We start from the raw sequence: 144,179 nt of genomic DNA, 5'->3' as shown, positions 1-144,179 counted from the left end.
AATCAGTTCATGAACAACAACAAGAATAAAGACGAATGAAGGCTAAGGAAGTGCTTGCTCTGCTGATCTTTATCGTGCTTCTTCATTGTTTAAAAGGGGAATTACTTTTGAGTATCTCTTCCTGCACCAGTCCTGAAAATAAATGCATTTAAATACAAAATGTGACAGTCACAGAAGATGGGATCTTTAAGAGTGTTCCAGAGCAAATCTGTTTCATGGCAAGTTAAAGTCTAGACAGCTGAGTGTCGTTGTACCCAGTGTAAATCTGCAATTAACTCCCTCCCTTGTGGTGCCTTACCTCATTCGTAATTTATTTTACAAACTGCCATCGCAGGCCAGTTTAATTTGTAAAATAATATCTAAAAACTTGGGCAGATAACACAAACAAGAGTTGTTGATTGAGGCTGTGTGTGTGTGTGTGTGTAGGGTGTGTGAGTGCATGCGTGTTTGTGTAGTGTGTATGTAGGAGTTGTGTTTGTGTATAGGGTGTGTGAGTGGATGTGAGTTTGTGTGTGTGTGTGTGTCTGTAGGGGAGGTGTGTGTAGTGTTTGTGTGTGTGTGTGTGTATGTGTGTGTGTGTGTGTGCTCTGAGATAAAGTACAGGCTATGCTCATCAAGATTTGAAACTCAACAACAGTCTATAACAGTCTGTCTTCTTTTTTCCCTCATAAAAGGCTTGCAGACTAAAATGTTTACTTTATTTGTTACATTCCAGTAAATGATTGGGTGATTTAATCAGCCATGCTGCAGTGGAAGATCCAGTGCCAAAGTTAATTTCGCAAAGGCAAACAAATGTATTGTTTAAGTACCGCTGGGCCCTCATTCCCCTGATCGGGGATGCATATCCTGAGAGGTGGAGATATAGTGGCGTTGCTTATATTTAACATGGTGGATGCTGGGTGTTGCAGAACATCCATGAGCACTACAAGAGCAGATCTTACTGAAGATCTCTAGTGTTCATAACCTTATATCACCCACTGCAAGTTGCTCAAATCATTTTGCAGGACTGCAGGCGTTGATGAAAATCAATGAAGCAGTCAAAATTGCAGGGCAAGCGCTTGCCGTCTTAATGCAAAGACATGGTGCTTTGTAATGGGTCTAAGGCATTAGGCATTGGACACTAGAAATGAGCACTTCTGAAAAGCTTAACTCTCTTAAATGGGCTTTCTGGCGTAAGCTGGTCTGGAATCCAGGTGACGGGAGGGAACTGAGCAGGGAGAGGCAGAGGGTGCCCTCGGGCCCTTCACATTCCACCCCCACCCCCTCTGCCCCCCTTTGCCCTGACACAGATACTCATGGGATCCAGTTTCCCACAACAACACCGTCTGATGGATTGACTGACTCATAGCGGTTCTTAGGACACAATGAATGACAATCAAAGGGAAGTCTCATCCCATCTTGAATCGGATGTGTGGGATGAGAAAACCGAAAATAGTTCCCTGAAGTCACATGGACACCACAAACAGTCCCGTCCCCTGATCTGCATGGACCACCGTCAATAAAGAACCCCCGAGCTTTAACCACTGGCCCTGTCCCTCAGTCCGGAGTATATCACGAACCACAAAACTACCTCAAATGAATGGCACATGAATAAAAGATAAAAGAATAAAAGAATAAAAAATCTAGCACTCGTCAGCAGCTTCAATAATGGATCTTTAATCATAAGTGTGATAGTATTCATGCTAATACTGCTGCTGCCAATACTACAGATATCGCTGCTAATAATAATGATAAAAATAATACGAGACTTTGATTAAATTCAGCTCACCAGGGCCACCTTGTTTACTGGAGGACACAAAGTCTGCACTTGACACAAATGTCTTTGGAAGATACGCGCGTCCCCCCGTCCTCCCCCCCTTCCCGAACCTTCAGCCCATTGGCCAGTGACAGATACATTTTAACAGAACTTGTAAACATCGAGCAGCCTTGGGCAGCGGCAACTTCAAATAGTGGAAAAAAAAAAAAAAAAAAAAAAAAAAAGCAAAAAAACGTTGTCTTAACATTTCAAAAGTGAATATGCTTGTTTCAGGCTAATGTCGACATTTCTAGCTTGTCTATACATTTAACCATATGAAAGAAAAGGCTTATCACTCCATGTCTAAGCTCTGATTTGTACTTATTCCATCCCACAGCTCAAGGGCCATTAGCTAAAGTGTACCCTATAGTAGCATTAAAACTACAAAGGCAAATGATGGGGATTGCTCAAACGACACCCTTTCCGGTTTTGCTCTGGGCAAAAACGCAAAGTAGCCTGACAGAATTTGACTGAAGTGGATTAAAACTCAACAGCAGCTCAGTATTTCTGATAATCTACTGGTGCTCCAGCTCCGGTCAAGGGAGTTCAGTCAGGCGCCGCATTTCAGAAGAAAAGCGTCTGCACTGTACATATCCAGCACTGTATCGCAGGTACAAATGGCTGCTGTGTGTGCGTGTGCGTGTGCTCAAGCTGTAGAGAGTACAGTGAATGCACTGATGCAGAGGCATTGTGTGTGTGTGTGTGTGTGTGTGTGTGTGTGTGTGTGTGTGTGCATGCTCAAGCTCTAGATGTCAGTGAATGCACAGTTGCAGAGGTAGTGTGTGTGTCAGGCTGATACTGATCAGAGCTCCCCTGGTAACACTCATAGAGTTCTGTGATGCACTCTGATGACAGTGATGCCCCACACAAGCTCCCCTCCAGCAACAACTGTACTCCTGCAAAAAGGTTACTGCAAGGAACAGTCAGCAGAAATCCATTGTGTGCTGGTAAGGAATGACAGTCTCAGATGGGAACCAAATACCTGCTTCTTAATTGCATTTTTAATGCTAAGCCTAGTCGACATTGTTGTGTGCTGTATAATTACTCCAAGGTAGGGCTTCACTGTAAAACAATGAGCATCTATCTATATATGTACACCTAATGCCCAGACCTGGATAGTTTTTTTTTGATGTTTTGCCGTTTGGGGTGCAACAAAAATTAGTAATTTTCTTTCTCTCTCTCTCTCTCTCTCTCTCTCTCTCTCTCTCTCTCTCTCTATATATATATATATATATATATATATATATATATATATATATATATATATATATATATATATATATATATATATATATACATACACACACACACACACACACACACACACACACACACACACACAGGATATCATTACAGTACATGTTTGCCATTCAATTCATAGAACAAGAAAGCAGTTCCTCACCCTTCAGCGTCCTTCCTCACCCTGAGGTTCCACAAGTTTGAGCCACTTTCTGTTTCTTCCACTTCGTCATTATAAGACCTTCTGGGGACAGCTGCAGTCTCTCTCACAGCCCTGCTAGTGTCATTGCAGCCTGCTCCACTGTAAAAACACTCTTTCACATAACCCAGAACTGAACAGAGTATGGACTGATCCAGCCATTTGCTTTTACTGTCCTCAGTTCAGTCACTTACAGTAAATGGGATGAGGTGTGGTGAGATATTAAAATAGGGTTTTAATTATTCGAGTAAACTGTACTTTTAGGCTGGTTAGAGCCAGTGTAGGCAACAAGTTTGTCAAATGCAGTTTTTTGCTTATAAATTTCAAATAATCTTAGATGTGACTATTTAAAGCCTGGCATGACAGGAATAACTGAGTATACCTGGAGGGGTGAAGCTAAGGAGATGATTTTAAGAAACAAAAAAACTTAAAAATAACACTGCATCTTATTAAATTGATTTCATTGAAGGGTAGTAAGTGATCTTTTTGAAGGAAGCAAAATGATTAGAAAGCTTAGAAAGTCGCTTTTTAACTTTGCAAATTTTCAAGGAAACATATTATCGCTATCTCCAAGTTTGGACCCACGGAGGTCCCTGACAGGGATGGAGATGATGCCCCAGATAGGGAGATAGGGATCTGGGAACGCCCTTCAATCCCATCCCAAATGAATTTCAGGGAGTGGGACTTATATCACCTGGGTTCAGCAGGTCAGCAAAACACAGCCTGAGGATTCGCTGAGTCTCAGAGCGGTCATCCAGAGACAAGACAGAGCATGCAGCTCTGCTCCCAACATGTTTCACGCATTGTAGTTCCAAAAGGAGAATGAATTACACAAGTGAAGTATGACATGCTCCGACACATTGATATCTCCTCGGTATGGATGAAAAAGTCTCAAGTAATATTTCTCAAATGACCAATGTTTCTGTGTTTGGTTCAGTTGCTAATATGTTGACATGCAAGACAAGCAATTAAAAAGACATACTTGTCATTCTCAGGGAAGGAAAGCCCAAACAGTGACAGGTGATCATATCACATGAGTTACTGCGTGTTTCATGAATACAGGGCGAGTCATGTGCATAAAATTAGACGCAGGCAACACCTGCTTTTGGAGTGACGCCCTGCAAGAATTAATGAGATTCTCCTGATGTGCAAAAAAAAAAAAACAGACTACCAGATTGATAAAAACAGGGGGCCAATGAAAGGCTGGGAAAAGGGCATGAAATTTAAAGACGTCGGGGTTGGCAAAACTTTAGACGCCCGTGTCAGGCCCTTTAGCAGCATCTTGCACTGTGCCCTCTAGTAGTGCTTTTCCACATTCCCCCAATAACCTCACAAGCCACATGAAAGAGAGGAAGCAGCATTACCTAAAGCAGAGGCATGCCGTTTATTAAAATGATAGGTCCAATGATTGCCCAGGGTGCTTTTGGTTTTATATTCATTAACATCAACACTGTGAGGCTAGGAGCTTTGATCAGAGAGAAAGCCAGCCCGATCATGTCAACACTAGAAATACATTAGTTTCAAATCAGGGTTTTTCTCCTAAGGTTTCAAGATTTGTACTTAACCTTCCTACCTATGTATTATGTATATATAGGTGGGGTGACAGCATGATTATAGAGTATTTATTTAAGGGAATAGGGGGATGGGTGTGGTCCTAAGAGGTGACACCTCTCACAGCAGTCCAGGGTAATGGGAACTGAGCCCTGAAAGGGAGATGCAAAGGAGGTGGAGCAAAGAAACTTCACTACAGAAAGACAGAGAGAAGTCCAAGCTTTTAAAAGACTGGCGTACACCAATGAGCGTAGAAGAGTGTCTGTCATCTCTAGCCTCTGGAATAACAACAAGCCTTTAATGCATTCACATCAATCCCGGTGCCGTGCTGTACTGAAGATTTCTGTGCAATCTGATTGGGTGAAACTGTTCCATGCAAAGCGCTGTGCCTGTTTGGCTGAATGGTCCGGTCTGTGCTGCGTTTCAACCCCCCTGTTCCTGTTTATGCAGAGCGTGATCGAGTCTGTGCGTCTCACAAAATCCCAGCTGACGCCTTTCAGTAAAGTTTCTCGTGGTGCATTTCACAGTCATTTAGCCAGGCTTTTCACTTTCCTCTTATCAGAAGCCAATGCAGTGTATGCATTTTTTCCCCCTCTCACAGTGCTAATGTGACGCTGTACTGCAAGTCGTTACTATTCCTTTTCATTTATAGCGCAATAAAAAAAATCTCATACCTCCTTTTTCCTAGACCTCCACTGCACAACAATTCAAGCTTAATGAAAAGGTGCAGATGTGATCCAACTGTTTGCCTTCGAGGGAATCTCACTTCTGTCAAAGCCAGGGAAGGAGAGCTGTCTGGGGAGCAGGGGAGATGTTTAATAACAGGGGCTCATTCAGGGATTCATTAGATCACAATAGTGTTTCCAATAACCAAGCTTCACTCTCCTTTATATTTAGCTGGGGTTCTTCATGAGCAAAATGTTAAAATACTCTCTTATTAAAGTGTCCACAGTTCTTCTTTTTATATTTTTAAAGGGGGTAATATTCGAATGATTGTAGATTTGTAATCCCACCCTGCAGCTCTGTTTAAGATACACTGTCACTCCTCGTTGGTTCCTTAGTTATGTCACTCTCGCTGAGTTCTAGGGTGACCAGATGTCCCTGTTTGTAACAGTATCACATAATGGTCTTTGTGTTAATGATGTAAACAATCAGCAATCATATTCATTAATGATTCCAGAATAACATTATTCATATAGGTTACTATACTATATTAGAAGTGTGCAGAATGATAGAAATGAAGTGTAAAAACAGCGACACACATAGTTGGAACATGTAGTTAAATGAGACCACAGATTGGAAAGGGAAGGTGCAGTGGTTATTAAAAAAAATAATAATAATTGGTATAGTTTTAAAACTCTTTCATTTGTGTCCTGGTTCTGAGATTTGGAAATCTGGTCACCTTCTATGATCCCAACCCAGTAAGAGCTGCCCCTTTACCCATTTTCCAGTCAAAGGTCAAGGCGCAGGTAGATTCCTGCAGCATTTAGAATGAAAGCTGTCCAATGAGGGCGTAGTTACTCTGTGTTGAGTGAAAGTGGTAACATCTACGTATACTGACTGCTGTAATCCTCTGGACAGTAATATAGTATTTACGGGATCATGAAGGGCAAAAGCATTTACTTTACTTCATGGGTAAACATTGGGCACTAGAAGAAGATGGGGGGACACCGCTCCTCCAGGACCAGGGTTGGAGACCCCTGATCTATAAGATGTAGTTGATCTTAGTACCACCACCCTATAAACTGTAAGTGTTCTAGAACTGTTTCTCACTGTCTTCTGTAAAGTTTACTGCAGTGTACAATTTGGAATGCTCTAAAGTTCCAGAACATTTTTCGTGGAAATCCTAAAATAAAAACTTCCCAGCAAGGAGTTTACAGAGGCGACAGTCAGCCTACAGTGTTTGAGGCTATGCTGTTATACAGACCTACAGTAAGTACACACCGTCACCACTGAGCTGAGCTGTGCATAGTCCTTCCAAGCCAGATTGGGGTAACTCATATTACAGGGTTTTTGCAACAGCAAAGGGAACAAGCATGTTAAACAGGTTTCTGATATATTCCGAGGCAATGATGTATCCCAAGGCAAGCGTTGGACTGCATTCCAGTTCAAGACTCGTTACACTTTTATCAGCCTAGTTAAAAACAGCCCAGCCCAAAAGGAGTGTTGCATTAATAGTTCAGTATGGGCTCCCCTGCACTGTCAGTGCCTTCTTACCTTTCACACTTAATGAACTCAGCGCAGTGCCTGGGGGACAGGGACAGGACCTCAACCTCTTATGTGGCTAATTCTCCACTTTTCCCAGGGATTAGGTTCATCGTCAAGATATTTCAAGTCAAAATCCTTAAAGGCTTTGCAGAAAAACACAAAATGACACACTAAAGAGGAGAGATGTTAATTAGCAGGCCTTTGTGGACTACCCTTTAAAAAAAGTAAAAGCTTTTTACTTAGTCCTATATTTTCCTGTTTTATTTAGTTCATACCTGATAATTCACGGCAGTTAACTTAAAACACGGTCATTTTCTATAATAAAGAATCTGATAAGTGTCTCCAATTAAACAGCGAGGCATTGTTTGATGTTTTCACTCCTAGCAGTCATTCACATGCATTGGAAAACAATACAATTACAGGGTACTGTTATTGCCATAGTGCTGCATACTTAAGATAAGGATTTTGCATTCCATTTAAGAAATACTGACTGAGTTTACAAGCTTGTTGAGTTTACTGTCCCCTGTCTGTATTAATCACAAAACTATTTACTATCAGACATGCTACTTATTATTATTATTATTATTATTATTATTATTATTATTATTATTATTATTATAACTAGTAATAGTGTCTATTAGTCTATTCTTTTAATGTTCTTTTTTGTACAGAATAATTTTAGAGGTGCGCTCCTTTGTTAAAAATGACACAGTATTGTGCACAGTGGGCTGTGTTTTCAAAGCATGTGCTCCAGTCTTTAATTAACTCCTATCTTTGAAAGCGGTAACACACCTGATCCTTTTACAAGACGTGAACCACACAACTAAGTTATATGTTTTCCTCTTCAGCACTCTCAGTGTGTTCTGCTGTTCATTTTGTAATATTAACATGATTTCATTAAAGTAGTAAATGAAAGAATGTAGGGAGCGATTTGAAAATGTGGTCCAGGGTGTGTCCAAATATAACTCAAACACGGTCTATATTCCTTAATCCTACTTTTCACACAAGGAGTTTGTTTTCCTTCATCGGACACGCTGGGGCTACAGTGGATTGATATACAACTATGGCTAAAAAGTTTGCATCACTTACAATTTTCAGATTGAGACACAATTAAAATATATAAAATATATTCTGCCGGAATCCATAATAGTAGTACAGTATTTTATGTTGGATTTCGAAACTTTTTCAGTTTTTCATTAAATATATGGAAAACCACAAAGTGGTTTGTAGTTCAGTATGTTAACATCACATTATTCAGCAGGTTTCATTCGACTTACCTCTGAAGCAATGTGGTTAAGTGCATTATGACAATAAACAATAGCCTGTAGCTTCTTAAAATTACCATGAAAAGCATAACACAACAAATATGAATAGCTGTCCGCTCTGCATTGACACACTCTTAGAACCCGTTCTTACCAGCTTTCTCATGTTTGTTTGCGGTGGCCTTCAAGACTGGGCACTGTGTGTGTTTACCATCAAATAGGAAGCTGCTCCATTGCTAACAACATGACTGTTTGTATTCTTTTTACCCAATTCATTGCCATGGATTTCCATTGCCTCCAATTCACTGTTTAACACCAGAAGAATACAAATGAAAATAAAGATTTTTTTTTTTAAGTTTATTAACGGTTAACAACTATTTTACAAACACGTTAACAAATGGTGTTCATGTTTTGTTAGTGGTTGGTTGACACAACCTGTTTTTATAAACTAAAAATGTTCACCAAACATCAGATTCCTACCGTGGGATAGGTAGTATATATAGATAGGTAGTACGATCGTATAGATTGGAATGGGGTTAAATTTGTTTAAAAGCGCTTTGATTACACAGTGTTAAATAAAATATCTAAATTATGTTCATATAGTGGGGTTTTTTTGTGTTTTTTTTTTAATTACATCTTAATCCTAAAATTCTAGGTGATGCTAAACTTTTGGCCATAGCTGTACGGCTCCAAAACCGTGGCTTTTACTATATGTAAAAGGCAGAGAACTGCAGTCTTTAGAGATTTGCACTGGTTTCACACAGGCAGTACACTACAGGTTTCTCTGCCTCGCACTAACCCTGTTTATGAGACTGCAACCCTAACATCCTTAATCCTTTCACCTATAATTCAAAGAAAGTAAATTCCAGTGAAATAATAAAAAAAAAAAAAAAAAAAAAACTTTAATATTTATGACATTTTCTGAAAGTGAACATCACAAAGTCTCAAAGAAAAGGAGGTTGCGGAGAAAATGACAGGTTTTCTCTGAAGATATAAAAAGCAAGCTTGCCTCCGGGTCTGTGCTGTCACCTCGTGTAAGATTAGAGAAGCCAGGTAAACTCTGACTCCCAGCCATCACGGCTCATGACAGCGGCAGTTATTTATGAAATGACAACAGAATCAACCTGTCAGTCAGTTCCTAATCAAAAGCCGACACTGTCACGCAACATGGCGACCAGCCTCTTTCAAAACCTCCTCCCCCTGATGGGTGATTTGTACTGTTTGGATATGACTTTGCAGTTCAGCATATATAAATCTCTTTTTTTTTTTATAGCGCCTTTCATAGTGGACCACCATCACAAAGCACTTTACAGAGGTAGGCTGTGAACTGTGCATTATACGCAGAGTCACTTGCAATAGGACATTGATTTAACACCTCATCCACAGGACGGAGCACAGTGAGTCAGTCAATGGCAGAGGTGGCATTTGAACCAGTGACCTTCTGGTTACAAGCCCTGGACTTCAACCACTGGACCACACTGCCTCCTAGTAGCATTCAACAGTGGGAGAGCGTTGCAATGGAGCAAGAGCTTAGGAAAAGCTGGCCAATACTTCTGACTTAACAAACCAAGCTTGTTTCAAAATGAATATGTTCAAGTCAAGTCAACTCTATCAACCTTATTGGCTGGCATGAACTGAAATGTTTGTCTTGTAGGGCATTCAATTTGAATAAAACCCGAAAAGAAGTAAACTGATGTTTTTTTTGGGGGCATGTTATTCAGTGCTGCTTAATTGCACACTGTTGTAGTTTTTGTTAGTGGATGGTCTTAAAAAGGTGTTATAAGTATAGCAGTGCCCTAACTCTCTACTTTGATCTTGAGGTTAGTTACTTGGCTGAACCCAGTCTTTCATCTAGCTCTTCAGTTGTCTCCCAGTTGTTAACACTTTTTATTGGACATGCCTCTTTCCTACCCTACCATTGCTGATACTCAGCTATACTACCCAGTTGTTTGAAACTTTCTTTACTGGCTGTTGATTCATTACCAACTGCTCTGGGAGTATTCACACATCGAATAACACCTGTTCTGTAGGGAGTAATATTTCAATCACCCTGCGCTGGGGGACTGAAAAGAAATGGGGGGGGGGGAATTTGCAAAATTGCTTCTTTTGTTGTGTGCGTTTCCAAGATAAACAAGACTGTATTTGCGATTTCCTGACCTGGGTGTAGTTTCGAGATTGTAAAGGTAGAATTATCTTGTTAGAAGCAGGGACAGTGTGTAAAGAAACATTTCTTTCAGGAAAAATACTGTCTGCCTACAGTAGTTTTCTGATTTGACGGTGTTCCAAGCAGGTTTGTGAATCCCATAATTAACATGGGGGTTGATCTGTGTGACCTTTCCCACCCAGGCAGCACTCAGCTCTGCGAGAGTGAAGACCGGACCTCTTCACAGCTTGACAGGACAATTATATACAGCTACAGACCTGGCCATTAAAAGCCTGGACCCCACCCCAACTCCAGGGGTCAGGCATTCAGGAGCGGTAATAATACAAAGTGATACACTGGCGGCAGCTAGCAAGGCATGGAATGTAGGCTAAATTGCATGACGCGTGCATGTACCATGCTTTTACCATAATCCTCCATGCTCCAGCATGCTTTACCATTTCTTTGACCTGCTCCAGGACTTTTTTGCACTGTTCCTTACCTTAGCATACCTTTACCAAGCTTGTCCCAGCTTTCCCATGACACTTTGTGCTTTGCTTTTTCTCTGAAGTTAGCGTTTTATAAAGGTATAAACAGAGTCTTTTAAGTCTGCAAATATGCAAGCATCGGTTTTTGTTTGTTTTTTACTTGCACTTAAGTCGCTTTGGATAAAACCGTCTGCTAAAAGTAGTAGTAATGATAATAATAATAATAATCAGTTATTCTCAGATGCACCAGTGCAGGGCTATACTTTCTAGGCAAATCTGAGCTAAGCTTGCGCATTGTTCATTGGGTTGTGCTGTGCAGACACTAGGTGGCAGTCTAGTGCAGATCTCTATATTCTCAGCCACTTCCTATTTACTTGCATAGCGCTATACAGTTCTTTCAGTTACACAGCTCATGTATTTGCAAAGAACAACACATACATGAGAAATTAATAGGAAAAGGAAAAGATGATTGTGTGTGTGTGTGTGTGTGTGTGTGTGCGCAGTTGTAAGCCTTGATAGCACGATTGTTAGTAATTTGACTAGGTAGCAGCAGCCTGTATTGCCTGGGTGAACCTCATCTCCCAGTGGCAGCATCTAGTCCCAGCAAGTCCTAAGCATCTCCCCATGCATGTCAGCGCAGGATCATGGGGCTGCACAGTGTGGAACAGCCTGCCTCTGATTAAATGTGACAAGCATGCAGCTCCAGGCCAAATTTGTAACCCTATCTGCAATGTTAAAAAACAAGCAATGGAATGCTGTGAGACCCTGTGACCCCTGCCCAACCTCAATGAACCCCCCTCTTGACCACCACCCCAACTGAGGTCTACAGACCAGCTTGTCACTGGAGCTTTCCTTAAAACAAAAAACTATTAGCCACATATTACTCATTACTTGATCTGCTTCGTGTATCTCTGAATGAGCTGGGGATGTGAGGCGCGGGCGCTGCTTTGCTTTGGGGATGGATCTAGCCTGCTCTGCAGCTCCAGCATGGCCCATGTGTTTGCTCCTGCGATCAGAATCAATCCCTCTCCACTGCTGGCCCTCCTAGCATGTCAAAGGCTTGTGTATTTCATAATTCCGTTAACATTGATAAACAGGACAATAATTCAGCGACCGTATTTGTGTTGACAAGGCTAAATCTTTTTTCTTTTAAGTATTGCTCAATGTGTACTTTCAGCAAGCAGTTGTTAGACATTACAGAAGCTGTCATTTATCCTGCAGCTGTTTTTAGTTTGCATAGTTGGCATAGTTTGCATATTGTCAATATGACAATTCCGTTCAACCCACACTAAAATTCTTCTAATCACTTTTATAAGTCGCCCAAGGGGTGTTGATCTCTTTCACTAATTCTGCAGACCCTCTGGTTATCATTCTTGCAAACTTTTAATCGTGTGAATGGATTTCATGCAAATCTACTGCATCTTAAAAACGATAGAGAACTTGTATTCGAAGCTTGAGGTGCATTTCCTGTGTACTGCATGACAAGAACATTCCTTAATTTAGGCAAACCACTGCCCCCCCGTATCCAGGGAGCTTGCTGTCAGCTGCCTCTGGAATCCTAGCTTCTATTCGTCACAGCTCATTGAACTGCTGGCCTACAAGGCTGTTTGTTTAAAGCAGACTCCCCCCCTCTTTATACCGCTGAGTGTGGATCACGGCTTTACGCTCATCGATCGGCTTGTCCTACTGATCTCCTTCCAGGGAGGGACAGGCGAACATATGTGGGAACAAGCACACCACAGTGGCTCCTTCTGGGGTGGGCAGGGCTGCATTAAACACTGCAGACAGTTTAGTTGGGATCCTTTGATAGTGTCAGCTCTGAGGAGGGGGGATATGAAGGGGAAGTATGCTTTTAGCACGCAGGGTTACGGGGACCAAATACCCCACTTGAAATTTCTAAAAAATCTGACCTTTGTAATTATTAAAAAGCATTTGCATCTGTTGAAATCTAAGCAGTGACACTTAACCCTAACTGCATGGGGGAAAAAGAAGCCATACACCTCTAGCATAACCAGCAGAGGTAGGGGGAATGCTGTTGCTCCAGGCAGCACCCCAGAATGACATGGGTGTTTCTGGGCTGTGTTTTTTTACGCTCCCTGTTCAAAATGTCATTGGTTTGTTATTTGATTAATTAAGATCCATGCATCAGATACAAGGACATATTGAAAGTTTTTGACTTAAATTTCTGATTAAAAATGATCTCTTACTACACCATAATTACTATGCAATTTAAAAGATGTTTTTCATTTTGTAATTTAACATGATGCACTGTGGCTACAACATTTTGTGTAACCTAGTTATTCTGTGTGATGAAATTATTGTGTAGTTAGAGCCCCTTAATGTACTTAAGTGTTTCCAGAAGTAAATTACAGTATTAAATGCTAAAATGAAACATAGCCATAAAATAGTATGTTTCTAGTGGTTATTTTAGCACAAGGCCAATTAGCAGGGGTAACATTTGAGAACCATTGAAACCGCTAAAGCTAATTGTATCAGATGTCTGTATTAATTACACACAGTGAGTCTGTGCATTTCACAATGATGTAAATAATCAATAATTCAAATACCATGTTTGTGTTGAGATTGTTAAGGTTAAATCATTTTTTTTTTTAAATTCGGGAAAACCCCAACAACATAAATGATCATAAACAGCATGCATTTCAGCAAACCGTTGATAACAGATAGGTTGGCACTCATCCTGGTACAGCATATCGCCATTTTAAGATGCCTATTGCCACCAAGACATTTCAGTTCAACCCACACTAATCTGCCAATAAAAGTTAGGTAATAAAACTATAATAGTGCTATAGATCACCCAAGGGGTGTTGGTAACTTTTAATGATATACTGTAAACCCACCAGTTGCCATTCCTGCATATTTTAAAAATGCTAATGTATTGTATTGTATACAAATCTGCTACACCTTCAAAATGAAAGAGAGAAAAAGTGCAGTTTGACTGTAAATAATAATAATCTGCCTGCTCCCCTTGCCGTCACAATAAACAGTGCAGTGTTTTGTTCCTGTTGACAAAGAAACAGGCGTAGCATTAAACCCGCTGCTCCCATTGATTCCCCCCTGCCCAGCATGCTTGCTCTGCCACTCTGCTGATTCCCTGCCTGTCTCTGTTTCAGAAACATCCCCCTGCCCAGCGTATTTGCTCTGCCACTCTGCTGCTTGCTCGCTGCCTGCTCTATTCCTGGCTCCTCTTTCCGCATGGTGACAGAGCATGGCGTTTTCACTCGTTCAGGTAATTCACCGCTTGTTACAACAGAGGCAGGCTGGGACATTTCTGCTTCACTGCTGCCTCCTTACAGTTGCAACAAAAACTGTCACTTTTATTTCCAGTCAACTCAGGAATCGTCTTCCCTTGTGGAATCCACTAACTGAACAGTGCATTTGTTCAGCCCAATTATTCTTTCTAAGTGCAGTGTTTTGCTTTTCACAGAAAATAAATATCACTGTACTGAAGTGTGCACAGGTAATTCACATCACTGGCCTGCTTCTTGCTGCTTGTGATGGCTCTCTGTGTGAAATCAGGCTTTCGTGCTTGACTGGGAAGGTGTAGGGTTTTAAGGCAATGAACCACTTCAAAACCTCAAAATGTATATTGTGTTTGGCCTGCTGCATGGCCAGTTATGAGTCACTAGGGATAAAGATTTTGCAAGATCAGAAATAAGTGTTGATTTAGAAGAGGCGATTGCGACATGCAACACGGTAAATTCATGTCATTCAATTTCTGCGCGGTGAAATGCAAATCATGATGATATTCAGCAATGCACATTTCTGCAACATGGCACCAACATGCCGAGTATATCTACATACAGAACTGTAGATACATTTTTATTCTGTGCTCAGTTTGTTATTACTATCATAATCTGAGCAGTAACAATGTATTGCATAGTTCTACAGCACCTTCTCAATGAAACTTCATTTCCTGCATTGACACACCTTTCAGGCCCTTGCTTGGCTGCCCAAGGGGAGTTTGCTGAGCCCAGGATGAAGTGGCCATGCATATTCCCACTTTGCGATCCTGGGAAACTCATTTCCTACAATTAGTGAGGTATGGTTAAGCATTGATTTCACCACATTGCATATTCATTTGTCTAGCAAGATTGTTCATGCACAGTCTGGCTGCCCCCAATGCCAATCCTTGTCATAGTAGGTGATCCGAAACTAAGTACTGCTTCAATAACATTTTTGTCAAAACTGTAATATATTATTGGACAGGTCCAGATCTAGGTCCAGTCCTATCCTGGACCATTGTAGATATACCTGTGATGAAGTCACAGTCCGCACTCACACAAGCCCCAGGGCTGCGGCAGTCATCCCAAGCAAGAGATTTCTCTGAAGAGCATGGAAGCAATTTGAGAGGAACGAAGCGATTGGGATTAAACTGAAGAGGAAATGTCAAAAACACGAGTTTGGTAAATGACCTCATAAACAACCCCCCCCCCCCCCCCCCCCCCCCCCAAGGACTGAAGTGATGGCCGCCTGTTCGTTTCATCTGGGACTCAACCCCCCTCCCCAACCCATAACTATTTCCTTTTTCAGTTTCCAGGGGGAAGTAGTTAAATGGAACAAAACAAAAAAAAAAGCTCTTGTGAGCTTTGACATTATTCTTCTAATGGGTGGGAGCTGGCCATGTCGACAGATGGCATTGCAGGCTTTTAACAGAAAGAAAACCATTAAAAAAAAAATCTTTCTTCTTCTTCTTCGGTCTGGGCGCAGGGGGAGATAAACCATATTTATTACAATTAAGCTATTCCTGAAATAGTTATAACAAGTTAATTATGTACTTGAGAAAATCAGTGCATTCTGAATATGTTCTAAACACAGGGTTGGAATATAACATGACAATGTAACAGCACAACATGAATATAGTAGCATAAAATGCAGACGTCTGTGCTTTTTTTCTTTTAGTTATTGTTATTTATTATTTGGGAAACTTGACCGGAAAATGCAAAACTTTCTTTGTGATGTAACACGCCACTTCCAGCCTCATGCGTTCAACACATCAAGGCAATAGGAATTCAAATAACAAGCTGTTACATTCAAAGTTACATTCAAATTTGTTCAACCCTACAGATACACCGATCATTATGAAAATACACTGCTCTGAATTTAAACATGCATTCTGTACAGTCATAATGTTCTTTTCTTTTTCCAGCTACTTCGTGACTTTAAATATATTTGTATTCATCAGTAATTAAAAAAATAAAAAAAAACTATTTGAGGATCACACAGTTTGAAGAAGAGGCAGATATCGTCTGTCTGTTCCCATATCTGCCTCTTCTCCAAACTCTCACCACAGACTCCTGGCCAGGAGATTCTGTTTAATCTGTAGGTTTGCTGGGGGGTTGACAAGGCTGCAGGCTGATACAGATTCTATGCAGCTCCGTATTGAACCAGGCTGGATGTAAGATGGGCTGATTGTTAGAGCAATCAGAGCTGCAGAAGTACAGAGGTGGGGGGGGCAGGCTTGTTCATCTCAAAGGCTTCTGAAGCAAACATTCCCAGTCAGTCTCCAGTTCTGTTTTTCGCCCTCAAACAACCCTGCCAGTGCCGAAGTGGATTCTCGGCAGTGTCTCCCCTCTCCAGCTCCTCATTCTCACCCCAGCCTCTCTCCTCCTCCATGGTGGCTGGCTATCAGAATGGGATGGAGGGGAAAAAAAACAGCACTCTAACCAGCAGTGACATGTGTCAGAGTGTCTCATGGACAGACCTGTGACGGGTGTCCTGATCAGTTACATTCCCCAGCCCGGCACTTTTTACAAGTCACAAACTGATTCCTGCCAGGAAGGTGGCTGAGGACTTTTCTCCTGAGGCACAATGTCTGCACAGATCCCCAAAAAACAAAGAAACGAGGACGGAGAGTACCAGTTTTATAATATCACTTTGAATCACATATAAAAAAATATTTAAAATACCGTTCATATCACTACCGCTGCTACTACTACTTAAACTAACTATTATTATTATTATTATTATTATTATTATTAATAATAATAATAATAATAATAATAATAATAATAATAATGCAATATTTACTGATTAAATAATATTGAATTATTTTGATTATTATTACAATATTTATGCATCAAAACCATTTCAATTACAGTGCAGACTCCCAGTTTTTCGTTAGCTCCCTTCAAAGCCGGCTCCTGCTGTCTGTTTACCTACTACAGAGGGACACTGCAAGCCATCTCAGGGAGGAAGCTAGGCTGTGATTGACAGGTGTTAGAAAGGGGCCAGGGCCCTTGGATCCGCCTCATCACAATACCTGTCAACGCATCCTGTCAACAGCTTGGCCCGCCACTTTTCTTTTTAATTTATGGACTTTGCGCTTAATTCCTCTCCAGAGTCTCCTGACGCGGTTTCCCTGCGTACCCCTGGGATGGGTTTACAGTTAGAGGACAATAGTAATAAGTAGTGGAGAGAAGGAAATGGCAATATGTGAGCAGTTTTAAACTACATTCATCTCTGACCACTGGCCACACTACCTGCCAATCTAGCCAGCTTTCACCAGAGGGTCTCCTAGCACAAGTTTAACCAGAAGGACTCAGTCTGCCAGCCACTCCTGTTCATCTAGAACCTTTATTATATAGGACCCCGTGCACATGATTTTATATGCCATGGCCTTAGCCAGCCATACTTCATACTTGTCAATCAATCAATCCTTGTTTTATATAGTGCCTTTCGTAGTGGACTGCCATTACAAAGCTTTTTACAAAATGCAGTAACAGCAAGAAAATCCATAATACTTTAAGTGAACAAAACAGTACTTGTTACCTGACTTCTCTTTGTTTAACCGCGTGGTTCATTTAACCACATACTACTGCTTTACCACAATTTCAAAATGACTGTATGTGTCTTGGCATTTTAATTCCTATTAGATTTTCTGTTATTGAGGGTCATATGGGGGGGGGGGGGGGGGGGCATGATGATTCCATTGGCTCTCAGCTGTCCCGCTCCAGCAGTGGCAGCAAGAGGAACGATTGGTCATACCGTCTGTGATGAGATGGTATTGTTAGTGTCAGCCCTGGTGTGCTACTCAGTGGCTGACATGATGTGTCATAAAGGCCCCATTGCAGGAGCAGCCGCTGTCATCAGGCATCGGGCAAGGGGGGGGACACTGAAACAATTCAAGAGAATCAGCGGGGAGAGAAACAAAACAAGAGTTGACTTCCAGGCTCCCCCAGGAATGGGAGCGGCAGAGCCTACTGGAAATGTTGGGATTCTGCTCTTTTACTCTCAGCCAGGATATCAAGTCTCTGCTGTTGTGGAAACTGAAAACATTCAACAACAAACCTGCCCGTAACTTCAAAACGAAACATGAAGGCACTAGCCGACACGGGAATATCCTGGTGCTGTAAAATGAAATAAGAAAAATCCAGCTGCGGTTTATTCTGTTGTCAACATGACCCCCCCCCCCCCCCCCCCCCCCCCCCCCCCCCCCCCCCAATTTCTTCTCAAGAGTTCGTCCCCACTTGTTTTGCCATTGGTTCGACTATTAATTCCTGCGACTTTCGCAAAAAACAAATATCTGGACTACATGACCTGGAACTAGACGTCGTCGAGGGACTATAATACGGTGGTCCAAAGAGTAGACGAACCACTAGCCCAAAAAACAACCTCATTTTTCATGTCAGTAGATGCATGCAGACCTTTGCCAAGCCGTGGTTTAACACAATCTTCAAACAATGTCAGTGGTGGTCTACTAATAGTCTGATGAACAGGAGCGACCACACTGTTATTGTTAAGAATGATGGGGGCGTTTTGCAGTTTAGTTTTAGAACACTTTTGTCATTCAATTCATGAAGCAGGAAAGCATATTTTTTTATTGTGTATATTATGTATATAGAATTATTTTTTTGCAACAAAAAACAATAGGCTTGCTTTTAACTGCATTTCGAAATGCCATGTTTTGCAACATTAAAAGATCACAGGTATGAGGTCCGTAACTCCTGAAATCTGTAATGACAAACAATGATTTATAGAAGCTAATAATAATACCAAGCCAGGTGTTATATTTACTATATCTTTAGTCTGCAGAACCCAGGGCTCACAAAGGAGGCACGCAGAGCGCCAATTTGTATGTCTTTGCCAGTCCAGGCTGGCATCTGTTGAACACGCAGCAGTGAGGAGCCTGTGTGCGGATCACGACCTTCAATCTGCCGCTCTCTCTCAGTGAAACGGACAGGGGAGTGTGGGAGGGAGCCACATTACTGATCTCTCTTCTGATTCAGTGACACAGACGCAATCCATCCAAGATGCCTGACCCCCCCCCCCCCCCCCCCCCCCCGTGTCTCTGTCTCCCTCTGCCTAGCGCTCAGGCTCCAGATCACAGGGGCTCCCTGTCGAGAGCACAGGAGGCACTCTGCAGAGAACAGGCTCCATTCATTTCCACAGGAGCCGGCTATTAGATCATGGCAATTAGACCATTTGCATCACACTGGAGCCTCAGCGGGACTCCAAGTACTCATCAAGTACTTCTGTCTCCACCATGGCCCCTGCAAGCTAATGACGAATGCCACGGTCTTCTCATTGAGTCCCATTCAAGTGGCTTTCTTTTGACTCCTCTGTATGACCGCGCAACCTTCAGCCTCGGCCCCACCTTTCACAGTCCCTTCCAAACAAACCCTTTTCTCAAGTGAGAACTGAAGCGGGCCGTTTCATCTCCACACTGGAACTAATATGTGTGTTTTCTTCGTGCTGGTTAACTTGCTTTACTTATTTAAAAGCAGGACGCTGCCGCTCTTCGGAGGCCCGGTGCAATTGACGACAGACTGAATGAAATAATCTCTTCATTATAGTCACTTCTGTCCTTTTGTCTGCGTTCTTGTTCATGGTCTTTATTTGTGTTCCACCACACAGCCTTGTAAATGAGATGATGGTTTTTTTTCCTGGTTAACAAGCAATACAAATAGACAGACAGAAGGGTGATGGTTATATCTATAGATTGATGGACAGTTAGTTTTAAGAAGGATTAGCTAACGGATGGACTGAAAGACACATGAATAAAAAAATAGAAATGAGGACTGATGTATTTTTACGAATAGAAAGAGAATCGCATATTGGATTTGGATGTAACTTAAAATCCAGTACATCTATTTACATAACTAATTATTAGGGCAACGATCAACAATACGCTGATTAACATTAAGTGATAGCTAAATAAATATAAAAAATATTATATTTAATATAGTGATATAACTACTGAGGTTATTTGACTAAAATACTATACCTAACGCCTTACATGCTTCCAGATAGAAATAGACCAGAAAGGAAAATGTTTTTTTTTTTTTTTTTAATTCTCTGAGGTTTCTAATACAGGTTTTTCCATGTTCATCCATATTATACTACTGGCTAGACTTCAGTCAGCCCCAGATTAATGTGATTGTCAGTGACTCCTCTAAAGCAGACACAAACACTGACCACACGATCCCCATGCCTCTTCTGAGCTGAAAAATATAGAGGATTCAACAGAAACGAGATCACAAAAAACGTACACATAAAATACTAGTTGTATTTCAATAACGTAATAAAATGGCTCCCTTTGTTGAAAACATACCCCTGTTGAGAATATTACAGTATTTCAATATGCTCTCTGCAACTGGGAGAAGGGGAAGAGCTGCTGAACAGTATTTTCTGAATCCTTTGCAACGTCTCTGCATCAAGTCACTGTCATAAAGGATCTATTCCCCTTCCTCATACAGAAATGCTGTATTCTGTCTTCTCCTTTTTAAATTTGTTAGGAGCTCGTTCTTTTAAAACAGATTCCGTTTTTTGTAATGATATTTGCTTCTTAGCCGAGGTACGCAGCAGTAAAGTTGCCGGCTGTGTTTTGCACACTACATTGTTGTTGCCAGCATTGTGTGTGTAAACCCTGGCCACTTGAATGTTGCACTGATCTGTTCATTTGTTGTAATTAATATTTGGGCCACACTGCTTTACTTGGGTCATAAATCAGTCAACCTCTGATTGACCTTCGAACCCAAAGAAGAACATCCGTGGCCACTAATTTAAGACAACATTTTATTGAGTGTTACCCTGAGCCTGGCATCTGGCTTTTCAAGACCTATCTGTTTAGTTATCTTCGAATTCAAACAAGCTTCTCTCCAACCCTAAGCACAGTGTTTCTGTATTGGTAATAAAACGATCTGCTTCGTGGGACGAGGCCGCTGGTATTTCGTCTTGAACAGTCCAGTCAGACAGTGGAGGTTATACAGGCCTACTGCGTGTTTGTTAGTGCCCTGTTGCAATTTATTTTTTTTAATGTCATTATATTACCATCCATACGCATTTATTCAGTTATGAATACATTCTTAAAGTAGATTCATTGTTTTTATTAAGTTAGTTGTATCAGTATTTGAAGTTTGCCATACATGAATATAAGAAATAATAATAACAAGCAAAAAGTAATTACAGTATACTAGCATTTTTAGCACACTGTTATGAGTTGGCCTTTTAGTTCATTTAGTCAACGCAGAAAACAAGTTGAAAATAAATAGTGTATTAAAACAATCAAACCTTTTCTTTTCCCTGGTTTTGGGATGATTTATTGTGGCAGATATTTTGTACACTAAACCACTGCATGCCACTCAAAAAAAAAAAAAAAAAAAAAAAAAAAAAAAAAAGTGTTTTATTCTTGACAAGTCCACCATAAAGTTTCCTATTAAAAACAGGCAGATAGCTTTCTCCCGCAGAATAAATTAGCAGACTTGTCCTTTAATATCTGTCAGGCAAGAGGCGTTCTTGACAACAGACTGATATACCTTTTCATCACCTACTTTGTTCCACTGTCAAATTCAGCCAGAGTGTTACCATGCTTAGTTAGAATAACAAGGTACAATTAATTAGGGTACTCATTTGCATCAAGGGACCCAGTGCGTGTTTCATATGTTAATTGGCTGCTCATCAAACCCTTTAATTAATGCCAAGTTGTCTTTGTTTTCCTGTAGTATATCTAAACTCTCCCTCAATCTGTACCCCTCTATACTGTAACACAGCCCCTAACTCTCCTTCAATCTGTACCCCTCTATACTGTAACACAGCCCCCAACTCTCCCTCAATCTGTACCCCTCTATACTGTAACACAGCCCCCAACTCTCCCTCAATCTGTACCCCTCTATACTGTAACACAGCCCCCAACTCTCCCTCAATCTGTACCCCTCTATACTGTAACACAGCCCCCAACTCTCCCTCAATCTGTACCCCTCTATACTGTAACAGAGCCCCCAACTCTCCCTCAATCTGTACCCCTCTATACTGTAACACAGCCCCCAACTCTCCTTCAATCTGTACCCCTCTATACTGTAACACAGCCCCTAACTCTCCTTCAATCTGTACCCCTCTATACTGTAACACAGCCCCCAACTCTCCCTCAATCTGTACCCCTCTATACTGTAACACAGCCCCCAACTCTCCCTCAATCTGTACCCCTCTATACTGTAACACAGCCCCCAACTCTCCCTCAATCTGTACCCCTCTATACTGTAACACAGCCCCCAACTCTCCCTCAATCTGTACCCCTCTATACTGTAACACAGCCCCCAACTCTCCCTCAATCTGTACCCCTCTATACTGTAACACAGCCCCCAACTCTCCTTCAATCTGTACCCCTCTATACTGTAACACAGCCCCCAACTCTCCCTCAATCTGTACCCCTCTATACTGTAACACAGCCCCCAACTCTCCCTCAATCTGTACCCCTCTATACTGTAACACAGCCCCCAACTCTCCCTCAATCTGTACCCCTCTATACTGTAACACAGCCCCCAGCTCTCCCTCAATCTGTACCCCTCTATACTGTAACACAGCCCCCAACTCTCCCTCAATCTGTACCCCTCTATACTGTAACACAGCCCCCAACTCTCCCTCAATCTGTACCCCTCTATACTGTAACAAGCCCCCAACTCTCCCTCAATCTGTACCCCTCTATACTGTAACACAGCCCCCAACTCTCCCTCAATCTGTACCCCTCTATACTGTAACACAGCCCCCAACTCTCCCTCAATCTGTACCCCTCTATACTGTAACACAGCCCCCAACTCTCCTTCAATCTGTACCCCTCTATACTGTAACACAGCCCCCAACTCTCCTTCAATCTGTACCCCTCTATACTGTAACACATCCCTCAGCTCTCCCTCAATCTGTACCCCTCTATACTGTAACACAGCCCCCAACTCTCCCTCAATCTGTACCCCTCTATACTGTAACACAGCCCCCAACTCTCCCTCAATCTGTACCCCTCTATACTGTAACACATACCCCCAACTCTCCTCTCCCTCAATCCCCTCTATACTGTAACACAGCCCCCAACTCTCCCTCAATCTGTACCCCTCTATACTGTAACACAGCCCCCAACTCTCCCTCAATCTGTAACAACAGCCCCCAACTCTCCCTCAATCTGTACCCCTCTATACTGTAACACAGCCCCCAACTCTCCCTCAATCTGTACCCCTCTATACTGTAACACAGCCCCCAACTCTCCCTCAATCTGTACCCCTCTATACTGTAACACAGCCCCCAACTCTCCCTCAATCTGTACCCCTCTATACTGTAACACAGCCCCCAACTCTCCCTCAATCTGTACCCCTCTATACTGTAACACAGCCCCCAACTCTCCTTCAATCTGTACCCCTCTATACTGTAACACAGCCCCCAACTCTCCCTCAATCTGTACCCCTCTATACTGTAACACAGCCCCCAACTCTCCCTCAATCTGTACCCCTCTATACTGTAACACAGCCCCCAACTCTCCCTCAATCTGTACCCCTCTATACTGTAACACAGCCCCCAACTCTCCCTCAATCTGTACCCCTCTATACTGTAACACAGCCCCCAACTCTCCCTCAATCTGTACCCCTCTATACTGTAACACAGCCCCCAACTCTCCCTCAATCTGTACCCCTCTATACTGTAACACAGCCCCCAACTCTCCCTCAATCTGTACCCCTCTATACTGTAACACAGCCCCCAACTCTCCCTCAATCTGTACCCCTCTATACTGTAACACAGCCCCCAACTCTCCCTCAATCTGTACCCCTCTATACTGTAACACAGCCCCCAACTCTCCCTCAATCTGTACCCCTCTATACTGTAACACAGCCCCCAACTCTCCCTCAATCTGTACCCCTCTATACTGTAACACAGCCCCCAACTCTCCCTCAATCTGTACCCCTCTATACTGTAACACAGCCCCCAACTCTCCTTCAATCTGTACCCCTCTATACTGTAACACAGCCCCTAACTCTTCCTCAATCTGTATCCCTTTATACTGTAACTACTGATGTGTATGATACTGTATGAATTATATGTTCATCTCACTTAATATGTCTTATACTCAAATAACTTGGAATTTGAGTTAACATTACAAGCCAGGTATAAAGAATGCGAAAGACAAATGTTAGTCCTTATAATATAATATAATAATAATAATAATAATAATAATAATAATAATAGTACTAAAGCATTTCATGCACAGTCATTTGCCTTTCATTTACTCGCATATGTAATTCACTGATTTGTCAGATCCTTCTGAAAATCATAAAAAATTAAACTGTTAATACACAGTTAAAGCTCAAAGAAGAACAAAATTAGCATTTAAGCAAATGAGTTTAATTAACTGTTGACCTGTGAATGGAATAACAATGTTATTTTAGTGTGTGAGAGCAGGGTTAATTAGTTACACTGTACTGTGGATTTGTGGAAAGGTTGAACACAGCCAGGGGCGTGCACACAGGCTCTGATCTTACTGCAAATGGGATGTCAGAAATAGACAAGTGCAAGGCTTAGGGTTTTTTCTTTCTTTTATTTTTGTGTTGTTCTTTTCGTCCTTCAATCAACAATTGTTCTGCTGTTTTAATGATCAAGATTACGATTCTGTAACACACATTGGAGTTCCAGGCGTTCAGCAGTACATGGACTGCAGATGTACTGGATCTCTTTTAAAGGTCACTAGAAACGTGTTTCCATAGTTGTACAGTAGCTAGTTATCACAGGCTCCAATGCCCAGGATGCATTTCCTTTGCTAGTGTTTTCTAACATTTTACAAGTGAATGAATTCAATAAGGTTGGGTATGCAGGGAAAACCGTTGGCTTCACAGTCTATAACAGTTTCATGAATGTTTTCAAAACAGACACAAACAGTCTGGGTCTTGTGCAGGGGTGTAATTTTGGGTGAGGGGGCGACGGGGGCGCCCCCCCCCCCCATTCTTTGCCCCCACCTTGAAGTGACGCTCCTGGTCTTGTGAACAGGACTATACTTACACTATTCATTCACAGTTGACTCTCAGGGATATATTGCTCCAATTTTTGGGCGGACTTTTTATGAAACTCAAGAAAAATAGATTAACAGCCGTTTCAAAATGACTTCAAACCTACATAATTCTTAAGTACCCTGGATTTGTTTTAAATCGATCGCTTACATTTCAATGTGTTTTTATTACTAGTTGTACTTTTTTATAAAGAACATAAATTCAACATAAAGACTTCCCGTTGAAATGTGCGTTTCATTTTAAAACAGTTTCATGCTACGTATACAGCTCTGACCTTAAGTTTTGCATCGCCTAGAATTTAACGATTGAAACTGTGGATATATATATATATATATATATATTTGTCAAAGTTGTATTTGCGTTCCACTTGGAGAAGCAAGAGATCGTCACCAGATACCTGAAAAATGACTTGGACAAACACCTTTCAATTGTGATCTTGCCAGGAAAAAGAGAAAAACAGGGAAGACTTTGAGCAATGTTTTTTTTATTTAAGTGTGTATCCGTCGGCATTGCACAGTACCCTATACAATGTGGTGCTGTACAACAAACAACTCAGCCGTATTGTCACACTGCTGAGCAGAATGAGAATAATGGGGAAGATTCTCACATGGGCTCAGCAGGTTCCAGTGTGTGCTCTTATATTTCTTAGACTGTCCGGTTTAAGCATGTAGAGCCAGTGTCCCCACGAAGCTCAGGGTGGTGAGGAATCACTGACCGTAGATAATGACTTGTTTAGAGCCGTCTTCCTCTGTTTATTCCACATGGAATCAACCATCATTTGTTACAGGAAGAACGCAAATAAACTGTTCAAATTATAACTCCTTTCCTGCTCCACCCCAAATCGTGCCATCAAATCAAACACGTTCAGCTAGTTTCCATTCATAAACCCGAAACAGAAAGCCTCAAACATAAATCAAATGTGAGAGGAATAAATCTGTCAACTACTGGCCTCGGGTACAGCTGTTGTGAAAAGAGGCCTTTCTCTGAACTGTGTTTTTGGGACTTTGTGGGATCAGTACTGTGTCTACATACAGATTTTTAAATATTTGTTTTGCTCATTTCGATAACTGATATGCAGTCAGCCTAGTTCTCTTCTTTTTAAACCTGTTTTTTTACTTTTCAGAAATTACCTGGTTGTGAAATACAGGGTAACTTATGAGTAATGTTTCCATAGCAACAGAGAATACAAATAGCTGGCCCAATGGGGTGTGGCTGACACACTTTGAGCAAAACCTTGTGACCTTTTCTAAAGTGCTGGCAAGACTGTGAGCGAGAGTCAGGGCAGGTTAGCACCTGGGTATGGAAACGAAGGTAACACTTTAAAACAATGGCTCAGATTCATAATGAATCCCACAGGAATAACACCTGAATATCTTCTGCACTTCCTCGGTGTTTTGAAGTAGTTCGTTTTGAATTCAGCCCTGTTAATTCATGTTAATCATTCCATGTTCCTTTGTAAGGGTGTCGATCAAGGCATGCATTCTTGCATGAATTAAGACTTCTCACAGTCCCCTGGTGGACGAGTAAAAGGGTAGGAATTCATCATGATCTATTCCATACATGTGATCAACATCATTTGAATAAATATGGGTAATTAAATCCACCTGAATTAACAGGGACTTAATTCAAAATGAATTACTTCAGAACTCTGAGGAACTGCTTAAGGCATTCAGGTGTTATTTCTGTGGGATTCAGTCGCAATTCATTAAAATATTGCCCGCAAATTCATAAAGTGTTAACGAAACGAGGCTCCCGCTGCATAGCAGTTTGTGACAGTCCAGGTTTTAATCATAACTTATTGACACCCGAGCTTAATTAGACAAACCCCAAGGGCTGCAAGAGCAATGCACCTAATTAATCCAACAGTGTAAATCACTCAAAACTGCTAAAAGTGTCAGTACTTCAAATACATTCCCACAATTTCATAGTGAATTTCTATTGCACAGCTAGAGACACACGCAAATGGAAACATGAGCAGATGTGCAGTTCTCGACTGTTGAAGTCATTCGATAACAATTCATATTTCCTATAATTATCTATCAGAACACGTGACACTGTTATTGTAAAAGGAAGGCACTATGGGCGTGATATGAAGTAATCATCATACTGTATATATTTATAATATGACATGTTCCTTCGTTTTAATCCCTGCCTCTATCTGCAATGCATCAAGGGCACGCTCTTTGAACCATGCTTTTATGTAGGATTGTTTGATTCAGCGCTGGTAAATATTGCAAATGAATAATGAGCTTTCCTATGGGTGGTTCCTGTGTTTATATAGCACATGTGTGGGGTTACGTGAACCCTCGTAAAAGACAATACCCCACTGTGTGTGCTTGCCATTACACATATGTCAATACATTTTATATATGTGACACCAATAACATTATAATGGAAAGATTTTTTGATACTGACTCTGTTTTCTTTTTGTTTAAAGGGAAATCCGTACATGAAAACATTAAAACCTGAATCTAGTAAGCATGCAGCCTCTCTGTCAGCAGTCCTATATCCAGCCAGCAAGCTTCCTTCTTCTTAATTATGATTGTAAACATTTGCAGTCATTTCCAGTCAGCTTCTGCCTGCACTGCTCTCAAACATTAATCCAGCACTCTCACTCCCTCTTGGGTTGGGTAGCTGAGATCGGGTGCCGCCTCCACTCTCGGTGCTCTTTGAACTTAAAACTGCCAGTAAATTCCTTCATCTTTTATATTCTTCCCTTTCTCAATTAGCAGGTTAACGAGCTTCAGCAAGGAGGTTAACAAGGTCCTGCCTGGCGACGGGCGCGACAGGGACACCCTGCCGAGGGGTCCTATTGGTCTGGGGTCCTAATAAGAACCCTAACCCAACCCCCACCCCCCCCAATCCCAAGGTCCGGCACCTCTGCGCTTCTGGCAACAGGACCCTCTGGAGAGGGAGAGGGAGGGAGCTCTCATTAAGGCAGGATGTGCCAGGATGCTGTAAAATGTTTTTTTTTTTTTTTTTTTTTTTTTTTATGAAGCTCAGTATGCCATGAGATCACTTGCAGATGTACAAAGGGATGGCTCCTGATGGCTGAAGTGGCCTTAAACCCCATCATTTAGATTAGGAGAGCAGAGTATTAGAGAGCACTGCTGTGCTGCAATGCTGTGTCTGTCACCCCCTGGAGATTTCACTTCAAAGCTCCAGCTTGGCTTTAAAGCATGACCTTTCTACTGAATGTGTGCGTGTAAGTGTGTGTATAAAGTATATTTGTGTGTACAGTACATACATAATGACACAAAGCGATGCCTGGCTCTTTGCATAGGCAAAACAAATTGCCCTCAGCATTGCTGTTCTCAAAAGCGCTTAATGTTTGCATTTACATTTTGTTTTTATATATATATATATATATATATATATATATATATATATATATATATATATATATATATATATATATATATATATATATATATATATATATTATATATTACAGTGCACTACAGTTCTATTTTATTGGCTTTCATTATCGCCACATCTTTGAGTGAAGGTTATATAGATGTTTTTTCCTTAGAAAACCACTAAATAACTAGCATTTGCAACAGAGGATTCCACAGCACACTCTAAAATATGTTGAATAAGTAAATCTATACTGAGAAACTGTAGCCTTAAGCCATTTATTTGCCCTCCTTTTTTTATATATAATCTTGACCAATTGAAGGAGCTCCAGCTCACAGCTCAATGATGGAGGCTGAAGAGTACATGTCCCTTGGGCACTTGACATACTGTGTCAGAAGTTACAACACACATAATAAAAGAAGTTCCCTTTTACACAGTGTGGATGTGGACCAGGCCAGGACCAGACTAGACGAAGTATAATAAAGGTGTCATGCTTTCTGATGGGTGAGAGTAAAGCAAAGGCGCAGAGCATAATTAAAAATGGTAATTCTTAACCCTGGGGTTTGGTGCATTCATTCTGAAATGATGGGCACACAGATCTGGTGTCAGAAACACATGTTCCAGATTGAAAGGTGCTTGATGTTTTTCATGACAATGATGATAATATTACTAGCAGTAGTAGTATTAAAATCTCATATTAACACTGTACAGTTAGTGGCAGAAATTAGGGTTGAATTTTATATTAACTAAATTTAAAAAAAAAAAAACAGGGCATTAAATAAAGACCAGAGTAAACGCTATGACAATATGGCAGATAGTCTTTCTTCATGCAGAGCTGCTGTATTCAGTAACCATCGCTGTCCAGCTCAATTGAACCAAACCCCCCTGAAGAGATTTCCTCAGGACAGCTCACAGGATCTGAGGGGCTCCATCGTGTTTCCAGTAGGGGTCTGGCCTCTGGTCACCTTTACAGCAGGAGTAGACATGAAGCCTAGGGAGGTTAAGTGACTTACCCCCCACAGGTCACACAGTCAGCAGCTGACTTTGCATTCATACCCAGCAAGGATCTTCTTGTTCCCAGTGCTCAGCTCTAACAACTACACTCGACAACACAGCCTCCTTGTGTTGGGACCCCCATCCATCACACACACAGGGGCCCCAGTACCGGAGTGCTGTCAAGACGTCTTATTGGTGGGGGAGGCTGGCATGGATCCCCACGCCTCCGTGATCCCTGAGAGCCTGAGGGCCGTCAGTAGGGAAATAACTGGGGTAAAATAATCAGAATTAGGGCTAATAATAATTTAATTAAAAGAACGCTCATTGAGGCGGACGCACAGATTCTCATAAACAATCATATCCCTACCGCTGGCTGCCTAATTAAGTGCTGCGCTTAATGATTTCCAACATGCCCGGCTGTAATTTGTCCCGGGGGGGGGGGCACCTTGTAATTATGTTCACTAATCCTTACAGGAGCCGCTCCGTCCAGCAGCATGGAGCTGGGGGAGGGAAAACAGGCTCCCTCTTTGAGTGACGTTACATCATCTCAAAGGGCAGTTGTTGAGTCTGACCAAAGAGTATCACAAAGTATCCGAGGGTGCTTAGCGTCCAGCCTCCTGGGATCGAGAATCCAAAATGCTTAAAATCAGGAGAAGGGGTGTGGGTGACAACACAGAAGAAGAAATGTGTGTTATTAATGAGGGCAGGGTTTTAAGTGGTTAGACTAGCGGAGCTGAGTTGATAAAAGCTTAACAACCCAAAAACCACAAGTAATTGTATCGCCTACACAAGAGCTTGTCAGAAACATATACTTCCATACTGTATGCTTTACTCCTACAAAACAGTGGGGAATCAAAGCAGCCACAGCTGATAAACTGACGCTTATTGGTTGCCTTTTTAAATGCGCTGTAGAATCATTTTTGCAGTATTCCTGCAACGGGAATAGGGAGAGAGAGAGAGAGAGAGAAAAAATCAGAGCTTTTTTCCAAATAAGGAAAGCGCTAGCCCTCCATCCCTTTCATGTCAGGTGGACTGCTTTAAAGCTCGCATCACAAGTCCGATTTGAGTTTTTCAGTTTTGCTCCTGGCTGAGTGGATGTTAGCCAGAGCTATGTTTGAAAGAGCTCAGTTTGCCAGACAGGATCACACCTGACAAGTCAGGGTCATCACCCCTTAATTCCAGGCACTCTGGAGTTAATCAAATAAATATATCTTTGCAATATCAAAGTAATAAATGGCAGGATTGAATAGCGCACGGTTTTAGACACAGTGTATAAAAAATAAGTATATCTCAAGTTAAGACCGGAGTCATCCAGACTGATGTAAAGGTATCTACTGTGAATCCTGTTTCAATAAGCAAAATGTCTCCAGAATATAAAACTCTCAATGTAAGCAAAAGGGGAAGATGGTTATATTCTCACTATGACAGCTTGGCATACCTTTATGATTCGAGCAGTGACTCATTCGCATCTATCAGTAGGGACAAATCTGCGTAGTAGGTTTTCTGTTGAAACTTGTTCTCACTGTTTGGTTGTAGTCTGTTGTTTTGCAGTGTGGGAATCGGAACTTTCAGACAGATTGACATCAAAATGCAATTTGTGTTGCTTTTTTCTTTGTGTTGAAAAAGCAACTCAGAAGATTATGTTGAAGAACATGCAGGTGTGCCTGAGCTGTGAGTTCCAGTTTAATTTTCCTTTCACAAAACAAAAATGGTACCCTTATTTAATTGTAGTGTACATACCATGACACTGTAGATTTTGTATTGTCTGGTCTCACTATGCGATTGTGAGCAGAAATGGTAGTTTGGAAAGAGGATCAAAAAGAAGACACTAACCACACTATCCGATATCTAGCAAAGCTAAGTACACACTTGCACATATACAGGGCACCACTGAAAACTAACTTAATAGAAAAAAGAAAGTCTGAAGTCAAAACACAACAAAACTGATGTCAACAGTATAAAAACACTGAAGCTTTGTCTTAGTCCTCTGACAGCTTTTAAATGAACTTAACTTACAGCATGTTTATATATTTTGTGTTGCTCTTTAAGAATTTACTGGTCATCTACGAGGCTCTTCTAAGCCCACGAGTTTGGAGACAGCTATGTGGTAGTGCGTTTCTGATTTAAGAGTGAGTGTCTCTGTTCTGACTGAAGATGTATTCAGCAGACAAGAGGTGCTACTCTGCTGTTTCACGCCAGGGCAGTGCAGGGAGGTGACAGTGAGTGGCAGGACAACATGACTCTACAGATGGGGCTGGTCAGGGAACAGAATTCACTGTTGCCCTTGTCACATGGCCTGCACTTAATTGACCACCATATTGAAAAGCTCCCCTAAATGCCACAGTCGCTGTACTGGCCGACACTCACTCTTTCAGGAGTCATTCAGGCCAGCACTTTCCAAAGCTGTTTAGAAGCTATCGTGATCATTTACAGGCAGGGCATTGACTTGTACACTGTGAATGTTTCTGCGTCATTGTCATCTGTGATTCCTTTAGTTTATTTCCCTGAATCAGGAATCCATTATTTTCTGATATTGCAGCACACTGGCCTACCCTCCTTCCCTTTTGAAACCACTAGAGCTAGTTCACATTGTCATAAAACTAGTTTTTTATAACTGAGGATTGCAAATTATCTACTACCTTTCATTAGCACTGTTAATCGCCTGTGACCTGGTAGTTATCACCACGATCTTTCTGTTCTGTTTTGTTGGTTTATTTCTTTTTTTGTGTCTAAATTCAAGATATGCAAATGAAAAAAGTACAGCGATCTACAAGTTTAAACTGCCACTTCCTGGTAAGCGCTATGCTGGTAGCCATAGTAACTCCTACCTGAACTCTGTATAGTTACACATTACCCTGCAAAGGGTCTTCACCTAATTGTAGATCATTCTTGTGTAGAAACCACCGTGCAGTTTGTGAAACTCCGGGGTACTGATGTGTCAGAGAATTGATGAGTTCATTCTAAAGCATGTCAATAAAGAAAGAAATAAATGAATGAGAGGACGCATGCATACATAATCAATAACAGAAACACATGTGTACAAAATGCTCATTACAGAAGAGCAGCAGCTGGAATTACATGTACTTGTACTGTTTGATGTTCGATGGCTATTGTGGTCATGAGTGCTAATCTGGGGCTTTTAAACATTATTTAAAAGGTTTTTTATTTATAGTACAACCAGGACTCAAACTGTGCGTGCCAGTTTGCAAACAGATGTAATATAAGAGACTAAAAGCACAGGCCCTCGACCGATGGGTGAATACTGACCCATTTAAAGGATTGGTAATGCTTTTGGTGTGAAATTTTGAAAGTGTAAACTGTGGCAGTGACAAGTTAGGTGTACACGTTGACCTTTATTTCTCAGCTGTTTAGCTGCAGTAGTTTATCCTGCAGTTTTGGTTTTGTGACGTGTATGATCGTGGTATTCTGCACTGTCTGGTAAGACTAAAGGAAGGTCGGTGTTGTTTCCAATGTCTAAAAGAATGCAAATGGTGTCACATGGAATTTAGTTGTAGCCAGGCTGCACCGGGGCCTGGTGTTCACATTTAATCAACGGCGCAGTGCCAGCTGCCCCGAGCCGGCTTGCCCGCCTCAGCACATCATACTGCGGCCGCACACCGAACGCCACATACTGTATGGATCAGCGGCCAGCTCCGGGCACTCGTTTCCAGGGTACTTGCTTTGCTACCATGTCAGGCCTGTCAAAACGAATTTGTCTCCCATTCTCTTCCTCCCTCACTCTGCCATCCTCCCTCCCTCCTCCTCCTGTTTGTGAAGATGGCTGAGGGCAGGAGCACTGCCTTAGCTGCCTCTTTGCATTACTGGCTGTGGATTTTTATTTGTGCCCCCCACGCCCCCCTGTAGCATGCATGCTGCTCTTCAAAAACTAGTCCCTCATGCTGGGCTGGAGTTTCGAAGGGTATGGGAAGGACCAGAGGCCCCTCCTTTAAACACGCATGCTCATCCCTAATCTCGTTAGGGGGATGATGTCGATACTCTAAACCCACTTTCATTCCTGTCTCATTAATCTTAGCAAGTTTTGCTTTGCCTCTATAATAGCAGACTGAAATAAAAGCTACATGCGCAATGTTCTGTGTGCTACGCATCACAAGACGTGGAAAGTGGAGGTGCATGCAGTAAGAGTCTCTGATTAAACTGGGCACTGAGTATTTGTACAGTTGTTTCGTAGTTATCATGGCAAGAATTAAAAACAACTAATTAAACACTACCAAATCCACACATTTCTTTTATTTCAATGCAGCATTGCATAAATGCCAACACCCTTGGTGAATGATGGAATTACAGATGGCTAAACTCACAAAAGACAGGCAAGTATCAGCAGGTATCAGTATATGTACATACAAACCTGAATTTACCCGAGTCAGGACTGAATATCAGTGGCTGCTAAAGACAGACTGCTCTTCCCCATTTTAGGTGAAGAATCATTATAATGGTTTGACGGCTCCTCCCACAGCATGCACACTGATATATAGAACAAAGTAGCTTTATTGAACCCTGGGTTGCATTTCCAGCGTGCTGTAAATTACAAGGCATGACTTCATTTGTTTAAGGGAAACGTTCCATTAAATTGGAATATTGGACTTAAATGAGGAGTCTATTCAACACAACTTGGAAGGAGAAAACCCAAATGGGGAAGCCAATTAAGAAGTTCAACACTTTTAATTCAAGTTTGAATTTAAGGTAAACAGCACCATATTTCTGCATATCCCAAGCGACCACAAGAACAGTCAATCAATGGCATTATTGAATAGTTTTTTTTCGTTGGCACTACATTAACAACAAACAAACAAAGTATAATTGAGCACAATTGTGTATTTATTTGTCTCTGATTTGCTCTTTTCTTTAGTCTTGACATCTGAATTGAGTGATACTAATCCACAAGTTGCCTCCAATAACAGTGCTATCCTGGCTGGCTGGGCAGGTCTAGACAGTATTGTATGGGATTGCACTAATAGTTTCTCTGGCAGCACTCCAGAGCTGCGAACACACAAGGAAAGGCTCATGGGATTTAGGTCTTCCCCTCCCTCACTGTGTTGACTTACCTGAGTAAGGGGTGTATCTCGAGAGGGTCTCCTGGCCAGGCAGGAAGTCACTGGCCTTCTGTGAGCTGGGGTGCTCCCCAATCGTTCTTGAAGCTGCATTCCACTATCTATCCTCGAACCATTAAATAATGTATTATTATGATTATGATTTGCCTAATAAACTAGTGCATACTAGTAATGCACATTAAGTTCTTTGCTGGACCTTCATTTGACCTTCAAAGAAGACAAATGCTTTGATCAAAAGTCTTCCAGTGTGACAACACCGAAGAAGACTTTTGTTGGAACATTTGGCTACTCTTATAGTTTTACAATAAAAATCCAGCAAATGCGTTGCTTTACCTTTCCATTTTGTTTGGATCTGTCCAAAATGACACCATTTTTTTTAAAAAAGTCAAGTCTACAAAAGTCTTGTCTAATTCCGCTGGTGAAGGTGTTAGACTTGGCAGAGACCTTGCAAGAGACTGCAGTATCACTTCTGTTTCCATGATGAAGCTCCTACTACAAAGGGGACAAGAAAGCCAGGCAGTGATTCAAAGTGATGATGACGGAGATCTCCGTGGTGCTCTTTCAAAAGCAGCTCAGTTGCAAACTGTGCTTTGTCTCTCTGTATGAAAGTTGTAGTCAGTCGGTGGAGTGGTTATAGCTGAGAGGCTGGGTGCCAGCAGGTCCTGGGTTCCAAATCCCCCGCACAGGCACACACACAATGAAAACCAAATGTTTCACAGCAGCACTAACATAAAAAGAAGTTAAGGATAAAAAGCTTCATCTGCTAAGTCTTGTGCATGAGAGGACTGAGCTCTATGCTAAAGAACTTATCCAGACCAACACTCAATCCTAAAACTAGAGCTCTGAAATCACATAATTAAAAGACCCACCCTTTTAACACAAGAGGCATTGACAATGACTTCCCATTGAAACGCTTGTCTAATTTCATAACTTTCTTTTTATTTACTGCTGAAATATCTTGCATTTGAGTATACAAAGTTAGGGTTATTCCCCACGTATTTGGGAAGATGGAATACACAACGATGGGTGAACAGTGAGAAGAGCGTGGGCTGTAATGAACGGTAGGGGAGTGTAATACTTAAAGGACTACCCCTTTTCACAACTGTAAACTTGGACAAATGTACTATTGCATGATCACCCATTTCACTGTTCCTGTTTTATATGTGCCAGCTTATTTATTTTGTCTAACCAGCCTCTGAAATAGCGAAACCAGTTCTCTGCATGTGAGGTACAGTAAAAGCAATGCTGATTGTAGCTGGGTTTGTGTAAAAGCTGATCACAGAGTCTGGTACACAAAGGACAGCGTGGACACAAGTAATCCGGTCACACAGCTGATGTGCAGCAGTGTTTCTGAAGTTAGCATAACTAACAATCCATTTTAAGAGCCAGCTTTTCATTCCGATAACAGCTTTAAGTAGAATAGCACTCAGGGGGTTTCAAGGGCTTGTGAAGTGTTTGTAGTCACAGGGACAGTCATTTGCTAAAACAGCTACTTTACTAGACAGCAAGTGCAAAGCCGAAGCAGGCATCGTTTTCTGTGGAATTTGTATTTGCTGCATTTACATGGTGCTGGCCAGTGTTGGCACAGGTGATTTTATTTTAGGTGTTGTTACATGATAGATTATGGCTTAAGGTTGTATGATTAGATGTTTTAAGTGCTGTAAGGAATTGATATACTAGTTAAATGATGCCACATGTTATTAGCATTGTCATGGTATTCACTATTCTTAACAATATTATGTGATCAATGTCTGGGTTTATCTATCTATCTATCTATCTATCTATCTATCTATCTATCTATCTATCTATCTATCTAGAAACAATAATTAAAAAAAAACTTATAAAAAAAATAAACTGATTTATTATCAAAGTTTGGGACCTTTTGGACAATATGTCCAACTAGCCGAAATGCATTAGGTGTTGTTTCTAATAAACTTTGATAATAAATCAGTTTAGGTACATTTCAAACTTTATATTATTTATTTTTACAACTTTATGTGCATACCATTTTTTGTAATCTATCTATCTATCTATCTATCTATCTATCTATCTATCTATCTATCTATCTATCTATCTATCTATCTATCTTGGTGCATTTATGAATATACAGACCATATAAAGTATAACTATACATGATGTTGTCAAAATCTATAAGATGTCAATATTGAGCGAGCCTCTGTAAGCAAAACCTGAGTGACAGACAAGTCTGCCAGCTGTGGCGTGGTACATAATGTGCTGCTCCAGGACTGCAGCGATGCTATGAGCATCGAATACAGTCTTCACTTCAGTGCTCTGTACTGTTATCAGTAAGACCATCTGTCATCTAAACTGGGGGCTGGCATACCCCCACCCCCCCCAAAGCACACACGCACACACACTCACGCACACACACACACACACACACACACACACACACACACACACACACACACTCTCACTCCAGTGTAGCTAGCTAAGCCCCTGGGTTTAGTGCTGCTGGATCTCTTACCTGAGCTGCTCATCAACTCAGTTTATTTAGAGCACAAAAGTGAGGTTCAAGCCAGTTCTTTATTTGGGTAAACACATTTGCGTGCCTGAGCAGTTAGTCATGGATTTAACCATTTCACTGCCATGGCAGTGTAATCGTGTATCTCATCTGCTGTGTTTCCCAAGTAGCAGTGCTAAGCATGCAAATGCGAGAAAGAGAGAGGGAGAGAAAGGGTCAAATTGTGTGTGTGTGCCAATTTGTGAGTCTGTTTGTGTGAGAGAATGTGTGTGTGTTTGTATGTTTAGCTATGCCTTTATTTGTCTAAATGAGTGCTTGTGTGTACTGTTTTGCTGTTTGTGTGTGTTTAAGTGTTTTTTTTGAGCTCATATACTGTACAATAAAGAAGAAAAAGTGTTTGCAACGTTGTAATGTTACAATGAGAAGAAAAAAAAACCCTGAAACTACTAACTGGAGGCCTTCAGGCAAAACAATTAACTCTCAAGTTGCTATTTTTAAACAACAAGGAAGTAAAATGACTTTTTGATACATAACAAAAACCAGAATTCCTCCTAAGGTTGGTATTGGTCACACAAGCATGAAGTGCTTTGATGCTGGTTCTGGTGTGCATGTTTAGGACTACAACTACGGTCAATTGTGCTTCATAAAGTCAAATGCAACCTGCTGAATAATCTACATAACATATTGAATTACATACCACTTTGTACTGAATGAAAAACTGACAAAAAAATGGAAAAAGCTGACATTTCAAAATGGAACTATTATGGCTTCCAGTAGATTTTTGCGATAACATTTTGTAGTTTATTTGATTACATGATGTTAAATAAAAGATCCAAATTCTGTTTATATTATTTATTTATTTATTTAATTATTTTTTAATGATGAGTCAAGCCTAAAATTAGGTGATGCAAAACTTTTGACCATAGCAATATATAAACAGTTTTTCACAATAACAAGTAGTGGATTTTACGTATTAAATGCTGAAGGACTTTACATTTAAAATGAATGAAAACGTAGTTTTTTCTTGTTAGATTCCCTCTCATAAAAGCTTGGTAAATAATACTGGAAACTTAGTGCAAAGTTACCATGGTAAACATGCTTTTTATTTTATTTTATCTACTGCGTTCCTTCAGCCCAAAACTTTTAACAATAAAACTTCATAGTATTAACAGAACATTGCAACTTTGCTGTGGTTCAATAAAGTGTCCCTCAAAGGAAAAGGGTTAAAATAAACTCCCTTTATGCAATCGGCACGCCCTATACCAGCGCAAACCACGATCTTATTTCTCAGTACAGGCAGCGTGCCTCAGCCTGTTTTTTTGACATGCCTCGTTCGGATCTCCTTCCCTATGCTGTCATCGTTTCCCGTGATGAGGTTCCATAATGCTGCTTCACCTGCCTGCTATTTTGACATCTCTGCTGGGAAATGGAAACCAACCCAGGAATCCCAGCCATCTGCTCGGCTGCTGAAGAGCCCTGACCAAATCCCAATGGGCAGCAAGACCTGCATCACAGATGCAATCGAGGCTCCCCTGAAACAGCCACAGCGTGGCAAGCAGGTTCGATTAGTCCACAAAGTATTGGATGAGTTAAAAAAAAAGAAAATTCAACACCTTGCATCTAACACAACACAAAATCATTCTCAAATCCTTCAGAAAGGCGGAGAGGAGAAAAGGGAGAGGGGAGGGACCGAAGAAAAGCAAACAGGAAGGGGAGGGACAAAAAACCAGGAGGGGGGAGAAAGGAAGGGCATAAGGGAGAAAATGGGGAGGAGAGAGGAGTGGGACGGAACGGAAGCGCGGGGGGGCGCCACCGGAGACAGAGAGCGGGGTGGGTGAGGGAAGGGGGGGGCAGGAAGGGGGCAGGGGGAGGGCATGCAAAGGGGGAGGGCAGCGGGGGAGGACAGAAAAAACATCACGGCAGAAACGGTACTAAGCGAAAGAGAGAAGGGAATGTGGGGAACGTCTATATTAGAAAATGGAGTGATTTCCCTAATAAAAGCACACAGGGAGGGACAAAACCATGATTTTGTCTAACTGCATGTGCAAAATGTATAAATGGTATATATGAGGGGCTGCACTGAAGCTCTTTGTTTCTCCACTGAGCAGCAGCTCTGGGTGAGGGGGGTGGGCTGCCTGGTTCAGGTTTATTGAGCCCAGGGTTAGTCAGGTGATGACAGAAAAATACAAACCGGAAAAACCAGGGGACTAGAAAACACTTCAAAAACTAGAGAATCCAGTCTGAAACAAGAGAGGTGAAGCCCTGACAAGGAAGTCCAGGATATTATTATTATTATTATTATTATTATTATTATTATTATTATTATTATTATTATTATTATCACTGCTCCTGCAGCTAGTTTACTGGATGTGTCTGTCTGCTGAAGTGGCTTATTGGTAAGAGGGAAGTTTGTATTTGAGAAAGAATTCAGTCCATGATACTGGGAAATGCCTGTATTTGTTATGTACTGAACGTAATATTTTGCATTTGGTAGCCGTGTAACATCAAGGCAGGTGGGGAAAACCTATACTATCCTAAACTGATTTGTGTTTGTAAAGCTCAGATAATCCAGTCATTTGTTAGTGCAGTATTTTGCATTCCTTTTAAGCTTCCCTTAAAATAATTACAATACACCACCCCAATACTTTTCAAATTTACCTTACTGTAAATAAAAGGGATTGAGGGCTGGAGATGATGATGATCGCATTCTCCCTGTGAGAATGTGGTAGAAGTACATTGTTCAGATTGCTTCTGTGTTAGTAAAAGCAAAGCTCAAGTAATGAAGGTTTTATTACTGGCATTACTGAGCTTGTCCTCAGACTCATGCCTGCTTCTCTGAGATGCTGAGGTCAGCTGTCTGGCCCTGTCTCTCTCAGGTAGCAGGCCTGAGTTTGAAAAGGCTGAAGCTGGCCTCTGCAGATCTGTCCACGTCGCTGTGCCAGTATAGCGAGGGAACACGTGCTGCCTCAGCAGAGCCCTGTCACATATGTCGCAGATACAGATTCAGCTTTTTTTTTTTTTTTGGTTAAAATTGCCTGAAATGTGCTTTTGCTGCTGTATAAATGTGAGCCGCAGGGAAATTTACAGAGCAATGCCGTCAGTGCTTTTCATGTCTGTGAAAACAGAAATAAGTATGCAATACCACAAAGTAATAATAATTACAAAGCAATGATAAACAATTGAAGAAATTAGGTAATGAATACGAATGCTAACAGTCTTTTTAAATTGCACTTTTGGGTGGCGCAAAAGTCCAACGTTAGCCGGTAGATTTTTCTGCAGATAGATGCCTTCTGAATTTAAAATGTCTTCATATACGAAAACAACTATTTTGTATTGTGACACATTGTAACAACTTTAAGATGCCCTGGATAACAGTGTCTGCTAAAAAATAAATAATAATAATAATAATAATAATAATAATAATAATAATAATAATAATAATAATAATAATAATAAAGGTATTAGTTGTAAGATCATTAACCTTGTATTTGATTCTCAAGGACCTTTGGAGAGCACAGCCATTGCTAGAAGGGTTTGTGAGTGTTTCTCTAGGCTGATAGTCAGGTAGGAAGTGTTCCAACAATCTGACAGTCCCTATTTATTTTAGATTTGTTTCAGCATGTATTTTTCCCTCTCTCATTAAACTAGCACTAAGCTTTGTTATCCAGCCCTTTTTATTAGTTGCACATGATTTCATTCTGAATAATAATTTCACAAGAACGTTTCTTTCTGTACAGCTACATCAATGCTATGAAGCTGAAACGCCCTGTTGGTTCAGTCTGTTCCCTGTTCCCTGTTCCCTGTTCCCTGTTCCTGTGTAGACACGTTCGGTTTAGTCAATTCCTAATGTAATATTAAACAGTTTTCCAAAGCTAGCGGCATTCATTTGAGGTTGAAGCTTCTTGGATATTAATGCACAGATCTTAGCGGTTTACTCCAGGGTATAATTTTTCTTTTTAAACAGCAGGAAACAAAGTATGTGAATATCCTACTGCAGTTCTCACATTCCTTCTGATTTACATGTCACTGTTTTTTTGTTTTTGTTTTTGTTTTTTTTAGTTTAGTTTTTTGTTTTTTTTTAACCCTGACAGTTTTAATTTGCTTTCAGTTGACAGCCTGGTTTACAGTATCGGTTTAGAAATTTATATTTTGTTTATCTGTTTCTTTTTACATCCTTTTTGTCTGCTCGGGTGCTTTCCCTTCAAGCTTTGAGCTCTTGCTGTCTGTCTGATGATGTTATTCTGTCCCGAATGAGTGACAGTGGCCTGTCGTGTGGAGTCAGACCTACACTCTCGGACAGCCTGAAACCTGCCCCCCTCTCCCCTCTGAATAGAGCCCCGCACCTCCCCATGACATTGAGGGCCAGAGTTGAGTCCTGGTACCCAGGGGGGATCCCTCTATCTCCTTCGCCTCTCTCCCCGGGGACTCCAAGTGAGATTGTGGAAGAATGAGTGGTAATCTTCTACGCACACCCAGCAACAGACCGGAATAAACACAGAACCTCGCACAAACATATAGAGTGCTCACACACACTCTACACTCCCTACTGCAGTGTGATCCTAGCAGCACAGGTGAATCTCAGATACAATCGTCCGTCTGACAGAAAGAAGAACGTTGGAGTTTTGAGTTTGTTTGAAAGAGGTGTTCTCAAAACAATCCCACCCCTCCAGTGCTGGGCTGCACCTCAAAAGAAAGCTAACTGCGAAGCCGACCCATGAGAGAAGAGATCCCTTGTTTTGACTTGGCTTATCAACGGTGAGAGCAGCGCTGGCACGCTAGTTCTCAAAGTGCCCGATGCTCTTCAATGCTTCTTTTATCTAAACAAAGCGTTATCATATTTGAAACTTTTTTTTTTCTTCATAAATGCACCTGTTGGACCTGTCAGGTGTTGACAGGGCTCCTTTGTCTGTCAGGTAGGCGAGGGGTGGGGGTGGGTGGTATTTCATTGTGCTTCGTTTTAGTCCCAGGTGTACGTTACAGCTAGCAGAAATGCCAAATTGGGACAGGAGGATTCTGGCAAGTGAAAAGAAAATATGCAACAGGAGGGAAGATGTAGCTGGAACTCTGTAGAAAATGAGCAACAATCGAGCCAAACTGATTGAGCCCCAAACAACCGCACTTGTCGAAGGTTTATTTAGGATTCTTAGTTCTTTGCCATGATCTTTTTACTGATACTGCTACAGTACGCTGTAATTGCAGCCTTGTTTCTTGTCTACTCAAAGCCAGGGGTCTAAAACAGCAGAAAGTGTACACAAGACTCGTGCCACAGATACGGTGTGCACACACAGTAGTGTGCAAACTAATAAGAACACCCCAATCCCTCTGTTGCGCATCTGAAATCAAACCACTGTAACAGAAAATCTTGAAAAATTGTCCAAATAGGCAAATGGGTGCAAGCATCAGCGTACCCCTAACCCTTTGTGCCGGAGCTAATGGAAGAGTTCTGCTAACTCCTATCATTGCTCAGTCTTCACCTGGACCTTCCCAGACAGCAGGATTCAGCCAAGAAGATGAAAGATTAACAGTAAGCCCCCCCCACACACACACGCACACGCTCTGAGTGTGTGTACTGCACATTTCTGTGGTTTATTACAACCCGTTCAGGCTTCTTTACAGGACAGAGACAGAATTCTGTTGTATAACACTGTACAGGGCGGGGAGGCAGCGAGACAGCTAATAGGGACATGGCTTACACACATGGCCCTGAACATGCTTCCACACTTTATCTTTTTTGTGTGTGTTTTAATACATTAAATGACCTTTTCTCAGTTTATCTTTTTCTTCTTCCCGTGACGTCCCTGTAAAATGAATTTCCGATTATTCATCGGCACTGAACTTTGCTGAATCACTAACACACGTTCCAGTCCTGCTGCCCTCCTCTGTGCACTCCTCTGAGGCTGTTGGACTCTATAGAGGTGCACTGCAGCGAATCTCACATACTGAAAAGAATAAACAGGTGTTTCCTCTTGTTTAAAGAAGGGTCAGGTCTCCACTGACAGTTTTTCTCGCCACCCCACACAATGTGCTGAAATCTGTGCCCTGGACCCTTGCCAGTGTCTTCTGTAAACATGCTTGTGGTTTATGGCACAATAATCCACCCTGACAAGAAATCTGTTACCATAGGTGATGTGAGTTAGAGGTGGAGTGGGAATCGAGAGACGGGCTGAATATTGCATAGCACGCGAGGTTAAGGGCAAAATATTTTGTTTTGCATAGTCGTTGAGAAATATTACTTTAAAACATCCTGGATGGAGTATAGTATGTTTTGTTAATAATTTTAAATAATATTGATCAGTATTAGGGTTACCAAATTTGATATCATAAATATCCCACCAATTGGTATTAGCAGTGGAGGTTTTTAATATTCTTTACAGGGTTTGCATGATCTCTTATGAAGGCATGTGTTCTGGATATAAATGTATAAGAGTTCTTGTAAATTGATAGCTTTGCCATGAAAAACTAACTGCCAAGGAGAAGATTCAAGACCAGAGTTCAAGTCCCTGCTTGTTAGTTTATTAAGTTTTTCACACACCCTGACATGGGCAAGTTCCTGCTCACTCGCATGCATAAGCAAGCTCACCATTGTGTGGGACATACAATCATGCACACGCCACAGACGAGACACTTGCTAATGCCGCACACACAACAGGGCACTCGGCCACCACTTTAACTGGGTCCTTGATACAGTAACATGTCCGACGAGCAGTTTTTATTTATAGCCTGCACATGAGGAACATGTCTGGACAGTTTGTGTCTGATTCTCGTGAATAAGCACAGGCAGGAAATGAGTGTGGTTTTCTGTGATTCACTTCGTTCTGGAACTATTTATTGTCAAAGAAATCTCTTCAAGGCAATGCCTTTGCTGGAGTTGTTTACTAAATAAAGCCTGGCTTTTTTTTTTTTTTTTGGCGACATCATAGACGGCTCTAATTTAAATGGCTAGTTTCCAGCAGCGCTCTCTACTAAATAAAAGTAATTGAGAAGCTGTGCAGTGGTTTCAAATATTAAAATATTAATGCAATATTTTGTGTTCACAAAGACAGTGTTTGCATCAGCATCACCCTATGAAATATTCCAGCTTGAACTGATTTTGCAACTTTAAGCTAAAATGGGTGAAAGTGTGTTGATTGGGTACACCATGGAAGATGGCAAGTCTTCAAATCATCAACAGAACTTTGCACTCTTTCAGAAAAGAGCATATCCATGAAAATGAAGACTTGGTTTGCAGTCCTGTTAAAGACCACCTTTGTTCACCTTCTGTAAGGGTCCCAGTAGTCAGGATAACCCTCAGGGCTGTATTTAATAAACACAAGCCTGCCTGTAAATGCATGGCAGTCCTACACTTTTACTGCACCAGTGTACGAATTCTTTATCAATGCAGCTTTCTGTTCTCAGTTCATCTGCACCTCAGCGGTGGAGCTGCAGAGCCTGCTTGATCTCGTGGAGCTTAAAATGCCGAGATAGACCATCTCCCCGCTCAGCAGGAGAGCCATGGGGATAAACCTGGAGTTTAATTAACTTTTCAGCTGATCTGGGTTAGGGGTGGGTGTTTCGTCCATTCAGAACCAATTTATGTTGTTTATATGTTCTGTAGTTTTCCCCATATGAATGAACCCATCCTAAAGCGATCCCTTTGACACATGCACAGTCGGCAATTATGGCATTTTTTATCTGTTATACATTATAAGTGTTATACAGCAATGATTCATTGATGATGTGTTAATTCAATCAGTTTGCTCCGTCGCGGATTGGGTGAGTTCTAATTTGCCCAAAGCATTTCCTTCCAGCTAAACCCTTAATTGAAATAGTCCCAAAGAGGCTCCCTCTGGACTCCTGAAGGTGAATAGTGAGAGGGGTCCTGTCTTCAGCAGGACAGCTAGAGATTTGAGCCGCTAACTCAGTGCTGTCTCTATTGCCTGTTATCCGATGGCAAGCCCCCTAATGTTGCATTGCATAATGTTACCAGCTTGTGATGAAGCCAGTTTGCTGTAAAAAGCTGATTTTGAAACTTCCCTCACTATGTGTACTGTACTGAACAATGGGCATGACGTGCTGCTGTTAGCAAACAGATATTCTCCCTGGAGAGCTTTCAGCCTTCAGCACAGCTTCCAACTTCATGAACGGTGATATCTAACATGCAGAACACTCCTATACTGCACATGATGCCCACAGTCAATATGAGGCCTCATTAGTGCAAGTTCAAGGGGAAAAACCATTGACTGTACTGTCTATTTACGGATTCCTTCATTATAACAAGGCACTTCAGGTCATGTTCCTAATTGCTCCCTAGCTCTGGCATCCCTATCCAGCCAATTTGTTACAAGGGATTTGTAAAAAGCTCTTTTTTTATTAGCAGTGCTGGGCTTGTCTTTCTTCGCAATTCATTTTATAATCTGATATTTTGGAGTTTGGCTGAATGTGAATGGGCTTCCATCAACAAAGCAGAGACACAGCCAGGATTATGGGCCTTGCATTAACGCAGAGCAGGGTGTCATTTGGCAAGCCAGTCCCTGATATAATGCCAGGCCCTGGGAGACATGCAGTTAACACACTGTTCTGGTCCAGGTTTAAAACTGCAGTGATACAGAGACAGTTATAGATACAGTTCAGGTTTGCACTGAAATACCCATCGTAGATGACTCGTGTTTGTTGATTCTTCCACAACAGTAGTTGGCTGCCCAGCATTCACTCCCAGAAGTCAAGAGAGTTGTCTTCCTCATGCCTCTAAGCATTTTTTGCCTCTGGAACTACAGAAATGCTCCAGCAATGCCAGCAGCAACAGGTTGTGACTGTCACCTGTGGGCTATCAAAGCACTGTGGCAGAAGTACCCTCTAGCAGCTCTAGCAACACTTGCTCCAGGTCTTAAGTGACACCTTGGCCTGTTAAATAGTTAAACATGACTTTGTAACAATGCTGTGCACAGTTTTATTCAATGATAACAGACCTGTTTGGATGGAATGAATCAAAAGAGACGCCAAATACGTAGCTCGGCACTGCAGAGTCTATTCAGTTGATCTAAACTGATGTTTAAAGAGTTAAATAAAAGGACACTCCCTTTCACAGGTTTTCACAAACATAAATGCCCTAAAAAGACTCACAGGGACTGTTAGATATTTGATTTCAAGACCCTTGGCTCACAAAGGGTTTGTTATTCTACTCCAAACAGTGGGCATGCCTGCATATAAACCGATGAAAAAGTGTGATCCCCTTGTTTTAGTTTCCTAATCGTGATCCACTGATAACTCTTACAAGTAATGGAACAAAATATCCAGATGACAATCTTTTACAGGTAAATAATAAATAATGCAGCATGCAAAGTTTCATCTCCTCTGGCAATTTATAATGCAAATGCCATGGCAAACCTCGACAGCTGCGATAAGGCTGTCGTGCCGTATCGTTCCATGTGGTTTTACAACCGTATAGGAACAACAAAAAACGGAACTTGGCCAAAACCAATCCAGAACAGTGCCGCGCTTGTTTGAATCCATGTTGCTTTTCAATCAAGGAACACATGAAAGAAGTTATGAACTTTTGCTGCTCAATAAATATTCTGTGAAATACATAGCGCTGGCTGGCTAGCACTTAAACATTTTATTTTTTTAATAACCACTGTTAGCTGTTGTTGGTCTGTTTTTATAACTCCTTCCTTTTATATTTCAGGCCCGCTATTGAGTTTGTTATTTTTTGTTTTTTCTATATTTCACTTTAGAGATGACGGAGCTAACAAAGCTAACAGTCACAGACCCACGTGGCTTTTGGAAGGAGGAAATCAAAGGCAGTGAGGGTACGCTTTATTCCCACATTGAGATACCAGCACACAGATATCTGACATTGAGATAAATGCTGTAAATCTCAGTTTAATAGATTAACCAGTGGTTTCACAGAGCCTGATAAGCATGGATCTTGCCTTACCTAGTGGTAGGAAAGGTAATCCAAGACTAGTGCTAAATGGTTTCTCTGAAACCAATCCGAAACTCTAACTTTTTGTGTAAGTCACATTTTCAATGGAAAAAGAGGTTTACAATGCATGAACATACTACAAACAATGAAACTTTCTGGGGGGGAAAAAAAAGCCAGAATGTTTTAATATATATTTAAAAAGGAAATCGGTTTAGTAAAGCACAACGCCATTTAGGAACTCAAGTGTTGGCTTGTTATTCGCTTGTAACTCTCTATACCTAGTACACAAATTTCCTTTGTGTATTTTCTTGCATGGCCGTTGACTTTGAAACAAGCCTTTCCAGTAGAATGCCTGGCAAAGCTTTGACAGTCAGAAGCTCGACCTGCCACACTGTTCACTTACTGCTTCACCGACACTTATGGAAAGAGCAGCACACTTTCTGCGAGGGCAGCCAGAGGCAGGGACTGCTGAGTGAGAAGCAGTTTAAACAATCTCTACGTGGTCACGCATGGGCAAGGGCCAGGATCGCAGAGCAGATTCCATGAACGACAGCCACTCAGCAACAGATGAAATACATATGCTTTAAAGAGCCAGCATTCAAAACACTACTGCCATGCAGAAACACATTCATACCATGTGTGAGGGAGAGTCTTACAGCTCAGAGGCGATCCCTTATACTATTTTACCAGTCTTTTTTTTTGTCTGTATTTTTGCAGTTTTTCCATGCTTTTCCCATGGTGATACTGTGCATTCACCACAGCTTAACCTGGTTTGCCATGTTTATCAATAGACAAACCATACATCCCTATTCTTTACAATGCATACCTATGCTCAGAACCACAAGCACAGTTATATGAGCTAGATGCCCCAGTATACAGAATACCTTATTGAGTAGACCGAAATGTAATAGTTAAAACAGCTAATAGCAATAGTATATTACTAGTTGTAACAATAAAACAATTCCACAGACTATACTAAAGAGGATCACATACGCTGTGTAATATTTCCACTCTTGGTCCTCGGCTATTTTAATAATCTAAAAAGCGGTGGTATTTTGATTGAATGGATCCCATTAGCTTGTCTCCCTATTTATCTGAAGGCAATGGATTTGGGGCAGCTATATACTGTATAAAGCATTCACTGTACTGTTTCTACTACCCTACAGATCCACCCTGGAAACTGGCTATTCTGCTAATATTTATCTGACACGGTCTAGTCATGCCTTACCTTGTATAAACAATATTTTAAAAACCAAACAAAACAAAAAGGAATAAAAATTAAAAAAAAGAATATTTGGCCTGTTACGTGGTCGGGAGGGGTCGGCTGTGTTGGGACTTGATATCGTCAAGGTGATTGTGAGGAATAATGTGGCAGGAATTGCAATCTGCTCACACTGCAAAGTCAATTCTAATCACCATGTAGCATTCCTGCTCACAGGATGAGCTCTGTGCTTTTTCATTCGCTGGAGACTTTGCTCCCAGTGGTCCCTTCACTAAATGCTCGTTCCTTTGCTACACAGTGTTATTGTGCACAGTTGCAAAGCGCTAAATATAACCCTAACCCTAAATCTCTTTCCAATACAATTGTGTACAAAAAGATTTACACAAAGTGCCTTGACCCTATGCAGAATAACATTGTAATGATGTGTAAGCACAATGATATTTACTAAGTAAATACTATGTAAATACACAGTAATTAGAGCCACGCAATGTGTTAACCAAAAATGCTTTCCCTCTTCCTTCATTATAAGATTTGGTACCTTTTTTGCTGACAAGTTAACTGCTGCTTGAGAAGTTTCCAACGCACTGGGAACACTGCAGGAGACTGCTTAGCACAAGCCTCTGTGAGCTTGAAATGTAAGGTGCGTGAGAGATTTAAAGGCTCTCAAAAAGAGTGATCCTTCTACCCAGAATAAGCATGCTGTATATGTGTGTAGCTTCACACATCTCCACACACTCTCGGGTTACACTTCTATGGGCCACTTGAATAGAGCAATGCTTGCCTGACTGGTATGCGTGGAATCACGCTTTCACACATACAGTAGGTTCACATTTATGTCAACACACTAAACAACAGAGCAGGTGCTATTGTTTTGAGTCCCACACAAGATGCCTAGAGATAACAATACCCATATCAGTGGTGAAGGGCTGGCTGTCAGACATCCACTATGTCGCTCTCACACTAACAGTTTACAAAAAAACACGTGTCAGGGCAAACGCGTGCGTTCATTTCAGAAGGTTAGAAAAAGCTTTGTTTGCAGGCCTAGTTTCAGGTAGTCCTGGGTTTCTTCTAAACCGTGTGGAATGCGGCTCCTTTAAAACATGTCTGCTTGGTAAAGCATGATTCAAAACGTATGTTTGGTCCCTGACATTCATTTTCAAAACCTCATGTTTACTGTAGTTTCATTCTTTTCATTAGTGAACTCAGCTCAATCTTCAGCGTTTTGTTGCTTGGTGAGTCATTGCTTGTGCATGCTTTTACTGTTGGCATGAGGTGATTCACCAGTCCTAAACAAAACCTTTAATAACTCTGACTCAGTAGCACATAAAGGAGATTATAGACGTCCTGTACAGAGTCAATTAAGATGAATAGGTGACAGGAAGCTTTTGGCACAGAATGCGCTTTCCTAAAGCTTTGGCGAGTGTTGACTTTATTATAGTCTTGAAGACTATGCAAATCAGACAGTGCCCTCCCAAAATGTTTTTATTTTTTTTTAAATTTCAGTTTTCAATTTGTTTATAGGGGACAAGACAGAACAGTGTCAAAGCACTGGCGGTTCACATTTCAGAATATTCTGAGCAATCGGCACTGGGTGTAGCCCATTAGGAAGAGAGGCCACGTATGCACTGCTTCATAGACTTCTCCCAAGACAGGCTTGAGACAGGCTTACAGGGTAATGTACAGTACAGTAGTTCACATCTGTGGTGCTATTCCCTTCTCCTTCTCGTTATTGCTGAGCTTCCCACACAATGCTTTTAGGAGTTGGGTGCCGCTTTGGTTCCCATCACTAATGGGGGGGGGGGGGTTGTTTTCCAGGTGGTAACTCTACCTGAGAGGTGCTGAGTGTGCAGGAAGAATGAGTCACAAGACAAGCCCAGGGAACACCTGAGCAAGGGGGAGAGAGCTGAGTTTGTTATAGACACTGCAGGAGCCCAGTGTGCAGTCACTGCTAGGGAAAATGAGCTCTCTCCATAGATATTAGCATTTCAGAGACTCTTTTACAAGCACTCAAAGATCTCTGTATCTTAATTCAAATTGAACTTGGTAAAGCAGAAGGCGGGGTGAAGTTATTTTGGCCGGGGCTCTCGTTGACCTGAGAGAACCGTCATTTAACCATGGGGTATGGGGTATGGGCATACCCCATATGGGGTATGGGGGAGGGGGTCTGGTTTCAAATACATCCAGCTGATTCCTATCTAAGCCTTATTTTCAAGAATTGGTTAATATTATCCTCCCGTCTAACTAATCTGCATACTTTTTATTATAACCAATATTGCACGTTTCATAGTTGGACCTGGCATCAGAAAACATTTTGTTACAGGGGCCCCGCCCTCGGTTGCTGTGAACTGTGCATTATATGCAGTCACTTACAATAGAACATTGATATAACATCTCATCCGCAGGATGGAGCACAAGGAGGTTAAGTGACTCGCTCAGGGTCACACAGTGAGTCAGTCCTTGGCAGAGGTGAGATTTGATAGACAGTGTGAGACAACATTTTCACATGGGAGCTGGAGGGGCAGTGGGCTAATCCCATGACCTTCTCTCCTTGAAGACAGCAGTTCAAATCTGGCTCCTGGAGGTGAGTTCCCAAGGTAAGTAATGATGTTGGTTGTGTTTCCACAGAAGAAGTGGAGGGAGTTAGATGAAGATGGACAAGCGGTAGAAGAAGTGTGGGTCACTTGTCACTTTCATGTAAAAGCCACCTTTTATCATTGTCTGTATAGGAAATCATTGCATGAAATCTACCTGTTTCACACAGACCCACTCAAAAGGACCTCATTAATTCAACACATAGATACAATACACTCGACTTCTCGCTATTACTTTTCCTTCCTCTGTTACAAACAGGGCCAAGAGCCATTGCCAACACATGCCTCATACAACTCCTTTCATCAAAAGCCTCTTTCTAGGTTGTGTATTTGTTATATGGCTGTGTGTGTGTCGTACTGTATGTGTGAATATATGCTGTGTGTGTGGGGGGGATTCTGGGATACAGTAACTGATGATAGACAGCTGCCCACATGAAGCCTTCCCATGATCCTCTGCTGTAGCTTGACGTCTCAACCTGGCCTAGCAGGTGGCTAATGGGATGCTTACCACTGCTCTCCCACACAGGCTTCCCTGTGTTACTGGCCTCCTGGCCGTTGTTTGGAATCAATTCACTGCCATCCAGCCTCTACAGGGTGGAACTCGTGACAAAAAAGGCTGCTAAAAACAAGGAGCTCTTGCCACATTATAGCACTAAGAACTGCACTGTTTTAAGCAGTGGGCTGTTGGCGTCACAGCTTTTGTCTAATGCCTGCTGTTTATTCACAGTTTTGTATTGCCTCTATCTATTGTGCTCATGGTCATTATTGCTGCTGTGTGTTTGCATTGAAGCGAATGGGCATATATACAGTATTCAAGTATAATATACTGCTCACCCGAGGCAAAAAAAAAGATTGAGTAGCATTATCAATGATTGTGACAAATCTGATCATCGAGTACTGTCAGCTTGGTACACCTTAAAGACACGTGCAACATTATGCAACCTTTCATTTATAAATTATATTCTGTGCCTTTTGTCTGGCAGTAAATACATCTCTGTACATGCAAGCACTCACAGTATAACATTTTTGGTTAATAACACTGTCCTACAGATGCCTGAGTTCTGGTTTCTGATTGGTTGAGCTACTAAGTGCTATATGTTAGGCGCTGTTTGGCTCTTTCTGGTGCAAAAGTTTTAAAGTGGAAGGGGGGAGGTTTTTAAAACCGAATAATGTTCTCTCAGAAAAATGAACATCTGCTGTTCTCTGAAGAGCGTTAATTGGGACGGAGGGCAGCCTGGCAGGAGAGAGGAATCAGACATCTTCTATGTGGGGAAGGGGAGGGGACCGGCCGGCACATTCCCACAGAATGAGTCAGACAGAACAAAAGGAAGAGTCACTATACTACCCCCCCCCCCCCCCCCCCCCCCCCCCCATCCCCCCCCCCCCCCCCCCCCCCCCCCCCCCCCCCCCCCCCCCACACCCCCCCCCCCCTGTAATTGAATTCATTTGCACCACATTCTCTCGGGGGATTTGTAGTTCACCATCGGCAGTGTTCTTTCCTTCCATCCTTGCCGTTTTATTTCTTTTTTTTTAGCGACTCTAATCCTTCTCCGACCTGGACAATTTTTTTTTTTCCTGGGGATTCTCTTGGAGAGAGGTAACACCACCCCCCCCCTTCTCTTCTCTTAATTGTCACAGTGAGTCAGCTCTGACCACTAGACCACACTGCCTCCCAGTCCCCCAGCTCTAACCACTGAGTCACACTGCCTCCTAGTCCCCCAGCTCTGACCACTAGACCACACTGCCTCCCAGTCCCTTAACTAACCATTAGGCCACACTGCCACACGTGTATTCATCCATGAAGCATCTCATCACTGTAATGAGGCTAGTGCAGATAGCTACAGTAGATATGGTAATCATTCGGTTTACTTTGCTTCCTGGTTCGTTTTTGCATGAGGTAAAATGGCACTTTTCCAATGTGTCTCCTGGACGCAGTTCAATGCAGAGCAATACGGTGCAGCTTTCCATTCGGGAGGGGTCATGGCTTCATGGCTGATGGCTGACAGTCGAAGGACATCCCCAGCACTGGTTCCCTTTGCAAGCCCCTCTGAGAAAATATGAAATGGAGTAAAGCAGAGTGCATCAGGTCTAAGCAAGACAGATAACAAGCACTTAAGGTTCATGTTGGCAGCTCTTAAAAAGTTTTGCATTTTGAAGCTTTTTGAATTATATTGACTTCTGTACTAATTGTACATTCAAATGAATGGCAGAGTCAAGTTTTCAATAGTAGGTCTGAGTAGCTCAGAGGCTAGTGCAGGGCTGCAGTGTGGAAGGCAGTGTGTTTGAGTGGCTCAGAGGCTAGTGCAGGGCTGCAGTGTGGAAGGCAGTGTGTTTGAGTGGCTCAGAGGCTAGTGCAGGGCTGCAGTGTGGAAGGCAGTGTGTTTGACTAGCTCAGAGGCTAGTGCAGGGCTGCAGTGTGGAAGGCAGTGTGTTTGATAGCTCAGAGGCTAGTGCAGGGCTGCAGTGTGGAAGGCAGTGTGTTTGATAGCTCAGAGGCTAGTGCAGGGCTGCAGTGTGGAAGGCAGTGTGTTTGATAGCTCAGAGGCTAGTGCAGGGCTGCAGTGTGGAAGGCAGTGTGTTTGAGTGGCTCAGAGGCTAGTGCAGGGCTGCAGTGTGTTTGACTAGCTCAGAGGCTAGTGCAGGGCTGCAGTGTGGAAGGCAGTGTGTTTGACTAGCTCAGAGGCTAGTGCAGGGCTGCAGTGTGGAAGGCAATGTGTTTGAGTGGCTCAGAGGCTAGCGCAGGGCTGCAGTGTGGAAGGCAGTGTGTTTGAGTGGCTCAGAGGCTAGTGCAGGGCTGCAGTGTGGAAGGCAGTGTGTTTGACTAGCTCAGAGGCTAGTGCAGGACTGCAGTGTGGAAGGCAGTGTGTTTGACTAGCTCAGAGGCTAGTGCAGGGCTGCAGTGTGGAAGGCAGTGTGTTTGACTAGCTCAGAGGCTAGTGCAGGGCTGCAGTGTGGAAGGCAGTGTGTTTGACTAGCTCAGAGGCTAGTGCAGGGCTGCAGTGTGTTTGACTAGCTCAGAGGCTAGTGCAGGGCTGCAGTGTGGAAGGCAGTGTGTTTGACTAGCTCAGAGGCCAGTGCAGGGCTGCAGTGTGTTTGACTAGCTCAGAGGCTAGTGCAGGGCTGCAGTGTGGAAGGCAGTGTGTTTGACTAGCTCAGAGGCTAGTGCAGGGCTGCAGTGTGTTTGACTAGCTCAGAGGCTAGTGCAGGGCTGCAGTGTGGAAGGCAGTGTGTTTGACTAGCTCAGAGGCCAGTGCAGGGCTGCAGTGTGTTTGACTAGCTCAGAGGCTAGTGCAGGGCTGCAGTGTGGAAGGCAGTGTGTTTGACCTGCTCAGAGGCTAGTGCAGGGCTGCAGTGTGTTTGACTAGCTCAGAGGCTAGTGCAGGGCTGCAGTGTGGAAGGCAGTGTGTTTGACTAGCTCAGAGGCTAGTGCAGGGCTGCATTGTGGAAGGCAGTGTGTTTGACTAGCTCAGAGGCCAGTGCAGGGCTGCAGTGTGGAAGGCAGTGTGTTTGACCTGCTCAGAGGCTAGTGCAGGGCTGCAGTGTGTTTGACTAGCTCAGAGGCTAGTGCAGGGCTGCAGTGTGGAAGGCAGTGTGTTTGACAGCTCAGAGGCCAGGCAGGGCTGTGTTTTGAGCAGCTCAGTGGTTAGTGCAGGGCTGCAGTGTGGAAGGCAGTGTGTTTGACCTGCTCAGAGGCTAGTGCAGGGCTGCAGTGTGTTTGACTAGCTCAGAGGCTAGTGCAGGGCTGCAGTGTGGAAGGCAGTGTGTTTGACTAGCTCAGAGGCTAGTGCAGGGCTGCAGTGTGTTTGACTAGCTCAGAGGCTAGTGCAGGGCTGCAGTGTGTTTGACTAGCTCAGAGGCTAGTGCAGGGCTGCAGTGTGGAAGGCAGCTCAGAGGCTAGTGCAGGGCTGCAGTGTGGAAGGCAGTGTGTTTGAGTAGCTCAGAGGTTAGTGCAGGGCTGCAGTGTGGAAGGCAGTGTGTTTGACTAGCTCAGAGGCTAGTGCAGGGCTGCAGTGTGGAAGGCAGTGTGTTTGACTAGCTCAGAGGCTAGTGCAGGGCTGCAGTGTGGAAGGCAGTGTGTTTGACTAGCTCAGAGGCTAGTGCAGGGCTGCAGTGTGGAAGGCAGTGTGTTTGACTAGCTCAGAGGCTAGTGCAGGGCTGCAGTGTGGAAGGCAGTGTGTTTGAGGCTCAGTGGCAGGGCTGCAGTGTGGAAGGCAGTGTGTTTGAGTGGCTCAGAGGCTAGTGCAGGGCTGCATTGTGGAAGGCAGTGTGTTTGACTAGCTCATGTTTGACTAGCTCAGAGGCTAGTGCAGGGCTGCAGTGTGGAAGGCAGTGTGTTTGAGTAGCTCAGAGGCTAGTGCAGGGCTGCAGTGTGGAAGGCAGTGTGTTTGACTAGCTCAGAGGCTAGTGCAGGGCTGCAGTGTGGAAGGCAGTGTGTTTGACTAGCTCAGAGGCTAGTGCAGGGCTGCAGTGTGTTTGACTAGCTCAGAGGCTAGTGCAGGGCTGCAGTGTGGAAGGCAGTGTGTTTGACTAGCTCAGAGGCTAGTGCAGGGCTGCAGTGTGGAAGGCAGTGTGTTTGACTAGCTCAGAGGCCAGTGCAGGGCTGCAGTGTGGAAGGCAGTGTGTTTGACTAGCTCAGAGGCTAGTGCAGGGCTGCAGTGTGGAAGGCAGTGTGTTTGACCTGCTCAGAGGCTAGTGCAGGGCTGCAGTGTGTTTGACTAGCTCAGAGGCCAGGGCAGGGCTGCAGTGTGGAAGGCAGTGTGTTTGAGTGGCTCAGAGGCTAGTGCAGGGCTGCATTGTGGAAGGCAGTGTGTTTGACTAGCTCAGAGGCTAGTGCAGGGCTGCAGTGTGTTTGACTAGCTCAGAGGCTAGTGCAGGGCTGCAGTGTGGAAGGCAGTGTGTTTGAGTGGCTCAGAGGCTAGTGCAGGGCTGCAGTGTGGAAGGCAGTGTGTTTGACTAGCTCAGAGGCTAGTGCAGGGCTGCAGTGTGGAAGGCAGTGTGTTTGACCTGCTCAGAGGCTAGTGCAGGGCTGCATTGTGGAAGGCAGTGTGTTTGACCTGCTCAGAGGCCAGTGCAGGGCTGCAGTGTGTTTGACCTGCTCAGAGGCTAGTGCAGGGCTGCAGTGTGGAAGGCAGTGTGTTTGACCTGCTCAGAGGCCAGTGCAGGGCTGCAGTGTGGAAGGCAGTGTGTTTGACTAGCTCAGAGGCTAGTGCAGGGCTGCAGTGTGGAAGGCAGTGTGTTTGACCTGCTCAGAGGCCAGTGCAGGGCTGCAGTGTGGAAGGCAGTGTGTTTGACCTGCTCAGAGGCCAGTGCAGGGCTGCAGTGTGGAAGGCAGTGTGTTTGACCTGCTCAGAGGCCAGTGCAGGACTGCAGTGTGGAAGGCAGTGTGTTTGACCTGCTCAGAGGCTAGTGCAGGGCTGCATTGTGGAAGGCAGTGTGTTTGACCTGCTCAGAGGCCAGTGCAGGACTGCAGTGTGGAAGGCAGTGTGTTTGACCTGCTCAGAGGCTAGTGCAGGGCTGCAGTGTGGAAGGCAGTGTGTTTGACCTGCTCAGAGGCCAGTGCAGGGCTGCAGTGTGGAAGGCAGTGTGTTTGACCTGCTCAGAGGCTAGTGCAGGGCTGCATTGTGGAAGGCAGTGTGTTTGACCTGCTCAGAGGCCAGTGCAGGGCTGCAGTGTGGAAGGCAGTGTGTTTGACCTGCTCAGAGGCCAGTGCAGGGCTGCAGTGTGGAAGGCAGTGTGTTTGACCTGCTCAGAGGCCAGTGCAGGGCTGCAGTGTGGAAGGCAGTGTGTTTGACCTGCTCAGAGGCCAGTGCAGGGCTGCAGTGTGGAAGGCAGTGTGTTTGACCTGCTGCTCAGGGCTGCAGTGTGTTTGACCTGCTCAGAGGCTAGTGCAGGGCTGCAGTGTGGAAGGCAGTGTGTTTGACCTGCTCAGAGGCCAGTGCAGGGCTGCAGTGTGGAAGGCAGTGTGTTTGACCTGCTCAGAGGCTAGTGCAGGGCTGCAGTGTGGAAGGCAGTGTGTTTGACCTGCTCAGAGGCCAGTGCAGGGCTGCATTGTGGAAGGCAGTGTGTTTGACCTGCTCAGAGGCCAGTGCAGGGCTGCAGTGTGGAAGGCAGTGTGTTTGACCTGCTCAGAGGCCAGTGCAGGGCTGCAGTGTGGAAGGCAGTGTGTTTGACCTGCTCAGAGGCTAGTGCAGGGCTGCAGTGTGGAAGGCAGTGTGTTTGACCTGCTCAGAGGCCAGTGCAGGGCTGCAGTGCAGTGTGGAAGGCAGTGTGTTTGACCTGCTCAGAGGCCAGTGCAGGGCTGCAGTGTGGAAGGCAGTGTGTTTGACTAGCTCAGAGGCTAGTGCAGGGCTGCAGTGTGGAAGGCAGTGTGTTTGACTAGCTCAGAGGCTAGTGCAGGGCTGCAGTGTGGAAGGCAGTGTGTTTGACCTGCTCAGAGGCCAGTGCAGGGCTGCAGTGTGGAAGGCAGTGTGTTTGACCTGCTCAGAGGCCAGTGCAGGGCTGCAGTGTGGAAGGCAGTGTGTTTGAGTGGCTCAGAGGCCAGTGCAGGGCTGCAGTGTGGAAGGCAGTGTGTTTGACCTGCTCAGAGGCCAGTGCAGGGCTGCAGTGTGGAAGGCAGCAGTTTTCAATTGTTCTTTAATTACTGTATTACAGTGTTGGATGGAAGTGGAATTAATTACTAAGAAGATCAGCAGCTCCAGAGTTTGGCTGTTTTTAAAATGGAAATGAAAAAGAACAAAAGATAATATAGATTAGCCGTTTGAGTTTGCTAGCTTGGGGGAAACGATGTATTTGGCTGAAAATCTTTTTGCAGAGCTGCAGTGCCAGCGACTGATCTGACAGGACGGGTAGAACAGGTTTAGGGCAGCAGAGCCAAACATGTAACTGTTGTTAAAAAAATAATAAGCGCACTTTGCATCCCTCATTTAAGTTCCAGTCCACTGAAGTGCAACTTTTCCGCTGACTTCTACATAGAATCAGATTTGCATATTGTTGCTGTGTAAATACAAGATGCATTACAATGAACACCTGCACATTTATGCAGGGAAGGGTGAAGAACAGTATCATTTTCAATGATTAGAGAGTAAGGAATTCTGAAAAGACTATTGCATCAGCTGCTAACCTATTTTTTATCTCCTGATTTTCCAGACCTTGTTTGTACTTCCAATACTTAAAGACTTTGTTTCATGAAGTTTGGGTCTGCTGCAGTCCAAATGATTTCCACCCGCTCCAGAATACGTTCCAGAAATGAGGGTGTGGACATGAGATGTGAGTTAGTGATTAATCTGGGGGGGTGACATCATGAAGGGTTTATGGATGGACTTCATGTGAACCCCTGAGATTCAATCAGTGTCTTGTGCTGAGCCATCTGCAATGTGTTATTTTATAGGAACACAATGTCCTGATTTTCTTTCTACATTCTGCTTAACCTCCCTGTTGGTCATACTTGTCATTCTTGGTTTGCAAATTGGCATCGGGCAATGTCCTTTTGTTCTCTCGGAAGCTCAGGGGAAGGACAGTACTTTCGGATGCTTGTGTGCTTGTCCAACGTAGCGAGCGGCTTCCTATTTCATTTGTAAACAGATTACACCATCATCTTTGATATGGAAGGAATGCGAGAGGTTGATCTGCACACGCATCTACAAAGACCACCTTTAGATAACCACTGGCACATTTTAAACAGATCATCCCACGAGGCCACCCTCGCTCCTGCTTGCAAATGCTGTGCTTGCACCCTGACACTCATTATCACCACTGGGTTAGACCCAGCAGGGGGTGCTGCTCCGCACTCTTCTCCGAGACCCCTATCATCACGGTTCTGTGCCTGAACAATGATTGGTAGTCAGAGCCATTCATCTCTGTCTGCACATTAAAGACTGAAAGAACCAGAATAAAATTAACACTCCATTAGAGTGAATACTTGGGTATCTCTATTCAACAAGTTTAAAAATCATTGCAGCCATGAAAATAAATCTATAAAGTAAATGTTGAGTGCATAATGTCAGGAACTGGACATGATAATAATGTAACCCCCAATGAGCCATGTCCTCTTTTAAAAATAAAGTAGTATATAAAACCATTTAAACCAGAAAATTAAATTGCTTTATTGAATGGCTGAGTCAGACAGATAATGGCGGTCGTTTGGTATTTTTTTTACAGATTGCTTTTCCCACAATGCACCTTGCTCTTTTACTGAAAACAATCTGCAAGTATTACTTTGAGTTTCACAAGAGGCGGCGGCACTGTACCACATCAAAGACTCACGCTACTAGAGAAAGTAAAAGGACAAAACTGTACAAAGTCACTTTAAAATTACCCTGTTTTATTTCATTTTATTTTAAAAGATACCTTTGCATGAACATTAACACGAAACTTCTCAGCATCCCATCATAACCGATCACATTTCTTCTAAATAAAGAGCTGAAACCCATTTACAAAATTAAAACTTTTTTTTTTTTGAAGTTAAGCATTAAATCACCAGTATTTACAAATCCCATTAAATTACAACATAAATAAGAATATTTACATTCAAGAAAAAAAAAAAAATTCCAAGAGTACCTTTTTTTTTTTTAAAACTTAATAACAATAATAATAATAATAATAATAATGATGATGATGAAACCAACAATAATGTGCCTTTATGTTCACAGGTCTGACCCCTGAAATGGATTGGGCAGGTTTAATGCACAGTTTGCATGACTCTGCAACTGTCTGTCTTGTGCACTCATTTCTGCTTTTTACAGCTTGCATGGCTCCCCTTGTGCTATTGTTTCTTCTTGCATGGGGACACTTGTGCTAAAGTTATTTGTTTGCTTGTTTCACGTGTTTGTGGCTTTCTTGCTTGCCCCACTTGTTTTGCATGTTATTGTGCACTGTCCGTTCGGAAAAGAGAAAACGCTGCTTTCAGCCAAAAAAAAAAACAAAAAATATAAATCATGTGAAAGGAGCGGCCATTCAGCATGAACAGATTGGTCGGTTGGAGAGTGAAGACAAAGCTGGTGGATAGATTTCCATGATTTTTTGTGAACTGAAAGCTAGCTTCCCCACCCCAACACTCTACCAATAAAACACTGCTTTAACTGTACTGTAGTGATGCCTAGTGTTAAAAAACGCCAGCTGCTGCCCTCGTACAATGTCCACTGCAGTTAAAATGGCACAGACTGTCTAGACTGCTCGCTAGTTGTGTGTATTCAGCCCAGTGTCCAGTGGCAGCAACTTCATCTAGCAAAGCATTCTCACACAACGCAGGACAGCAACAGGCTGCTGCTGAATCCTCCTGTTCCTTCAAGCAGCGTACCGATCCTCTTCGACAAAAAAATGGCACCCCTGCACCTCTGCAGGAGTTCTTACTCATTTCCAGCAGGTAAGACCACCTCTTTCAAAAAATACAAATAAAAAAAGTACCGCCGGGGGAGGTCGGAAAGGGAAGCTGGGTGTTACAAAATAAAATGTAAAAAGTGGCTTAGGAGAAAAGTTGCAGGTTAAGAGGCATACATGTAAAAAATATTAAAATAAAATGAAAAAAAATTTAGGATGTGGGAAATGTTAAGGTGCAACCCACCCCACGCCCCCCTCCCTCTCCTCTGGAAGCTCACTTCCGGTGCTTGTCCATTTTCTCTACAGATTTGCTGCCGTCCGAGGAGCCCTGCTGCTCGCTCCCGGAGCTCAGGTACATTTTGTCCACCTGCTTGAGCGCCTCGTTCAGGTAGTTCTGCAGGGAGGTCATGGCAGCGCAGATTGCGGGTCCTCCGAAGCCATGGGTGATGAGGCTGAAGTGAGTCAGGCAGCCCTGGATCCCGGGCTCCAGGATGGGCACGGGCCGGGAGTTCCCCAGCGGAGATCGGTCTTGGGTCAGCACCTCTGTGAACTCTTTGCAGATCTGCCTGGAAGAAGCAAAGAGAAACAGAAGATGTGAATACATGGAGAACGATAGGTTGCTATTACTAACAATCAGAACTTCCTTTAAACACAACATGCTTTTCCATTACTTTATAAAACCGGTATCTTAAAACCTCCTGTTTTGGTTTTGACATATACATATCAAGAACTGATCAACAGCCAATCAGTTTGACAGAAATGTTTTTCAACAAGGTATTATTATACAGCACAGCTGTTCAACTAGATATTCTTGACGCATTGCCAGCGAGACAGGCATATTTAATTTGCCAAGAACTTGCTAGAGTTCCTTGGACATGCAAGACATTGACCGATATGTACAGAAGCACAGTCTCGGTGCCCTTCTGCACGGACAGGCAAACAGATTCAGAGTTGTTGCTCTGCCAGACCCTCGCTATACCAGAAGCCATCAAGTTTTATGCTCTACGCTGTCAGTCTAAAGTACAAAATACCCACATTTTATAATGCTCTAATTACATGTTACTTCATTAAGGCGGCTGAAATTAATTAAGTGACAGGATATGATTTTGAGTGGATGCCACATCCTAAACCAGGCTGCCCTGTGTGGCCCTGCTCCAGAGGTGTGTGTACTGAGTAGTGGACAGGGGCACACTCGACAGTCCTGCCATTGCCCTCAAACCTGGAGCCACAGCCAGGGGCTCAGATCGGCCAGCGCTAAGGCGAGACAGCTTTGAATTCAGAATACAGCTGCACACAGCAGGCTGCGTGGGCTCGGAACTCACTTTGCGGCGAGCAGCATGTTCTTGCGATTGTTGACCTCGTTGCGTTCCACATGCGGGCGGCCCAGGTACTCGGCCATGGCCTTGGCAGGGAACTCCGTCTCGCAGACGTAGCCGAAGTCACGGGCCAGGTGCACAGCCTCACCTGTCGGTGGAAAACATCCATGGTTAGTGAGCACAGCTTGACACCACCAGGGATATATAGGGTCACTGCACCCACTCAAGTGAACAGCGGATAGTCAAAACACAGCTCTTTAGAGTTAAACGCACTGAAAAAGTTTGTCATTTTAATTGAGCATTTCAGACTAACCTCTCTGTTTTCGGGCTATTATGGGCAATGAACATTTTCCCCATCTGTATGGCTCCCAGTGTTGTGCAGTCTCATTAGTGTGTCCAGCTCAGGGACAGGCCCAGTTTTAATGGGTTTGTGCCACTTACCTCACCCATCTTCCCCTACAGCAGCAACAGAACCTACTTCTCGATAGACATGCACTTAGTTTGCAGACGCATTTGTTCAAAAAAGACTTAACAGTTGTTAATCCCTTTTGGCAACGGATTGCATGCATTGACAATTAATTCTTAACTGCAAGCTGTAAAACATTTAATAGGGTGCATCATCTGAATCCTAAACGGAGAACAAAAAAAGATAATGCCACTGCTAGTTGCTTGGCAACCTCAATTTCATATAGAAAATCCTGTTCAATAATGTCAATTCTTCCTTAATACTTCCAGGCAAAAGAGAGAAACTGGGATTTGAAACAGAGGCGCTATTTCTGGTGACTGCAGCCTCAGCCCTTCCACCGCTCAGACAGCGAAGCGACGCAAACACAGAGACGCCTACCTTCTACCAGTGCTGTCAGCAACGTGACATTCGCTGCCTTCCGTCTGCCGGCAGGGAGGTTCAGACCGATTTTATCCAGCTTTTCCCGCAAGGAGCGGCCCCCGTTTTTGGATTTTGCTCTGGAGGAAGAAAAGTAATACCCCAAATAAGTTTGACACTTAAGGATTTTTTGCAGATGTTTCACAGGAAACATACTGCTTTGATAAGTGTCCTCCAGACAAAATACAAAACCAGAGTTTGAGATAAGACTGGACAATACAGGAATTTTTTATTGCTCCAAAAACATGGCAATCACAAACAGAAAGGACTAAAACCAAACAGGATTACCCCACTAGGCTGCTCAACATGGGTCTTTCAATCTTTTACTTTCATTATGTATTTTGTTTGTAATTAGAGCACCTCTTCAGCATGTCATCATCATACCCTAAACTTAACCATGAATCAATCCAACCTCAAAATAAATAAGTCAGGGTTAAGCTTAAGAGAACACAACATCAACTGTAAGGGAAACCTCTATCTCCCCACTCGCTGTAGCGTTTCTGTTTGACTGCAGCAGCGCTTCATACAGAGCTGGGTGAGAGCCGACAGCCATGGGGCCCCCCCGACCCCCGACCCCCGACCTACTTTACAACGCGTCTCATGCTCAGCGTCTGTCTCTAGCACATGGGAAGTAAAAAAACATGCTCTCCAGATGACCAGAGCCATTTAGCTCTCCCCAAGAGTCTGGAGACAGACAAACACACAGGATCAACTAGATCTAGAATCAATTCAATTAAGGATGAGAATATCTACTAGTTAATTTAATTCCAACAAGTTTAGGGAATAAGAATTTCTTTAATAACATAATTCTATGTGAAGGACCACAGGAGTATTTGGGAGGCCCCCAATTTTGCCTTTACTTATTTCAGGCTTAAGCTGAGAGAACATGAAGCCACTTTGTGGAGTGGAACCTTCTTTTAGCAGGCTAGGTTTCAGGCCACTGCACGGCACACCAGGGGAGACTTGGGGTTTGATTCAGCAAAGTTGCCTCAAACTAGGTCTCACAGAACCAGATTTCAGGCTGCTGTTTCTGAAAAAGTGGCTTTGCATTCCTTCAGCTTCAGACTCGGGGCCCAGAGGGAAAGGCAGGGAGGTGGGCTTGCGGAACTGACCTGCGGAGAACCCCTCCCAGCAGGGAGGCATTGAGACACTCCGGTGGGGACAGGCGGCGCTGAACCTCGGACACCGTCACCTTGTACTTGGAGGTGGAGCTGAGCAGGGAGAGGCGGCCAGGCACAGAGCAGAACACCTCGGTGGGGTTCGATACCATCCCCAGCAAGCCCTCCTTCTGATAAGGGTTCATGAGGGCATTCCCCTTCGACAGAGTCACCGGGCCTGTGGAGCAAGCAGCGAAAAGTTAAATATGCATTCTGACTTCAATTCTTCAAAGGGGAGGGGAGGGGGTTAATATCATAGCATAACCCCTTCAATAACGACACTTGAATAAACAATGAATAAAATAAATATGTATAAGATGCATCACTTTTGTAAGTTTGCAACCGTTAGTGGAAGCAGATCTACAGTGCGTACTGGCATGTAGTATGGAGTTCAGTGGGTCACTTAAGAGGGAAAAGTCCTGTGACCAGAAAATCCTTTCAGAAAAACTTTTGGTTTCTATATTCTTGTTTGGAATTTATAACCCTACTACAGAAATGACAAAACCAACTGCAGAACCTGCTGCTTGAAACCTATTAACCATCTTGCTTCTTCACAGATCATGGATATGTGAAGCACACCTCCATCCTAGCAGTCTTGAAAAAGCAACAAGACGCTCTCATCACAGGCCTTTGTTTAATCACACCAACCCAGGAAAAGAACACTCTCATTGGGAATCTCAATTCATTTCTCCCCATCTCCCTTCTCTTCCTTTTACATGAGCCTGCACTACTGAAATTGATTACTTCTTTCAACAGAAGTGCAACTCGAAAGACTAAATAAAACATAAGCATTGAAAGAACCCCTCAGACTTGTCCGACACTTTCCTGAAAAACAGACACCGGCCTCCGGCACTCCCAGCGAAACGAGGAACGAATCAGAGCCGCATTATATATATAGGGATATATATATATATATATATATATTTTTTTTTTTTTATATATATTATACCTTCATCCTCACCAGCAAGAAAGCCACTCCCAAAATAACTCCTCCGAATACGATCCTGACTCGTGCCACTTCTCATTCCTAATACTGAGACAAGAACAGCGCAAACTTTTAGCACACAAGCACAGAATAACCTGGGCACACTAAGAGATTACAAAACATTCAAAGATGATCATAAAAGACTTTCAATGGACATGTGTTTCGTAGTGCTAAATGTTACAGTATCTAGCCCCTATCTGCAGTCCTGCATACTGTAGAAGTAAAGTTCGAGACACTGTACAACCATACAGCCTCAAATGTTTTTTTCAACGCAGCCTGGGAATCCTTGTTATGCCAACTATGCCTCATTATCACCACCCTGTATCACCTTCATTACCATCTTTGGTGGAGCTCAAGTTACGCATTTAAAAGAGTCAGAGCTCTTGAAAAATGAAAACACCTTTGTAATGCAAGGAGGAGATTTCTACACTAGCAACAATGGTTTGTTTGCAAAGGACCTTGCATAAGAAGAGCAGGCTCTCCTGCTTTCAAGCCATCCAGGTTCACTATCCAAGGGGCAGGTACTCAAGCACCTTGTGTAATTGTCCTATTGATGGGACATTAGGCCCAATGGGGGTTAGGTAAATACAGAAGACCCAACTGTGAATGGGCTCTCACTAGGAAAATGAGTTGGTTTAAGAGGCAGCTTATTTTTTTCTTCTCCAATTGTCTGGAAATTGTTCCAAGTATATACAGAAGAATGCACTACAGAAGCAGTGGGACAGATCTTTTGAAAGAGAGCAATGTTAAATAGCTTTGCAGAACACACAAAACAATAACTCCAACAGCCTGCTCTGGAGATACAGGTAAAGGGAACTCAGCTGTCCTGCTATTAAAACGGCTCGGCCCGTTTGCAGTTCACTATTCCTGGCCCCAGTGAGCTTAATCGAAGGGGTCTGATGGGATAGTTTCAGCATAAGCAATAAGTAGAGTTTCAAATTAAAAGTCCCTTGGGCGAGCACTGCAGCCAGCACTGTGTTATCACCACAACAAACAAACAGAAAAAGGGCAGTCTGTTAGGAATTGCAAATTATTCAAAGCTAACAGAGTCAATGTAAGGTTCAGGTCCAAGCTCGGTCACAGGCTCACATAACATATTAAAGCTTCAAGAAGTCATTACATTTAGCCAGTGAACCCAAGGAAGAGATGTATTTGCATAAAAGGGATCAGCAGAAGCAGAACGACCACATATTCACTACTGTTCGCACTACGTTAGGCTAATATTGGAGCAGTTGCCCTGGATTATGAGCAGGGCTGGGGGTAAATTCAAATTCCATTTCCAATTCCTTTTTAAAATAAGTTTCCAATTCCCCATTCCCTTTTAAATCAGTTCCAACACAACATTGGTTAAAATTGTAATTAGTAGTATTCTGTTAAAATGAGCTTGTCACAGTGGCAACAAATTTCTTCAATTGAAGTCACTGTTAGTCAATTAAACTGGCTTCAAATGAAAGCCGTTGAACGCACAATCACAACAATTATTAAGTCTCTACAATATAAATTTCTGTCTAAGTAATTGGGATTTGATTTGGAACTGAAAATACGGGAATTAAACCCAACCCTGCTTATTCCAAAGGGATAGTATGATCATTTAAATTAGGTCAACAAAACAGGCTTTCCAAACAACAGGGCTGTGTTTCTCAAGGACCAGCACAGCTGTGAATGTTTTATGTAAGTAGTGTGTGTACTGTACAGAAACTTGTTAATATAATTCATAACCATATACTGTGGCGGCATCTCTGTGTTAAATAACAGTGTATCATCGCTGATGCCATGTATTAATATACACATTAAAAAAAAAATAATAATAATCTGGTTCAAGGATAAATTGGCCGGCAATGCTATTCAATATTCTGTTGTGCCTTATCAGATCAAATATGAGAAGGCTGAAACCAAAAACCTACGATTAACCAAAATACATCAACTGCGTGGGCATTCCTTTCTTACTCAACGCAGAACCAGCAACGTGTAGCTCTGGAAAGTAAGCTCTCCCTCCAGAATTTAAGCGCCTATTCATAATAATAATATTGCGTTTTATTACAAACTAAAAACACAAGGCATTAACTCGAGGCATCTTGTCTGCAATTAGTTATAGTGTTTTAAATATTCCCCTGAGCAAAACACTTTTTTTGTGTGTGTTAACATAAGAAATGAACTTACCTTTTTTAATTACTGTCTGGTCTGCCATCACGATGCTATTATCATCCACATGCTGGGGAAAAAAAGGGAATAAACTTAAATAAGGGACAACAGGATTTGAATGTTCTAGATTTGTAGTTGTAAAAACTTAAAAACGAGACCAAGATATACTGTATATTTGTCTGATTTTTTTAAAATGTTTTAAACTTACAAAAATGTAGTAAATGACGGCGTTCCTCTAAAAAAAAAATAATCAAATCCAGTGTAGTTTACGACAAGTATATTTGCATTCAATAATATACACACTTCACTTATTGACAAGTTGGGTTTTCTGGTTCAATTAACAAATCCTGCTGTATAGACTTCTTTTTAAGAAAGTCTTAGAATCTGATTAAAACCAATCTGCAGAAAACACTGAGTTAACACGGGCTGTGCAGACTACTGGTCAACCTCTCAATAATATCTATATTATTGTTTCTCTGTTTATATATAACTTTCAGCGAGTCCTAATAAATCGTGCCAAGCACACACCTGCACGTCGTCCATGCTTTGCCCAATGTCATGCAGTCCCATGCTCTCTCCGATGATCCCCGAATCAATCTGGTGACCATGGGGCAGTAGAAGTTCCGGCCGGCGGAATGCCTCTCTTCTCCCGCTGATTGAGCCCGACTCCAGTCCGAGTATCTGACTGGCCAGACCGGAGCGCCCAATCCCCGAATGGTCTTGGTTCTGTCTGCTGGGCCATCCTTGCTGCTGATTAGGCACTGGCGGGCCCGATTGGTGGAGAGAATTGATGGAAAACGGATCTCCCAAGTGGGAAAAGGGATCGCTGGATTGGGCGTATGAAAGCGGCTGGTATGGTGGAGGAAAGTAAGGGGGCTGGAAATCCGAGCTGCCCGAATGAGAGAGCTGGGGAGCCGGGCTGTAGAGGTGCTGGCTCACCGCTGACAAGTGTGGAAGCCGAGGGTTCCCATTGTTGCTGCCGTCGTGCCGTTCCTGCGGGTAAAATACATCGTTACAGCTGTTTCTAACAGTACAATCAACATTACTGATTCATTTTATTATGTAAACAGTTTATCATATAAACCCTAAAAAACGCGTTGCAGACTAGTTTTAAATATATTCGATAGAAGTGTATTACTTATTAAATATAAAAATGCACATCTAATTTGTACCTAATCAATGCAGCATAAGTAATCCAAAACGAGGTAAAAATGCAGAAGAATAAAGGTAGCCTATATGTGTACGCTAATCCTCCCAGCAAGTTCTAAAGAGTTTGAAGTGTGAGTATGAAGCATGGATATAAAGTATGCTAGCTAAACTACCCATTTCAACAGAACGTCTTTAAAAGCAACACGTACCCAGATAAGTATGTAATTATATATAGTTCTTATTTTTAAAAAATAATATAAACATGAAAACACTCTGCTGGTAATTACTGTCACGGTCGACCTCGGGGGTTCAAACCCGACTGTATTCCCAATAGAAACATTAAAACCCTAATAAAACGCTTTCTTGTGGTTTCACCAGTCACTGGCTTCCTACGAAGATTAAATTTAAACTACCGAACTATCCTCTCAGAAACCGTTTTAATATAAATGCATTCACTGTTGTTACTGCAATGGGAACCTTAGGCTACCCGCATTATTTACAGGTTGAATGGATATGTTTAACAGCAAGTGTGCACACCGAGTAAATGTCGTTTATAAGTTTTTATAAGTGTTACGCTTTCATATTAGACTCAGCATTGTTTTCCTTCTGAATGCACATATTAGAAAACCATTCAAACAATATGTTTAAGAATGAAATTTTATAGCCCCGATTTTCAGAACAGCTTGATATTTAGTTTGAGAATAGCCCACAGGGGAATAAAAAAAGATTTGCGGCGATTTAATTATTTACGCAATCTTAATAACATACAACTCTGCAGCACGCAATAGGTAAATTTGATCATGGTTCCCTCCCTTCAATACGAACCCTTCTCTGAAACAAAAAACAAAACATTTCAGCAGCGATACAGTATATGCAAATGGATGCATTTTGGAAAACACAACACAACACATGAGAGACTGCGATTGGCAGTCCTAATTGTGAAAAATAAACAGGCCCTATATGTAGAAAAATGCAATAAATATTGATGTTAAAAAAAAAAAAAAAAAAAAAAAAAAAAAAAGCTTTGTATGCAAGTTAAACTTTTTTACCCCCCCCCCCCCCCCCCCCCCCCCCCCCCCCCCCCCCCCCCGCTCTTCTGCTCTGTTTGCACCCACATACGATCTTCATCCTCCCTCTCTAATGCAGTGTTCTGCTTGGTTCTTTGAAGCGCATTATAATAATTGTACAAAATGTTTAAAACAGACATAGAAATCATCACGACGAGCGACTGCTGCCAAGCCTGGCTTCTGAGGCAGGGCATTTCAAAGTCTGCAGGAGAATTTGCGCAACAAGGACGAGCTAATAAAAGACTGAAAAGAGGGATTCCAGGAGCTTGACGCCCAGAGGTCCAACCGGCCCGCATTTCTAAATGACTCTATTGATGGCAAATTGCTGATCTAATCTGGAGGAGACAAGGCGACGGTGCTGACCAGACCGTGACAAATCCGGGTTATGAAGGACATGGGATGAACGAAAACGGTATAATATTGAAATCCTAACACAAACGGACTCATTTTCGTATTCAAGAATACATAGGGTTACCGTAATACTAAAACCAGACCTTTTCTAACTTGGGTCTATCGAAATTCAATATGGTTAGTGTCTCCCTCCCTCGGTTCACGGGGTTGTCAATCCGTGCTCTTATTTGAAGGAAACCTCTAAACCAGTTTAACTGGCTCGTTGAGTTTCATCATCATGCCGGTTCTGACTCAGGGTTTACCGACACAGGGGAAGGGTTTGCAGCAACCCCAAACACAGCCCATTGTTCCTGTGTGTAGTTCTGCATACTGTGCAGAGATTTTAACAGAGGGTTACTTTAAAAAGAAGGGACAGCGCATGCAGTCAAATGAGGCAGCTGGAGACGGCATCAACACACCAGCAATCCAGTGGGGGAAAAACCGTGCGACACGTAAATAATGATCCGAGTTCTGTGAAGACTATCCAACTTGCTAAACTTGTCGCAGTCAATGAGAAAAGGCTCCTACATGATAAACTGAAGATGTCAGATTGTTATTTTCTTGCTAAATACGACTCTGAACCCGGTTTGCCCTGTGAGAAAACTCACTCAGTTCCCCACCTTGGAACGACACCTGACAACCCTTAAATCCCAAATTAAGAGCAGCTAATGGCCCTACATCAGCCAAAGCAACGCGAGCAGTTAGACTGAGGTTAAACTGAAATGCAGCCTATTAAAATAATGCCGTGGCTACTCTCGTGTTTTCCTTTTCACTTAGGTTTTACCTCTAATCGCATAAACTATCACCTCGTTAACTTGTACTTAGTGCCATCTTGTCAAATGCGTTAGCAGATTGTGAAAGCGCCTTTCCTGTAATGGACCATTACCTCTATTGTTCGGACAAATAAATAGATGCTCCAAACTAGGGCAGGCTGCAATAAAAAGAGCTCGATTCCGTTTCGTTAAATCATGTTTCTTAATATCTCGAACGGAAACACCCTGCCCTGTGCTGTATACATAAACAAATTACATTTCACCGTCAGCGTGTATACTCAGACAGGATATTCAGAGTCAGTTAGGCATCGGATAACCACCCTTTTACAATCTGTTATTACAAACGGGTTAAATTTACATTCTTGTGCACTTAAATACATGTACATATATAATATATATCTATATCTATCTATCTATAGAGAGAGAGAGAGAGAGAGAGTAGCGCTCACCTCGCAGTCATCTTCGTATTTGACGTTATCAGCTAGTTTCCACAACATGATTGCTCGCTGATTCGACCCAAATTCAAAGCAGCCCGGTAGATATATCCCAAAAGCGCTCTTGAAATAACCCGAACACGCTCGGTCACAGTAATTTTTCCGCTCGTAAAGCACGGAGTATTGCAGTCAATGCATTCGAATCACATCTAAGAATAAGCGCACAATCTGCAAATCGGGACTATAGCGTCTTCAACGGAGGAGTTACGCAATACTATACTATTCTATAACTAGCGCTGACTGTCTGAATCTAAACTCGTTCTGACGGCCACGGTTCTATTTCGCTACCCCTCTGGGTCATTGTAATCTAATTGGACGGGATTAAATTAGCATAATCCCTCCTGGGAGGCGTGACGGGGGAATGTCACCTGTGCATTGTCTCAGGGGCGGGACTTCAACCCGGGAGGTGGCTCCTGGTTTGCAACTGGCCAATATAGTTGTCACTGTTCCCATTTGATTGGCTATTGGTCGCCTATGAGTTTTGTCGTTTGCTGACCGTCTTTGTTTCTGAATCTTGCAAAACACACTGAAATCTTTTGGATGTTTTCTTGAAGACGAAGATATGTTTCCCAGTCAAACTGTATAAATCATATCTGGTAAATATAAACTAGAATTGGTCAGTTTCTGCAGGAGACAATTGAAAAAATTCAAATCTATAAAGATAAAAAGTTTTCCATCATCATTCAATCTATGCAGGGGTGTGTGTATCGTTTATTTTGCTAAAGAACTCTGCTATTTCCATTTTACTATCCTGGGACCCCCTTTATTTCATCTTTATACAGTACATTTATACAGCACCTTATGTCATAGACTCCAAAGTGCTCTACAGAAAACATAACACAGAGCATAATAAAACATTAAAACATCTTAAAGACTATAATAAAGAATATTTTAAATAAAAGTAAATACATTTGCAATCATGTTTATTTAAAACATAATAATAATAACAATAATAATAATAAAAATAATAATAATAATAAAAAAAGACTACAATAAAAAGGCTTGTGTATATAAATAAGTCTTCAATCTTGACATAAAAACAGCAAGACTCCTCCTAGCTTCTCTGACAAAAAAAGCAGAGAATTCCATAATGTAGGAGCCTTATAAGAAAAGATCCTTCCTCTCATACTATTTAACCAAGATCCCTGCATCCTGAGATGCAAGATTCCTCCTAGGGATGTATGGGATCAGCTGCGTTTGTAAATAACTGGGTGCTAATCCATTAAGGGCTTTATAAGTTAAAAAATAAAATCTTAAAATCAATTCGAAACTGCACAGGAAGTCAGTGTAAGGAGGTCAAGACAGGAGTAACATGTTCACCCTTTTCTGGTTTTAGTTAGAATTCTTGCAGCAGCATTATGAATAAGCTAGAAGCGAGATACTAAATACTTTGGAAACCCGGAAAAAAGTGCATTACAATAGTCAATTCTCGCTGAAACAAAGGCATGCATTAGCCTCTCAGCATCAAATACAGAAACAACAGATCGAAGTTTAGCTATATTTCTCGAATGATAAAAAGACGCTTTAGTCATTTTCCTAATGTGAGAATCAAATGATAGAACAGGATCAAAAATGACCCCCAAAGAAATGCATAAGTATGCATGGGGTTTGTTGTTATTGTTATCGTTATCGGAATCTTTTGATCCTCAGATTGACAAGGATCGGGCAGCCAGAAGAGGTAATGCACCGATGTTTGTTGAAAAGATCAACTAAAATTATCTGAAAAAAAAAAACAGACAAAATAAAATATCAACACATGCATTACATAGCACACATTGGTGCAAACTATACTTGTACGAGCACATCTAATTGTATGTATTTATTTTGGTAAGTGCTAATTTGATATATTTGGCATTTAAGTACTACAGGGTCCTACAACAGTCATAGACACAACTGAACAGGCATTACATACAAGACATAAGTATTTCCTAGGCTACTGAAGAATTTTAAAACGCTGCATTTCCAGCACATTTCAGCCGAACACACGAGCTTGGACAGTATCTGTTTAGATACCGTTCCCGCTTGGATATTTCGCAAATTAACACTTGCGCAATCGGTACAGCCACCTTGCCTTTTCACATGTATATTATTAAGACAGGAGAGCAATTCAAATTGTGAATAATTATACTGCGGTATCGGTAATGCGCGCTAAGGACCTTTCCTCGCAGAGCTGTACTCAAGAATGCGTAGCGCAGGCTTTAAGGGTTTTTTTTTGGTTTGTTTTTTAATCAAAGTAGCGTATGCAAAATTCGGTGTAGAAGCATTGCCCCCTGCCCCCCCCCCCCCGCCCATGCTCCACAGCGCGGTGTCACAGGACCCATGTTAATCGCCTGTTATTGTGAATAGCGCTTCAGCTGAATTAAACATAAATCGCATGCGATTGATTTTAAACGCGTTCCTGGTATTCGTTCGAATTGTTTGTACACCGTTCTTTAGGTGATCCAAAAACATCAAAATAAACACTACGGTGCAAAATACATCAGTACTAAAACGAGTTCGTTATCTGTACAGACAGGATTTGTGTTGAATTCCTGGGTAACAGTTTATATTACAGTAACATAAACTTAAGAGTCATGCCATGAAATGCTATGGTGGTAGCTTTAAAACAGTCGTTAGACCTATATAGGAATGTGTACGAAATCATTGAGAATTTGTATAGCAATGACAAGCCTGCGAGAGGACTTCTGTTAAATGAGGCTAGGATCATGCTATACATACACACACACACACACACACACACATAATTATATATATATATATATATACACACACACACACACGATGCCGTTATACTTTTTAGGGTCATGTCATTTCTGACTACGTCTATATAACACGTCTCTTTGAAACCACCGCAACTCAAATTCTTCGAAAGCGTGTATTTAAATTGATGGAGCGCTGGAAGCAGTCTGGGGTCATTAAAATATGTTTGTCAGAAAGACTGTACATTTAATTATATCAATGAGATTTCGCCTTTCGTTAAGATAACATGTAAAATTCAGATTAATAATAATGAAAGAAATATTTAATAGGCTTTTTTATTATTATTATTATTATCATTATTATTATTATTATTATATCTGGTTGGGAAAAAACGAGTCACATTGACATTTCACACCGCCATTGAAAGACTTAATTGGTCAGAAACTGCCCCACTCTTCTCATTAATTAAAATAGCATAATGATAAAGCAAGAGTAACACTAATGAAAATGTCTTCAGAGTTAATCACCTGTGGCGTCACCGCTGACAGATAACCCAGTGCTACGGCGCCCCGACCCTGCCTTCCGTCGACCCTGCTTTCACATCGACCCTGAATTACAACCCAGTGCTACCGCGCCCCGACCCTGCCTTCCGTCGAGCCTGGGTTCAATCGACCCTGCTTTCACATCGACCCTGAATTACAACCCAGTGCTACCGCGCCCCGACCCTGCCTTCCGTCGACCCTGGATTCAATCGACCCTGCTTTCACATCGACCCTGAATTACAACCCAGTGCTACCGCGCCCCGACCCTGCCTTCCGTCGAGCCTGCTTTCACATCGACCCTGAATTACAACCCAGTGCTACCGCGCCCCGACCCTGCGTTCCGTCGAGCCTGGTTTCCCTCGACCCTGCTTTCACATCGACCCTGCTTTCACATCGACCCTGAATTACAACCCAGCCGGCAAAGCAGAGGTACCAACGCTCTTATTAGGATAATATTTCACTACAGTTCATTTGAAATATATATTATTCCTTACAACATCTTACAATTCTAGATAGATAGATTCAGTTCTGAAGACAACGATTGTATCCACGTTGGGTTCATCAATGATCCGGTGCTGTAGGCGATTGCATGCGTTCCAACCGGATGCTTAGTGCTATTAATATTATAGCGGGATTGCAGGGGACTGTTGCACGGAGTATTTTACTTTTAGATTGGAGATTTTGGATGTATTTTTTGTATTTTTTTAAATTATATATCAGGTCACGGAAAAACAAATACCAGCATTGAGGAGTCACGACTCTCTTTTTTATGATCATGGCTGGAATTGTAGCATCGGGTTCTAGTTTGGACAAATCAGAACAACGTGTTTGGAATGTTTTGGGCTGGCGGAAGGCTTAGCAGTCTGAAATAATGGTTCTACCTCTTCTCTTACATGACTCGTTGCTGCCTCGCAGTGTGAATATGCAGATAGGCCGACTCCTATTGTTCAGATATCCCGACAGCGCTCACCCCATTGCTGACTAGCCTCCTAACAGGTAGAGTATAGGTCCGGATCAAGCGCTTTAATGGACTTCGGATGTAGTAGCCGCTAGATGGCGCTAAATAAGCGGTGTTGAAATAATTGTAAGAGTTTAATAGTAACACAGTTAGGTTCAGGAGTAGAGATTAGGTTTAGGAATAAGGATTATGTTAGTGGTAGACATTACGTTAATCGGTAGAGGGTAGATTTAGAGGTTAGAGCGTATAGGGCTCTTAAGTTGTTTATTTGAAGATATTTAACATCAGCTTTTTAGAAAATAAAACCGATCACTTCACAGTGCTAAATACTATGTGAATATGACTCCAAATGTCTTTCTGTGTGATAAGAATAGCCTAAAACGGAATTCGGTATTCTCTTTAATTAATCATAATTACATAAGTATATTTCTATGCACGCCTATTGTCCTCTAAGAAAACATCTGTAGCCGGGTTCCTGGGTGTTCAATTAAATAAACAAATACTACGTTTATGGAAACCCCTATTGGTTAAGAACTCTCTAATTGTATGCTCTATTTGAATGGTTCTAGAACGGTTCTTCAAAGAACTTTAAAAGTCCTTCCAGAACTAGCTGTTACAGAACGCACCTTTCTTTTAATAATTGCATTATTCGTTCATTTTGTTTAGTTATTAACCCACTGTGCCAAAAAAGAAGGAACCCCCCCCCCCACTAAATACAAACAGCTCAGAATCTGTTTCTGGGTCGCCCCCAGACTGCGCGGATTAGGCGCTACCACTAAAAGAAAACAAAATTAAAATGACAAGCGAGGCAGAAAAACAGACCCTTTTCTGCAGATAAAGACTACAATTAGGCCCGAAAATCTCCTGCTTCTCTTCTCATGAGCTGGTACCCGGTCCCTTAATTTAACCCACATAATCGCGGGCGATTCCCCTCACCTCTTGGCTCTTCATCACCATTTTTGGTGGAGCTCATCTTTGTTTCTCTCTTTATTTTTAAGAGAGAGAGAACTCCCTTGAAATGCAAATGCACAGCTTTATACACTGCTTGTAATAGAAGCGCATGTTTATATTCGTTTCAAAGGGACCTCGGGGTAATTAACACCCACGATTTGAATAAATAATGAGGACTCTACGCTTTGAAGCTATTCATATTGAAGAGCGCTTATTGACTCGTCTCAGAGACGGTGGGATCATCTCTCTCGTTTGATTCTGCACGAATTCCTCCAGTCTTCACTGAGCCGCTGGAGTCATTACACTCCTTGAGAAGAAGAAGAAGAAGAAGAAGAATGTCTGCCGCTGAAACAAGAAGCGACACAAAGCTGTGAAAGACACAGCTTGAGCTGTAGTTGGTAATAGCCTCATCTTTTGGTCTTTCCTCCCGCTGCCTTGTCTAAGTTTTGTAGACAACGCGCTCAGTTCAGTTTATATGGCTTGGCATTCGTTCATTTTTTTATTTCTCCTTTTCTTTTGCACTTGTTTTCCCCTCCAAGCTCTCAATGTACAGATTCACAAACCCTAAATGAACCCAAGGAGTAACACACTGTTGTAAAAGCAGCTGTTCTCGAGCACCTGTATTGTTGTTTGTGAATGGTGTTTGCTATACAGGTAATATCAGTAAGTCTGTGTGTGCAGGTATATGGGCTTTTCTATTGGGGATTCCTTCGTATTGTTCACGCTTCTTAAACCACGCTGTGTCACGCAAGTTGTAGTGGATTTGTGAATTAAGTTCAGAATGTATGGGCTTGTGATAAACACGAGTTTTAGGTTAGTTCACAAAATTTAAATTAATCATTGTTATTGCTCAAACTGTCAAAACGATCACGACTCTTCTCTTGAATTGTGACTTCGCGTTTCTGCACTACAGGCTGAAAAAAAAAAAAAAAAAAACAGAATTAACTCAACAAGTAACGACGTGGTTTATTAAACCAATATTTGAAATCCATGCGATTTACCTGAATTGATATTGTAATGCAGAGATCACATTGAAAAGCACGTACAGGTCACACGACTTTATTTGGTAATCAAGGGAAAGTGTTAATTAGTGCTGGAAAATATTGCTCCTTACATAGCTTAATTATTTTAATTAAAAATGATACTGTATATTTTACTAATCCTCTGTGTTGAAATAAGAGAGGGGTATCTGATTATCATGCGTGTTAAATCTGTAGGGGTCTGTGATTGTTATTATTATTATTATTATTATTAGTTTTTCTCAGTTGAATTAGTGTAAAAGTGTTGATAGGGGGCATTTACAAAAGTTCACGGGAAAGGTTTTTGACGTTCGCTCTGCACTCTTCGTTAAAACGCAATTTCACTTCAAGCCTAACTGGGTTGTATTGAACTTTTATTTTGCCTATATCAATTATTAAACCCGGGGCTGGAAAGCGCGCAGGAAATCCACGCACCTTGTCTGCTTCGTGACAATCCGACTATTTTCTTGCTCCGTTATTGCTCATTATTCCAATTATTGATTGATTTAATTAAATGAAAATACACACTAGGAATTGCACCCCAAAAAAAACCGTGTTAATCGAATAATGAATGATGCTTCGGTATAGAGACGCACATAAGCATGTTTTACAGGGCATAACGTTGAATGGCATTTCATTTAATAATGAACTAAAACCTTTTTTTTTTGTTATAAAACTAAATTGAATAATTAGAACAAAAGTCACATTACCTGCCAGTCTATCCTTTCCAGCAAAGTCATGATACAGGGTTCACTCGGTAGAGTGTTTTTTTCTTTTTTTTGTTTTTTTCCCCAGAAGGTCTTGCAAGTTGCTTGATCCGAATTGTAACCTGCGCTGCGGGACTCACCTGCACATTTCTTTCTTTCTTTCTTTTTCTCTCTGTCTTTCTCTCTACCTGCGCTGCGGGACGCACCTGAACGTCTCTCTCTACCCGCGCAGGCGCACTCCAATTTACCTGCGAGGCGGGCAATTAGAAATGCCATCCCTGTTTAGACAACATTCCAATCATTATCGAGAGCCCAGATCATATTCTTCTGCAGAATCATTATATCACACCCAACTACAAAGGAGGAAGACAACAACAATCGATACCTGCATCCAGGCTTGGTGGATCCCATAGGCTTTTCAGCATCAGCACGCAATCTTCACGTTTTGGTTAGATCACTTTTTCCTTTTTACAGCTGTTGATGCCCTTTCCTCATTCTTCCGACAATTTACTGGCTGAGTTTTATTTCATTTTTCTATGCTTTTTATACAATAAGACCGGTTGTTCAGTGTGCCTGGTATAGAAGCGTGTTTTTTTTTTTTTTTTTTTGTTAGCCAGCTGGTCATGTGTTTGCATAATTTGCTAAACATACGGTAAAAACTGGTTAATGCAAATGCCCCGAACGGTAAATATTTCAGTTTCAAATACAGTTACATTGACGTGCATAACCTTTTGTGTTGCGATGGAAAAAGGTGTGAAAGTACCAATTTTCTGTCAAGAACAAGACGCACATGCGCACGTATTCTTCTTATTGTGTACCTACACAACCTTTTTCTTTTTGCTCCAAACAGCTTTCCTTTTTCAAATTATTGAAATATATATATAGAGAGAGAGAAATATATATATATATATATATATATATATATATATATATATATATATATATATATATATATATATATATATATATATAATATATATGCATAGAATTTCTAAAGATTTCTAGTTTAGGCCTCTCATAGGTTCCTCTTAAAAACATCAATTAGAATAACCCCATAAATCCTGCTTGTATAGGCTAATACAATTTTATCTCAGGGGAAACAAACTATGACTTACTCTTTGGACAAATAAACGAAATATCAGTTATTTTTTAAAGTCAATATATTTTAATACACGTTGATTGAATAATGAACCATAATTTCCCCATTAATTAAATTATATTTAAAAGAAAAAAAAAACTTAAAAAAAATAACAAAATCTAAATAAAATTTAACTGTTCTAATTACGCTTCCCTATAGAAAAGAAGAAGGCAGAGCGTTGCTGCCTGGATTTGTTCGCCTACGCCTATGGTATATATATATATATATTAAATAAGGTTTATGAGCTTTTAAGGTTTCATATTTTACAGACTCATGAGGGCGATGGAAAACATGATTATTGCCATTTTATTTTATTATAAAAATAAAAAAAGCACTGTAGCCAGTAATATTGGTTGCTATATTAAGTTTACTCGTTTTTGCATTTCAATATTTTATTGTTATTCTCAAAATTAGCATATTGTCAGTACCCGTGGTGTATACCGTACTCAAAGGTGTTTCTGGTTGCTAGAAGACAGTAGACATGGATGGACTTGACGTTCCGCAGCCTCCTCTGATGATATTGAATAAACATTTTTTGCTTATCAGAAACTTGTATTCCAAAATTGCCCACAAACATAGAAACATGACATTTTTCTTCGCGTTTTGTACCTCTCTGTGTGTGTGGGTGGGTGTAGCGGAAGATATGGTAAACTACAATTAAGAAGAAAAACATTAACACGAAAAAGTCTTAATACACACGTTTACCGTGTTTATGATGGCCTTAATTTATGAGAAAGCAGAACGATTCTGCGGGTAGATAAGACGCACTGCTTTGCCAGACACGCACCTCCACCCCGTCGCATTTAAGAGCAGGTGCCTAGTTATCTCTTCTAGTTCAACCAACCATAGTCTCGTTGTCTTGTCCCTACCATCAGTTAAGACTGCTCTCATTTTCAGTGAATTGGGAATTGGGCTAATTGGGATCGGTGAGACCAGCTGATTATAATGTATTTATTTTAAAAGAGAACGATATGATCTAGGAGCCACGTTACTATTGGGTGTACCTGTGCTTTCCCTGACGGCGATAAGACTGGGGTTAATTATTAAATGCATTAACGCATCAATCAAATTGCGCAAGAGATGTATTGCTACAACCGTATATGTAAAACTGCAACTATTTCCACCAAAATTGATGTATTTATATAAAAAAACTGTTCCAGCTCCTTTATATTTCTACTTATTATTGCATTGTATTCAATACATCACTCGACGCCCAGGCGCATTGGTTTCCATAAGGTCTCCACATAATCAGGCTGCGTAAAACCAGACATCCCGACTGCGTTGTGATCTCGTTTGGATTAAAGACCGTAAGCCAACACCACAACATTACTGTGCACAAACTGACAGACCACCCGGCTCCAGATTTGAGCCGACATACACATTAATCACACTTGCTTGTGAAAGAAACGAATGGTAATAACCTGGGTTTCAGCGTGTGTCGATCGCCATCGTGTGCACATAGAATAACACTGCAAAGCTTACAAAAACATCATGCCACCCAAACGCTCGGTTTACACGGTCACATTTCTCACATCAAAACAGCTTCACTTCACATGGTTTTCTTGAACTACCAGTGAAGATGAAGTTAGTAAATTTATTACAATGTGCAACTCGAGGTTTATCTCACGAGAAATGCCACTTTTTTTGCCTTTTTCGTTTTTATGGGTTAAAGTACCAGTATGTAAAATGCATGAATCATATTTGTATTCCACAAATAGTCTTTGTGGAAAGTTAATCGTTACAAATTGTAAATACGACTCAGAAACTTACAAATCACATGCAAAACCCGCACTCGCTGGCAATGTACTCAGGTTAAGTTATTTGGTGCGGGGGGGCTTACAGACAGTGACCGCTGTACAGCATCTACTCGCCCGGGGATATACAGCCCAACCACGAAAAGCATTATCGTACCGACCATGTGGAATGCTTACGCGGTTAAAATAGCCATGTATCTCTGCTGCCATCTAGTGGGTGAAAGTGAAAGCCTTGGCTCCAACAGAGGATTCGTTCATGAATTTATGACGCAATAGCGACTCGTTAACTTCCTGAAATTGTTTAAATATTAGCGAGTCATTTCCAGGAACCAGACAGTCGGGGTTGAGAGACTGCTAGTACTTTCCACTTCCTCACTGGAGCATCAGTAGGTTTAACCAGCAGGTGTGCAGCATGTTTTAGGAATGATGAACAGTCTGTGGCTGTCCTCCAACAGCATGTAACCACTACTCCAGTATAGCTGACTGAGCTTGGGCGTGGGGGTCTCACAAAACAGCAAGTTCAATTCGCAGTTTGGACTCCATTACTACAACAGTGTGCTGCCTTCCGGGAGCCTCGGCCGAGCACATCACTGAGAATGTGGACAGGAACCTGCAACAAACAGGAGACGACCCGGTGGTAGACACCCACATTGGTACACACAGCATTGAAAGAGACAGACCAAAATCCCTGCAAAACAAATTCAGAGAGCTAGGAAGGAAATTAAAAGAGAAAACCAAAACTGTGGTATTTTCTGGTATACTACCGGAACCTTGCAAAGGACCATATGGACAGCTGGAAATAATTAATCAAAACGCCTGGCTGAAGACGTGGTGCACACGGGAAGGCTTCACCTATCTTTATCATTGCACCACATTCTACAGCGAGGGCTATCTGTATAGATGGGACGGACTGCACTTAAATAACAAGGGAACCAGTCTACTTGGAGAAAAGATCTTCGAGCAGGTTCAGAAGCATTTAAACTAGAAAGGAAGGGGGGGCGAAATCAACAAAAAAATAGAAGGGAGACCGCATCAAAACAAGAACAACAACTCAGGTAAGACAACCATTAAATGTATTTATCTAAATGCTAGAAGTATCAGAAACAAAATTCTAGAACTTGAAGCTACTGCACTAACAGGTAACTATGATGTGATAGGTGTTACAGAAACGTGGTTATCTGAGAGTGATGGGGACGAATATAATATTTGTGGGTATACACTGTATAGGAAAGACAGGCAGGACAGAAGAGGAGGAAGGGTAGCGCTATACATAAGAAACAGTCTTGAAGCCCAGGGGTTAAACCTGGACAAAGAAAATAAAGCCGAATCAATATGGGTCAGAACAACGGACAAAAATTCAAAGGGCATAATAATAGGAGCATGCTATAGACCGCCAGATTCAGACGGTGAGCAAAATAATCTGTTATAGAATGACATTAGAAATGCGTGTAGCAAAGGAGAAGCCATACTAATGGGGGATTTCAACTTTCCCCATATAAAATGGGGGAAAACCCGGTGGGTAGCATGAAGGATGAAATAGAAATGGTGGAAATGACAAATGACTGCTTCCTAACACAATTTGTCAAGGCACCAACTAGAGGGGAGGCATGCCTTGATTTAGTCTTTTCAAATAACGAAGACAGAATAACTAAAACAGAGGTCATAGAACCACTGGCAAACTCAGACCACAACATGGTCTCACTTGAAGTGTTTTTGAAAACCCCAAAAGTAAAGACTAAAGCTAAGGTTTACAATTTTAGAAAAGCAAACTATGAAGGTATGAAACAGAGACTAACAGAAGTAGATTGGAGTAAAATAGAGAAAACACCCACAGAAAAAGGATGGTTGTTCTTCAAAATGTAGTACTAGAGGCGCAAAACAATTACATCCCTAAAGTAGACAAATGGTTTAATAGATCAATAAAAAAAAATATTCAGTGAAAAAAGGCACTTCATAGAGCATTAATAAAGGACCAAAAAGAAAGTACGCAGAAAGAGTACACTGAACTGCAAACGGAAGTCAAAAAGGAAGTTAGAAAGGCCAAGAGAGAAATAGAAATGAACATTGCTAAGGGAGCTAAAACCAATTCCAAAATGTTTTTCCAATATTACAACAGCAAGAGAACATTCAAAGAGGAGGTTAAATGTTTAAGAGATACAAATGGCAAAATCGTAGAGGAAGAAAAAAAAAATAGCAAATATATTAAATGATTACTTTTCACAAGTTTTTACAAAGGAAGATACTGACAACACGCCCCACACGTCATCCAGTTCCTATCCAGTTTTAAATAACTTTAGCATAACCGAGGCAGAAGTGTTAAAGGGACTAGGAGCTCTTAAAATAAACAAATCCCCTGGGCCGGATGAGATCCTCCCAATAGTACTCAAAGAAATAAAAGAAGTTATTTACAAACCGCTAACCAAGATCCTGCAGCAGTCTCTTGACACAGGGGTGGTACCGACAGACTGGAAAATTGCAAACATAATACCGATCCACAAAAAGGGAAACAAAACTGAACCAGGTAACTACAGACCAGTAAGCCTGACTTCTATTATATGCAAACTTATGGAAACTATAATAAGATCCAAAATGGAAAATTACCTATATGGTAACAGGGTCCTGGGAGACAGTCAACATGGTTTTAGGAAAGGGAGATCTTGTCTAACTAACTTGCTTGATTTTTTTGAGGATGCAACATCGATAATGGATAATTGCAAAGCATATGACATGGTTTATTTAGATTTCCAGAAAGCTTTTGACAAAGTCCCGCACAAAAGATTAATTCTCAAACTGAACGCAGTTGGGATTCAAGGAAACGCATGTACATGGATTAGGGAGTGGTTAACATGTAGAAAACAAAAGTACTGATTAGAGGAAAAACCTCAGAATGGAGTGTGGTAACCAGTGGTGTACCACAGGGATCAGTATTAGGTCCTCTGCTATTCCTAATCTACATTAATGATTTAGATTCTGGTATAGTAAGCAAACTTGTTAAATTTGCAGACGACACAAAAGTAGGAGGAGTGGCAAACACTGTTGTAGCAGCAAAGGTCATTCAAAATGATCTAGACAAGATTCAGAACTGGGCAGACACACTTTTCTCTATTAAATGTCATTTGTCATGTAAGGTACTGCACACAGGAAATAAAAATGTACATTATAAATATCATATGGGAGATACTGAAATTGGAGAAGGAATCTATGAAAAAGACCTAGGAGTTTTTGTTGACTCAGAAATGTCTTCATCTAGACAATGTGAGGAAGCTATAAAAAAGGCTAAGAAAATGCTCGGATACATTGTGAAAAGTGTTGAATTTAAATCAAGGGAAGTAATGTTAAAACTGTACAATGCACTAGTAAGACCTCATCGTGAATATTGTGTTCAGTTCTGGTCACCTCGCTATAAAAAAAGATATTGCTGCTCTAGAAAGAGTGCAAAGAAGAGCGACCAGAATTATTCCGGGCTTAAAAGGCATGTCATATGCAGACAGGCTAAAAGAATTGAATCTGTTCAGTTTTGAACAAAGAAGACTACGTGGCGACCTAATTCAAGCATTAAAAATTCTAAAAGGTATTGACAATGTCGTCCCAAGGGACTTTTTTGACCTGAAAAATGAAACAACGACCAGGGGTCACAAATGGAGATTAGACAAAGGGGCATTCAGAACAGAAAATAGGAGGCACTTTTTTACACAGAGAATTGTGAGGTTCTGGAATCAACTCCCCAGTAATGCTGTTTTGAAGCTGACACCCTGGGATCCTTCAAGAAGCTGCTTGATGAGATTCTGGGATCAGTAAGCTACTACCAACCACACGAGCAAGATGGGCCAAATGGCTTCCTCTCGTTTGTAAACTTTCTTATGTTCTTATGATCATTTGCATTTCCAGTCGTTATAGTATCAGCAGCAAACCCTACTGTGTTTATCGGATGCCAAGTTTGGTTTACTTAGACCAATAGACGTGTATGCAACTGCGAGGAAATACTTCAGACTCAAACTTTACATTCTATTCTCAAATCAGCACATACATACCAAACAGTCTGCAGCAAAACAAAGATATTTCATTTATTGTTTGTTTGTTTTTTTAGCAAAGGGGACAGTGAAATAAGATTTGTAAGAAAGTACAATAGAAAGGATGAATTCATTTTCACACTCAGCATTAAAAGCTGACAAACTTAGTCCTAACATTGCACAGCGTGCTCTAGTTTGTTGCAGTAATTGGGTTTGATGCCACTGTATTGACTTCACTCCTTTGTTATTTAAATTATTTTGATTTAATAAATAGTCTTGTCCACTCCTTGTTCACCAGTGAGCTGTGAATGGCTTTACCAGCTGGATTCGTATATGCAACACACCTCCAACAGGGCTGGCTATCGCACGAGATATTAGAACAGAAATCCTTAAATGTAACATTCATATCAGCCGGGTCCTAACTGGCTCTTCCTAAACTCCAATTAGCATAGCAAAAAAAAAAAAAAAACACACACACACACACACACACAAGCAATGTGCTATCCCTAACAAACAAAAGCTGGCTTTTCCCATCCCCTAAACTACGGCAGTCTAAAAAGGCATGCATCTCTCTGTTTAGTTTTTGTCGTTATTTGGTACAAGGAGGTCAGCTCCACTGAGCAGGGTCACAGTTTAGTTTTAGAAGTGGTAAGGCGTGTGAGTGACCCAGTTGGACATCTGCTCCTTGGTGCGCTTCGCAGAGCTGTGGGAGGTGAAGAGGGATTTGTAAGCCTCCGACTTCTCATCACGTCCCGAGAACAGCCTCTTGCTGCCAGCAGTTGCAACAGGTTTTATGGACACTGCTGTTGAACTGGAAGGCTCAGGGGCTGAAAGAGCAAGGACACATTCATCTTCAACTGTCTACTAAGTTAAAAAGCATTCAATTACAAAAATCTGATCAGGCAATCTTCTACACAATTAAAAAGGTGTAGTGAGGTCAGCAAGCCATACAATTCTGCCACTAAAACTACATCATACTGGTTACATGCCCAATTAATGACTCGCCTGATGCAATGTTGTCTTCGGATTTATTTCTAGTGGCTGTCTTGAATTAATTTTTCATAATTTTAGAGGGGCCAGGGTTATCTGGTTAAATAAAAACAACATATTACAAAAAAAAAATCAAAAGTCAATATATAACAGGACTGTTGAAGACACAAACCCAAAACTGTTGCAAAAAGATCAAGAAAACGTGGTGTGCATGATGGCTCGAGAGAGGCAGGACTGTCTTCAAATGCAGTCACAGGCATTCTCTTCAATTTTGCCACTGTCACTCACTGCTTGGTTAACAGCACCATTCTGTGGCTCAGGAGCAACATTTACAAACCAGCTCCCAGCATTAAACTATGCAAACCACCGTATCCAGAACAGGCTACACACTCGAAACAGGCCCCTGTAATATACGGAAATACATTTACTGAATTGTCTGTCTGTCTCTCAGCTGCCTTGGATTTCTGAAACAAGAACATTCAAGTGCCATAAAGTTGTTGTTTTTTTCACTCAAATTGGAGGGTGATAAATTTGGACTGCATCTTAAATTTGAAGGAATAAAATAAGTTACCTTAAGTTAGGTGTCTAATATAATCTGTCCAAGAACAGATTTGCATGTTGTTATATTACTATGCAATTTAAATAAACAAACATACAGCAAAACTTTCTTGCTGCTCTCCTCCACAGGAGACAGTAGTTCACACAGCTCTGGAACCCATTACTGCTGTGACATCAGTATCACTCAATATTGCTTTGTACCTTTCCCAGCTTTTCTTTGGCTCGCACCTCTTCCATCCCCTTACGGAGCTCCTCCACCTCCTCTTTGCTCCCGTTGCGAATCACAATGTCGCTGTTCTGAAACGGGTCGCCGAACTAGAGGAAGAAAAACAAAACATCTCATTCAGATACACACATTTCCCTATAGAGACAAACACACACACTGCCCTGAGAAAAGTACCGGAACAGCAGCAGTAGCCTTGAAACAGAACACCTTGTTACCTCACTAAATGTCCTGATATCACCTCCTCTTTAAAAACACACAGGCGTATTTCCCACAGCTGCAGGTAAGGGTGGCGTATCAGCAGCAGGTATTATTTCAACACATATTCGTAAACAAAAACAAAGAAAACAATGTTCACACCTTGAAATGCAAATACCCTGCTTCCCCTCTCCACTCACTGAGACACCGTTTCAAATGACATCCGCTTGGTAAAAAAAGACTAAATATCCAGATACCAGTACGAGATGACAGGGTTGAAGGGCAACGCTTCCTTTTGAACTGCATTCATTCGCTGGTCCACTCCAGCAATGGAACCCGACAAAGAGTCATATAAAACGGCCGTGTCCCAGCTGTAAAGGCAGCATGTGTGCTCTGTGTCATTGGCCAGAAACACAGAATACATCTATGTAACAAATATTAAGAGAATGGGTCAATTGTTCTGTCTCTGACCATTCCCAGCCCAAGGCTCTATTGTGAGTATTGTACAACAGTCAGGTTAGGCTCACTTGTTTACACAGTTCCTTCATTGTACACAGGTATGCAGCTATGTGAACTACAAGCACAGATGTTGGAAAGTAGAAACGGAGAAGAACATCTGACTGAATATGGGTATAAAAATAACATTAGAATGAGCATGTGTTACTATATCAGAATAAAACTCCAAACAGTACATAGGTAAGAATAGTAACTAGTATTTAAAGAGGGGCAGCGTTCAGTTTGACAGAGCGTTGTTCGAATTTATCCGCAGTAAAAAAAAAGCTTGTGAATCTACAATTGTAGATGCTAACGCAGCACATGCACACACAGTGCAAACTATATGAACAACACAAAAAGCAGCATGCATTTATTATTAGTGCAGAAAATGTGGGAAAGTCATTAACAGAATGCTCTTAATTATGGATCGTTAATGAGTCAATTCCATTTTGTCTTATTATGGGAAACCATGCAGTCTAAGTGTATACGAACTCTACTCCTTGACATTCTAACAGATATTTGATCTCCCCAATGTGGTGGAACATTATGCATTGACTGGCTCACTCATGCTTTTTGAATATGATCCACATCTGCAGTAAAATGAAAACATAAAATCATCCCTTTCAGGTACTGATAAAATAAAATATTATAAATAATTATTAATAGGGACAGACAAAGGAAGAATGCACTTACGCAAGCCCTAAACATGTTATCTTGTAATACAGAAAGCGATACTATATCTCAACATATTTACTTCTAATCTACAGCTTGGAAGCTTTTTACTGATAGATTGTTCCATTACTGCCAGTGTTCATTTGTGGACACATTCATTAACAATACCCCCTGCCTGGAATAACAACTTCAGTGAAAGTTCAAACACTCCTCAATAATATGTATAAGTACACAATAGTACACGTATGTGTCTTTAAACAAAGTCATAGGGGCCATATCAGGCCAAAAAATGAGCAAAACCCAATCAATTTAGAGGTACACATTTCAACTGAGTAGTCCCCAGGATACAATGTGTCCCAGAGAAAGCAGACCTTTTGCTCCCTAGGCGGCACAAAGAAATGATTACCAGGATTAGTCAGATTAGTTAAAGTGCAGCAGCATGAAGGAACATTTACATAGCTGCTATGTCCCCTTGAAGGGCATTGCTAACCCTCAAGGAATTCAGCCAATAAAGGACACACGCTGTGTGTTGCTACAGTAGGTGGTTGAGAGTCTCACTGCGATAGGGGCCAGGGAACAATTGTCTGTAAATTCTACATATTTTGTACAGCTGGGTCACTTCAAACAAGTTTCAAAAGCATAAAGAAACGTACACAAGGGTGGCCATAATCCAACAAGAGTCATAAAAGCGATAAATGACACAAGTGTTTTTTTTTTTTTTAATTCCCTTATTGTCCTGATGTTGAGGTTAGCACACCACGTAGAACAGCAACATGCAGGATGAAAAACTGCCCCTTACCCTGTGTGGCTGCTATTTTATGTTGTCGGACAACACGGAGGGGTTTCTGGAATGCAGTTGGCTGCCTTTTACTTTACAAAGCTCCGGTTTCAACTGGGATGATGCTAAAACCAGTGTGTGTTTTATCTCATTTTTCACTTGAAATAAATAAATCATAATTTGAATGCTGGGAAAGCGCAACACTTCTCACCCTGTATGTGCTGAATATTACACATATTGCACAGGATGCCCATAATGTAGAACCATCTGAACCAAAACAGCAAAAAATAAAACTGCCCCCCTCTCAAATGTAGGGTCAACCAGAGGTTATTTAATCATTAAGCTCTAGCACTCTGCCTGGCAGTGGTGGGTGCATGTACTGTATTTACAGACACTCTCACTCCAAACCCAAGAGACAAGTTAAATAATCTCAAACCAGCCTCGCTGCACATGGACGAGGGGAGAAAGACACGTTAGAGAGAGAGAGAGAGAGAGAGAGAGAGGTTACAATATACATACAGATTTATTACTCAGCAACCAATGCTACGCTTTATTGAATGAACAACTGCATGTGACAAATTAAAATATACAAAAGTGAGGACACACACACACACACAGTTTTTCAGAGACAGAGAATGTACCCGCTGGATGACTGGGTGACTTATTCTCTTTTAATTGGGTTAAAGACATTAGTTTTAAAACACACCCCCAGCCTCATGAGGAAACTACCAATAAACAAGTCAGGCAGAAAGAAAGAAAGAAGAAGACAGTATTCATGTACAACAGCAAACAAAACATCTGGAGCAAGAGGTGAAAACAGAGGAAGCGAAAAGCTGAAGGAATATATTGATACAGAGCAGCATTGAATATTTAAGTGGGATTTTTTTTAATATTTAAGAATAGAAACAAAGGCACAGGCCAGCTGACTGACTGACTGCTGAGTCACTGAATCATGTTGCTCCTACGCACCTGCTGCTAATATTCAATCTTTCCTTTCGGACTGGGATTAACATTTTCATCAGGTGAGATTTAAATAAAACAATTTTAAACCTTTTTTTTCCCCTTCAGCTGTTAGCAGCAAGTGCTGTGTATTGATTTGCATTTCTAAACCGACCATGTGTTTTACAGGATCTCAGTACCTGCTTTAAAATGTTACAGACAATGCTTGTGCTAGTTTTAATACTTTGAGATTTGACTAGGTTTCCGAATTATGACACGTTATTATCAAGATATACAGGGAAAGCTGCACCCATAGCCTTTTTTTCTCAGATTTGTTGATAGGCACTGGTATATAATTTAATTACCCCAGAAGAACACCCAGTATAAAGAAAACTGCATTTTGTACCACCAAAATCTGATGAAATCTGCAGACTGCTTAATTCTAAATGAATGTGGCACAATATCACAAATATTCACTTAATGAAGCAAAAATTTCTCTACAGATTACACAAATTAACTGGGGTCAGTGTACCAACGAGGACTTTGGACTGTCCAGAGAATAGTTTTGATGAGCCATTAGCAGGGTTAGATGCTTGCAAATGAAATAGGCAGGTGCAAGGAATCTGGGCAGACAGGGCCCTGCCTGAATAAAAGGAGTTTGCAGGTTAACTATTATGGCTTGCTTTGTGCAGCTGCAGGGGACAGAATAAATACTTAATGTGTCAACCACGTTTAGAACAAAATCTGACCCTGGACAAATTGGTATTTTTGCATGTATGCTGCGTTACAACATGGGTTTTTGACTACTTCAAAATTCATATAAATAGTGACACGTAGTATACATAGGGCTGCTGGTTGTTCAGAGAGTGAATAAAGACGGTGCAGGAGGGAGGGCCTTCTCTTGTAAAGCCACAGTGTTGTGAAATGCTCTACTATCTTCAGCCACAAATGCAGAGAACCTTTCTACTTTTAAAATGACACTGAAACCCCATCTTTATAAAATGGCTTACTTACCACAATTTTATCAGACTATATATCGTTTTGAGTCTTTAATAGTTTTATAGAAAATGACTATATATCGTTTTTAGACTTTTTAAATTGTTTTATAGGAATTATCTTTGCCTTTTAAATTCTGTATCATATTGTAAAGCACCTTGAGGTCCCTGTGATGAAAGGCGCTATAAACAATGTAAAATTATATTACAGTGGAGAAAAGGCCAAGTACAATTCTACCCAGTGCAGACAAAAGCAAATGGCTGGTTTTATTGCTTTATATTACAGTTGTGAACTCCTCAAACTGAAGCCTACAGCAGTTTGATTACAGGATGCTTCCACCTCCTGTGATTACAAGATGTTTTTGGCTATTATGCATGACAAGTTTCCAGTTTAGAAATACCACAGCACGCTTGCATTTCCCCTGTGTAATGGAAGTCTCGATAAATAATATCAAATGGCATTTATTTGTTCATCAAATTGCAGTCACATTTTTTTGTCTGTACAACACCACAAATGCTTTTTTGGCAAAGGGCCAATGCTTGTGAACATATAGAAGGAGAAATGGAATCGAGTAATTTTCAAGGATGGAATACAAGCATATGTATACAAAATAAATAAGATGCAGTTAAAGGTACAGATTTAACACAAAAACAGGTTTTAAAAAGTAGATCGTTGGCAGTAGCACATCCTAATTTGAATCAAAACCGCGCCAAGACACTGAATTGCATATTAAAAGACCCAGATAATAAGAAGCTCCAACAGAAGCACAAGGAGTATAACACTTCATTGTGCACTGATGAACCGTGATGCTTTCTTTCCATGGCATCTCAGATAACATCCTGACAGCAGTGCATTGGAACGTTGCTAAAAATTACTGTTGCACAAATCTTAAGTCTAATTTACTGTGCATTTAGCTTGACACTTGGATTTATTGTGTAGAATTCAAAAGATTTACGCTATTCTTTGTGTAATTATATTTTTAAAACAAGCTCCAGTCAGACCACAGTAGAATTGCGATCTAAAAATATCATGAAAGGAATGCCCCCATCAGTACTGTTGTTAACATGTGTAAGGTGTGGCTAATTGAACACTGTGGATAAGCATTCTGATAATACTGCAATGGAATATGGGGGTTTACAGGACCTTGACTGGACACTTTTGTTCAGGTCTGACCCATTTGATATACACGTATTTTATTGAACAAATGAATGAATGAATGAAATGTACATAACTATAAACTGGGGCCCCAGAAACATATTTTTTTTCTTTTCAAAACCGAATGAACTTTCACTGTAAATTCCCACTCGTACATGCTGCAAGGAGGCTAAACATAATCATGTTTTAATTCAGTCAGTCACAGCACGACAGAATCAAAACCAGTTAAAGCACACGTGACGCAGAACTGGGAGCTGCGTTGCCAACCTATAGAAGGATTTTTTTTTTTTTCCTTTTTAATGCATAGTGAAATCCCCAGTGGAATTCATTAAGATGGTCTCTTGTAGTTATTCAAAATTCTCAAACAGTAAACACTCAACTTAAATACCCAAAGGGCCTAACTAGAGATACAATCCTCAGGGTCTTATCAGCTAAACCAGAAGGTGGCTTTTAAGGGCCTGGTGTTTTACTGTAGCCTGGTTTGTGCATCATGTTTACTATTCATCTGTGACTGAGAAGGGTAAAAACAAAACAGTACAAGAGGGAAGTTTTATGAAGAGAACATAAACGTTTGCAAAAATACAACACAGCAACAATGCAACTTTTGTCATCAAACAATGGCAGAGGGCTAATGTAGACAAAGGTAGGTTGATAGTTATTTATTTTAATACAATTGCACTGTTAAAGCACATTACATTTTCGATTGTATCAAGTAAAGAAAACATTTATTTTTGTTTTATTTTTTCTTTGATCCAGGTAATTTTAGCAACGCCAAGTGGGGCTGACCTATTATGATCCATCTTAATGCTGCCAAGCTAAGTTTCCTTGTCTGTTTGGGTATATGTCTTTGTACCTTAATGTACATGAAGACCAAGGTGCCCAGCCCACAAACGGAGGAAGCAGTGTGCGGGATTCACCCCAATGATCTGTGCATCTCTCTTTTCGATGACAAGGAGCTTGGGAGCGAATGTCTGAAGCTCCACAAACTGGAATCGCTTCTGTTGGGAGCCAAGCTGAACTGCTCCCACTTGGCAGAGGACCTGCATTTCATTACCAGCCCTCTAAGCAAAGAGGAGGAAGAGTACCCCCTGGCCTACATCATAACCATCCACAAGGAGCTGGATATGTTCGTAAGGTTGCTCAGGGCCATCTACGCCCCTCAGAATGTGTACTGCATCCATGTGGACAATAAGTCATCCGAGGATTACAAAGCTGCCGTCAGGAGTCTGGCTGACTGCTTCCCTAACGTCTTCCTTGCTTCCACCACGGAGAAGGTGGTATATGGAGGATTCTCCCGGCTTCAGGCCGACATTAACTGCATGAAGGACCTGGTGCGCTTCCCGGCGACCTGGAAGAATGTCATAAATCTCTGCGGTCAGGACTTCCCCACCAAAACCAACTACGAGATAATTCAGAAGCTGCAGGGCGAGCAGTGGAGGGGGAAGAGTATAACGCCTGGGGTGAAGCAGCCACACACCATGAGGTATAGGACAGAGAACCAACACAAAGAGATAATGAACCCAAAGGGCCCCTACGTGCAGCCGCTAAACTTGAAGAAAGGGAGGCCCCCACATGACCTGGCCCTCTACTTTGGGACAGCTTACTATTCTCTCACACGGCCATTTGTAGAATTCGTCCTACAGGATCAGCGCGCAAAGGATCTGCTGGAGTGGTCCAAGGACACCTACAGCCCAGACGAACACTACTGGGTGACACTCAATCGTTTACCAGGTAAAACAGCAATGTTGTGCAACAGGTCTGCGCAGATGACAATACTTGTCATTCCTTCCTTTTGCTTTCGCAAGATAGAACATCCATAGTTTTCAATTAACTATCGCTCAGCTTTTTTTATTCTTTGATATCTCAGTAACGGGTTAAAAAAAAGTCAATAAACACTGCAGGCTGTACAGAACAGTAGATTTGAGAGGATGCATCTAAAGCTTTTATTTTTTTTTTATCAGGGGCTCCGGGAGCAAACCCAGAAGCAGGATGGGAGGGCAACATTCGCTCAATAAAATGGAGAGACCAGGAAAAAATGGTGCATGACGGGTGTAAAGGTACAGGGTTGTTTTTTTTTTTTTTTTTTTTTAAATAAAAATGTGACTTGAGCGCTCATGAAAGGCCTCCTTCTCCCTCTCAGTCTTGGGATACAGATTTGTGAGAAATGGCGTACTGGTTAAGGATTGTACCGTGTATCTATGTCCCACATTCATCCCTGGCACATGATTATAAATTTGATTTGTGCTTCATGATTTAAACTTGCGAGACACTGTCAAACTGTCCCTTGATAATACTTGTGATTTAAAACAGCAACCTTGTGTGGTGCCTAACATGACTCATTTGTTTCTTATTTGCAGGGCACTATATTCGTGACATCTGTGTTTATGGACCTGGGGACTTGAAATGGGTCATAGAACAGGACAACATGTTTGCCAACAAGTTTGATCTGGAGACCTATCCTCTTGCTGTGGTCTGCATGGAGCGCTGGCACCGCCTTAAAGTCCTGGAGCAGGCAAACATCACCATAAACCCTGCCTGGCAGCTACAGGAGGAGGGCTACATCGGAATGAGCTTCAACACTTCTGTATATGCTTCTACACAGGAAGCCACTTGAAAGATTTTTTGAAAGCTTTCTTAGCAGAGCAGAAATCAAGCAGATTAGTAGTATTATTTATTTATCGTTGTTACAAGATTTAAAACAAGGAACATAGGGTTAAGACACCCAAAGAAATTACAATGGCATACTGAAACGCATTGCACTTCTTCATAAACTGAAAGATTACTTGCAATGCTGAGAAATGTGTATACAGCAGACTTCAAATTACATTTGCCCCCAAAAAACAGGAATGTAGAAAATGTACTGAATATTATTAGTAATAGTAATATTTATTTATTTAAAAAAAAAAATGAAGTTTTACTATTTTAGGGTAAACAATAACAAACGTGGTGGATTTTTTTTGTATCCCAAGTGGCATTCAGAGTTTAATAAAGCAAGAGAGGGGGGCTTTATTAAACCCAGAAATAAAACAATGTATATATTTGTAATTATATTTAACTAAGTGGGTTGCTTGATTAAGTACTGTGTGGAAATTGAAATATTTTTACCGCTTGCAAAAAGGGAACAGCCTTATTATACCACCAACAGCAGTGTATAATAAAGATATAATGTAAAAATAAATAATAATGGAAGAGATGTATGAAGGTACTTCTTGCAAACTAATTATTTATTACCACCTTTCACATTTGATTAATTAGTGTGCACTATTTCGCCAATGGCACATATATGTTTATCAATAAAATTTCTAGATACCACATCTTGCTCTACACGTTTTTATTTCCAATCTAGTCCTACAGGATGTGGAACAACCAAAGGAGAGTCAGAGATTAACAAACTGCTGCATGCCCCTTTACTACAGAGATACATCTTCTCTCAAACACACAGCACACAGTCGAGAACAGAAGTAACGATCTAAAAGCAATAAAAGTGCTGAGAATATGGGCTACACGGGTTCCCAAACTTTTCTATGGTCTGATCTGAATGCTCACATCTACCCGGCTGTTGCAGTTGCAGTATTGTGGGGATGGAGAACAACTTTGTGGGAAAATAAATATGTAATCATAATAGAAAGCCTGGGATCTTCTTAACAGTGGAAACCTTCAAGCTTTACTCCCCATAATAAACACATCAGTAAGACTCCTGGTTAGTAATTGCCAGTCTAGCAGTACGTCAAGGGATAGAATGAGAATATTTGCCTGGAAATAGCCTGAGTGAGTGTGCTAGTCTCTGCCTTCCAAAACCCCCTCAACCGAGATGAAAATTGGTCTTGAAATGTTATGGAGTGGGTTCCCTGTAGGAAATCCCCATTTAGTCTTAATTTGTCAGAGTGGCCCAGGGACCTTGAGGGAACACGTATAGTTCTTATTCAAATACATTCAGCTATGTATCTCAAGTGAGAAAAGATTCATTACGACCTGAAACAAGGTCAAGGACAAATGCAAAGCAGCATTCTCACTAGTCTATCTACATTTAGAACAGATCTTTCTGAAGGAGTACAATATGGGCCATATTATGAAGGGATTCCTAAGAGCCATGGGGAAGGGATAGGGTTTGCGTATATTTGGGTGGGGTCAATATTATACCTATTAAGGAACAATTTCACAAAAAAGAATGATAGTAATAGATGCTTTTGAAGGCTATCTGGATTATTATTTGTTTAAGTACAGACTTAACATGTTAGTTGTTGATACAGAACAAACAAAAAAAAAATATTACTTTCTCCTACCTTGTGGCAAGTCTCAGTTTTAACCTCCCATACGGCACGCTCCGAAAACATGCAGCCACAGGTCTGAAGATAACAAAACCTACAAAAGAATTCATAAATAAAAATATGTTATACATATACAAATAAGTTTTTGCTCAAACAGCCAACTTCCCAACGTTTCAGTATGTTTAACATGCCTTTGTCAACGAAGCGTGTTTGAAAACAAACCCTGGGTGTATTTTAGGCTTTTGATGCCATGGTAACCACATATATTCCTGTTCTTTGTAAAGTGCTGAAGTATTGGTTCATTTTCTTTTTTATTTCTTATATTTGATAGGTGGTTCTGTATTCTTTTATACAATGATGTCCCTGTCTCTCCTACGTATTTTATAAAATGATATAGAATATACAAGGTTGCTATCTTTATATGACAGATTTATTTTCGTTATTTGTGCACAGCTGCGTCAACTAACCAAAAGAAAACTTCTGAAAAGCAAACACATCAGCAGCAAAATTTGAATGTCAAAAATAATATTCTTTTAAGACGACAAGCCTGTAATCAATAAAACAGCAGTATATCCAGACATTTTAATAAATCAATTACCGGTATGTAACATAATTTATCAGTTTGATTAATAAATTGATTTAGTTAATATTGAAATGTACATCAAAGTAATGTTGACAGCTAATTAATCACAGAAACGTATTCATCACAGGCATCAATTGAATTTTTAACTGAATGTTATCAAGTACAAAAATAGTATGAAAACGTTTCTACAAAAGAAAAAACCCATTGCAGCACCTCAAAACTAAGCCCAGAGTACACATGCCTTCAAACTCATGTAGCTCCCTGTTTTGTTCTTCACACTTTGTAAAAACTATTTTCTTATATTCAAGTAGTTCATTCCTATTGAGTTTGTCATCTTTTCTCAATTCTCTCTCAATAATTTGTTCTTTGTATCCTCTTTTCTTAAGATGTATTTTTAATTCTGTTTTTTGTAGTCATTTTCATCTGAACAGATTCTTTTCATCCTTATACCCAGTCCTTTAGGAATGGCTCTTTCAGTATAGACAGGATGTGCAGATGAAATGTGTAGGTACTGATGCATATGTTTTATACTACAAGGAAAACTAGTCCCATAGTTACAAGACTGGCATTAGTATTACTATTATTTATTTATTAGCAGACACCCTTACCCAGCGCAACTTACTGTTGTACACAAAATAAAATACATATCAAGAATAATAACACAAAGGGACGGACATAAGGTTCCTATCGCATAGCTGTTTCACCAACTCAGATTTTAATACGAGCTTGACTAGCCACAGTTTATACAGTAGGTAGCAAGCTTAGGTGTGTTATTAAACTCATAGCAAAACCAGATTAGATTAAACTGTTATGCAATGGGAGCCTTATTTCCACCCTAACAATGATCACATTGCCTGGCTGGGACCACACACGAGACACACACCTTAGATGGAATGTGCATTTCAAATGCCTTGTATTTAACCCAAATTCAATGCCATTATGGAGACACTACCATGGTAGTCAGTGGGGCATGTGCTTCTACAAGAGAGGGGAGCAAATGTTACTCTACACAAAGCTACCGTTTTGAAAATCCATCCCATGAAGTCATCAGTTCCCATTTCAGCACTCACTTGTGTCTCCCGTTCATCTCCAGCCCGACCACAAGGCAGATATAGCAAGCGCGGTGCAGGTCCTCATAGTGACCCCCCCTTGGTGTTCCCGCTGTCTCCCTGCCAGGCTGGATTATCAGTCAGGTTCAGCTACCTTCACATCCCGAGGAAACACAAGACCATTTTCACATCTCCAGCACCTGCCCTTAGTTGTCGTTCAAGTATATCTCCAGATGTCTCTTACATCAACAAAACTCTGCCTAACTTATCAATGGAAAGCAGGCATCATCACATGTGGTGGAAGTGAAAAGCAGGGAATAAAATTGATACAAAACACTTTTAGCATGCTATCAATTCAATTTATTTTACAAATGCAAGCAGAGTAACAATTCTGTGAAAGTAATAAGGAACCTTGATACCCCTGATGTGCACTGCAACCTCCATATTGGGTCTTTCAGCAGATTTGTGTAACAGGTACTCAGTAATAGCATCTTTGTTGTACAGCCTGGAAAACAAGGAGAGACAATATTGAGCATCTCTGTGTGACCTGGTAGTCAAGCTGCCTGTTACCACCAGAGCTACTGTAATAAGCAGACCTCACATTAACTACAGTAAAAGCTGTCTAATCAAGCCCTTTTACAAACCTGCATTCTGTAAAATGCGGCATCATTTTTGAGCTACGACCTCGTTGAAATTCATGCAGCTGCACCCTCTACAATCCGGTACCTGTATATTCTGGAATCCGGCACGAATTTCAAGTCTGGTCTGCCTAAAATCAGAGTAAATCTGACTGTGCAGTCCAGCACCAAGTCAGGTGCTTTTTCTTTTGTAAGTTTATAATCAGGGATGTTTTGTAAATACACACATGACCCACGGGTACGAGATCAGTAAAATCCTTGTTTAGTTAATGGAGAAGGTACAATGAATGCAATGCTTGAATTACAGGATACACCCGGACAGCACTTCGACTCTATGTACTGTTATAGTATTTTACAGGTGCAGTATTACATTTCACAGTCCTTCCTTTCTAGTTAAACCTGCAGCCATCAGGGTATCTGTCCAACTATCCATTTATTTTGTTTTATTCTTCTACACTGTACATTATCTAATTTTATTTTTTCTAAAACCACATACTTAGGTCACCCATGGTGTGTTCCTTGTAAAGTGCTGAAGTATTGGTTCATTTTCTTTTTTATTTCTTATATTTGATAGGTGGTTCTGTATTCTTTTATACAATGATGTCCCTGTCTCTCCTACGTATTTTATAAAATGATATAGAATATACAAGGTTGCTATCTTTATATGACAGATTTATTTTCGTTATTTGTGCACAGCTGCGTCAACTAACCAAAAGAAAACTTCTGAAAAGCAAACACATCAGCAGCAAAATTTGAATGTCAAAAATAATATTCTTTTAAGACGACAAGCCTGTAATCAATAAAACAGCAGTATATCCAGACATTTTAATAAATCAATTACCGGTATGTAACATAATTTATCAGTTTGATTAATAAATTGATTTAGTTAATATTGAAATGTACATCAAAGTAATGTTGACAGCTAATTAATCACAGAAACGTATTCATCACAGGCATCAATTGAATTTTTAACTGAATGTTATCAAGTACAAAAATCAGTATGAAAACGTTTCTACAAAAGAAAAAACCCATTGCAGCACCTCAAAACTAAGCCCAGAGTACACATGCCTTCAAACTCATGTAGCTCCCTGTTTTGTTCTTCACACTTTGTAAAAACTATTTTCTTATATTCAAGTAGTTCATTCCTATTGAGTTTGTCATCTTTTCTCAATTCTCTCTCAATAATTTGTTCTTTGTATCCTCTTTTCTTAAGATGTATTTTTAATTCCTTTCTCTGTTTTTTGTAGTCATTTTCATCTGAACAGATTCTTTTCATCCTTATACCCAGTCCTTTAGGAATGGCTCTTTCAGTATAGACAGGATGTGCAGTTGAAATGTGTAGGTACTGATGCATATGTTTTATACTACAAGGAAAACTAGTCCCATAGTTACAAGACTGGCATTAGTATTACTATTATTTATTTATTAGCAGACACCCTTACCCAGCGCAACTTACTGTTGTACACAAAATAAAATACATATCAAGAATTACAACACAGGGACGGAAATAAGGTTCCTATTGCATAGCTGTTTCACCAACTCAGATTTTAATACGAGCTTGACTAGCCACAGTTTATACAGTAGGTAGCAAGCTTAGGTGTGTTATTAAACTCATAGCAAAACCAGATTAGATTAAACTGTTATGCAATGGGAGCCTTATTTCCACCCTAACAATGATCACATTGCCTGGCTGGGACCACACACGAGACACACACCTTAGATGGAATGTGCATTTCAAATGCCTTGTATTTAACCCAAATTCAATGCCATTATGGAGACACTACCATGGTAGTCAGTGGGGCATGTGCTTCTACAAGAGAGAGGAGCAAATGTTACTCTACACAAAGCTACCGTTTTGAAAATCCATCCCATGAAGTCATCAGTTCCCATTTCAGCACTCACTTGTGTTTCCCGTTCATCTCCAGCCCGACCACAAGGCAGATATAGCAAGCGCGGTGCAGGTCCTCATAGTGACCCCCCCTTGGTGTTCCCGCTGTCTCCCTGCCAGGCTGGATTATCAGTCAGGTTCAGCTACCTTCACATCCCGAGGAAACACAAGACCATTTTCACATCTCCAGCACCTGCCCTTAGTTTTCGTTCAAGTATATCTCCAGATGTCTCTTACATCAACAAAACTCTGCCTAACTCATCAATGGAAAGCAGGCATCATCACATGTGGTGGAAGTGAAAAGCAGGGAATAAAATTGATACAAAACACTTTTAGCATGCTATCAATTCAATTTATTTTACAAATGCAAGCAGAGTAACAATTCTGTGAAAGTAATAAGGAACCCTGATACCCCTGATGTGCACTGCAACCTCCATATTGGGTCTTTCAGCAGATTTGTGTAACAGGTACTCAGTAATAGCATCTTTGTTGTACAGCCTGGAAAACAAGGAGAGACAATATTGAGCATCTCTGTGTGACCTGGTAGTCAAGCTGCCTGTTACCACCAGAGCTACTGTAATAAGCAGACCTCACATTAACTACAGTAAAAGCTGTCTAATCAAGCCCTTTTACAAACCTGCATTCTGTAAAATGCGGCATCATTTTTGAGCTACGACCTCGTTGAAATTCATGCAGCTGCACCCTCTACAATCCGGTACCTGTATATTCTGGAATCCGGCACGAATTTCAAGTCTGGTCTGCCTAAAATCAGAGTAAATCTGACTGTGCAGTCCAGCACCAAGTCAGGTGCTTTTTCTTTTGTAAGTTTATAATCAGGGATGTTTTGTAAATACACACATGACCCACGGGTACGAGATCAGTAAAATCCTTGTTTAGTTAATGGAGAAGGTACAATGAATGCAATGCTTGAATTACAGGATACACCCGGACAGTACTTCGACTCTATGTACTGTTATAGTATTTTACAGGTGCAGTATTATATTTCACAGTATCTCTGTAACCCAGTACAAAGCCAGACTGGGCAGGTTTTACTGTAGTGTGCTACTGTAATTCCTGACACTGCCTGAGGGCTTACTGTTTTTTAAGTGAAGTTTTCTTACCTTCCCAGGTCACAGGAGACAACGGGTCTGCTCAGCTTCTCCTGAGTGACAGCGCAGTAGTACCAGCGGGCGACCAGTGCAGCATTTTTATCAACCTGCATCAAGCAAAGAAAGAAAGGGACGATCAGCGGCTGGATTTGGGTTTTATTCACAGAATCACAAAATGCCGACAGTATAAAAACCAGTAATGTAGACTGTGTTTGACGAGCTCAGTTTACATGACAGAGCTGTACAACGAGCAAAGCCAGGAAGTTTGGACCAGATATCTTGGCTTCCTGTGGTAATCTCTGACAACCCTAACTCGCACATTATGGTTAGATGCAATGTAATTATTATACAGTACTTCTACACGTTACTTTTGAATTGCCTTGACTCCCCCAGTCTCGCTGATTCTGCGGGGAAGAAGAAAACTAGCACCCAATGCAGCGCGCTGCCAACTGGTACTGAAGTTGTGACACCTTTTGTTGTAGGTCTGACACAGACTCACTAAAAACAGATGATACTGGGTGGGTGAACAGCACGGCATCTACATTAATTACAGTGAATCCCCACGAAGAAGAAATAGGGCATACACTGTGTTGGAGTACTGTGGCTTGAATGATGGGCCACATTAAAACTGCTCAAAATAAATTGGTCTACATACAGGTGTTTAGTATAGAGATTACTATATAAATACATACTTTAAATAAAGTACAGAGTGTGTTACGTGGGGCTTGCCGTTGGGTTTGGCATTGGAGAAGATATTGCAACACATCTGTGGGAGACCATGAGCTAAATATTAATGAAACATTAAATCCAAGCTAAGGTTCTAACCGTGAGGATATCAAAACAAACACTTCCGCCAATAATCACGTTCAAACTGAACCCCTGGAGCAGTCACTGCGACGTCGAGGATTCAGCTGAATGCAGGCCCCAAAACAGAAAACAAATAGAAACTACAAACAAACAAACAAACAAACAAACAAAAAGTCTTAAACAACCGACATGAACCTTCTCCACTTTCTTGGGGCCCTTTAACGAGTTCGTGTCGTTTTGGAATGGTCCCCCTGTCACAACACACGGTGAAAGATCAGTAGAAATATATTTAAATAATAATAATAATAATAATAATAAAAAAAAAAAAAGAAAAAGAAAATCAATCTTTTTTTTTCTTCAAACAACAAGGGGCGACACAAAGAGCGTTTGAGACCGAAAAAAACAGCTTGAAATGTTCAGGGGCGAAAAACGCGGCGCGCCACCTGCTGGCTGGATGATTGTAGTGTCTGCTTGAAAAAAAAGTGACATCGAAAGGACCCCCCTCCCACCAAGTTAAAGACTTTAATATTTCTGCACCTGTTTGATAACCTGAAAATATGTTCTTACACAAAGTCATGTATTTATTAATACGTTTTTGTCTGTAGGGGATCCGGCGACGCAAAAAGTTGAACCCCCCCCCCCTCCGGGTCTTCTCTATACATTTGCAGAATGTTTGGGGAAAAAAAAGAAAGAAAGAAACGTAACCGGCAACTGGCATGAGCTGAAGATCGTGCTTTATGTTAAATAGACACGAGGTTTGCCGAACTATCTGTATTCACAGAAACACGTGTTTAAAAATAACTTTTCCTACCTCAATACAATGATTTTATGCACTGCGTTGTACTATACTAGTGAATGTGAGATCATGTATAATGACAAGCGCAATTGAAAGGTACTGTACTGTATTTTTTCTTCTTCTTGAAAAGCCCCCCCATGGTTTAAACGGCGCTGTTTACTGCAGGTCGTTCACACGATTACAAAAAAAATATATAAAACGTGTCAGTCTTAATTTTGATGTAATTATATGAAAAAGTAGAAACGACATTTAAATCTAGCCTTATAGTATTGAAATTGGACACTAGAGGGAGCTAAAGGTCCACCTTGCACTGTTTCAAACTCTGCGTTCAGTTACGTGGAAAAAAGGTAATTTTAGCGCTTAACTAAAAATCCTTTAGCTTCCTTTGAAAACTGCCCTTTAAGATTGATCTTGTATTGTACTCTTCCCGGTATAAAAGCGAACAGACAGGATACTCCATGATCTTTGGTGGCGTGGTGGTCGACCCTGTTAGAGTCACAATCCTGCAGGTTTTCTGGCTGTCTTTGCATCATCACGTGTTAAAGACCTGGGGAAAATGTTCGTGTTGACCAATAACGAAAATAGTTGGTTGAACTGAGCAACTGACACGAGAACTGGAAGACCCTGCGGCTCTCCAGGACCGGTGGATGGTCGCCTCTGGTGCCGTGGTCCAGGCTCTCGACTTGATCCTGCCTTTGTACTGGTGAGCAGCTCTGCCTGCTGTCCGAACCCACGTGTCTGTAGATACCGGGTTGGCTATATGGACAGGGCTGGGGAGATTCCTTCTTAAACCGATGCCTCTGCAATGGGGACCTAACCATTAGTCTGTATCAAGAGACAGTATGACATCATTCTTTTCTGTGTGGGTGGCGCGTTTCACTTTGACATCGATTCAATTGATCTAAATGATGGCGTTTCTTAATACCTGCTTTGATACAAACACATCTATCGCAGTATCTTACGTGTGTTTTTCATCTTTAACAGTAAAATGGCAGATGGTGGGGCTCCGCTACCCGCAGAGAGACAAGGAGAGAGAGAGAGCTGCTCTACAGGGGTCGTGTGTGTGTGTGTGTGTGTGTGTGTGTAGAGGCGTCTCAAAGTGAACTTAAGATATGAAAACACTGCAAAAGCAAGGGGCAGGAAATATAGAGCTTAATGAACTGATACAGGGACACGGCCAGAGTTTGTCCTGATTCCTTATTTTCTGTGTGAGGACACCTGCTTTTTAAACCCGGGAAAACACAACACGCAGATTGCACCGTCACAGGACGCATAGTCACCTATCGACCGCTTTATTATTATTATTATTATTATTATTTTATTTTATTATTTATTTATTTATTTAATTATTATTCTTGTCACAAAACAAAATTTATATACAGAGCACAGGAAAGCCAGAGTAAGGCACAGTGTAGTAGACACATGCAAAGCCTAATAACAACCCTAACATTTTTTATTTTTTTTTACATGAAAACACATTGATTTCCTGAACAAAAAACAAGGTAAACAATGATCCTAACAACACATGTACTGAATGCAAAACCAGCTCCCCCCTGAGGATTGTCCTTCCACTTGACAGACTGAGCCACAGTCCAACCCCAGAAGCGCAGATGGAAACGCTACCAGAAGAATTGTGGTTGCATCCAGGTCTTAACTGGGACTCCCAACCAAGAAGGGACTGGGGAAACAGTTTATAAATACAAAAGTGATTGTCCCATGCAGGGCTTTGCTCTCATTCCAGGCAGAATTTAAAGAACACAAACCAGAATGTATTGCATACATGTTGTTTTTAAAAGAAACACCGAGCCGTCTGATTGGATCAGAGGTATCATGTGATGAGTCACCTAGCCCTCGTGTGGACTGTGGTGTCCCGCCTCCATGCCTGGAGTTACTCGGGTAAGCTTTGCAGCAAACTGTCCATCCTTATACAGAAGCAGGCTTGGAGACCTTTCATATTCATACCTGCGCCTTTTAAAAAAGAAAGCGCTTCTCAAGGATGTCTTCCCAGCCCTTATGAAGAGAAAATATCTTATTAAAAAAAAACCTCTTCTGCAGCACAATAGCGACCCCCGGTGGCCAGACACGGGGTTTCCCTTTCTTGGTCTGTGAGCAGTGTTCTGTGGGGTGCAGCCAGCTTTCAGGTTTCCTGTTGTGGCAATAGAATGATGAGCTTAGCGTGTGTGTGTGTGTGTGTGTGTGTGTGTGTGTGTGTGTGTGTGTGACACACTGAATATAGAAATATCGCTCCTATGGATTATGACTGATGGTAAAGCACTGTATTTTTCAAATATTTTAAATGTAGAAATAATCTGTCCTGCCTCATCTTTCCTCCTGCAAGCACTCAGTCAAAGCAACGTGCATTGTGATTGAAACTGCAGTGAAACAGGAGCCCCGCCTGCCTTCTCCATTCACTCACCATGTGTCCTTTCTGTTTTTAAAGTGTGCAACCAAACGAGAGGCTAGCCACCCCCCTGCTGGCAAGCTATCAGTCCTCGGGACAGTATCTCTTATCAGTTCTGGAATAATGACCCCGTGTTTAAGCAGCTGCACCGTCCTGAAACACACTCTACAAATCCCCACTTTCTATTGCAGGAAATGTCTGATAATACACATGACCACACAGCCCTGAGCCTCAGTATGCTCTGATCAGCACTGAGCTGGGCAGGAATCGAACCAGCGACTCAGAAGTGAACCTCTTTCTATCCCCTTGTGATGCACTGAGCTGCCCAGCTTGTCAGGACAACCTGCTGATGCGCTCTTTTATTAAATAACAGTGGGCTCTACTGCCTCTAATTAACACACAGGAACCGGGATGAACCTGCAGCTGCACAGCCAGCATCCGTCTGCCTGCATCCTGGGAATTAGGACTGGAGACGTCTTCTGAAACTGAAGTCTTTATTTTTTTGCTAATCCCACCAAGTGTTTTTCTCAAAGTCTTTAACGTTGAAACGCAACAAGATTCCTGATGTTCTTGAAAACTAAATGATGAAACAAGTCTCAAAAATCCTTTCTGATTGTTTGGGTGTCTTTTTTTTTTTCAGCTCTGCTGTCACCAGCGAGAGATCCACCCGGTCCAGAGAGATTGAGCGGTGGCGCCCCCTAGAGGTACTCCAGCTCCAGCGCGTGGCTTAGCGCATCCAGGTCAGCCCTGCAGCTCACCCTCCAGAATGGCATGTTCTTCTGTGGGGAAAGACAGGCAAAAGCATTAACAAGAGTAATGAGGGGAAAGTGACAGGAAGAGGAGGGTTGGGCTGACAATCACATGGAAGTGATGTTTCATTACGAATGAACAAACATTCAATAGATTCTAGAAATACTAAACGAAACTTCATTGCAAAAGTTTCCCATAATAAAAGCATAGCACATTGTTAAAAATAGCGAGGTATGGTAAAGCATATTAATAAACCTGTCAAACCAGGGTAGACAATTGCAAATGTGTAGCATAACCCTGGGCAGAGCATGAGGGCAAACTGCAACAATACCGTGGTGAACTTTTCTAAGGACAATGCCAAAAGTTGGCAGCGGAAGTCTTTGTCTCCCCCACGCTGTACCTTCTTGGCGGCGCTTTCCTCCTCCGCGCCGTCCCCCACCACCACGTAGACTGCTCGCCTCCCGAAACGCTGCACCACCCGCTCGAAGCAGCTGTCCTTCCCTGGGACAGGCACACACACACAGTCACGGGGTTACTGATCCTCGTATAGCCACAGCGAGTTCTTTACATGCAAAGCATCCATTCAGACACAACAACATTCAGTACGGTGCATATACAGCCCCTGAACGGTGTGTCCGTGTCCCTCACCTGTCTTGGTTGCACTGTAGATGTTCTCGATGGGGAAGGCAGGGCCCAGCCCGTACAGCAGGACCTTCGACAGTGCTGGGATCAGCTGAGTGGTGGTCACTAACACGTTCACACAGTTCGGCCTGTAAAACAACCACCAGGGGGCGTTAGAACCCCACGTCTGCACCACAGTCTGAGCAGACAGCACAGGCGTGTTTTATTAGGAATGTGTGTTTCTTAAAGGTAAAGCCATATAGGTCTTTTATTCACTGTTAACAATGAGCTGCTGTTGTAATCTTCTGATATAGCGCAGATTATTTGAAGCAATGCATTAATAACCCCTTCAATTTTTTTTATATTTAATCCATCTGGCTGATGGATTAAATATACTTCACAGACTGAATGAAGTTAGTCAGAAGTACGTGAAACAGAAAGATTGTTGATAAAGAAACAAACACCGGTCTAAAGCAGTCCTATGAAAATATAACCTAACCCATCAAATAGAATCTGAAACAGCATTCCTTAAAAAAACTCCTGAGTGACAGCGTCCCGCTGTGTTAGCATCCCCGATGGCTCCTGCTTACCTGGAGTTGATGAGAGTCAGCGCTTTCAGTGCATTGGTGAGCCACATGTCAGTCATGACCTCCATGTCTCTCCTGAGCTGAAGCCACTCCTCCCTCTTGGGACTGCCCAGCACACCTGCCAATCACAAGACGGAGAGCCAGTCAGGGTTGTGCTAGCACGCTCCTGAACACTGCTTCTATGTAATGAAAAGTCCGACAGAGACAAGCAGGCCGGAGTATCTGCGTCTTTTAGCTCCCTTTCCACACTTGCCTCCGATGTTGTTCTTGTAGGTGTTGTAAACCTCCTTGACTCGCCGGTAGCGGAATGCCAGCTTCCTCATCCAGTCGACCCCGCCGTGAACGCCGGTCCCCAGGCACAGTGTGGCCCCGCTCGAGGGACTCTGGAACCCGTCCGCAGCGAAGTTATACGTGCTGGAAAACAAGAGCGGGGGGGGCGGGGGTCACACTCTGCTCTCCCGCACGTCAGAAGCTCTCAAACACTGTACAAGACTCATTATTTAGAACTACGTTTTACTCATAGCTAGAGGGGGTGCAGTACAGTATTCAGAGAATATATATATATATATATATATATATATATATATATACACACACACACATACAGTTTAACATAGCTATTGAGAACTGCAAATAAAAACAGGACAGTGAAGACAAAAAAAAGTAATGCATAAATGGTTTAGAAAAGATCTATACATGTGTCAGATATACATGTAACGCCAATGCGAAGCTATGCAAGTTGATGAATCTGTTACAAAGGCTCCCATCATTTATAAAAACCCAAAGTTTCCCTCCGTTGAGTGAGATTTAAGACAGTCTTCGAGTCTTGTTCTCAAAACGCTTTCCAAACGTTTTCTTTTGTTTTTCTAACCGCAAAATGATCTACACTGTATTAGTCATTATTGCATAGCGCTGTTAAAATGTACAGTTGAACCCGTGAGAATTGGGGGTGAATGCCAGAGCCCCAAGCGCAGCAAGAAGAATTCCCCTGAGCAGGGTCAACCATGATAATAAATCATCTTTAATTAAAAGAACATGACGCGCATATCTCCCAGTCACCTTCTCAGACAGGCGAAGCAAGACGAGGGAGAGAAGCATGACTACAATTAGAACCATCTTAATATTCCTGTTATTTAAAAAAAAAAAAAAAAAATTAACATTCTATCCTTGCAAAGAAGCAGCGTGAAGACACATGCTGTGCCTTGTAACGAGAATGCATGGAATTACTGTCCCTCCGAGTTGTAGCTTCAGGTTCATATCTGCTTTGTTTTCAGGATAAGAAGCAGTACAGAATTGTAAGACAGCTGTGGATCTTGTCTGATGCAGCGTCTCCTTCCCAAAGATACCCTGTCCATCAGCAAAATTCATTTTTCTTTTTTCTACTTCAAAATATTGCTTCATATTACCACACAGCCAGCAGCTCAGTGCAGGGTCAGCCAATCCGATGTTATCTCTTTGACAGCTGGAGTGTTATTAATGACCCCATCTTTGAGTTGACTTTATTGAATGAATTCTTTTTTTAGATGTACTACACAGGAATATGGCAAGACGTCTGCTTTTATATTAAACTGCAATTTTATTTGTGAAGACCTCCGCAAGGCAATGAGAACAGGGGTAATTGTGAGGGGGCGAGAATAAACGAAAGAACAGAAAAGGGAGGAGGATAGAAGACAAAAACAAAAGGTGTTGAAAGAGAGACAGTGAAAGAAAGGAGAGTGAGGCAATCTTTCCACCATTAATTCCCCCCCCCCCCCGCCCCGGCACAGCACAGCAGATTTAATCGTCTTCCCCGGAGATCAGTTTTCAGGAAATTCCGCACCTTAAATCTTGCCCATTGTCATCCGAAGCCACGTCGTCTATATGAACCTGGTCGCATTCCTGGGAAACGAAAGAAAGCAGGAAATGTTACGAATCAGAGCTTTTTTGCAGGAAGGAACATGCTGTTTTCACACAGTGAAGCCTGAGCATGGGGAGACATGGCCTCAGACAGGTGTGCCTGGCACCATCGCCCCTCTGCAGTGGGGCTCAAAGACACACACCGCCTCCTGAAAACACCACCACCCATATTCCTGAAGCATTTAGTGTGCTGAGAATTAAAAAGACTGCATTCAAGATGAAAAGAACAGCACACAATGCAGTAGGGATTGTGATGTCACACACACACACACAGACACACACAGACACATAGAACCACTAGAACTTTAGCATACTGTTTCCAAAGCCAATGAACACAAACACAGCCTTTCTCCCAGCATGCCCCCTGTTCCGCCCCCTGGTTTCCCAGTAAGTCAGGCCCAGCAGCCGGGCTCGAGATGTCACCGTGATGGTATGTATGCAGATCTGCTATTCTCATTTTCCACTTTCTTTTCGCTCTCTCTCTCTCAGGTCCAGCTATCGCATTTCGAACTCTCAGAATCAGAGCAAGACGCTACCTCATCCCCTGTCCCAGCTCCTGTTCCCTCAGCCTGCTCACAACTCTGGCTCTCGCCTCCTGCCTTTTCCCTGGTGCTTTTCTTTCGTTACCAGCTCGGCTGGCTCTCGCTGCACTGACGAGATTATATCGTGCTCAGTTTCCTTGCTTTGCTGAGGTATTGGCCTCCGTCACAGTCCCAAGCTTTCACTTCACGCTGTTACCCGCGGCTAGTGTTTTATAAACCTGATGTTCGGATGTTTTCTTTCCCCCAGGATTTTTTCTGTGTTTAGCCTCTATTTCTACCCAATAAATATATATTCTGTGTGAGTTTGTTAAGAGAGCCATTTCCTTTCATTTTCTAAATCCAGGTTACAGCGATCATGTTGACATGAGGTTAAAAACGCAAACTCTTCTACTCTCCTTGCTGAGTTAAGACTCTCCACCAGCTCTCCATCTGACAGATTAGCAGCTTCAATAAAGCAAATCCTCCCAATCCCAGCCCAGCCCAGCACAGTAAGCACTGTCATTTACAGGGACAAAAGCAGGCCAGCCCTTGTTAAAAACTCATTGATGACCACTTACACTGCCCCTCCTAGAACAAAGTGTGTTTTAGGTGCAGAAATGTGCCTTTCACAAACAGGCACACACCTGTAATTAACGATCCTGCTTCCCACTAGGATCAGGGTTAACTGTAATCCCATCATTTGTACATACAAGACTTTGGAATTTAAAAGAAAAAAAAAATAGTCTTTTCAAATTCTTTCCCTCTTTCCGTCAGCCCCTGACTGTTAACTATAGGGTTGCAAAGTTCATGGGAGTTGATATTCCCGGGAGTGAACTCGGTTGTTCCCAATCTTCATACTTCAGGTTAGTTTTCTCCGACCGATCCTTCAGCTCCTCCCTAAACTTAACCGAGACGTATGCATTTAGTGCGCTGTTTTTAATTTGCTCGGCTGTTACTTGAGTGGTTCATTCTCGTGCATTACGTCATTCTTTCTATATGAGTAATAACATCATTACAAATGGTTTGGCAGTTGCAGTACACCGTGTAAACGAATTAACTCTCTGCGGTAGCTGACTGAGTTCAAGCTGCGCAATAGAAAGCGAGCGGGTTGATCTTTAAGCCTGGAGAATGGGGTTCAGTCCTCAGAAAACATTCAGGATCCACTGCCTCGCATCCAAATGTATTGTAAGCTATGAGTACTTAACATGAAACTTCATGTCTAATCTAATGAGCCGGGTTTAGGCAGAACTGAGTCGTATTAGCTTATTTCCATTGTTTTCCCCTACCTTGTAGATCACGTTACGTGCACTGAAGTACCTTCCCAGTGGCGCTACCTGTCACTGGAACCTGTAATACTTAACCAGTCCAACGATCCATGACTACACTGAACAGCGAGGAAGGGTACCTCTCTCAGTGCACACCACCTCTGGGGCTGGGAGCTGTGTAGGACCCTTGGTGTTCAGAGAGGGAGTCTGGGTAAATGGAGAGCTAGTCAAGGCAGGCTGATAGTGGCTCTTACCTCCAGGTCATTAAAGAAGAGCCGGGTGTCCGCGAGATTGAAGATCATCTCCTCCATCCACAGCCCTAGAGACACAGCCTTGGCAGAGTCCTGGAGGGAGAGAGGAAAGTGTCAGCATACTCCATACTGCTCAATGCAGATACACTGTGTGTCACTACCCCTTTATAACAGGTCTCAGCATACTCCATACTGCTCAATGCAGATACACTGTGTGTCACTACCCCTTTATAACAGGTCTCAGCATACTCCATACTGCTCAATGCAGATACACTGTGTGTCACTACCCCTTTATAACAGGTCTCAGCATACTCCATACTGCTCAATGCAGATACACTGTGTGTCACTACCCCTTTATAACAGGTCTCAGCATACTCCATACTGCTCAATGCAGATACACTGTGTGTCACTACCCCTTTATAACAGGTCTCAGCATACTCCATACTGCTCAATGCAGATACACTGTGTGTCATATATAAACAGCAATTATGGGTAACAGTAATAACAAGGTAATTAAATTGCATTTTTTATCTGTTTCGCAGTAATACCCCGAAGCTATAGAGTAGGGGTAGCAAAATGAAATAATCCTAAAATTAGTAATATCTTATAATTATTCTAATTACTGGTAATCTTTACCCATTTCCCGATAATCCGTCATCTCACAGGCCCCTGATTCAATTCACTTTATGGCAAGCGAAATCTTTGGGAGGCGGGCAGGGATTATATGCACGCTAATGCAATAACTGGAGCCATATCATTTTGTATTGAATTAGGACATATTTAATGATGTGTTAATCAGATCGGAATACATATTGCCCTGCGTTCGCACGCTCCATTGCTTGCTGTTTAATTTCCCCCCAAACAACGGAAAAGGGTCATTGTGCTTGGCCCCATGGTAACACTGGGGCTGTCTGGAGACATGTTTCATTTCAGACGTGGTGAATGACCCAGGAAGAAAGCAGAGGAGAGGCCCTCAGGTACAGGTACAGTATAACAGAAGAAGCCATTTCTTATAAGAACTGCATACAGTTCCTCTGTCTGGCCTGCAGGTTGTAGCACGGCTAGCACTGTTTTGTGGACAAATGGCTTTATCCATAATGATGAAAAAAGACTGCAATAGACTTTGTTAAACTGGCAAGAAATGACCTGAGTTTAGGCAAAGAAGTTCGATTGCTGTTCAGAGTTGTTTCTTACTAGTTTCAGAATATTTTTGCTGTTTTTCTCTCTGTCACAACAAGGGAGGCAGACAGAGCCCATTGGCTCCCAGCAGTGCCCTCCCTTTCACCTCACCTGTGTGCTCTGTGGGCTGTCAGATTATGTTTGTGTCAATCATTCTGACAAGGGTTTTTATTATTTCTTTGTGGGCTGGGAAATGAATCACATCGCCTCCGGCAACCACAAAAAAAAAACAACACACACAGGCCCATACAAAAGACAAACGCGCCAGAACCTAAAAGCTACAGGCTTGCGATTGAAGAAAACAATTCCCTTTGAACTACTGAGAGATGTGCACCATGCCAGGTAGCAAGGATCAGCAGGGGCTGGCTGGCAGGTTTGAGGAGTCAGCCAGGGGTGAACATCAGATTAGCACTCAGGAGCTGACAACCTAGTTCCCCTCCCAGCACTTTGAAAGAAGAATAGTAAAGTCAGAGAGGGGGTGCAACTGAATGGTTTTAATTAGGGATAATTACTAGGAATCTCCTGCCAAAGAGAGAGAGTGAGAGAGACACCCAGCTTCTTGTGTCAGAACAAAAAAAGATTTGGGTAATTATAGTCAACACCATGAGAGATGTGAGGTGCACTGAGGTGGAACACAAAATACTTCAGGCCCCTATTCACAAAGGTTCAACTCCTGGTTTTAATGGATGAAAAAACTTTGATGTTCATGGGACTCTCCAAGAATGTTGTTGGGTTGTTAAAGTATAGAAAAAAAGTTTCATGAATACCACACTTAAAAAAAAAAAAAACTCTGGCATAACACTTTGTGTGTGGAGCACATTGCCAAGGTTTTCAAAAGTGTATTTGTAACTGAACTACCTTTAACTGACTGTCTGTGTTAATAACTCAGCATGAGCGAAGATGTGTTACAGTAAAAACTGAAGTTCATTTATTCCATGAGTTCAATTCATTTTTCGTTTTTCACAACAGCCACACTTTGCTGCTGTGGTTTGAGAGGTGCACCAGGAGAAAGGTGATTTATTAGGAGAAGATGTTCTTACAGGGTGAGTTCACCAGCCTTGTACCTTTTGAACTCATCAGGAGCTGGAAGAGATATTAAATTGACAAATCTCCCGGAATTCTGCAGCACATTCTTGTACAAATGACCAGTGGCCTTGGGTGTGTCTCGGCATGGGTTTGTCAGGTGTGACATGTGCTCCTAATCCAACACTTGCTTCAGGTGGAACTGTACTGTACACAGCCTCCTGTGCTGGTGTTTAAATACCAGTGGAATAGCCACCACCTGTGCCAACAGCTTCTCTATGGACATTGGCTGCTTTTTTTAACCTCAATCCAACATGCTTAATTTTACAACTGAGACAGAATTGACGTATTTATTGCATAGTCACTGCCAGCACCGATCCAGTAGCCATTGTCACAGTCACCCTTGATCACCACTACTGGAATTTTAATTTCTGTTCAGCGGCAAGAGTTCGAATTTGAATTCTCCCTGAGCTCATCTTGAATACTCAGCCCAGCTTGATGGGAATTTGGCAGATTTCCAATCCCAACTCCTCCCGGAGCAGGAGAAGAGTGAACGCGAGCCTCAGCCCTGGTGACTCTGCAGGAAACAATTCCCTCACAGTCTTGCGCACTGCAAACCCCAAACTCATTCACAAACAGTTGGCTCCAGTTACACCCTATTCCTTTGTACATTGTTTTGTTTCGTAAATTATCTTTCAATTATACAGCTTTAAGTGGGAGTCACTGAATCAGTTACAGACAGCCTTTGCTACAAAAGTTCATTCCGAGTACCTTCTGGACATCTGTGCCACTAACCCAGTAAATACGCATTTTCTATAGAAATCTACAGTTTCTTTAATAATCAAGGGGGGGTGAATTCTGGAAGAGTGCATGTCATCGAGCACTGAATGGGCAGCAACAGCAGATCCATGGGGGAGAGGGTGGTATGGCAGCCCCTCTTTCATCATAGCCAGGAAGGCATTACCACAGACGGAGAAGAACAGCAATGCGTCCTCTGCACCCCTGTACTGCACAGATTCAGTCATACCACCCCTTTCCTTGTTGTCAACTCATGCTACTTGACATGTTTCATTGCTCTACAGTACAGACCTGTCTCCCTGGTATAGGTGGGAACTGGCAAGATACTTTTGAATCACTGTGTGTGCCAATCTGCCCCGTAACTACATTTAGATAAGATTTCAGAAAACAAAATCAGTAGATAATAGATATAGATAGATACCGTCTATTTTTTTCTCTCTCATATGGGAAGGAACACACCTCTGGCCAGAGAGCTTGCAAACTACAGGGAAAAGCTTCTGCTTGACAAGGCGATCACAGAACCAAAGCGCTGCCTGTCTCTTTAAGAACAGAAACCTGAACTTAAACAAACAGAGCCCTCTGTGTGGATGTGCCAGGATTTGTCACAAAGCGAATCGAATTAATTTCTGCCTAATTGAGCTCCAATTATCTGTACATAACTCATCTCAGAGCTATCTGTTCTTTTTTTCCAAAATCGTTCCTGCGTGTCTGTGGTTTGGGGTAGAGCATGTCCAATCGGAGTTCACCGGTTCAGCAAGAAAACCTTGTGGGAGGAATGAGGTATTTGGCACGTCAATACATGTCATCCCCCCACCACTCTCTCCTCCTTTATCAAAGAAAACAATACACATACACACACACACACACACACACTCCATAGGAATCTACTGCCATCAATTTGTATTATGCAGCCCCACCATCAAGGCATAATGGGAAGTCAAAACATTTCCCCGGTCAAGAAAAGCAACAGCACTATTGTTCTCTCGTCAGCAGCCATCGAACTCTGATTAACACAGGAGCTGTCAATCAAATCGGAGATCTGTGTGAGTGACAGGGGAATGACAGGCAGTCCTGCCCTGGTGCAGCCTTCAGAAACAAGATGGATTCTTTCAATCAGGCTTCATTCACTGAGATAAGCAGAATCCGGGGGGAGAGCTGGGGACTCAAGGGGGCAGTATGGGACTGAGACGCAGTGTGGAACAGAGTTGAGGGACTGGGAGGCAGTGTGGTCTAGTGGTTTGAGTTTTGGACTAAGAGGCAGGACTGGTCTAACATTCACTGGGAAGGTGCACTGGTTATAATGCTTTTTTGTTAAAATACCTCTCACTGGCAACACAACTGCAGTGCTTTGTTTTTACAACAGATGATAAAGTGCTGGTTATTGTAGTAGGTAATATGTATTTCAGATGATATTGAAATGCATCTCTGATTCTTTTACCAGATTTGTTCAAATGGCAGCATAGAAAAAACAAGTTACATTAATGCACTGAATATTCTTCATCTAACTTTTAAAATCCAGAATTGTCTCCAGAGAATCTGGGGGAGTTCTAACAAACTACACAATACAAATGGTCTCCCCAGACTCCTGTAAACATATGTTTCACCAGCCCTTGCATATCATTTAAGCAGTCTCTGCTATTCTCCTCACACCACTCTGTGAATTTCACATAGACACTCTCCATACTTCAGCCAGAACTTATAACATAATCTATTGCATGTGTTAATATTTGAAGAGATTGAAGCAGGATAGTTCAATTGAGAGGTGGCCCCCTAACACCATACTTGGGGATCGGTTGAGTGCTATCCCCGAGGGGGGAGAGACAGAGAGAGAGTTCCATCTACAGAGCTACCAGCACCCTTTCGAACACTGAAGCATCTTCCTTAGAGGCCACACAACCAAAGTACTAACAGGTTCCAGAGCAGGGAAATTATTCTAAAAGCAGCCAGAATCACCTCAGAATGTTAAGAAAGGGATCCTATTGGTTGAAAGTAGTACTTCCTGCAAAAGTTCTATCAGAATGGATCTACTGTGTTGCAAAGCTTCAGTCTAATGAATTTGAACCAGCAGCCGGACCCTTACCTTGCTGAAGCGTGTGGCGAAGGTCCCTGTGAGCAGAGAGTGGAAGATAATGAGCGTCTCGTCCAGGTCCCACAGGAACACGCGCTGGGGAGGGAGAACAGAGCCGTCACACCCCCCAATCAGAGACACAGCAGCACAGCCGATAGAGCTGCAGAGCCTCTCTGTGCTACATGCTGCTCTCACCTCGATCTCAGAGTCCAGTGGCGGTGCAGGGTCGCTGGCCCTCTTCCTGCCTCGCAGCTTCCCGTCTGAACCCCTCCTCTGCTGTGTTGAGTCCTGCTCCTTCTCTGGCGTGAGGGGGCTGGCGGGTGGGTGGTACTCCCCTAAACAAGAAAAATCACTGCTCAGCCTGCCCCAAGTTAGAACAATGAGCAACAGGACAGCAGCAAACAGCTGACACTCAAATCCCACACCCCTTATGTACTATGGTAAAAGCAACATGGCAAAATGTAACACAAGCACAGTAAAACCAGAGCACAAGCACATAAAACTCCTGGCAAACTGCAAAACTCTAGTCTAGCAAATACATCTGCAATACGTTATATAACATGTTTTCCTCTGTGCTTCATGAACTTCCACAACACTTCCAAAGGCTGTGGCAACAAATAATACCCTCAGCTGAAAGAGAAGCCCCCAGGGAGGTCGGTAAAGACAGACTGCAGCCTGTAGCCGAGGAACACAACAGCCTGCTGTGTAATCTGTGAGAGCGTCTCTGTATCTCCCTCACAGCGAAAACAATAACACGCTGTGATCCGACTGGGAGCCAAAGAGATCGGGGGTAGCTGAAGCAGCAGAGCTAGCCTCCTTCACCTCCAGGGGTAACTGCCAGCAACTGCCCTGCTGGGGCAGAAGAAGAGGAAGAAGAAGAAGAAGTTCTCTCCTCACCTGCTAGTGACTCAGGACTCTGGTTGGTGATGACAGAGGGGTGTTCCTGCTGTAGGTAGGAGGTTGCCGTGGAGATAGAGGAGGGGCTGACGTTGCTGGCTGTGAGGTAGGGTGTGTTGTAGTGCGAGCTGTAGTAGGGGGAATACTGGCCCTGTGTGAAGCTCGGGTAGGCCGAGAAATCCTGACAAAAAATAAAACCCCCATGAGGAATAAACACGCGCACAGACACAATTCAAAGGAGATTTGCTAGTTACAAGCAGCTTTTTTTGTTATTTTTGCTGAAATGATAAATTCATATTTAATGGTGTGAGGAGATTTAAAGTAAACAGCATAAGGATTACGACTGTAAAAACAGCTTCCACTTCACTGAGTAAACAATAGTGACACAACTTAGCCAATGGTACGGTATGTTTCTCTTTTTGGCTGTGTAAGATATTGTTCCTGGTTGTGTGAAACAGAAAAAGTGGGCGGGCCTTACCTGTTGCGAGGGACTAAAAGCTGATGAGCTGCTGATCCCATTGGCTCCCTGGAAAATTCCAGGTGGAATACTGTTGCCTGTGGAAAGAAAAGCATAACAGTGCTCAAATTAAGGCACGTGGAGAAGTAATAATGTGTTACAGCACATTACATGCCAATATGAGGCCCCCCAGTGAGACGACAGGCAAGGTGTTTGGGTAAAGAGGACTCGGCAACACCTACTGCCTGAAGGTACAGGGCTGTGAAGAGCAGTAGGTGATTAATGGTGAAAACAGCACAGGTGGGAATTCTTGTTGCTATTAACAGGGCAAATTCATCATTTGTTGTGAAACATGTCAGAGGAATACCTTCCTGCAGGCCTCTTCAACGTGTTCATTAAAAAAAAAAGAAAAAAGAAAAATTTCCCCAGCTTCTAACCCCTCCAGCCCGTAACCTTTTACTCCTGACGCTCACTCCTGAAAAAAAAGCGAACTCTACAGAGACTGAACCTTCTCTCCTTCCCGTGTACACGATGATACGCCTCTTAACCTCCATCCTTGAGAGGACAGCTGATTTCACGGCGCTCTGGGACGCGATAAAGTCAATTTGGTGCGGTGTGCTGCGGGCGCCGCTGGGATGTGGAATGTGGAGAGAGAGAGAGAGAGAGAGAGAGAGAGAGAGAGAGAGAGAGAGAGAGAGAGAGAGAGAGAGAGAGAGAGAGGGAGGAGGAGCGGGGTGGAGGGGTGTGAGGTGCTGGGCTCTGCTCCTCCTCTTATTTTACAGAGTTGAAGAAGAGCCCTGACCCACAGCAAGTAGAGAGGGCTGACAGACTCCAGGGATCAGACCAGAACTAATGGGGAGCAGGTGTGCCCCTGGAGGTGAGGGAGTCCACACTGGCCTTAGATGTTATTGAACTTTTCTTCTATTCTATCACATGAAACCTCTCAGCTCCATTATAAAGACAACAGAAGAGCCGTAGAGGTGAACAGGGATGCCTTGGGTTGATAAAACGTCTAGACAAACGTTTTGGCTCACGTGCAAGTTTAACAGTTCAGTTTTGTGTTGGGGTTTGGACTACTACCTCCCTGTCTTCAGCTGACCATCGGGCAACACTGTTGGGACTCTATTTTTAGATGTTTTTTTGGAATAACGGTGGAACGCGGCAGCCTTCCGCATAGTCTGGAAACTCAACGAAACCCAACACCAACTCTGGAGGCCTGGGAAAACATCCCACATCTGCACCCCGTCACGACCATTCGGAGCACTGTGCGTTTCATATGAGAGAGAGAGCGCAGAGAGTGAGTGCAGCTGCTGCTCCCTGCATGGAGTAAAAAACAGCAGCGCTGCGCTATGATCTCGTTCCAGTATCGTTCCTAATCAGAGAGGGGGGCGTCAATTCATTCCCCTTCACCCTAACGAAGGAACAATGCAGCGATCAGTGTCACAGGGGCTTTGCTGCCGTAATTCAACCAAAAGAAAAATCACTGAGTACAGTAGAGTTCTGCACATTTTAAATTCTTGCAGTGATAGCAGTAAGAGTTTCCCGGTTCTCACTCTGAAACACTGCTGCTCTGAAAGATCTGATACCATTATGCTCGCTCTGTGACCACCCTTCAAGCCAATCGCGTGCCAGACTTTCGTACCTGCACTGATGGCTTCAATGTTTCTGGGTGTTGAGGACACAATAAGAATGTATTTCTAAGTGTGTGTGTGGGGGGGGGGGGGGGGGGGCACTGTGGTGGCTGGAGGAGGGCACTGACCGTGGGTGGGGTAGCTGTAGAGCGCCTGTCCCGACGGTGAACTGCTGAAGTTAGAGGCGTAGCTGAGGAGGCTGTTCTGTCCAGGAGAGTGACTCAGGCTGTCCTCTGTCTTTATACCTGGAGAGAGAAGGATCTGGGAGTCAGGACTGTTAACGCACACAGCTGAGGCTTAAAAGGAAACAACATTCTTAGATTTGTAAAAGTTATTTTTACACCTTGATTGAAGCATTGGTTTACAAACTGGTAGATGGCACTGTTTATGCATTTCCCCTTAAGAAAAGTATCTTCCTCGGATCACTCTTCAACTCATTTTGACTCACTGTAGAGAGCAACTTTTATACACCAGCTGATTCGAATGCACACACACACACACAAAAAAATCCAAAACAAATGTTACTGCTCGCTGACTTGACTTTAATGGGAGTTTAATCACAAGCAGAAGATTGTTTTCTTTTGTCATGAGCAGGTGGTACAGTGGTGACATCACAGACATCCCTTAACGCTTTCCAATCCCAGCAAAGCTCTAATTCATTTACCAGCTCGATGGAGAGTTTGGAGGGGAGTGTTTGCTCCATGTCTCTGCACACAGGGTTGGAAGATGTTATGTGGGGAGCTACAAGAAGACACATTTCTATGTGTTTGAAGGCTGACATATTTAGGTCAGTATGAAAGGCTCAACAGTTTGATAGTAGATCTTCATGTTACCTACAGTGAAGGCAGGAGGATGCAGCAGTGAAATATTCCAAGTGGCTGTACTCACTGTAAGGAGGCACTGTGTAGCTCTGCCCGTGGTGAGGGTAGGGTGTGTATGAGGGGGCTTGCTGGATCCCTGTGCTGTACTGGCTCTGTCCATAGGCAGCCATGGCCGGGAGCAACCCACTGGGTCTGTGGATAAAACAGAGGCATCAGGTCTCCATTCCCATTGCAAACTTCACCATGGTCAATATGCAATGTGATGCTGCAGCATTACCACATATACAATGATTTTTACTATATATATATAACGTAAAGAATGATATATTAGGTATATTTATCTTTACTATTCTAGGCTGTGCTTCAATGTCCTTTCACTAGCGGTACATGTTTTTACCACATTCAGCTGTAAAAGTGGGTGAAAACCAGGCTACCAAAACTTCAGTGTTTGGGAACTAGATCTTTTTCAGCCTTACCTGCAGGCAGGGGTGGAGGAAGAGACTGGAGTCAAATCCCAGGAGTGACCTGTGGATATGAGGACAAGCTGCTGTCAGACACATCAACACATTCAGTAACACTTCCTGCTCATTATTGTTTTAACCTGCTGCACACAAACGCTCAGCAACGAAACAAAGGGGCAGATTCAGAGCACTGCGCTACAATATAAAGCATGCACCCCTTAACTTAAAAGCACCCTTATAAACACTTGTTTACCCTCGTAAACGCATAGCAAGGTGTAATAAATCACAGTGAGTGCATGGGAAATCATAGGTAAGCATTGCAAAGCATATTAAAATAAACAGGGCAAACCAGGGTAAACTATAGTAAATGCAAAGGGAAAGCATAGGAAAAGTGCAAAAACAATACGGTAAACTTCATATTTTATATTGTTATATATCTTTTATACAGATTTTACAAAGGTCAAAATCAAAAAGTGTTAAAGTGATTACAAGAAGATATTTCATTTAACAACACATCTATATTGCTCTTTATAGCTTGTCTATTCCACTTATTTACTAATAAACATTACCTGAGTCTGCTGTGAAGATTGATGCTGGGGCTGTAAGGAATGCCTTCAATTCATCTGCAAATGGTAAATTTGTTTTTTTTTTATTTTGTTTTCCAACAGGGGGTCAGCACTGGGAACACACATGGGGGCTGTCACTGTGATGGGTCAGTGATGTGCTCTATAGAGAAAGGGCTGGGTCAGTGATGTGCTCTATAGAGAAAGGGCTGGGTTTGTGATGTGCTCTATAGAGAAAGGGCTGGGTCTGATGTGCTCTATAGAGAAAGGGCTGGGTTTGTGATGTGCTCTATAGAGAAAGGGCTGGGTCAGTGATGTGCTCTATAGAGAAAGGGCTGGGTCAGTGATGTGCTCTATAGAGAAAGGGCTGGGTTTGTGATGTGCTCTATAGAGAAAGGGCTGGGTTTGTGATGTGCTCTATAGAGAAAGGGCTGGGTCAGTGATGTGCTCTATAGAGAAAGGGCTGGGTTTGTGATGTGCTCTATAGAGAAAGGGCTGGGTCAGTGATGTGCTCTATAGAGAAAGGGCTGGGTCAGTGATGTGCTCTATAGAGAAAGGGCTGGGTCAGTGATGTGCTCTATAGAGAAAGGGCTGGGTTTGTGATGTGCTCTATAGAGAAAGGGCTGGGTCAGTGATGTGCTCTATAGAGAAAGGGCTGGGTCAGTGATGTGCTCTATAGAGAAAGGGCTGGGTTTGTGATGTGACCTACAGAGAAAAGGCTGGGTGATATGCCTTAGTCTATTAACGTGCTGTGGACTGTGCTGAGCAGTGGAACTCAAATCCCCAAACAGTTAACAGTGAGGAATGCACCGTTGTGATCTGGAGACTGAGGTTTATCTAAGAATGTGTCACTCCTGCCAAATCCAAGGTATTGCAGAGTCTGAGAAACAATAGCTGGGTTTGTTGTTTGTGGAAACGTGTCAGGTGACATGCTGTGCCAGTATTGTGTGCTTGTGTCCCTTTCCTCACACTGTGTGTGTCTCTGTTTTTACATGTTAAGAGTGTCTCACAAGCCAGACGGGATCGTCGTGAGGATGGGGCGAGCTGACGACTTTGATAGCTGTGAATTAAGTTCTCATGCATGACAGTTAAGGGACAAACAGTGCTAACTACATTCAGACCCAGTGCAGAAGGGGATAAGGCAAGCTGCTCTACAGAGTTCCACCAATGCACCTTCATTCTCCCGTCTCCCCAGCCCTGGCTCTGTACAGCACGGATACTAACAGTTAGTATTTGAATGAGGCTGTTGACTAGAGTAGGACTTCATCGTCTCAATCAGTAAGAACCAGTATCTTTCACGCATATGTCATTAAACTGAAGTTAAAGATATTCAAACTAAATCAGCCATTACAAATCGTATGGTCTTCAAACATTCCGGCAATCTTGTAATTGATGGCTTCACTCAAGTGGAAGACTATGCAATTTTCCTACGGGCTGAATAATAATAATTAGGTACACCTGGGAAGGCTGCAAGCCGTCAAATAAATTACACTAAGAGACGTTTATTATTTTTTCAGTTAGGGTTAACCCTTTGTGCTACTTAATCTCTCTCTCCAGTTCCCTTGTGCAAAGCATTTCCCTTCAGTCTGAGCTCCATGTGACAGGCTTACAGAGCGAGCTTCAGCTGATTTGAGTGGAACTGAAGGCTGAGGTCAGAGGTGCCCTTCCTGTTGGTGCTGCCCTGTTTTCGCTGGCACCCCAATTTGGATAGGCCTCACTCAGGTCAAGGACCCATGACTTGGCAGAGCTCAGATAAAGCTAAACATTCAAGCCCTGCCCATCTACAGGCTCAGCCCCTGATGTTTCACTCCAGTGCTGTTTGCAGTCAGCTCTGTTGGAACCCCTCCACTCTGAAGCCGCTATCCCTGACTCTGCTGCCCAGTGGAGAGGTGCCCTTGGTTATCTAGACCAGCCTTCCTATTAATTACAGTGATTACAACATACTGTGCCTTCTCTGTCTGCAAATGTACATTTGGGTGCATTCATATTGCTGTGGAACAGAATGCAAATCTATATCTGCTACTGCAATAAGATGTATAGACAGAACAATTAAATTTCATTTTATAGTGTGCTTTTATTACTGGTTTATTAGGGACCCTAATCATAATCTTAAAACTACAATATTCACTTTTACTACAAAAAATAAATAATAATAATCTTGCAAGCACCACGTGTAAAGTTTGTCCCATTTTTTCTCTAAATAACTGGATTGTAGTATTGTAACACTGTAGAGGTCCTGAGAGTTACAAAACTGCCAATATGTCTGGAGAAAAATAACTTTTACAGCTTTCTTCTGACATTGTTTCTTACCAATGTTTGGTACATTGATGGGTGTGAAACTACAGACTGCACTGGTGCAAGAGGAAGACAACAGAGCTCAACAGTATGGGGGCTGACCTGGAGAGTGGTGTGGGTTCAGGGGGCGAGAGGGGGTCTCCCACTGACTCTGCTTCCAACCAACAGGACCCTGGGAACTCGCAGTCAGATCTAGCACTTCCTTCAACCTGGAGACAGGATGGCAAACAGGGGGTCAGGAAGCTCTCTGTCAACTAGCGCCGCTGCAAAATAGGAAACATTCTTTCCTCAAGCAAACAAACAGACAGTGCAACATGCTGGCAGCGCTGCAGGAGTTATACAGAGCAGACTGCACACTGCTGCACATAGGATGGATGTGCTTGAGGAATCATTCTCATTTTCATTATCAAACTGCATGCTTTTCAGGCATTATTATTTCACGTTCAGCTGGATTTTTAGAAGCATATAACAGTTTTCCATAGTAAATGTGCATGGCAATTTCACATGCGTTCAATGGATTCACCATTTGTTTTAAATTTAATACAATGCTGTTAATTAGCACGTTTCCACTGAGCCATTGCTATGCTTTACAACCTTCTGTATGTTTTTACGATTGCATACTGCAGTAAACTTTTATAAAGGGGACTGACACCTTAAAACCAAATATATTTATCATGCAGTACCAGTACATACTACCATAAACATTTATTATAGTTCAAATCAAATAGCCCCTGCCCTAAATAGAACACAGTGCATATACCCTAGTGCACACCAATCTTAACATCCTTCACTTACTATTTAGAAAAAGAAGCAAGAAGATCCCTGCCTGCTTCACCCAATCACAAACACAAACATGAAGAGAGTCATGGTCTGTACTCAAGCACCACAGGTGGGACTGGCCCCTGGCAGTGAGTAGAGATTCTGTGCTGCACACAATAGCATTTGTTCACGTGGATTTACCCGAAACCAAATTCAAACAATGCCATCTGCTTTCTATTTCCTGTTACTTTCGCAAGCTCCTTCCATGCACCCCAGACAGGTGGGTCTAGCTGTGATCTATAATGACAGAACCAATGGAAGAACAAAACAGAAAGGGGTGAAGACTGACAGTCATTCTGCCAGTCAGGCTGTGTGAATAGCTCGGCAGGGTGACACCCCCTGTGCATATGCAGTACTACAGTAGCACGTTTGTAAAAGTTAAAGGCTCCGTGTCAGAAAGCTCCCTATCTTTGAAAAGCGTGTTGGTTTCAAGGGGCTAAGTTGAGTCCCATTCTCCTCCCTGTCCCTACCCCCCTCCCTTTGAGGCCCCCTGGTTCGGGCACATGCTGTTGTCCTTTCCTAACCCCCCCCCCCCCCCCAGGCCCCCCAGTCTGGCCTTCTGGCCCCGCACTGCTGTTTGATCACTGCCCTGAACCTGAGTGAGCAAGAGACAGAGAGAGAGGTACAGAGTGACAGCAGGGAGAGATGGAGTGGGGACAGAGGGGGGGGGGGGGGGATTACAGCACAGCCACACATACAGCAGCCACCACTCTGATCAATTACAACGACACAGGCAATCCGAATGTGCAGAGTGTGTAAGGGCTGCGTCTGACCATAGCAGAGCTATTCTCTAGCTACCCGCTTTTTGCATCAGACCTGGTAAGTGGTAACGATATTGAGTTTGTCTAGACAGCCTGGGGTGTTCAGTGTTTATGCCACCTGTAGAGCTCACCGTTTGTATTTTTCTGTATTGAAAGGTAACCTACAAGACACTCCCAGAGACTTCTTCCTCTTTGTTGCTCTCTGTCTTGCAATGGAACTGTGTTCGGATGCACGAGATAAACAGCAAGGGATAAACAGAGTTGACAGCTGGGGAGGGAGAACAGTGAAGGGGTGTCATAGGGGACTGGATGAGGAGCATATGGAGCCTGGAGGCCCCACCTACCTGGTTCATCTTCCTGACTGCCTGAGGGGAAAAACACAGGGCAGACCCCACCCGAGAGGAGCCTGAACCTGCCATTAGTTCCTCTCCAAAGAGCTCTACAGGGGATGCTTTCTGTGTGTATTTAAAACATTGCGATTGGGACTGCAGGCACACAGACAATGCACAGGTGTACCTCAATCTATATACCTGAATCTAAGAGGGGAGCCTGTATTAAACCAACATTACCGCGCCACTATGACCATCTTGGCACTTTACATTGAGTCATGTTCACTTATGGCACTGCCCAACTGCTGTAGCTGTATAGTGGCGCTATCATTGGGAATGAATTCAGGGCAGACAGCAGGTATACAGATGTTCGGTGTGTGCTTGATCGAAACAGCCCTCATTTAAACTAATGATAGGATTAAATGTTAATTGTACAGCAGCATCTCTGTCTTTACAGCAGCTTTTTAAAAAGGCCCAAATAACAAAACAAACCGCATCAGTATCAAAGAGGTGAATTCTTTTTGCTGTTGCATGCAGCGTTAGCATTTAAACAATTCCACACGTTTATCATAGCTTTGTAAGCCTCTGAGTATAGCTGTGCCATAATCACAATGCAATCTTAGGCTAGATCTACAGCTATGGTCAAACCTTTTGCTTCACCTAGACTTTTAGGATTGAGACATATATAATCCTTTAGGTATTTTATATAGCACCGTGTAATCAAATAAACTACACAATGATACAGAAAAAGTCTACTGGAAGACATAATAGTAGTACAGTAGTATTTCATGTTAGATTTTGAAACGTCGCATTTTTTAATTTTTGTCAGTTTTTTGTTAAAGTACATGGAAAACCAGAAAGCGGCGTGTCATTCAATATGTTAAGGTGACATTATTCAGCCAGTTTCCTTCGGCATTATGAAGCACAATTAGTTAATTCTACAGGATGATGTAAAACCTTTGGCCAGAGCTGTACCTGGAAAACAGGTAAGTCTTAAACTTTTAAACTCGACACCACACAGCAAGCCTCTGGGCTCAAGACGTCTGTACCCTTTGAACCCTGTACATCATAAATAACAAGTGATTTATTATTATCATTATCCTATTTGTCATAAAAGAATAATTGCAGCAGATGCTAACAGTGATTACGGGAGCAGTAATGGGCCTGCGAGATGATTTACGCACAGCGATTACCTAACTGTCTTGGGACTGCATTAGCAGGCAGCTGATTTATCCCCTACTTACAAGGCTGGTGCCTTTGGATAGATATGTGCGTCTCGCTCTGGCCAAGCAATATTGGAAAGGGTGTGCATGGAACAGGGGATGCTACTTACACAGAGCTGTCCCGCAGGGCAGCCCTCGGAGCATCTGTGTTCATTTCAGATCCTTGGTCTATGGGTACCGTACTACTCATTAGCAGAATCAATAACTTGTCATTAACTGCATTGTAGCTGGCCCAGTGTGTCAGAAACCCAACAGGGGACAGAGCAATTTCAGACCTGTAGTTCACAAACAACCCGGGCATGCTGTGTAATATAGACAAAGTAGAACCACTAGGGTCCAGTGATCATAATACGGTTACATGACAAATGACCTGAGATTCCAGGTATAAAATGCTGCCTGAACGGCAATCAAATGAAATCAAATACACAGTGTTTCAGAGATGCAGAGTTACTGTGGCTTCCTCTTTTCAGCCACTTTGTTAATACATTGTCACCACACATCACTACCCCGTATATACAGTGTATGTGTGTATATATATATATATATATATAATCCTTTAATAAATGATAACAAAAAAAAATGAAATGGTCATGCTAAAATATTCTAACAGTTTGTTTCTTTTGGTGTATATAATCTATAATGTTATTTTTAGACTGCCCGTGCCTGTTGATTTATTACAATAAAAACTTAACAACGCAGGTGGTTATAGGAGTCTTGCTATCCCTACAGCATGCACATTTAAACTAGAGTCTTCTTGAGGACCATGGTCAGGGCATAGGGGAACCCTGTTTGAATTATCTGATGAGTGCACAGAGACCTTGATCAAGCAGATGAGACCTTCCACATACATCTCACAAGGAAGAGCACCCCCTCTCACAGCAGGCTAGCCTACTGCCAGCACAGGCTGTGCTAAAAACCATAATTCTACCAATCCATTAGTTCTCAAAACTGCCCATGCAGGTTTTTTCCAAACTTCCAAACTTCCAAACATGAACCATGAAATCACCTTTCATCCCTTCCTGTGCCTCTGCCTTGCTCCGGTGCAGGTAACAGTTACTTTACAGCCAACAGCCGTTCGGGACAACAAGCCTCCCTTTATGAAGACTGGGCTCGTTCCACGGCGTGGTTCTTTCCATTGTGCTGGAAGCAGCCAGGCCCCCTCCTCACCCCCTCCCCCAAAAGCAGTGCCTCAGGACAGAGGTCAGCGGGTAGGACAGCTGGGAGGTGGACCTCCCCAAAGCAGCCTCATAGCATCTTTATTTTCCTAGAAGAGTGTTTAATAAAGCAATGGTTTGTTTTTAAGTCTGAGAGGAAGTAAACATTCCAGATATTCATACAGTCCTGCCAAGTGAAGAAATTATTTTCTCTTTCGGCTCCATTTCATACAGAAATGCCTGGCGGGTATCATGATACCCTATGGCTACAGTGCACTCCGGTTGGCTGTTAAGGTTGCGAGCGTGTAGCATACCCTATTTTCTGTATAATTCTCTAGCATTGCTTCTTCTCAGTTCATTATTTGTTGGATCATTCCAGCAGAAAATTATTCTGAAAAGGCTGATTCTTGTGGAAGCACATCAGTGTTACACAGGTTACAGTGCGCAATGCTAAACCAAAAGACTTCAATGCACAGAGCAACATCAATAAGCTTCCCTGCCTCACTGCAGAAAATCTACACGGGAAGACTACTGAGAAGCAAAATGTATAGTATCCTCTGAAACTGATTAAACGCTTATTTTCGGAAGGTATCTGGGTAATGCTGTTTTGCTTGCATATTTTTGCAGTTATATTGGCTTTAGATTAATAAGCAAATGGCAACATGTTTGGTGCGTTCGTTTAGCTTTTCCAGTGAAGCAGGAATTGCAGGGCCCTACTTAAACACAGTCTTGCATGCCCTGGCTCTCGCAGTACCTCCAAGTGCTTTGACAGAAGGCACATCTCCGTCGATCTGCAGTGTGTGTGTGTGTGGCTCACACAATCAGGAGCGCTGCCGAGAGTTGTGTTGTGCAGGGAGACAGCTGCTGCCAAGCGTTAGGCGACGACTGATCTGGCTGGAGGGGGGGGGGGGCTCAGGCCCCCCGAGAGGTCCCCTGGGTCAGGATCTGCTGGCGCTTAGCCCTTTGCTCTAACCACAAGAGCAGACTGGCTTCTATAACCTAATGTGTATTTAGCACATATGCATAAATACTGGCCACTGCACTACAGGGCGTATCAGAGGTCTGGAACCTCAGGCTGTAAGCTCAGTTAGACAGGATTCCCCCCACTGTGCCGACTGTGTCTCTGAGCTGACCTCTCATGCAAACATATGTCATCATTTCGAACCACAGAGATAAGCAGAGTGTGCAGTTCCCTACCAGTATTGTAACAAAAGAGATTTCCTATTGTGGTACACCAGTTTGTCTCCCATCTCATGGAAAACGAGGTTGGGCTTCAAGATCAATAAAGCGCATTTCAGGGCTGAAAGGCAGTTTATCTTTATATTATGTGTAATAAGCTTCCAAGACACTAGGGACACCAGATCAGTAATGTTAGGGTGACCGACTCGTGGCTCATCCCCAAGCTCAACAAGATTTCCATTTTTTTTATACTGATATATTCAGTTGGGACATTTGGCATGACAGGTCACGTAGAAAGGACTGTTGCATTGTATTGTATGTTCTAGTCTCTGCTCTATGTTCCTGACTCACTCGGCACCATGACACAGAAGATCTGGTGTCTCAGATCTGGCCCTTTCAGGTTTAGCAAGTCTGAATGAATCAATTCAGTTCTGTTGCCTTCTTCTTGTAATCTGCTGGAGGTATTCTTTTCCTTCCTTGAAATTCATGTTACCTTCCATTGTTTTGTGGCCGTTGCTACCTCTACTCTCAAACAAGACAGAGCTGTACACATTCAAGTTAGCGTGTGTCTTTCGAAACTTAGTTTCGGTAATCACAATTGAACAATTAACCTTTTTAAGCAACTTGCTATTGTTTTTTTACTGACCTAAAATTCTCATCCCCAATGGCTAAAACAAAATGGAAAGTTGCTAAAAACATTCCGTGGGTTGCTAAGACACAATTGCAACATTTCTTTGCAAAACAGGAGAAGCTGCCCCCAGCTAAAAGACTGAGAGTGATGTCAATTAGATTGCTGGTCAAGTTTGAAACACTGCATGCAAGTGTTGCAAGCTTGTGTCTTCTGTGTGTGAATCAGTACTGTTTCTGAAGCCCCCAGGCTGGCTCATTAGAAAGGGGGTGTGGATAGTTCGACCCAGGGCTGAGTGATCCAGGCTGGGGGGGTGGGGGGGTACAGACAAGGACACTGCTGCTGTCCATCTGGCCAGCGCTGTAAACCACAGGAACCGGCAGCTACCATTAAATTCAACTGTTGACTGACCGAGTGATTGCACTTCCAGACTCCTCCCAGACTCATTGGAATCACCCACACACATTGGAAACTGCTGTAAACAAACAAACAAACAAGCAAGCAAACAAACAAGGAAAGCTGGCGTGAGATGCTGCGACATATCTTTACCTCTGTGTCATCGCTATACAGTTGCCTCTATTGTCTCTGTTGTCAAGGTGTTACAGTACAGTAGTTAATCAATGTCACCAGCCCATTTCCAGAGGTTCTTTTCCAACACAAGTGAAGCTATTTAATTACCCTCCCGGAACCTGAAGGTGTTATGCTTTACAGATGAGCTTGTGTTGACAGTGGACTGTCCCTGCAGGTTTTTGAGAGCTGGGATCACACGAGAGAACAGGTCGCCAGGGATAACAAGACAATGAGCACCGGCTTCTGAGTTTGTTCAGCAAATTCAAGTCTCAGTAATGGTGTTTATCTAACTAAAGATCTTCTTCTCTGAACTGGGGAGATAACCCCCAATTAAAGGCGAAGAAACAAATGGCTGTAACTTCACAGTGATGATGGGTGCTGTTGACAGGCAGTCAGTCGTAGAGCTGTCTGGCTTTCAGGAATATAATGCACATAATGGGCTGGCTTAAGGTGTGTGTATGTGTAAAGGATTGCCAATGGAGCCTGCCTAAAAGAAAGTTTCATAACTTAATCTGTGTGCAGTGTTCTAGCGTGAGCCTTAACAGGGTGCGCAATAGTGCAGGAGCATTACAGATTTACAGATTACTAACGTGCATCAGTTTATTTGAAACTCTGCATCACGAACTGTTAATCAGCTGAAGTACACCACAATGACCCTCTCTGACTGATCATACAGCCTCGGTAACTGGGTCAAAAGACAAGAGTCAAATAAACTGCACTGGGCAGCCAGCTGATCAAGGGTCAGCTCCCTTTCTCCACTGACCTTCCGTCAGCCTTGACCAAAGTTGCTTCTAGTTTTTCAGTCTGTACAGAACTGCACTGCTTTTGAGAGTAACATATTTGTAAGTTTAGTGAAGTGCACCATGGAAACAGCACAGGACAGTGTGGTAACTACTTTCCTGCAATTATACTGTAGCATGTACTGCAGAATGCTATGGCAAACAATAGGGTTTTTAGACGGTAATGTAGTATTTTTACATATGGGTAAAGCACAGACTAGTATGGTGATATACAGTTAAGCACAGTAAATGCATGGTGATAATCTTGATAAAATACAGTAGTATTGTAGAAGAATGAGAATGGGAAGAACATTCGGCACTGCAAAACTAGTGTGAAAAGTTACCAGGGCAAAGAGAGGAGCACAAGTGAGAATTCATGCAGGTATTAACAGCTGCAGTGCACATCCAGCCCAGTGCCACCAGGTCGATAGTGTTAGCTGTGTATCTCCATGTCCAATGAGCTAAGGTAGCAACAGCTGTGAAGTGCTACTACTTACTAATCTGAAATAAGGATCTCTTTTTCAAATTGAGCTACTTAGCTGAACTGGGCAGATGCCAGAAAACAAAAAGCACCTTTGAATGGCCACTCTTTCACAGTGACAGCCAACTCTAAATAAAATAAAGTCCTATTCGGTTACCCTAATGTAGTATATAAACCGTCACTGTAGACGTGGTAGATACCGTGGTGCACAGCTGCACAATATATTAACCCTTCACCCTTTCCCAAAAGTGCCGCCAATGGGGCAGTAAATTGTGACAAGAATTGAATTAGAATCTGTATCTCTGTTTTTAATTTCATATCTGAAAAAAACATGTAGCACACACAGTTTCTGCTACCGACGGTAATACAATACTGGAACCTCTTTTAAATGGCAGTGGAGGGGTTAATGGCGTCTATCGAATAGTGCACATCAATGAGATAAAGCCAGGAAAAACTGTGCTTTCTGTGAAAATATTCATCATGCCAGAAACCTCTGGCTTCAGAAGACTCAGGAATGAATTCCTGTTTTTGTAGGGGGGGGGGGTGGAATTCTCCTCTGCAGTGTGCTCCCATACCCGATCCTCGCTCCAAACACACACAATTTACTGGGTTAAGTAATAGGAACTAATGAAAGGATGGGTTTGAGAAGGCTGGTGAATGGGGCCTCATCTCAAGAGTGCATTAATCACAGAGAGCACTAAATCAAGTCTCCTTATAGAGGGTGTGCTTAAGGTGTTATAGCTTCCTCTGGGAATTAAACTGTCCTTATCAGGAGAAGCCTGATTTCTCGACCCCTCTGTCCACCTATCTAGCTATCCTACTGGGGGTAGTGCAGCACTTGTGGGAGAGACTATTCATTAAAATCTCTTGAATAATTTCAAAGAGAACATGATTTTCTATTCCGGGATGCCTAGATATTTAGTGAGTAAGGTGTCTGAGTGAGGAAAAGTGGGCAATACAATCCCTTCTACTGTAAATCATTCATTGTTTTCAAACTCTTGAATACTACTGTGTGTGTGTATATTATACATCTATATATATATATATATATATATATATATATATATATATATATATATATATATATATATATATATATATATATATATATATATACACACACACACACACACACACACACCACACACACGCACGCACGCACGCACACACATACCTATTTCATCTCTCTCTCCTCTCTTTTCCTCGCACACTATTTTTCTATTGTCTCCTTACCACAAACTCCTGAACCTGATGCAATGTGTTTTTGTTTCCTCTGAAAATGTGCATGCTTTGTTCTAAAAGGAAACCCATAAAATGAAATCTTCAAAGACAAGTTTTTTTGTTTTTTTTTTTTTTTAACATGCTTGTTTATTTTATCTAAGCATTTCGTATTTATTTGTTTGATTTATTTACATTTTTATAGCGCTGTTAACCAAGCCGCTTTACAAATTTAAACAAAATGGTACAATCAAGACAGAATGGGTGAAGAAAGAATGTTTGCTGAGCTAGGGTGGGGAGAATATTGTATTTGTATGTACATTCGCTGATATTTATTTTCTTGATTAAAACGAATTCCACTTAATTCAGATGGAATATTCCTATTCTAATTGGTGCTGCCATTTCAAAAAGTCATCATGGTTTGTTTTTTAGTTTATAAAATATGTTTTTTTTTTTTTTTTTTTTTATGCACTAGTTTTGCAGCTGTTCAAAACCCTGGCCGTGACAGAATATCCCTACCGGATTTCTAATGGAACGAATAGAAAGGGAAACAGTTTGTTTTCATTCCAGGTGATCGAGAAGTTTTGGTTGTATGAACGCGTTGTATGTTCACGGTCCACACACTATACTGTATATATAGTTATTCCTCTCCTCCTGTACAGCGCACACAGCCTCTCCTAATGACACTTTGAAATTTAAACTAGATTTCCTTTATCCTCTAAAAATAAATAAATAAATAAATACTAGATAGATCAAAATAATTAGAATATCTAATCCAAACCCAGTGATACTACAGTGACGCATTGGAATATCAGGACTATTCTGTATATTGTGATATTCTCATAATCCATGCAGGTTGTTGCTTGGAACTTAAATTCATAAATTATAAAGCCCAGATATAGTTTCTGGTACCCCTGCTTGCACACATATTAAAGCCAGCGATTCCAGTAGAAATGCATTGCATGGTGATACTGTTCCCTCAGCATCAGTAAATCTTACAGTTAATATATCCAGCTTTCATAGCACTGTTCTGGCCTTCACAGTGAACTTCCAAAGGAGATATAGCCCCCGGTGAGTGGCTGACTCAACAGATTTTTAATGCTGGCTGTTTATTTCCCCTTTATAAATCAGTTTGAGAGCTACAGAGCCCAGGACAAAGACCTTACAGTGCTTAACCAAAAGGAGGAATTTGTATTCAGTTACATTGTTGGGGGACATGCAAACCTTTTTTTTTTTTTTTAAGTTTACATTTACCACTACAAAATTAATAAATAAACATTGATCATTTTTTTAATGGCTCTTCTAGAATAAATGTTAAAGTCAAGTATAATAAAATCATACAGTTATATATTTGCTGCAGATATTGCACGTTTCTTTTTTTTTTCCTGTACAAAAAAGCAATTACATTAATTAAAAAAAAAGGTACTGTTATATTTTAGTAAATTATTTTAGTAAATTTACATTTAAGTAACACAGCAAGCTGTATGTTGGTACAATAAGTCTACCTCCTCAAGTGTGATCACTAGTGGGCACGTGAAATATATATATATATAATATATATATATTATATATATATATATATATATATATATATATATATATATATATATATATATATATATTGGTGATCACATATTAAGAATATCTGAAGAATAGACTCGACTGATTGAGAAAGACCGGCCACATAGAACAAACACAATAAACAAAACAATGCGCTTCAATAAAACAGACATTCCTTGAAAGAATCGAGGATTGGGTTTTTTAAAAGGCATTGAGGATTTAAAGTCACATTTGAGGAGTGGGATTTTGTATATATTTTGTATCTATCTATGACGTGTGAAGATCTCTTTAAAGAAGCTATATAAGTAGCTTATCTAAATATGCCTTTATTTGAACTTGGGTTGTCGCAAATACACACGCACACTTTTTTTTTTTTTTTAAACTTGGGTTATTTTCAATACTGTAGTTTGATCTTAAATGAATTTGTGTCTGTCTTCACAATGTATTTTAATTAAAATGATTAAAATTATTTGGTTTAGCATCGCAGACTAGAAGAAACATAAGATAACGCATATCTGTCTATCTATATATGTGTGTATCTATACGTGTGTGTGTGTGTGTGTGTGTGTGTGTGTGTGTGTGTGTGTGTGTGTGTGTGTGTTGGTACAAACTCTCACATTGTTTCAAAGATATTATTAACGATTATATGCAGAAGGCTATCGGCGTTAAGACAGGTTTATTAATATAATGGAAATAATATCAGCATTGTTCTTCAGTGAAAGCTAAACCGAGACACAAATCGCCATACATGTTCATTTAGCTACAAACTGCACAGGCGGACTTTTTAAAGAGCTGATAAGGATGTCTATTTAATCTAACAAAATGTTCATGGTTATATGAAATTAAACAGCATTATTGTTTTATTACAAAACTTTAAAAACACGTGTTGACAATTTACAAAATAATAATCGAATAATAATAATATTTAAATGAAATAAATATAGATTTAAAACAAACAAACAAAAAAAAAAAAACAGTAATATCTCATAACAGACGCTCCAATCACACAGAACGCCGTCTCATGAAGACGGTTTGACTGTGAACACTCACCGCTATCCCGGTTTGACTGTGAACACTCACCGCTATCCCGGTTTGACTGTGAACACTCACCGCTATCCCGGTTTGACTGTGAACACTCACCGCTATCCCGGTTTGACTGTGAACACTCACCGCTATCCCGGTTTGACTGTGAACACTCACCGCTATCCCTGGGAGCGTTGCGTTGTCTTTCTCGAGTGCCGCATTCAAGGGAGATCTCTCAGCTGCGCCGCGTACAAATGAAAAACGCCACAAAATCGCGGCGCTGGCTTTACCTGTAGGCTACGCAGCAAGGTCAAGAAAAACTGGCACCCCACTCCAGAGCGTTTAATGGATTGAGAAACTATATATTTTGCTTAAAACAAAATGAGTTTCTCATGCGACGCAGCATGCCAGGAGTTGCTGGTTTCCTACACAGTAATACGGTATATCGTTAAGTACACGCACTTTGCTAATTTTCTTCCTGTAAATACAAGCCCCTAGTCTCCTCGCATCGATCTTAACCCTATACGAGCCAAAACAAGGAGCATTCGCTTTGTGTAGCAAGGCAGATTCAACAAGACTGCTCTGTGATGGGAGGCTTGCGGGAAAGTAAAGTGATGCTAAATAAAAACTACAACCACTCCTCTCTCTCTCTCTCCCTCTCTCCCTCCCCTCTCTCTCTCTCCCTCTCCCCCCCTCTCTCTCGTATCCACCCCTCCCTTTTAGCCCGAATCATGGGGGAGTTGGCGGTTAAGATTAGGTTGACCTTTGCAATGTGGTTAGCTCATTCGATGTTATCTGCTATCAGTTTTTCAACGGGACAAAGAGGTAAATGAGGAAAGCATCGCTCCAGTCTCGACTCGTGCCTTCTCCGGGACAGCACAGCACAGCACAGCACAGCACAGCACAGCACAACTCAAGAGCCATCAGAATCTAATCAGGAACTCGCTCCTCGGCTTGTTTGCACAGCGCTGGCCACAGGCTAATGGGTGCAAACCACTGTAGGCACCGTTGACCAACTATTTAGCACTTCCATCGGTCTATCTTAACGCCACAAACAGCATTAGCAATTAAAGGCTGATCGAGTTATCAGTAAAAATACAAGCTTTGTTGTTCTTTCTTTCTGTGAGGCCATTGTATTTAACACCACGGTCGATTTCTTGATTGGGTATCAGAAAATGGGATTTATTTACACTGTTGTGTAAATCAATGTATTTTATTTTGTCGCTCATTGCTTCTGACCCAACAAGTAAAAAAAAACAAAAACACACAGCTTGTACACTGGGACTGTATTAGTATAGTGCAGAGGTCTCTACATACGCTGTTAATTTATCATTTCGTTAGCGCAAAACTCCCTCTCTTCATGAAAGAGTAAGATAAAGTAACATCCAGACTCCTGGGATATATGCAATTCTTAATATTGCAATCGCTTTATCAAAAGAGCCTATACTGGTCTTGTTCGTAACGTGCAGCGTGTGAAAACTAACCCTACTCACATAATGGAAATGCATTTTTAACATAAGCCATCCATTTAAAACAATATAGCCCGAGATAGGCCTACTGTGCATCAAACATCCACCGGAAAATCTCAGAAAAATGCGAGTTACAGGAGTGCAGTTTTCATTGTCAAAAAAAACAAAAACACAAAACAGAACAAAAAACCTGCATTGCCGGTGGAAACACGATATGTTGTTTTTCAAATAATACGCGGTTCAATAAAACTATTTCTGTGTGTTATCGAATCTTGCTACAATAGGGCAGCATAAGTATTGAGACATAATCATAATTATTAACTCATAAACCCCACACTGATTCTTAACTGCATGTCAGTGTGCTTCCACACCAACTCTACTGCACCACGACAGGGTATTTCCAGAGGCGGATTGCGCTTATTTCGCAGGGTGTTCGAGGTAAGGCGTGTATAGTATTCCTGTTTCTATTTACTGTACGCATCATTATCTCTTCCATCACTGCTCTTGACAAAGTAAACAAGCAGCATTTCTGCTGTCCATAATCGCACAATACAGCTTCATCCATTCTTGTAAAGCAACCAACCGCTAAAAAATCAGTTTCTGCCGAAAGGTGATCAGCACCTATAGTTCTTTTGTTTCGTTTATTGTACATTTGGCATTTTAGTTTGCATGTCCTTTTTCTTTGATGAGATGTATGGGTGTCTGTTCCGCGACGCATATGTTTTGCCAACCAGTAATCAATACAAGCGCGATGATATACACGTTTTATTATTATTATTATTATTATTATTATTATTATTATTATTATTATTATTATTATTATTATTATTATTTCAAACCTCACAGAAAAACATTGTTTTACCATAAAGGCACAGCTACGGCCAAGATTGCTACATCACCTAGAATCTTAAGATTTAGACTTTTTCTTTTTTTTTAAAGTATATGAACATAATTTAAATCTTTTATTTCGTGTTACATTTCTAGATGTCACATTTAACATTTTTATCAGTTTTTCGTTAAGTACGTAGAAAACTACAAAAAGGTATGTAATTCAATACGGTAACTTAACATTATTCCGCGGATTTCATTCAACTTTATGAAGCAAAATTAGTTAATTTTTGGCCATAGCGGTGCATGTAACAGTGGCTACATAAAAAAATCTAATAAAACCATGGATACCGTTTAAAATGTTAATGGTTTTGTGTATATGTAATTCGTTTAATATTTTAAATACACAATAACATGACTTCATTATTATTATTATTATTATTATTATATTATTATTATTATTATTATTATTATTATTATTATTATTATTATTATTTTTTTTATTTTTATTATTATCGCCAATTATTATCCAGGACATACATATCTGAATAGAATCAATTAGTTATCAATAGATATGACAATATATTTTATCTGAATATATAGTAATAATAATAATAATAATAATAATATATTTTATAACTTTGGAGCTAAATCTTATTAAATTTAGCAAATATTAGCGAACTAATCAGATTTCAGCATAGGACACAATGCCAACTGGTGGCTGAATATTGTAGTTCTAAACAGAAAGGATACTATCATGATATTTCAAGTGCATTTAAAATGTATTGTGTGTGTGTGTGTGTGTGTGTGTGTGTGTGTGTGTGTGTGGTGTGTGTGTGTGTGTGTGTGTGTGTGTGTGTGTGTGTGTGTGTGTGTGTGTGTGTGTGTGTGTGTGTGTGTGTGTGTGTGTGTGTGTGTGTGTGTGTGTGTGTGTGTGTGTGTGTGTGTGTGTGTGTGTGTGTGTGTGTGTGTGTGTGTGTGTGTGTGTGTGTGTGTGTGTGTGGTGTGTGTGTGTGTGTGTGTGTGTGTGTGTGTGTGTGTGTGTGTGTGTGTGTGTGTGTGTGTGTGTGTGTGTGTGTGTATTTAGTTTGCAGATTGACTCTCCGACAGTCACACACCGCACACACAGTCTGTCTGCTGGTAATTATAAACTGCATACAATTCAATGTATAATTGAGAGACCAAGAAAAAAAGTGCTGTGAGACTGGAAAAGTCCCGTAATTGCTTCTGCATTGTACCTGAGTAACATGATCCGCAGGCAGCCCTGTCAGCCTTGCATTCACGCTACGAAGGATGGGCAGACTCCCTCGTTATCTAGCGATGGGGTGTCAGGTACAGTACAGTAAGAAAGGGAGTCATTGTAATCACATTTCCTTTCAGAAGTACAGCTCTGGTAATCCTCTTGTAGCAACACACAGCGGGCATCCGTGGATACAGCTGCCTGGGAATCTGCGCAGCCAAACGCCTGGCCGGGTCCAGCCTCTGCTCGTCAAAGAGCCGCTCCGCAGTAGCACTGGAACTGGGTGGAGAGAGCCATTTCAACCGTCTCCTTAATGGAAAGACAGTGTTTCAAAACTGCTGCAGCAAAAAGTAGAAGTGAGTCTTACACAAGCGTGATAATAGAATATGGATAACTATTTGACCTAGACCTATTGTTAAATTGTTTGGTCATTGCCGTTGACCCTTAGCCCATATTTTTTTATTTATTTACATTTTTTCTTTTTTACCTTTAATAAAACATCGCCATATTGAAACTTTTTTACAGTTTCACTTGGGATCTTTTACACTGTTAGAGCGGGGCCTAATCCAGCTTTGTTGCAAGCACCTCATGTCAGGATCTTATTTTGGTGAATCATTTTTATTCTGCTAAAACAATGTGACTCTTGTCAAAGTCTGTCAGCCTCATCATTATCTGCATCAGAGGAACAGTCACATATTCATCGGCCATCGTTTTCCTGTTTACTGGGAACAGGTTACTTCCCCTTCCTCTTGAATATTAATCACAACTGTACTTTTCCGTTCGTATTTGAGTGCTGTCTGTTAGCACCGGCACTGGGGTCTCACAGGGGGGAATAAACCTGAAAAACAAAAGGAATTTAAAAGAGTTTAAAAGAGGAATCCCTGTTGAGCAGAATTTGATATAGATTCTGCTGCAGAGGACACTGGTGCTGACAGCTATCAGAAATACAGCAAGTAGGGACCCTGAGCGAGCACACTAATAGACCAACTGCACAGCTAGACATTACTGTACTTATTTAATATGCAGTGCTGTTGCTATGCGTGACCACATGACCTCATACTCTACAGCGCTGGTATCGCCTCGCAGTGCTCTGCCTACTTGACTACACTGCCTCCCACTCCTGTCATGTCAACCTCATCATTTTCTTCATCAGAGGAAAATATTCAATATTCATCGCCCACGATCCTCCCTCCCTATCCTGTCCTGCCCACTAGTCCATGCTGCATCCTGGTCCTCAGCTCTTACCCAGTGTGCCGCACGCTGCCTCCCAGTCCTTAGCTCTTACCCAGTGTGCTGCACACTGCCTCCAAGTCCTCAGCTCTTACCCAGTGTGCCGCACACTGCCTCCCAGTCCTCAGCTCTTACCCAGTGTGCTGCACACTGCCTCCCAGTCCTCAGCTCTTACCCAGTGTGCCGCACACTGCCTCCCAGTCCTCAGCTCTTACCCAGTGTGCTGCACACTGCCTCCCAGTCCTCAGCTCTTACCCAGTGTGCTGCACGCTGCCTCCCAGTCCTCAGCTCTTACCCAGTGCGCCGCACGCTGCCTCCAAGTTCTCAGCTCTTACCCAGTGTGCCGCACACTGCCTCCCAGTCCTCAGCTCTTACCCAGTGTGCTGTACACTGCCTCCCAGTCCTCAGCTCTTACCCAGTGTGCCGCACGCTGCCTCCCAGTCCTCAGCTCTTACCCAGTGTGCCGCACACTGCCTCCCAGTCCTCAGCTCTTACCCAGTGTGCCGCACACTGCCTCCCAGTCCTCAGCTCTTACCCAGTGTGCCGCACACTGCCTCCCAGTCCTCAGCTCTTACCCAGTGTGCCGCACACTGCCTCCCAGTCCTCAGCTCTTACCCAGTGTGCCGCACACTGCCTCCCAGTCCTCAGCTCTTACCCAGTGTGCCGCACGCTGCCTCCCAGTCCTCAGCTCTTACCCAGTGTGCCGCACACTGCCTCCCAGTCCTCAGCTCTTACCCAGTGTGCCGCACACTGCCTCCCAGTCCTCAGCTCTTACCCAGTGTGCCGCACACTGCCTCCCAGTCCTCAGCTCTTACCCAGTGTGCCGCACACTGCCTCCCAGTCCTCAGCTCTTACCCAGTGTGCCGTACACTGCCTCCCAGTCCTCAGCTCTTACCCAGTGTGCTGTACACTGCCTCCCAGTCCTCAGCTCTTACCCAGTGCGCCGCACGCTGCCTCCCAGTCCTCAGCTCTTACCCAGTGTGCCGCATGCTGCCTCCCTCCCAAGCCCCCTTCTTGAGGAACCCAGCCTGTAAAGATGCATTCGATACCATTACCTTGTTCCGCAGGAATGTTGAAATGATTTCCTTAATTTTATAATGTAGAGGGCTCCCTTTGGTTCAATTTTCAGCAACATCATAAAAAGCTTGAGTTGTAAGCGAAGCGGCAGGATCTGTTTTTTGCATTGACGTGGCTTTAATGATCAGGTAGTAAAAGTTCAATTTGACGGAAATTATAACAGATGTTCTAGGCAATAAACTCTGGATATACACGTTCTAGCAAGCAGCTCCAACCACCTCCTACCTGGCTTTTTACATCACTTTTTTTGTCTGTCATAATTTATAAAGTAGAAAGTGTTTCTAAACAGAGCTTTAGCTCCAGCGATGCTGTGGATACATTATCCTCCTGATCTCAGCAGGTAACTCCTGTCATTCTCACCGGAACTCCGGCCTCCTAACAAGATTAATCAAACACCCTTTACTTGTGTCAGGAAGTCCTCCCAGCATCACTGATGTTCACACATCTCAGAAGCTCAGCAGTGTCAATTGCTGTCATTTATTGGATGGCAGACCTCCACAGAACTCCTTAAAGAATGTTGTCTCCATCCACTCTACCCTTGAAGAAGAATTGATGGAGGCACCATTCTTGAAAGTCCTGGTTACTGTTTTGGGACAGAGTTACTGTTATTATTATTGCTTGTCCACAGCCTATAACCTTGACGAGAAATCTGTGATTGGCATCGCGAACAACACAGTGCCATGACTAGAAATGTGTTTCTTCACAGTGAGCAGATTGACCAGAATCTTTTCTGTGGATCACGAGGATTGAACTGCAGTGTTCCTCTCTCCTCTCTGCACCTGCTCCGCCTCTCCACTCTGACACCATCAGATCTCTCATTGCCTTTCCTCATTCACACTCCTCACAGACAAGGAACACTCTTACATTTGAGCTACTACTTATTTACATCAAGGGTCTATGTCAGCTACTTGTGGGAAGCTGTTACTCGGCTGATGACTGTTTTAGCTTTTTGATTTTTTCCTTTACATTTGCCAAAGTATACATAATATAGATACAATACACTGCAGGTAAATATTGTATCAATATAAAAGTTACATTAGCAAGAATGCACAACATACAACAACGTGCCGAACTTCGAAGTATTACCATTGCCAGTCTGTATTCAGGGTCATATTTATTTAACAGCAACACAAAACAACACAGATAACGTGCACTAGAAAAACATTGAAATAAGAACCAGGACTACCATTGGATGTAATCGCCGACCAGGGTGGAAAACAAATGCTTCTGCTGATTGACGCCCAGTGCTACTAAATCTTGCTTGTCAATCACGGTTTTATGACAAACACCTAGAAATCTTCCCATCATATTCAACAGGCTGATTGTTAGGGTGAGAACGTGAAGCTCACATTGTATACCTTCCAGGTTCTCACGGGAGTGCATGGCAAGCAGGGCTGCAGGCTCAGATACCCTGGGAGCTGGCAGAGAGGGGAGGCTTGTGAGAGGCGCTGGAGGAATGTGCTCACAGAGAGACAATGGCACTGGGAGTGCTACCTGCTGGACCTGACAGCGACGATACTGCAGAGAAATGTTTGAACACAGCTGAGGTATTCCGAGGACAAAAGAAGCAGTCTGGGAAATGCTTTGAGTGAAATCTCCCGACGAAAACAAACCCTGGGGTCCTGCTTAACTCACAGAGAAAATCATGTTGCTTTCTATCATTCCTGATGCTCTTGACAAGTAGCAATCCTAAAATTATAACAATAATAATAATAACAATAATAAAAATAAATAACAATAATAATAATAATAATAATAATAATAATAAGAAGAAAGAAGAAGAAGAAGAAGAAGAAGAAGAAGAAGATTATTATTATTATTATTATTATTATTATTATTATTATTATTATTATTATTATTATTAACGGTGCAAAATCAAATTCCTGTTTAAAGGCTTGCTGCAGCTACTGTTGTATTGTAGATAAATACAGTAACAGGTTTGAACAGTAGGAGTTCCAGGGGTCACTTTATATTTCCATCGTTCAATTTAAAGTATTGATTGATTGGTATTGATTATTTATTTTCCAGAGAGAATGATCATAACCTGAACATAAGCTGAACCAATCTTACCTTAAAACATACCTTTATCTATATCAGCTTCAGTAGCCAAGCACTGTTACATTTCTACTGGAGAACTCAAACACAAACGATAGTCATCAGTAAGTCAAAAGACCAATACAAATACAAACGTGTATTATTTAGTGGTGTCTGATATACCACAGATATGGAATGTAACCACTAGGGGGCACAGCTTACTGTGGAGCAGTAATGGGAAAAAAAAGCTTGACTTTGGGTTGGTTGCACATCCCACACAACTGCTGTGTTTTGGTCTGTTTTTTCTATGATATTGCTACCACAATGACAATGCCACTTCCCTTTACTCCTCCACAGTGTCAGGGTGTTGCAGCCGCCTGCCTGCCTGGCTGAAGAGGAGACAGAAAGTGATTTGTCTGCCTCTCCCCTCCCCTCCCCTCCCCTCCCCTCTTGTGTGTTGATTTATTTCAGCTTGCTCTCTCATTCTCCTGTTTCACTCGCCCAAGGCAGGCTGTCAGGTGATGATTCCTCACTGGAGACACTTCTCAGAGACACAATGCCAGCCCCTGAGCATTAGGGAGACTGTAGGGTGTCAAGGGACGCGATGTTCAAAAAGGGGGGGGCTATTGTGTTGTCTGTGTGAGGATCAGGAAAGGGGTTCCCTTCCTTGAAAACTGTCACCTGGGATTTCTTTAAAAGGTCAAAATCTCATCCGCATAAAAACAGCTCAAAATGCCATGCAGTATTTATAACAACTCATTCATATATACTGTAATATCACTGAAGGTGTGCAAACCACAACACTGCAAACATGGCTAAGGTGCTGGATCACATACACTGCATTTTGAAATGTCCCCCCTATCAGTGAGGTGAGATGAGGTTAAAAGCTCTATAACCCCACATGCTGACAAGCCCTGTTCTTCTGCACAGTGGTTCAGACGCTCGCTTGCGATGTGCGGGATTGCCCGTCAAGCCTCTACCCTTTTATGTGTAGTCAGTCCGGCTCTTTGCTTGGATAGCACTGTCTTTTTATTTAATATGCATTGTAGACAGTAGTGTAATGCACAATAAAATACTTTTTAATATATATTTTTTTTCTATAACTAGTCAATAACACTTTTTAATTTGAATTCATGAAAAGACAGAGAATGATGCTGGAACTCTAGCAGCAGCTGGCCACACCCTCTAGGATGAAGTCACACAGTGAGTATAAGGATCCTAAAAACAGCTTGCAGCTGCTAAGAACGTCACCACAACAGACACCCAGGCAGAGAAGCCAAGCCGCAGTCTTTCCTTACAGGGCAAGCTGGTCCTCCGTCCAAGGATGCATGGTTATAAATAATGCCGCACCCTCAGTGCATGGTGAAAATGCACCCTGTGTTAGTCCCTGGCACACTGTGCTTAGTTTTGGGTTACTGGGTTTCAATGCTACTGTAAAGATTCAATACTCCAAAGCAGGTTTTTGTGAGGGACCCCTTAGTTTTAGTTATATCCCCACCAAAACTTTGAGTTTATTTGGGCATCCAAATCTTAGTGTTTCTCTTCAGAGTACAGTCTCATGTTTGGTCAAGCCAGTATGAGAAAAATAATGTTTTAGAGCAGATCTCACTTTGGGCAGGGTGGTTTGTTCCTTAGAAGACCCTGACTGTACCCCGGGCAGCAGCTCGTGGGACCAGGGAACTGTGCACTGCTAGAGCAGTTCATTTGGGATCATTACC

General features: G+C 42.1%; 3 protein-coding genes and 1 pseudogene across 8 annotated transcripts; 1 reads left to right on the top strand and 3 right to left on the bottom strand.

Moving 5' to 3' along the window:
* Nucleotides 1-59,085: 59,085 nt before the first annotated feature.
* Nucleotides 59,086-77,525, bottom strand: LOC121298064 (transcription factor AP-2 gamma-like). Of its 5 annotated transcripts, none has more exons than XM_041224841.1 (8): nt 77,334-77,525; nt 67,109-67,573; nt 66,599-66,650; nt 64,403-64,486; nt 63,409-63,631; nt 62,258-62,376; nt 61,420-61,561; nt 59,086-60,663 (listed from the first exon to the last, which is right to left on the bottom strand). In XM_041224841.1, the coding sequence occupies exons 1-8, from the start codon at nt 77,361-77,363 to the stop codon at nt 60,372-60,374; spliced, it is 1,407 nt and encodes a 468-aa protein (XP_041080775.1). In that variant the 5' UTR covers nt 77,364-77,525; the 3' UTR covers nt 59,086-60,371. The 5 variants fall into 5 exon arrangements, with proteins under 5 accessions (XP_041080775.1, XP_041080773.1, XP_041080774.1 ...); XM_041224839.1 differs by lacking the exon at nt 77,334-77,525 and adding an exon at nt 70,409-70,717; XM_041224840.1 differs by lacking the exon at nt 77,334-77,525 and adding an exon at nt 70,409-70,717 and having other exon boundaries at nt 64,415-64,486.
* A 3,709-nt stretch (nt 77,526-81,234) lies between these two features.
* Nucleotides 81,235-94,548, top strand: LOC121298053 (beta-1,3-galactosyl-O-glycosyl-glycoprotein beta-1,6-N-acetylglucosaminyltransferase 7-like). Of its 2 annotated transcripts, none has more exons than XM_041224808.1 (4): nt 81,235-81,277; nt 91,993-92,967; nt 93,198-93,293; nt 93,594-94,548. In XM_041224808.1, exons 2-4 carry the CDS (start codon nt 92,028-92,030, stop codon nt 93,848-93,850), a joined length of 1,293 nt encoding a protein of 430 aa, XP_041080742.1. In that variant the 5' UTR covers nt 81,235-81,277; nt 91,993-92,027; the 3' UTR covers nt 93,851-94,548. The 2 variants fall into 2 exon arrangements, with proteins under 2 accessions (XP_041080742.1, XP_041080741.1); XM_041224807.1 differs by lacking the exon at nt 81,235-81,277 and adding an exon at nt 86,130-89,168.
* Nucleotides 84,034-101,837, bottom strand: LOC121297939 (annotated as a pseudogene).
* A 1,874-nt stretch (nt 101,838-103,711) lies between these two features.
* Nucleotides 103,712-138,479, bottom strand: eya2 (EYA transcriptional coactivator and phosphatase 2). Its single transcript, XM_041225210.1, has 17 exons — nt 138,119-138,479; nt 122,962-123,068; nt 120,571-120,624; nt 120,017-120,065; nt 119,608-119,732; nt 118,848-118,964; nt 117,110-117,186; nt 116,632-116,812; nt 115,930-116,069; nt 115,747-115,830; nt 110,670-110,759; nt 108,553-108,611; nt 106,987-107,147; nt 106,737-106,851; nt 106,174-106,295; nt 105,926-106,026; nt 103,712-105,554 (listed from the first exon to the last, which is right to left on the bottom strand). Exons 1-17 carry the CDS (start codon nt 138,127-138,129, stop codon nt 105,474-105,476), a joined length of 1,674 nt encoding a protein of 557 aa, XP_041081144.1. The 5' UTR covers nt 138,130-138,479; the 3' UTR covers nt 103,712-105,473.
* Between the last annotated feature and the right edge of the window lie 5,700 nt (nt 138,480-144,179).

Source organism: Polyodon spathula, chromosome 23 (assembly GCF_017654505.1).
Source record: "Polyodon spathula isolate WHYD16114869_AA chromosome 23, ASM1765450v1, whole genome shotgun sequence".
Taxonomy (NCBI): domain Eukaryota; kingdom Metazoa; phylum Chordata; class Actinopteri; order Acipenseriformes; family Polyodontidae; genus Polyodon; species Polyodon spathula.
The sequence above is the reverse complement of the archived record's forward strand: the minus strand, read 5'-3'. Positions and strand labels throughout refer to the sequence as shown.

Coding starts and splice junctions, on each gene's coding strand:
- LOC121298064 (XM_041224839.1), bottom strand. CDS start 70,456: ATGTTGTGGAAACTAGCTGATAACGTCAAATACGAAGATGACTGCGAG. Junction 64,487..66,598: donor CCAGACAGTAATTAAAAAAG/GTAAGTTCATTT, acceptor TTCTTGTCTCAG/TATTAGGAATGAGAAGTGGC. Junction 61,562..62,257: donor GCTGACAGCACTGGTAGAAG/GTAGGCGTCTCT, acceptor TTCCACCGACAG/GTGAGGCTGTGCACCTGGCC.
- LOC121298053 (XM_041224808.1), top strand. CDS start 92,028: ATGATCCATCTTAATGCTGCCAAGCTAAGTTTCCTTGTCTGTTTGGGT. Junction 92,968..93,197: donor GACACTCAATCGTTTACCAG/GTAAAACAGCAA, acceptor TTTTTTTATCAG/GGGCTCCGGGAGCAAACCCA. Junction 93,294..93,593: donor GGTGCATGACGGGTGTAAAG/GTACAGGGTTGT, acceptor TCTTATTTGCAG/GGCACTATATTCGTGACATC.
- eya2 (XM_041225210.1), bottom strand. Junction 116,070..116,631: donor GAGTCCTGAGTCACTAGCAG/GTGAGGAGAGAA, acceptor TTTCTTGTTTAG/GGGAGTACCACCCACCCGCC. Junction 108,612..110,669: donor TCTTCTTTAATGACCTGGAG/GTAAGAGCCACT, acceptor TTCGTTTCCCAG/GAATGCGACCAGGTTCATAT.